Source organism: Lynx rufus, unplaced genomic scaffold, assembly GCF_022079265.1.
Source record: "Lynx rufus isolate CCGP_SWC_20201006 ecotype Redwood Valley unplaced genomic scaffold, mLynRuf1.p SCAF_19, whole genome shotgun sequence".
NCBI lineage: Eukaryota > Metazoa > Chordata > Mammalia > Carnivora > Felidae > Lynx > Lynx rufus.
In genome coordinates this window covers 4150201-4294048 of record NW_025814833.1, presented here as the reverse complement: position 1 = coordinate 4294048, position 143848 = coordinate 4150201, and the positions used below count along the sequence as shown (strand labels likewise).

Sequence of the window (143848 nt, the reverse complement as noted above, 5' to 3'; positions counted from 1 at the left end):
ACATCCAAACTATATATAGAACTCATCCAACTCAATATCAAAAAAACAAACAGCCAATTAAAAAAATGGACAGAGGATTTTAATAGAGAGTATTCCAAAGAAGACATCCAGATGGCCAACAGACACATGAAAAAAAGCTCAGCATCACTCATCATCAAGGAAATGCAAATCAAAATCACGAGATAACAACTTACACATTGGAATGGCTATTATCTTTATTTTTAAAAATTTTTTTAAATTTTATTTTTCATTTTTTAAAATTTACATCCAAATTAGTTAGCATATAGTGCAACAATGATTTCAGTAGATTCCTTAGTGCCCCTTACCCATTTATCCCATCCCCCCTCCCACAACCCCTCCAGTAACCCTCAGTTTGTTCTCCATATTTATGAGTCTCTTCTGTTTTGTCCCCCTCCCTGTTTTTATATTATTTTTGTTTCCTTCCCTTATGTTCATCTGCTTTGTCTCTTACAGCCCTCGTATGAGTGAAGTCATATGATTTTTTACAATTTTTTAATGTTTATTTATTTTTGAGAAGGAGAGAGACAGGGCATGAGCAGGGGAGGGGGAGGGGCAGAGAGAGAGGGAGACACAGAATCTGAGGCAGGCTCCAGGCTCTGAGCTGTCAGCACAGAGCCCGATGCAGGGATTGAACTTACAGACTATGAGATCATGACCTGAGCCGAAGTCAGACACTTAAACAACTGAGCCACCCAGGTGCCCCTGAAATGGCTATTGATCAAAAAGACAAGAAACAAGTGCTGGTGAGGATGTGAAGAAAAGGGCACCCTTATGCAGTGTTGATGGGAATGTAAATTGGTGCAGCTATTCTGGAAAATACTATGAAGGTTCTTCCAATAAGATTCAGCAATTCCATTTTTAGTTATTTATCTCAAGAAAACAAAGACACCAGGGTGCTTGGGTGGCTCAGTCGGTTAAGCGTCCAACTTCAGCTCAGGTCATGAACTTGCAGTTTGTGAGTTTGAGCCCCGTGTTGGGCTCTGTGGTGACAGCTCAGAGCCTGGAGCCTGCTTCTGATTCTGTGTCTCCCTCTCTCTCTGCCCCTCCCCCGCTCACTCTCTGTCAAAAAATAATTGAACGTTAAAAAAAATTTAAAAAAAGAAAAGAAAGACACCAATTTGAAAAAATTATGTGCATTCCTATGTTCGGCACAGCATTCTTTACAATAGCCAAGATACAGAAGCAACCTAAATGTCCACTGACAGATAGAAGGATAAAGAGGACGTGGTAAATATACAGAAGGGAATATTAGCCATAAAAAGCAAAATCTTGCTATCTGTGACAACACAGAAGACCTAGTGGGTATTATGCTAAGTGAAATAAGTCAGAGAAAGACAAATACCATATGGTTTCCCTTCTATGTGGAATCTAAAAAATAAAGCAAATGAACAAAACAGAAACACAATCACAGATACAGAGAACAAACTGGTGATTTCCAGAGAAGAAGGGGGTGGAAGGAGACACAAAATTGGTGAAGAAGATTAAGAGGTACAGTCTTCCAGTTATAAAATAAATAAGAAGTGGGGATGTAATGTACAGCATGGGGAATGTAGTCAATGATATCTTAACAACTTTGTATAGTGACAGATGGAACCAGACTTATTGTGGTGACCATGGCATAATGTATATAAATATTGAATCACTAGAGGCATCTGGGTGGCTCAGTCGGTTAAGTTTCTGGCTTCGGCTCAGGTCATGATCTCGAGGTTCATGAGCTCAAACCCCCCGCCCCGCAATCAGGCTCTGCGCTATCAGTGTAGAGCCTGCTTTGGATTCCCTGTCCCTGTCTCTCTCTTCCCCTTCCCAGCTCACACACTCTCTCTCTTAAAAATAAATAAACATTAAAAATAAATAAATAAAGGGCATGTGGGTGACTCAGTTGGTTGAGCTCTGACTTCAGCTCAGGTCATGATCTCCGGTTCATGAGTTCAAGTCCCACATCCACTCGATACTGTCAGCGTAGAGCCCGCTTTGGATCCTCTGTCCTCCTCTCTCTCTGCTGCTTCTCTGCTTGCACTCTCTAAAAAACAAATAAACATTAAAAATAAATAAACAAATACATATATACATACACACAAACTTAAATAAATAAATAAATAAATAAATAAATAAATATTGAATCGCCATGTTGTATACTTGGAACTAATGTTGCATGTCAATTATTCTTCAATTGTGAAAAAAGTGTTAAAAAATAGTTTTGGTGAAGACTATTTGGTGAAGACTATGAAGAATGGAACGTAGATGGGAATGAGTTGAGGAATGAACATACATTCAAAAAACAGGAGTGCATGGGAAGTGAGACATTGAAATGGTGTGTATAGACAATTCTTTAAGAGTTGTGTTTTGTTTTGGAGAGGAAGGTGGCAATGAGTTCAGTCTGAGGCAAGTTGAATCCAAAGTGCCTTTAAGACATCCGGATAAAGGGTGTCCAGTTAGGGCAAGGATGTACAGGTCTGGAGATAAGGAGGAAATTCTGGCTGTAGCTACAGATTTGTTTGTCAACCCATTCAACAGGTAATATTTGAAGCTAGAGGGACTGATGAAACTGGAAGGAAGAGGGTTAAGGTGGTGCATAAAGATACAAATAATTTGGTCAGAAGCAGGTCAGAAGTTGAGGAAATTCCTGGCTGGTGGCCTAATAGGTAGTTAGCTTGGTTCTGTTTTAAGAGACAAAAAGCTGGTACATGAAAAACGGATAGGAAGACATCTTGAAGACCTCACAGACCAAGGAATCCTATGGTCAAAGTAAGTCTAAATGGGTACAAATTGTTGACATTTTATCATCTGGAAACGGTATGAACAAAGGCCATCCACTCTAGCAAGGTACTGAATTAACCACTCCAATTTCAAAAGTAAATGTACATTCTGACACCATTTATTCAAAAGAAAATTTACATTCTGACACCGTTTATGTAAAATTGAAAACAGACATCTATGTTGCCTACTGTTTATGGATATACACTATGTAGTGAAAGTACAAAAACAGAAATACGACACACCCTCACCAACTGCCAACTTTAGAACAATGGTTCCCAATGGGGAAGACAGAAGAGGCATGGGATGGGGAAGTGTTGGCTGTTTCTGCAATGTTTTAATTTTTTTTTTTAAGGACTGAAGGTAAAAATGGCAAAAAGTGAATATTTGTTAACTCTGACTCATGGCTGCATAAGGTGTTCATTGTAATGGTCCCAACTTCACTAGGTTTTTATGAAGAATGAGTTAATTCATTGAAGGTATTTTCAATAGGACTGGTTCCTTACTGCACTCAAATACGAAGTATTAGAATCAGCTATTGTTGGGGCACCTGGGTGGCTTGGTCTGTTAAGCGTCTGCCTTTGGCTCAGGTCATGATCTCACAGTTCATGAGTTCAAGCTCCATGTCTGGCTCTGCACTGATTATGTAGCCTGCTTGGGATTCCCTCTCTCCCTCTCTCTGCCCCTCCCCTGCTTTTGCTGTCTCTCAAAATAAGTAAATAAACTTAAAAAAAAAAAAGAAAGGAAAATCAACTAGCTAAGCAGTGGACCTGTCAGACCTTCTAGCTGGGTTTCCCTTGAACTTTTTTTTAAAAATTTTTTTAATGTTAATTATTTTTGAGAGAGAGAGACAGAGTGTGAGCAGGGGAGGGGCAGAGAGAGAGAGACAGAATGCAAAGCAGGCTCCAGGCTCCAAGCTGTCAGCACGGAACCCCACACGGGGCTTGAACTCACGAACCGAGAGATCATGACCTGAGCTGAAGTTGGATGCTTAAGCAATTGAGCCACCCAGGCACCCCTCTCTTGAACTTCTTAGTATATTAAGTTTAAATTCAGACTACCATAGCCTATAGGGGCATCTCTGCCAGTTTAGAAGATTGGTAATCGCAGGAACCTCCCTTCTATGGCCGAGGACTAGAAGTGTCTTATTAACGAGCCCAGCACAGACAGACTTGCAGCCGGAAGGGATGAGTGCATCCTCCAGCAGGTTATCTGCCAACATCTGTTGACTGGCTCACAGAGCCGCCAAAGTTGGCAGGTCTCTTAAAGATTCTCTAATCTTTCTATCTTTAGGGATTCAAAAACTAGGGTCCTGAGAGGGGACAGGACTTGTCTAACATTGACCAGTCACTCAGTGGCAGGGAATAGAACAAGGGGTTCCCAACTTTTCTGTACAGTCTACATGCTCTTTCCAGAGATCACTCTGCCTTCCTGGCCCTTCCAACCTGGGAAACAAGGTTAGCTGGGATGCAGCTCCCTTCAAAAACAATTCATCTCTTCTATGGAATCCCCCCTTGGTCCAGAGAGGTAATGCGAGCCTGTGATGGCCCTGTTCTTACAGCACACACCACTGACATTACTGAATGGCAGGCCCGGCTGCCAGGGACGCCAGCTGGAAACTTGGATGGATGGGGAATGATTCTAATGTGTGGCCGGGTGCCAGAGTCTTCAGTTCTAGAATGATCAAATCGAGCATCGAAAGGCTACCCACAATGCATACGGAGGTGAAGACCGTCACAAGAGGTGGGGGTGGGGGCAATGACAAGCCAGAGAGCCCCCATTAAGGCCCAAGAGCAATGAAGGCTGGCTGGGACATAAGGCTGGAGGGGAGAGGAATTGCTAAGGAGACCGGAGAGGAGCGCTAGGAAGCTGCTGAAAGAATATGATGGGGGATAAGGGAGGGGGTAGGTGGCGACTAGAGAGAGTGAGCTATGCCAGGAGGTTATTTAATTATTCCAAATTCACCTTTCCTCAGAAAGGATTTCAGTCGGTTTGAAAGGACACACAAGGTAGGCCAGGGCAGCATAAATTAAAGATAGAAAAACAAGGGTGGGCAGAAAGTGGAGCCAAGAATAAGGGTAGAAATACATACCATAAAAGCCTCTGCTCCCGTGAGGAGTGGGCCCAAAAAGTTGGCTATAAGCTTTCTAGCAGCCAACAGGAAAGGGGAAACCTTGTTGCACAATTCACAATGTCCAGGAGATAAAAACAAACTCATTGCTCAGAAGGGCGACTGTTCTTAGTACCCAGATCAGACAGGAATTCCTCTCGGGGGTCCTCAGACAGGATGCTGTGGGATACAATGAACGACATCCTTGACAACATCCTTACAATAGCGGTAGCAACGAGTTTCAAAGGGCTGTTTTTCATACGGACCCTCAGGATCCACCGCCTGTATCCCACTGCAGCCAGGCAATTAGAAGCTAAAAATAGCGTGCGAAGGTGCAGAACAGTACATCTAGTATGTTCACACTGGTGGGAAAAAAGAGGGTTATATATAGGCATATATATGCATAGAACTCTTCTGGAAGGGATAAATTGGTAACAGCGGTTGCCTCTAGGGAGAGGAAGTGGAGGACTGTGGACTGTGATGGGGAGAGATTTCCTTTTCGTCCTATACCATTTTGTACCGCCCGGATTTTTGTTAACCATGTCTTATCCTTTCAATAAAATTTAGTTACTATTTTAGTTCCTAAAATAAAAATGACATTCAGCGGGCAGAGGGTCAGCTGCATTTTATCTCGCAGCCACAGCCAGGCTGAGGATGCCCGAAAGTTCTTGATGTTTCAGGAGAGAAGGAAAGTAATGTTCATTGAGCAACTCCTGGGTGCCCAGGGCTTTCATTTCCATTAACTCATTTAATCCACACAATAATCCTGGGTGAGAAATCTACCTCACGGACAATCAACTCTGTTTCCTTGGAGAGGACGCAGGAGTTAAACTGCTTATTTTTCTTCCTGCTAGTGATTTGTAGGAGAGATGAAAAACAAAACTGGGGAGAAAACAGCGCTATGGGGAATTTAAGATAGCTGTTGCACAGGACACACTTACACTGTAAGATTATTCATTGTTTATCTGAAATTCAAACTGAGCTGGGTGTCCAGAATTTTTTTTCTAACTTTTACAAAATTGACATATAATTGACATCTAACATTCTGCTAGTTTCAGTTGCACAACATAATGGTTCAATACATGTTGTGTACTGCAAAAATGGTCACCAGAGTAAGTCTAGTTAATATCAATGTGGTATATTCTTCCATGTTTAAAAGAATTTTTAGATTTTTTTAAAGTAAATGTATTTTAAAGTAAAAATATTTTCATGTTTTTTAAATCCACTATGCCAATCTAAGGCTTTTCATTGGTGTATTTCAACACTATACACCAAATGTAATTATTTGCTAGATATGCTAGAGAGCAAGATCCCCATTTTATTGTTCGTTTCCTGCTTGTTCTGTTTTTGTTGTTGTTGTTGTTGTTTCTTTTCCCTAACTTCCTGTGTGCTGCCTTTACCATTTTTAGGATTCTATTTTCATTACAGACATATGTCAGAGATATTGTGTGTTCAGTTCCAGACCACTGCAAATTAAGCGAATATCACAATAAAGCGAGTCAAATGAATTTTTTGGTTTCCCAGTGCATATAAAAGTTATGTTTACAATATATTGTAGTCTATTAAGTGTGCAATAGCATTATGTCTAAAAAAAGCACATACCTTAATTTAAAAATACTTTATTGCTAAAAGATACTAACCATCACCTGAGCTTTCAGTGAGTCATAATCACTGATTACAAATCATCGTAGCATATAATAACAATGAAAAAGCTTGAAATATTGCAAGAATTACCAAAATATGCCACACAGACACGAAATGGCCAAATTGCTGTTGGAAAAATGGCTCCAATACACTTGCTCCATGTAGTGTTTCCACAAACCTTCGATATCTGCAAAGCACAATGAAATGAAGTATGCCTGTGTCTTTAGTGCTTTGGGGTGCGTGTCTTTGTATAACTTTTTTGTGATTGCTCTAGGCATTATATAAAATATACATCAGGCACCTGTGTGGCTCAGTCAGTTGAGCGTCTGACTTTGGCTCAGGTCATCATCTTGCAGTCCATGGGTTCAAGCTCCTCATCGGGCTCTGTGCTGACAGCTCAGAGACTGGAGCCTGCTTCGGATTCTGTGTCTCCCTCTCTCTCTGCCCCTCCCCCGCTCACACTCTGTCTCTCTCTGTCTCTCAAAAATAAACATTAAAATTTTTCTCAAAAAATAAAAATAAAAAATAAAATAAAATATATGTAATTTATCACAGCCTACTGGTGTTGACATTTTACCATTTTGAGTGAAGCCTGGAAACCTTATCTCCCTTTATGTCCCTTTACCCTCTCCCATTCATAATTGTCTTTTACCCTATTCCTTATTTTTTTTCTAGCTTTACCGAAGTATAATTGACAGGCATATAATTGTCTTAAATATTCGACATACATTGAGAACCACATCAGGCAGGATTGTAAGTTTTGCTTCAACCATCAAACATAATTTAGAAAACTCAAGAGAAGTATTTCTATGGTATTTACCCATATTTGAGTTCTTTCCTCTTTCATGATGTTCCAAGATTCGATTCCTTCTTTTGTCAATTCAGAGTAGGTCTGCTGATGACTCACTGTCCTTCGTTTTCCTTTATCTAAGAATGCCTTGATTCTTTCCCTTTGATCCTGAAGGGTATTTTCATTAGATTCTGGGTTGACAGTTTTCTGTCAGCATTTCCTTCTGATGAGAAGGAAGTTTCTGATGAGAAATCTATCATTTGAATTTCCTTTTCCCTATAGGTAAGGTATCATTTCTCTTTCCCTACTTTTGGGATTTTTTTCTTTGTCTTTGGTTTTTAAATTTTTTAAATATTTATTTATTTTTGAGAGAGAGAGAGAGCATGTGTGAGACAGAGGAGAGGCAGAGAGATGGAGACAGAGGATCCAGAGTGGGATCCAGAGGATCCACAGTGCTGACAGCAGAGAGCCTGATGTGGGGCTCAAACCCACAAATCGCGAGATCATGACCTGAGCTGAAGTCGGACACTGAACCAACTGAGCCAACCAGGAGCTCCTTTTGTCTTTGGTTTTTAGAAGTGTGACCATGATGTGTTTCAGTGTGGATTATATTTGATTTTATCCTGTTTGGGGCTCACTCAGCTCTTCAATCTGTTGGTTTATGTCTTTTGCCAAATTTAGGAAGTTTTCAACCATTATTTCTTCTTGTACCTTTGTAGTGCCATCCTCTTTCTCCTCTTCTTCTCGAACTCTGATGTCATGAATGTTAGGTTTTTTTAATGTTTACTTATTTTTGAGAAAGAGAGAGAGAGAGAGAGAGCGCACGCAGGGGAGGGACAGAGAAACAGAGGGAGACACAGAATCCGAAGTAGGTTCCAGGCTCTGAGCTGTCAGCACAGAGCCTGACGTGGGGCTCGAACTCACGAGCTGCGAGATCATGACCTGACTCAGAGTCAGATGTTTAACAGACTGACCCATCCAGGTGCCCCTGTTAGATTTTTTTTATAGTCATACAAAGTCTCCAAGTTTCTGTTGTTTCTTTTTCCTTCAAATCTATTTTCTCTCTGGTGTTCAGAATGAGTCATGCCTGTTGTTGTATCTTCGAGTTCACTCCCTGACACTTTCCTCTGGCCCCTCTGTTGTGCTGTTGAGTCTAGCCATTGTTTTTTTTTTTTTCTTCAACTCTAAAATCTCCAGTTGTCCCTTTATATCTCTATTTCTTTGCTGAGCCTGTCTATTAATTTTTAGTAGTTTCAAGCATGTTCATATTTGCTCATTGAAGCATTTTTATGATGGCTGCTTTAAGATTTTTGTCAGATAATTCTAACATCTCTGTCATCATGGTGTTGGCACCTATTGATTGCCTTTCTTCAGTGAGGCGGAGATCCTCCTGGTTCTTGGAAATTCGAGTCATTTGTTACTGCAACTTCGACATTTGGGGTATAATGAGACTCTGGGTCTTATTTAAAGCTTCTATTTCAGCAAGCTTCCTCAGACACCATGCTCGTGAGGGAAGAAAGACATGGTCTCATAAGCCAGGAGAGATAGAAGTCCAGGGTTCCCATTGGGGTTCCAGTGACACCCAGAGGCTGAACAGGAATGAGAGTTCAGGATCCCCGGTAGGCCCCCACTTTGAGGGGCGGGAGTGCCCCCACTGACACTATGGGGTGAGGGGTCTTGTTATGGTCAGGTGGCAAAAGCGAAAGCCCCAGGCCCATGCTAGGCATTTTCTGAAACCACCCATGTGAGACCTTGGAGGCACCTCCTTACAGCCTAGTGAATGTGGAAATCTTGGCTTCCCACTGGACCTTTGCTGGCCTGGGGCAGATAGAGCTGTGGTCTCTGGTTGCCCAGGCACAATGAATGTCTGTAAGTTTTCTGTCTTGTTAGGCTGTCTCATTCCTGTTCCTTTGCCTAGAAACAGCTGGATTTTGTTAAGGCTTCTTTTGTCCGTGCCCATTGGCATTTCTGGATTGCCCGTTGCTCCAGTGCCCAGTCCAGGGTATACAGGGCAAGAAAATCCAGGAAACTTACCACTATGCTGTTTCTCAGGTTGTGGGGACCCTAACTCCTCTGCCATCCTCTCTCCATCTTTCAGAGGCTTATTTTTTAAAGTACATAATGTCCTGTATTTGACATCCTGTATTTTTATTTTCTAAATCTGGAGACCCTACCCAGGATCCCTATTACTGGTTGAGGCAGTGAAGACAATGTGGGAATTTTGAATGAATTTTCAACCACAAGGGGAGGAACAATAAGGTTTTCTCAACCCTTACTTATAAAAGTCTTTTTTTTGAGAGAGAGAGAGAGAGAGAGAGAGAGAGAGGGGAGAGAGAGAATTCAGCTGAACAGCCAATTTTCTTGCACATTTCTGTTAACCAAAGTTTTACTGTGCTTCTAGAACCTTGGCCAACTTCCTTTCCCATATATTTGCCAGTGACATTGAGTTTGTGCTAATGAGGCCCTCTGCTGTCTGCAGAGAGAAGGGCAATGCCATAAATCTAGAGATTTCTCTGCAGTGGAACAAGGTGCGTAGGGAGTTCATAAATTACATTCAATTATTAGCGTAGCCGATCCCCACACTTTGGGGAGCTAGAATGCTTTAGCTCTGTTTAACTTCCACATACTCTCTCTTTCTCTCCTCACAGAAATGTGTAGTGACACAGTTTAAAAATGGAGGTTATGTCAAAATGCATTTTGGACATTTAGTGACAAACTCTCCCCTTCATGCACAAAGTGAGGTACTGGAAGCCATCTTGGGGCTTCACCAAGGCAGGCCTGGGCATGGCAGCCCACACCGTTTGCCACAGAGAGGAAGAGACTCACAGAGGCCAGGCTGGGATATGGAGTTGTGGTAGCCTGGAAACTTCCAGGGCCTTTGCCAGACTAAGAGGGAAGTCAAATAGTGTTAGAACTAGGGAGGCAAGCAGACTTCAATCTACAGAAACAGGCTGGCTTTCCCTTCAGCATTGCTTTCTACTCCATCCAGACCTTTGCTGATGGAGCCCTGAGTAGGGGCATGAAGGGAGGCAGTGGGAGTTGACCTTGTTGAGCAGGGAAGGAAGTCTGTCAAAAGGGAGCATGTTGCGTATTCTCAGGAGGCCCCGAGAAGGATGCCACATCATGGCTACTCTCCCCACTGAAGCTTTTCCCTCCCTCCAGCCCAAGGGAACAAAGTTACAGATGGTACTTGACTCTTTATCGTCCCCTGCAGGGAGGAAGGAGAATTCCTGCTTGCTGAATGCCAGCAACTGTATCAGGTACTTGACATAACTTAGATTGCTCAATATTCACTGCAGCCTTAATACTAATAATGGTAATACTTGCCAGTGATTGAGGATGGGCTTATGGGTCAAGCACTGTTGTAAGCACTTCACACAAGTTGTTGCATTTAATCCTCACACCACCACCAAAAGGTCTGCACTGTTATTGCCCTTTTCTTCACCACACAGCTGAGGAGTGGTAGAGGATTTGAACTCAGGTGCTAAGCCCATGCTCTTAGTACACTGAACTTCTGGTTAATAATGGAACTCAAATTTGAACCCCGGTCTGTGAAGAACTTTCAAACCCACGGGTCTGGCAAGGAAGTCACATTGATAAAAGCTGGGTGCCAAAACCCATGGACTTATACACAAGAGGGCATGTGCACATGCACGCACGAACACGCATGCACGCATGAACACGCATGCACGCACTGGAGAGACTTTAAGCCAGAGCGAGTCTCCAGCTGTTGATGCCCTTCTGCCAGGCCAGCCAGGTAAGAGCCACAGAGGTAGTAGCTACTGTAGTGTGGACAGTAGTGACTGAAAGGGGTGCTGGTCATGTTCTGGTTTTTGATCCAGTTGCTAGGTATGTTCAGTTTGTGAAAATTTAGTGAGCTGTGCCCTTCCCTATGTGTTTATATGACAAGTTTCGGTTTCTTCAAAGACATACAAATTTCTAGAAAGATCAAGTGGACTTACTTTTGCCTATTCCTTCTGAATACCTGAGCTGAAAACTCTGGACATTATATATAAAACAACCATGGAAGACTCTGAAAGAGGGAGAGAAAGCAGAGCAGCTAGGGGGTTCTGACACAAGGAACAACATGATCAGGAGTTTCCTGGGTTTTCTTTTTTGCCTCATATATTCCAGACTTGGAGCTGAAGAAGCTGATAACTGGGAAACACCAATAGGTGCAGGCAGAAGAACCCTGGCAAAAGTCATCTCTCTCTAGGAAAAGGGCAGCCTAAGAAAACAGAAAATTTTAGATCTTGATCTCTCTACTGTAGCCAAACAGCACAGGAAAAACTGTGGCCCCACCCTTGCCAACAAAGGACACGTGGAGAGCAGAGACTTCGACTTCAAGCTATAATGAGCACCCCAAGCCCTTGCCTGTACCCCCTGTCAAGAGGGTTCAGAGGAGGCTGAGTAGAGAGGCAGGACTTTCATCTGGCTGAATGATAATGAGATTCCCTCCTCCTGCGGTATCAGTGGAGACCACGTGGGGAGCCCGGACTTCCATTCCCACTAGGCTGTAATGACTATCCTTCCTGGCTGGGTAGTGTCAGATCAAGTGGAGAGTTTAAGATTTTCACCATCACCCAGCAGTAAGGAGACCACACGCCTCCAACTGTGTGGTGTCATGGGGAGTGGGGGGAGGAGTTCACAAGAGGTCATGGGGAGTGGGGGAAGCAGTTACAAGGAACTCCTACCCTTCCTGGCCAGGAGGTATCAGCAGAGGCCTAGTGGAAGCCGGAAGTCCCAATCCAGCAGTAACTTGGAGGCTCCCTACTTGGTCTTATCAACAGAGGCTGAGTGGGACCCGTACTTCAAACCCCAACAGTGATGCCAATTCCCCCTTCCAGCGCTGGAGCAGTGTCGGAGCCAGCTAAAACAGAGAGCTTTGAAAGGTTGGATCAGACACTTCAGCAAAGAGGATATAAGGATAGCAAATAAGCACACGAAGAGATGTTCAACATCATGAGCCACTAGGGAAATGAAAATGAAAACCACAGTGAGACATCACTACATACCTATCAGAATAGCTAAAATTTAAAAAAAGAATAGTGACAACACTGAATGCTGGTGCGGATGCAGAGAAACTCTTGTTTTCTTGCAGAAAACTGACCTTTGTGCTCTGGAGACGTAATATAACACAAAGACGGAGTTTGGGGATAAAGAGGAACAATAGTTTTATTACTTTGCCAGGCAACGAGTCTGCAGAAGGCCGATGACTTCAAAACTGTAGACCCACCTGGGGGGGGGGGTAGGAAGAGGCTGAGGGGTTTTATAGGAAAATACAGGATCTGGGCAGCTTTCATAGGAATCTGATATGTGCTGTTGTGCTGCCAGCTACTTTCATCATGTCTTCGAGGTAGTCTCACGACTAGACTAGCGCAGGTGCCGGCCATCCCAGTCTCATTACTAAGTATACATTGAGGTCAGGGAGATGTCAATATCCATATCAAGCTCCTGAAACAAAGGACTCTACAGAAAAACAAGTGAAGAGGAGAGGAGAGGCTTCAAGAATGAGGAGGAGAAAAACTTGTTCAGTTCAACGCCAAGCCTTGCTGAAGTGCTTGTGTATCCATCTTAATTTCCATTCATCTTTACGTTTCTATAGAGGTTTCGAAGCCAGACCACTCACACATTGATGGTAGGAATGCGAAATGGTCCAACCACTCTGGAAACCAGTTTGGCAGTGTCTTAAAAAAACAAACAAACAACTGAACGTGCCACTACCATACGACTCAGCCACTGCATTTCTGGGCATTTATCCTAGAGAATTAAAAACTTAGGCTCACACAAAAACCAGTACATGAGTGTCAATAATGGTTTTATTCTCCAGAGCCAAAACTCGGAAACACAAATATCCTTCAATGGATAAATGGTTGAACAAACTGGTACATGTATACCATGGAATTCTACTCAGCACTAAAAAGGAACAAACTATTGAAATGCAATTTGGGTGAATCTCCAGAGAATCAGGTTGAGTTTAAAGAAAAAGCCAAAAGATTACATGTTGTATGATTCTATTTATACAACATTCTTGAAATGATAAGATGTTGGAAATGGAGCATAGATGAGTTAATTGCCAGGGATTAATGAGGGTGCTGGGGTTCAAGGGAAGTGGCTGTGGCTCTTCAAGGCAATGAAGGGCTCCTTGTGGTGATGAATCGTGCTGTTTATATCTTGTTTGTATCAGTGAATCACTTCCAGTTTGTATGTTATACTACAGTTCTGCAAGATGTTACCTACATTAGGAGAAATTGGGTGAAGGGCTTGTGGTATCTCTGTTATTTTTCATAACTACATGTGCATCTACAATTATCTCAAAATATTTTGATATTTAATAAGGCATAGGGAGTCTGTTCAGCATGGACGCAGGGTTCTGAAGCCCTTGTCCCCCTTTAGATGAGCCTCTGATTGCTATTCCCTATCTGGGTTCCTGATGTAGCCTTCCAAGTCTGGGCTTGGACCTGTTAAAACAGTTACTGTAGATATTCTTTAGTTAACCTGCTACTGCTGCTCTTCCTTCACTTTTGTATCCCTCCTAAATATACTGAAATAATCGTCATTGTAATGAAGTGACATATTATGAGTGAAGGCTTTTCACAGGCATGTTTCCCAAATTGTCTGTAATGCTGCCCTAGGCTGTCTATAATTTTCAACAGACCTCCACTCGTTTCTTTTAGAACCTTCTGTTGGCTTCTATTTATTTTCCCCCTTTAAGTAACCTATAGCCCAGATTTTTATCTTGTGCATTTAAAACGCTTTTTACCTTTCTCCATTGTTCTCCCACCTTTCTTTTGGTTCCATAACCTCCCCTACTTCTCCTTGTCCTTTGGATTCACACACCCAGAGTACTCAAGGCTGGTCTCCAGTCCCACTGCTTCATGACTGTCTGGAGATGGCATCTGGGCAAAAATGTATTGACAGCCACTTCTCTGCTGGCTGCCATGGCTGCCCATTTAGTCCTCCTGGTGAGGTGTCCCAGGTACCTTAAACTGAGCAATTCCACAACCAGACTTCAGCATCATCCCCATAGTCCACAGTACCAGCGACCTCCGTGCACTCAGCCAGAAGAATGGAAGTTGTCCTGGATTCCTCTCTCAATCATGACATTAAAACAAAATGTCACCCAGTTCTGTGGCACTTTCCTCCCGGATCTACTGTAAATTGGTCTTCTCTCCACCAGCACTTCTCTCACCTCGGCTGCCCTCATCCTCCCCTCCGACAACTGCATGGCTTCCTACCTGCACTTCCTCTTTCACGCTTGCTGCCCACCCCACATCCACTCTTCACCTCACTGCCATTCTGTTTTAACTGAGTGACTCTGATCCAGTCAGCACCCTGCTGAAACCCCTGGGTGGCTCCTCTTTGCTCCCAGGATAAAGTTCAAACACTTTAGCATGTCTTACAAGTAGGGTTACCATATTATAGGCTTGCATTGTTATCCAAACCAGGGCACTTTTGAGAGTGAAAGGGGGCGCTATCAATAAATACACCGGGACCATAGGTGTGTGGTTGCTCTACTTATAAGATCCTTCCTGGGAGCACCTGGGTGGCTCAGTGGTTTAATCATCTGACTCTTGATCTGGACTCATGGTTCATGAGGTGACACCCCACGTCGGGCTCTGTGCTGACTGCATGGAGCCTGCCTGGGATTCTCTCTCTCCTTCTCTGCCCCTCCGCTGCTCGCACGGTCTCTTTCTCTCTCAAAATAAATAAATAAACTTTAAAAAAAAAAAGATCCTTTGTGGTCTGGTCTCACCAGCCCCATCCCTGGTCACAGCTCCCCATCCTACTCTCAAACACACACGTGTGCACGCACATACACACCTGCCACATTCTTTTGGGTGCCCAGGTAAGCACATGCTATTCTGTCTGCCTGAAACATCCTTCTCCCCATTCTGCCTTTGGCCAATTTCTAATCAACTGCTTCAAAAGTCAAAATAATTTTCTCCAGGATGTCTTCCTGACTCTCAACACTGAGTTGCTCACCTCTTGTGCTCCCATTGAACCTTGCTCTTGCCTCATCGTCACCCTTATCACACCAATGCCCTGTTTCCCTCCCTAGAACATAGTGCCTCCAGGTGGGGGACCTTGTCAGATTCTGTGTTCCTAGCATCTGGCACAGCGCTTGGTTCATGAAAAGACACGGAGCTATGTACTTACACTTTGTGCAACTTGTCGTGTGCTGAATGAATTTGGCACTGTGTTGTCCCCTGGCTGCTGGGGACATTAAGGGGAAGAGGGGACCTGGAGGACCAGTAGGAGCTTAGGAGTCTCAAGCCCTGAGCCATTTTTCCCAGGTGTCCGTTCCCTCCAGCCTCTGCTTGGCTCCCCCTAGTGGCAGTTTGTCTGTAGTGACAGGGCCCGAGGGCCAGGTGATAGCTGCAGGAAAGGGACCAGAGGGGGCAGTGTCCTCAAGCCAGGCTTCAACCTCTACTGGGTGGCCCTCTCCTCATGGTGCTCCTCCCCTGCCTGGCTGTAGCCCCTGCAGCACCACAGAGTCCCCATCCACCTTGTCACCGGAGGCCCTACCCCAAGAACTTGGAAGGTGAGGAGAAAAGTTGGGTAGTGTGACTCCAGGCTGATTTCCATGACAGAGGCAGAAAAACTCTGCTCCGTGTGTTGCCCAGGCAAAATGGATTGGTCAAGCCTGGCTGCCCTCTTTTGTCTTATATTCAAAGCCTGGATCAGAACCACAAGATGTGAGTGGGTTCATGGCAACTATATGGATGAAACAACTAGAGCCAGCTGTAGCAGTGAATTGACACGCCGAGTGTGGCAGTGGAAACTTGGAAAATAAAAGACGCGAGCCAGTTGAAAACACAAAGCCGGGTGGAGGGAAATGAGATTAAGGCCTATTGCCACACTGCACGGTTTGATTTTGCTTTCAAATCAGCTTTCCCCTCCCCCTTTGTAATTTTATAGTTGGTAGCTGAGCTACTGGAGGTCTATCTTGGGGGAAAAGAGCTCAGGAAAGGGAAAGATGGAGAAGAGTCTCACTCTGGTGGCTTAGGGCATGGGCAGGGACAGTAGGCTGTCACCAAGGGGCATACAATAGGCCAGCAACAAAGAGGATCACACCCACATGGACTGAAGCTGCAGCAAGGAGCCAGCCAGGTTTCAGGGTCTCTGGGGCTGGGGAGGTGAGCAAGGGCTGGGCTGGAGAGAGCTACCCTGCCCCTTTGTCTCTTCTTCCCCTTCATTCTGTGAATGAAAAACCAAGGGAACATCCTCCAAAAGAACAGCAGGCCTAAGAAGCTTCATGGCAAGACTACTTAGCAACATCAAAGGCTGAGGCGCCTGGCTGCTTCAGTCAGTAGAGCCTATGAATGACTCTTGGTCTCGGGGTCGTGAGTTTGAGCCCCACATCGGGTGTATAGCTCACTTGAAAAAAAGTAACATCAGTGGCTAAGGGCATCTGGGCCTTCCCAGGAAGGAGAGAGAGGCAGCGAGGGGATGGTGGTTGGGAAGGAGTGTCTTCTTTCTCGTAGTCCCTTGTGCTTAGAAGAGTGGTCTCAGGAAGGGCAGAGTGGGGGGAATCTAGCCCCCACAAGCCCTTTCCCTTGGCGATCTTCGGGGCCATGGAGAGAACTAGACAATCATTACCACAGGCTGTCCGGGTCTGAATATGCCTGTCGCTCTCTTAGCTCCCCTACAGTTGTAAATAACTATGCTTTGAAACATGGGACTTAGAGGAAACGGTTTTATCAAAGAGTTTATGGAGCACAGAACTTTATCAGGATTCAGGGAAGAATTTGTTTTCTTCTTCAACAAGGAGTCTCAGACTAGTAGAAAAAAGATCTGCAAGAGAGAAGCAGACCTTGAAACATGGCAGGAGTAAAGCATAAGGGGTGTCTAGCTGTAGCATTCTTGCCTTTAAACCATGACCTGACAGGAGCCACCTGTTCCGAGCAGCTGTGTCGAGGGGCCAATGACTGGTTTGTGTGTGCGGGAGGGTAGAGATATCATGGTGTATTCTTTGGGATAATCACTTGCAAAAGGATGAGCTGGTAAGAACAGTCTTCCGGGGGAGCCAGCAGTTGGCAAAAGGCAGCAAATGACTAACAGGCACAAGGTCAATCCTTGGCCTGAAAATGAGGTGTGAATTAACTTCCAGTATGTTCCTGCCCCCATGGTTGTGTTAACTCTAATCCTCTTCTCCCACTGGCAGCCATTGAGCGGGCAGTAATGTATGACTGGCGACCCCAGTTATGTGATGGGGGAGGGGTGCTCTGGCATCCCTAGAGGACTCCCAAGATGTATGGTGCTCCTCCAGCCAAACCTCTTTTGGTCATATTGTGTATGCACTGGTGGCAAGAGGCATCATCAAGGGCAACAAAGACAAAATGCCCAGCAAAGGCAGGGCAAGGGGAGACCAGAGGCAGAGGAAGCTGGGGCTCAGGGCTCCAGGAGCCCTTCAACTGAAGAGGCATCTGGCTGGAGACTAGGGGTGCAGACTGAAAGGTAGGAGGCTGACTCCATCTCCTCACCAAATGTAATGGCTATTTTCACAAACAGGACCTTTACTCCCTCAGTGGTCCCTAGTCTTGAGTGGTGGGCCCACCAACAGCGCAGAACTTTCTTCCTTCACCCTCACTTCTAGAGTTATTTGTGGGGGAGGTGCCTCCAATAACCAGATTCCTTTCCAGAAGCCTCTTCCTCTCCCCACCCCTCCACCAAGAGCTAGTAAGAGGGAGATGGCAGGAGGCAAGATCACTAAGAGGGGCAGTTTTTCTTAATTTCAGGCTTTTTGTATGATCCTAATAACCTTCAGGTCAAGGGCTACATGTTATTAATAGTCAAATTAAATGAACTCTAGCAGGGGAGAACCTGGGTGGCTGTCAGCTAAGCGTCTGACTTTGGCTCAGGTCATGATCTTGTGCTGCGTGAGTTCAAGCCCCGCATTGGGCTCTGTGCTGACAGCTCAAGAGCCTGGAGCCCACTTCAGATTCTGTGTCTCCCTCTTTCTCTGCCCCTCCCCCTGCTTGCGCTCACACACTCTCTCTCTCCTAAAAGTAAACATTTTCAAAAACCTAAAAAAAAATGAACTCTAGCAGAAAATGCTTCTATTTCCAAATCTGGCAAGGAGACCAGCAGTCCCCAGTTTGAGATGAACTGAATCTTTAGCTTGGGGACTCAATGAGATTAGCCTTGTTCCAAGTAACCTCCCTTCCTCTGGTTCTGAGGGTGGGAGGTGAGGGATGTAGAGAACCTGGTGATGCCTTTGGCTCAGAAGCGGTCCTACACCTATTACAGGTACAGCTCCAACTGTGATCAGGCTGCAGCTCTGTTCAGCTCCGGTATCTCCTCCTTACACCCCACCAGGTCTGTTCCTGCTGCTATTCCCCAGTTGGGAGTCACTTACCATCCAGGACCCTTGGGTTTCTCACAAAAAGAAGGGTGGTGGAGGTGCTTATGGAACTCTGCTGAGTGTCACGGGGAATTGAATACTGACCTTCCCCCAGGCACAGGGGCCACAGGTGGGGACTGAAGTCCTTTCCTGAATGACCTTAAAACCTCATTCTAGGAACTGGATTACCCAAAGGGGCCCACAATAGAGTCCAAAAGTTATGGCGCAGCAAGCCCTGATCAATGGGTCCAATGCTTCAGGAAGTTGTGACCGGCAGGATAGGGCACTTGGTTCTCCACGTCAGCTTCTCCCAGAGCACTTGCGGTGAAAGAAGGCTAGTGGTCCGGAGGCACACACTCCATAGCTCATCTCAGTCCCCTTTTGAATCACTTTTTTTTCAGAACACTCATGATAAAGTCAACATCCCATTATTCAACATAAAGCACAACCAGAGCAAACAAAAGCAAGAAGCATGTGGCTTCTCCCGAAGTTAAAGAGCGTCCTGATTTGATGAAGCACCAAAAAAAATCCCTTCACCTTCTGGAATGCGTTAGCATTCATTCAATTGTACACATTTACCTTCCCCAGTGTTTAATTAGAAGGCCTGAAATTAAATGCCACACATGTATCAACTACTGATGGAGGGAAATGTTACATTTGGCAAAATTGGTTCCAAAATGAATAAATTATAAAGACTACGCTCTTCCTCTGAGAAAGCCCTTGGATTCCTATTCCCCAGGAATAAGAACGAGAGATCCAGCAGGCCTCACAGGCGCTGTAATTCAGATACAATGCACAGAATCACGTTGTATCTAGTTCTTAGCACACCCCAGACATCTTAAGGTCTGAAGGTTGGATAAAACTGCGGCCAAGGTCTTCTCTTGGCTTAACAATGCAACTGACAGTCTGGAAGCATAGAAGAGTGATCACTGGGCCATAAGACACCTAGACCAAACCTTTGGCAGAAAGACCGGTACAGATATGATACAGATCCACAATCACACAAAGACACTTTATTAGTTTCCTCTACAAGAGACAGTAAACAGTAACATCAACCTTTTTAACAGAAATCTCAGGTCACTGGAGAGGCCAAATCAATGGGAGGAAGATGAAAATGAGATATTTAAATTAATCTAAAGGCACTACGACCCCACCTAAAACCTACTACCAGGGTGGTAGCGGGCTCAGGAAGATTAAGCTACGGCAGAAACAACAATCCCATGTAAATGTTAGAGATCACGTAGCAGGGGGTAAGTTTGCTTTCCAGAAGACTGTAGTACAAGGAACATTTGGGCCTGAGAGGGTTATTTGGCCAGGGAAAGGGCAAGATGGCTGAAGGTCAAGTCAAATGTAAAGGAACAGGTACAAAGGAGAATCCAAGGGACACAGTCCCCAAGCAGGGGGTGAAGGATCAGGCTATTTCCTCCCAAGAAGCATTCACTGCCCTGTGTGCTGCCACCCCTCAGGCTCCCCCCCCCAACCAGAGAGCTGCCCGCTGGCTCCTGCTTTACAGGACTCAGCAACCAGAGCTGGGTTGGGGCTGCCTAGGGTTCCTGCTGTAATTTAGCATAGACTTTTGAGAGCTTTTCACAGGTTGGGGGTTGGGGGATGGGAACTGGATCGGCTTTGTCACCAGTGGTTCGGCTCTGTCACCAGTGGTTCGGAACCAAGGAAACCCTGAAGAATTCACATGCAAAGTAGTCTGAGCTTCCCTCATCAACTTCAAACACCCCTACAACACAACACGCTCTCAAGCCTGCAATCTTGCAGCAGTTCGGCTGTGGTTAAAGCTGCAAAGCTGCGAGGCTCACAGAATCCAAGAAGCCGGAATGAGACAACGGAGGAAGGAAATCCCAGCAGTGAGTCTCAATCCGTCTTTCTCTAATTTAGGAGAAACACTAATATACCTGATGTGGGGTGTGGAAAGCTACACTGGAGCAAGCTGGGTTTTCTGCTGGATTTTTCATCAAATGCCAAGGGAGAACAAGGGGTGGGGTTCACGTTATTTGTAAAAAGCCTCAGCAGTAATTCTATTATAAAGGGACATGGCTGAACAGGTAGGAAACGGACTCCCCGTTGTGAGTTCTCCTGATGGCTTCTGCGAGGATCATTGAGATGTCAATCACCTAGGAAAGTGAGAAAATTGGCAGGTTAGGAACACCCAGACAGAGGACCCACCCTTTTGTAGACACTGAGGAGCAGACCTGTGAGGGTCCTTCCTCTTAAAACAGCTGCACTGTGCTATTTCCCTTTGGGAGCCACACCCAGCCATTCTGCAGCCTTTTTTTTTTTTTTTACGTTTATTTTTTGAGAGAGAGAGGAAAAGCAAGCATGAGTCAGGGAGGGGCAGAGAGAGAAGGAGATAGAGGATCTGAAGCAGGCTCTCCTGACAGCAGAGAGCCCAACTCGGGGCTCAAACTCACAAACCCGTGAGATCATGACCTGAGCTGAAATCAAGAGTCGGACGCTTAACTGACAGCCGCCCAGGTGCTCCTCTGCGTTGTATTTTTAGTATCACCACTTAGGAAAGAGTCAAAGTGCTAATGGAGGAAAACCCCTCACTCAGACTCACCAAGGTGGCGGTGGGTTGACATTTACAAATTCTTAGGAATGAAAAAAAAAAACCCATTTAAGCTGGAAAAAAAAAATCCTTAAGAAGGACATGGATGCTCCAATTCTACATATTAATTTCAGAAAGCGAATGGACTACTGTACACTTTAATTAAGCAAGGCCTTGTTCTTTTGATACAACAGTACTCGAACTTTAGTGTCTAATTCCTTGGGGAATTAAAACAGTGGTCCCAGGACCTCTTGGTTGTGCACGTCTCAGATGGAGCAAAGGAATCCGCATTTTAACAAGGACCATAGGTAACGAACTTTGTTTCCAGAGCATGCTTTGAGAAACGCTGCCGTCCTAAGGGTTGTACTACTGGTTCAAAGGTTTCACGTTATGTCTGCAGGGGCCAACAGTTAATAGCAACACACATATACTGCAGAGCAAGGACTTGTAAATGTGAGCGGGTATCACGATCACTGAGACAGTCTGTTGAAATGTAGCATCCCTGGTGCTCCATCCTCCAGAGGTGCATCTAGCAACTTGAATCTTTTAAACCTGATTTTGTTTTCTTACTTTTGGACCACAGATCCTGATGACAGACTGAGCCCTTAAGAGCGAAGCGGGGAGGCTTCAGAACGTAGACACCCAATTCAATGTATGAAACCACCTCCTAAATAAATACTTAGAGTATTTTGCAAGAATTGCATCCTTACCTGTATTTTGGAGCAATGCTTCATCTTATCCTCCTGAGGTATGGTATTGGTGACGACTACTGCTTCAAAGCATGCATTGTTAATGCGGGAAATGGCCGGGCCAGAAAAGATTCCATGAGTCAAGATCGCATAAACTCTGGTGGCTCCAGCTGAGAGAAGTCTAGAGGAAGAAGCAGAGATGCTTTGGATTAATCTCACCTGTCACCACAGGACCTGAGTTCGGGGAGAGGAGTGTATTAGTCAGCTTGGGCTGCCATAGCAAAATACCACAGACTGTGTGCCTTCAAAGACAGAACTTCATTTCACAGTCCTGGAGGCCGGGAACCCTAAAATTAATGTGGTGACAGGGTGACCTTCATCCTGAGGCCTCTCCCCGTGGCTTGTTGGCAGCCGCTGTCTCACTGTGCACTCATGTGACCTCTGTGTGCACATATGCATGGGGTAATCAGCTCTCTGGTGTCTCTGCTCACAAGAGCACTATTCCCATCATGAGACGGTCCCACCCTCGTGACCTCATCTAAACCTAGTGACCTCCCGAAGGCCCCATCTCCAAATATCATCGCACTAGGGGGCCTAGAACCTCAACATATGAATTTTAGGAGAGACACAATTCGGTTCACAGCAAAGACAAATATATGGACTAAGAACTGATCTGAATAGGTTTGGATTAACATAGTGAGACTGGTACAGACTGCTATGCTCAAGGAAATCCATCTCCTTTTTTTCCTGGGCACACGGGTGGACTACCTTTCCCAGTATCTCTTGCATAGTTAAGAGTGACCATGTGCCTTAATTCTAGCTATCAGAATATGGGCAGATACAACGTACACAACTGGTTGGGCTTATAAAAATCTTCCATGGGTGGGGTGCCTGGGTGGCTCAGTCGGTTAAGCATCCAACTTCAGCTCAGGTCATGATCTCACGGTTCGAGCCCCACATTGGGCCCTATGCTGACAGCTCAGAGCCTGGAGCCTGCTTCAGATTCTGTGTCTCCCTCTCTCTCTGGCCCTCCCCCACTCATGCTCTCTTTCTCTCTCTCAAAAATAAATAAAAATTAAAAAAAGATTTTTAAAAAAATCTTCCACGGGTGATTCTCCATGCTCTTTTCTCCCTTTCTGGCTGGCCAAAATGGAAATGTCTTCCAAGGTAATCTTGGAAGCCTTATGTTAAAGATGTGGCACTACAAAACCAAAAGAGGAATACTTGCACTGGAGTTAAACCACAAACAAGAACTATCGCATTAACCAACTGACATTTCAGGGAGTTGATCTGTTACAGCAATTAGCATTACCTTAACAATACAAGGACGAAATGAGTTTTATAAATGTATACTCCAGGATCCAAATCAGCAATCATTCAGCACACAAATATTTTCTTAGCCCCTATTATATGCCAGGGCCTGTGCCTGGCACAGACACCCAGAGGTTAAGGAAAAATCACGAAAAACTATGCTGTCCACAGTAATGTGGATTATAAGCAATGGGGAGCCACTTAAGGTTTTAAAGGATAGGAGTGATGGTATCTAGCCTTAGTTTTAGACAGATTCGCAAGAGGGGAGGCAGTGTGAGAGAAGACAGACTGGGGAGGTAAGAGATTGATTACCAGCAGCAGAGAGAACAGAGTGAAGGCAGTTTAGAACAGTGCAGGCAAGAGAGGAGAAATAACATGAATGAAGGTGGTAGCAACTAAAATGGACAGTCAAGAGGTAGGACCAGGGTTTCTGGCTTAGGTAAAATATAAATAGAAAATACTGTATACCCTGTAACAACATGGGGGTTAGGGGTGTCAACCACCCACCCCCATAGTTGAAAATCTGAGCACAACTTTTGACTCACCCAAATCATAACTAATACCCTCCTGCTGACCAGAAGCCTCATCGATAACATAAAGTCCATTCAGACATATTCTGTATGCTATAGTATATGCTCTATTTTTATTTTATTTAGTTTTATTTATTTAGAGAGAGAGAGAGCAAGTGCACAAGTGGGAGAGGGGCAGAGAGAGAGGGAGAGAGAATCCCAAGCAGGCTCCACACTGTCAGCACAGAGCCTGATGCAGGGCTTAGATTCATGAACCATGAGATCATGACCCGAGCTAAAGTCAGACACTTACCCAACAGGCGCCCCATTTGCTGTATTTTTACAATAAAATAGGCTAGAGAAAAGAAAATGTTATTAAGAAAATCATAAGGAAGAGAAAATACATTTATAGTCCTCTACTGTATTTATCAAAAAAAAGCACAATAAGTGGACTCACACAGTTCAAATCTGTGTTCAAGGGCCAACTGTATAGTCCTGTCTGTTCAGGCCTATACATTTCTACCTTAATTTGTTTCTTAAAAAAAAAAAAAAAACTATCGGGGCACCTGGGTGGCTCAGTCGGTTAAGCGTCTGACTTCGGCTCAGGTCATGATCTTGCAGTCTGTGAGTTCGAGCCCTGAGTCAGGCTCTGTGCTGACAGCTCAGAGCCTGGAGCCTGTTTCAGATTCTGTGTCTCCCTCTCTCTCTCTGACCCTCCCCCATTCATGCTCTGTCTCTCTCTGTCTCAAAAATAAATAAACGTTAAAAAAAATTTAAAAAAACTATCAAGTGGGTGCCTGGGTGGCTCAATCAGTTAAGCATCCGACTTGGGCTCAGGTCATGATCTCGCAGTTCGTGAGTTTGAGCCCTGCGTCGGGCTCTGTGCTGACAGCTTAGAGCCTGGAGCTTGCTTCAGATTCTGTCTCTGTCTCTCTCTCTCAAAAATAAATAAAACATTAAAAAATTTTTAAAAAACAACTATCAAAAGTAGAGTATTCAGAGTGATAAGAACATTTTGGAAATACAGCGGTGATAGTTGCACATACTGCGAATGTATTTAACGCCACTGAATTGCACACTTAATGGTCAAAGTGGCAAATTTATGTTTTATATAGTTGAGCACAGTAAGAAAAAAATAACTAAGTGAAAATAAAATATTCATCAATTGATGCATGTTGCAATTCAAGCCTAGGGTAATAAAAACTCCCAAAGATAGTTCTCATCCCCCTCAATTCACCTGCAGATAGCAAGCAGTTAGCTTTTCACTTCTAACCACTGGCCCCACCACCTCTTGGCACTCACTTGTCAGCTGCATGGCAGATCGTGCCACAGGTGTCGGCCATGTCATCTACCAGGATGGCCACCCGATCCTTCACATCTCCCACCAGCACCATGCGGTCTACTTCATTGGCCTTCTTCCGTTCTTTGTGAATCAGAGCGAAGTCCACATTCAACCGGTCTGCGATGGAGGTCACTCTGCAAGACAGCGGTGCGTTCACAGTTCAAACAGTGTGTGTGTGTGTGTGTGTGTGTGTGTCTCCTAAAGATGCCAACACAGGGACTAAACAGTGGGTTTGTTTTTCAGGGATACCGCTCTTTGAAACCAAACTGTTCCTGGGTCTGGAAGAAAACAACTCTACTTGACTGGCTTCTCAAAGGCAAACGTCACAAAGCAGGTTTTAGAGACTAATGCATCTGTATCCTGAGATTAGTCAGACTTCAATTATAATTAATTCCGGTTTACAGCAGGGGAGAGCCAGATGCCTCACCGGTCCTGGGAAGCAGCAGGATGCTAAGGCACATTCATTTAATAGACTGGCAGCAGAAGGGAAGAGAAAGACGACTTCCTTTAGCTAATGCCGGGGGTGCACAGACTGTCCCAACTGGATGCACAGATGTGATGAGAAGTGAACCTGAGCCTCTGACAGGAGAGGAGTAAGTCCCCAGCCCATTCCAGTGCCTGTGCGCTCACTGCGCTTACCCCCAGTGATCTACCAACTGTCAGTGTCAACTGTACATGGGCACTGAGCTTGGATGTTCCTTTTAGGAACACTACAAGGAACACTGTACCAATTAATCAGGAAAATGGGACATCTTGCTTGGACAGCCCGAAGGATTGCCAACAAATCAAAATGTCTTATTTTTCTATTACAAAATAACATAAACCAAACTAGAAAGTGACACAGAAGACAAATCTTTGATGACAAAGTACCACAGAATTCACTCAGACAGAAATCCATCCCATGTAAATGACAGCACGCTGTTCCAGTAACATGTAGGTCCATGCTCCACTGTGCCATCATCGTGCGTGAAGAAGCCTGTGCTTTGGGTCTTGTTTTTATTTTTTCATTTTAGAGAGAGAGAGAATCTTAAGCAGGCTCCATGCTCAGTACAGAGCCCCACACAGGGCTTGATCCTACAACCCTGGGATCATGACCTGAGCCAAAATCAAGAGTCAGATGCTCAAGTGACTGAGCCACCCTGGCGTCCCAGGTCTTGTTTTTTAATGCAGCACTGATACAACCAGAGCATTATGTCTGATTTCCATTGTGCCTATGGTCACATAACGGAGTTTGTGCTGGACAGGGGAGAGCCTGTGACCATATAATAGAGAATGTGCAAGATCCAAACCACAACCTGAACAGCTTATGTATCCTGATCTAAATGAACCATACCTTGTGTTCCCCATTACTAGAATTGTGTGGGCATAGAACATAAGAATAACCAATCTCCTTGGAATGTTTACTCATCCAAGACAAATGCATGCTCAATTAGCTCAAGCATCCCAGACTGCCCATACTCCATGGCCAACAAAATCAAAGACTGACAGGGGACACCTGAGTGGCTCAGTCAGTTAAGCTTCTGACTTTGGCTCAGGTCATGGTCCCACAGTTCGTGGGTTCTAGCCCTGCATCAGGCTCTGTGCTGACAGGGCAGAGCCTAGAGACTGCTTCGGATTTTGTGTCTCCCTCTTTCTCTGCCCCCTCCCCTGCTCGAGTTCTCATGTTCTCTCAAAAATAAACATTAAAAAAAAAATCAGTGACTGACAAAGCAGGAAGGGCTGGAAAAAGTCACTCCCTACACCATGGAGGGGAAAACTGTGCAAACCACAATCACACAGGGACCTCTACCTACTCCAAAAACCCTGCCAAGACCAAACTGATAGCTACTCACTCAGCAAATCCTCCACTACGGAAAGAGAATTATAAACACACACAGAGAGTGGATATGTGGCAATAAGTCACCTACTAAAGGCAGTTTTCCTATACCCAACTTTGGAAAGAAGATCTTGGCTTGATTATTTGTTTCAAACACGACTATTTTCTAAGTCCCATGGCAAGATGTGAAAATAATGCCCAACAAGTTAAGACAAGTTTGACAACTGCCATTAGGGGGATGCTTTTTCGGCTCTGTCACTTTTACAGATAATAACTATCGATTACATGAGACTCACAGAGACACACATCTGGCTGGATAACGGAACTCAAGTGCTCAGCTTATCAGTTCTGTTGGAGTTACTGCAATAAAGAGGTTGTGGAGAAACAGTCATTGAAGATTTGAATGGCCTTTAGAAAGACTGGAATTAGCTTTCCCCAATCATCTGTGTTTTGTAGCCTCTTCATTCTATTTCCACAACAAGAAGAACATGTGTCAGATTTTTGAATGCATTACTAATGAGTGATCCACTAAGGAAATCAAGAGCTCTTAGTCGGCACCATGTGAGCTGTGAAGCACTGAAACTGGCAATGCCTGGCAATCAGTTTGTTTAAAATGTTAAGGTCTTGGTTTTAAATATAAAGTTACCACATTTTATTTTCCCTCCTGCTTAATGTCTCAATGCCAGGGTTAACACAGGTCGAACCAACAGCATCATGAGGGGAGTAAAAGCCTATTTGTCCAATAATAGCACATGGTTTGATAGCTGGTGCCATTCACTGGAAACCCCAATTCCCCAGCCTTCTGGATGGGTTCACAGTGGTGTTGCTTGCTAGCTCTGTGGTGCCAAGTTACTAATGGGTTTCAGTCAAGCCTACAACACTGCAACTACTTAAGGACCCCCTCAAGGCTGCCTTGTCTTTCTGTCACTTTCTGGCAGTGACTCAGGTCAGTAAAACTATGTCCAGCTCGTGTCCCAGCTACTGATACACCCATTCTGAAGTATACGTGACCCTTGAAAAACATGGGTTTCAACTGTGCAGGTCCACTTATAAATAGATTTTTCTTGATGCAGTACCATGCTGTAAATGTATTCTCTCAACAACAGTTTCTTTTCTCTAGCTTGCTTTGTTGTAATACTATCTATAACACACGTAAAATACGAAGTGTGTTAATTGACTGTTTATGTTTTTGGTAACACTTCTGGTCAACAGCTGGCTATTAGTAGTTAAGTTCTGAGGTGGTCAAAAGTTATATGCGGATTTTGGAGTGCATGGGGCAGGGGGTGGGGAGGTCGATGCCCCTAATCCCCATGCTGTTCAAGGGTAAACTGAACTTAAAAACTGTCACTTGCTAGAAAAATGTCAACTTTCTGACATAGCTGTCTGAAAGATATCCCCAGTACTGTGAGAACAATGCACAGTTTGGCCGTACCTCTTAGCTCCACCAGCATCGGGGGAGACAATAGTGCAGTTCCTCCACTCAGAGATGTTTTCCCTGATCCATTTCAGGACAGCTGGCTCCGCGTACAAATTGTCCACTGGGATATCAAAAAAGCCCTGTAGAAAGAAGCTGAGTCACTTTTGCTTTCTTTTTGTGCTCTTCGATTTATAAATGACTAATACAAAGAGGATAATAACTGGCCCAAAGAATACCTTCCTGTGACATTCAAACTGATTAGAAGGCATGCTCAGTGTAGCAGATTAAAAATGGCTTCTCAAACCTGGGCTGGCCAAGAGAGTCCCGGCCAAGAGGGGCAAGGCCTGACTTCAGCTAACCCACAATTGACGACAGGACCATGAAAGAGCCCTTGGGAAGAACGGCCAAGTTCAGCCAATATCGTGACTGCCCAGTCAATGTGGAGACCTATGAGGTAATACTTATTGCCTTATTCCATCAAATGTTGGGCTGGTCTGTTAGGGAGCAAAAGCTAACTGCTAAACCAGTTAGAAGACGCTTTGATACATAAACTTAGTGGAATGTATTTATAATAAATGGTCACAGAGAGTAACTGGTAAAAGATCTCTGTTCTAATACTAGTTGCTACAGATTAGTTGCGTTTCTCAAGAAATCTGTTCCTCTTCAATAAAATGGGTATAATCAGGGGCGCCTGGGTGGCTCAGTCAGTTAAGTGTCTGACTTTGGCTCAGGTCATGATCTCATGGTTCGTGGGTTTGAGCCCCTACATTGGGCTCTCTGTAGTCAGTGCAGACCCTGCTTTGGATCCTCTGTCCCTCTACTCACGTGCATGCACATTCTCTCTCTCTCTCAAAAATAAGTAATAAAAACACGTTTAAAAAATGGTCATAACCACCTACCCTGTGTACCTCACTGGATTGCCATAAGCCTCCAATGATGATTTGAAAGTCCCTTTAAACAGTACAAAATACAAAGGAATGCTGCGTTCCCCTTACTCTGTGTTTATGCTAGAAAGTAGATTCTGATATCTGTGGCTCTAAATTTAATGATGACAAAAACAGTTCCCAATTACTGAGCACCTATCCTGAGCCAGGCATTTATACCATAAATTTAATACTCACAATAACAATGCAGTGTGTGTTCAGAGTAGTTAAATAATCTGTGCAAGGTTATAAAGCCAGTAAGTGTCAGCCAGTATTCAAACTAGGTCTGAACCCAAAGTCCATGTTCTTCTCAGAATACCAGACCACCTCCCTTATCCAACCACTCCAAATGACTGAGATGGTAAACAATGCTTAAGGTGAGGATGTTTAAAATGATGTCGATGTCTAGTTTATTTGAGCTGTCTTTGGGCAGGTTTTTGCTTCTGTGCACTCTTAGCATTATAAGCTCTCTCCTCCCCACACCCCCTGCTTTCTAATGCTGAATATTTAACTTCCAGATACCTGAATCTGAGAGGCATGCAGGTCCATGGTGATAATATGATCTGCGCCTGCTACAGAGAGCATGTTTGCAACAAGCTTGGCTGAGATTGGAGCCCGACTCTAAATGGAGGGGACAAAAGAAGGACAAAAAACCAAAAAGCCATTTTGAGAAATAATTCATTTGCTCAAGAAACATTTGCTTACTGTGCACCTACTATGTTTACGGCACCATGCTACCAGGAAATTCATAGCAAGTGCCATGGCCATTGACTATATGAGTAAATTGCAATCTAGCACAAATACTAAGTGGAATATCACTTTTCCAAATCAGGATACATATTTCAGAGAAGAAAAATACCTTCCTACCTTTTTTTTTCTTAATGTACATATTTTCAGCCTATTTAAGGGTTTTAATGCTCAATTATTCAAACTAGGCTGACTTAAAAAATCTTTTTCACAAGAATTATTAAAATCTCTTGACACATACATATGCAAACCTGTATTGCATCTAACATGTCAAAACTTAAAAGACAGATCACAGAATGGAAATTCTAGTTTATTGTGCAAATTATACCACTTGCTTACTCATCTTGAGGTCAATATTCCAGCAACTTCAACCTCCTTAAATGACAGATAAACACACCTGCTGCACGATAAACTAGCAAAGCCCATGCCCTTTATACTCTGTAGGAGCACTATAGTCTCAGAATAAAAATGTCTGGCCTTCTCCCAGACATTGTACGTAAAATTTGGGCACTGACTGTTAGAACAGACCTGCAAAGTTTTATACATGTACCTTAACCTCTAATATACCAGATAAATAAGGGGAGATGTGCATGTGTATAATGAGACCAGGTATTCATGTAACTGACTTCAAGTTTTATGACGAGGGTCCCAGAGGATCTACCAGTTTAAAAAATATTCTACTCCACAGTAGCTGGTGCTTAGTCCTCTTGATACAATTAAAAAGTCACAGTGAGCTGAGAGTCACAGATGTATGACGAAGAAATACAGACTACAAAGATGTTGATTTATATAAACCAATCACATGTCAATTGTTTTGAACATTGGGTAATACCTAAGAAAATGTGATTAAAAAAAACAACAATATCCTCTAAATATGTATCTGAGAATTAAGGAAGTTTTTTTTGTGACTCTGGGCATGTGCTTCTTCTGATTAAAACAAAAAAAAATTTTTTTTAAAGTAGATTCTGCTCCCACCTTATCCTTCTTGTCCTGCCGGGCATACGGAAAGCATGGGATGACTGCAGTAACCCGGCTGGCTGAAGCGATCTTGCAGGCGTTAATCATGATCAAAAGCTCCATTAGATTGTCATTTATTTCGCCACAGCCACTCTGAACAATGTAGACATCCTCTCCACGTACACTTTCACCAATTTCCACACTACAAGGAGAAAGGAACGAAAACAAAAAACAGATTTTAAAGCACCATACTACACTTTTACAGACAGTACAGCCTAAAAAGTATAACTTCCCTACTAGTATGCTGTTAATGAGTTCTAGCTGCACATGGTCACTGATCCCCTCAGACTTTGCGAGATCCCCAGGAGGAGCCCCTGTTCCAGAAGGAGTTTACTGCCTCAGTTTACGCCAGTGTACTATACAAATATTACCTATTATTACATGAGACATGGCATGAAAAAGCCTGGCTAAAGAACTTACAAGTAACCGGACCATAACTTCAGTGAGCTGCCTGTGTCTCATTACGTACAGGAATAGGACATGTGCATGCAAATTGGATACAGAGCCTGTGACTGTCACAATCCACGTATAACAAAAGTAGAGAGATCATGTGAGGAATGAATCACACTACTGTTCTATAACGATGCCTTCTATGGAAGCCAGTACCACATCTACCATATTGGCACTTCACTCAACAAACAGTAAATGTTCATATGCCAGTCACTGTACTAAGTGCCAGGGACACATGGAGAATAAAACAGATGTGGTCCTTGCCTCCATTTTATGCGAACTGTATTCTTTCCAATTAGTATGTCTTGTTTAAAAAATATTCCACAGGAAGTTAATTATGGAGTAGGGCTACACTTAACCATAAAATGAAAGTTTTAATATCCATGCTTGGGTTGTTACCAAGAATAACTTATAATTAAAAAATCATAACCTCCGTGAAACCTCAGAGCAACACCATTTCCCCCAATTAATCCTGTAGGTGAGGTGGTGGTATTGCGCACGCGCGCGTGTGTGTGTTACATAACGTGTATCAACCAGGAGTAGGTTAGAATTGTGGATAACTCCTACTGATCAAGAGAAAAACTTCAACAGGAGAGAATTACATTGCCAGAAGCAGCTAATATAGGGAGACAGTTATATTTATTCTTTTCCAATTCAAGTAACAATTAATTTTAAAAAGAATGAGGTTGGGTGCATGGTGGCTCAGTTGGTTAAGTATCCGACTTTGGCTCAGGTCATGATCTCCCCATGGGTGAGTTTGAGCCCTGCATCGGGCTCTGTGCTGACAGCTCGAAGCCTGGAGCCTGCTTCAGAAAATAGGTCTCCGTCTCTCTCTGCCCCACCCCCACTCGCGCTCTGTCTCTCTCTCTTAAAAATAAACATTAAAAAAATAAAAATAAAAAATAAAAAGAATGGGGTTAGTTTACATTGTAAAGCAAGACAAATAAAAGCAAATGGTAAAAATCAAACCAGAAACCAATTATAACAGGGAAGCTGAGATTCTTGGTAGCCAGAACAAAGAAGAAAACCCATTAGTTTGGGATATCTGGAGATAAACCTTCTTCAGGCACTGAATTAAAGAAGTATTTTATACTGGGGATCCTTATGTTAAAAGTGCATGATTTGCTCAATAATTAATATCAATAAAGTAGAAAATGGGCAAAATAAACCCGAAGTAAGCAGAAGAAAATTAACCATAAGAGCAGAAACCAATGAAACCAAAAACAATAGAGAAAAGCCAATGAAACACAAAGCTGGTTCTTGGGGGAAGGGGAATTTAAAAAACTGGTTAAGCCTTGGGGCACCTGGCTAGCCCAGTCAGATGAGCATGCGGCTCTTAATCTCAGGGTCGTGAGTTCGAGCCCCACATTCGGTGCAGAGATTGCTTAAATAAATAAACTTTTAAAAAAAAATTTAAAAAATGGATGTCTCTAAGATTGACCAAAAACAGCTTCACTGGAGAGTTCTACCAAACATCTGAAGAATTCACACGAATTGTGCACCATCTTTTCTAGAACGCAGATGAGGAGGGAATATTTTCCAATGCATTTTACAAGGCCGTAGTAGTGAGCCACCAAAAAACCAGACAAAGGCAACATAAGGAAAATACAGAGAGGGAGAAGAGAGGTGGGTGTGGTTATGACAGGATGGAGCCTTGTGGTGACAGGATGGTTTTGTATTTTTACTGCATCAATGTCCATATCCTGCTTCTTGTGTCACACTACAGTTTTGCAAGAAAACTCTAGTTTGGAATGACTATGGCTGGGAGCTTTGGGAAAACTGGGTAAGGGGTACACAGAACGTCTTAGCATCATATCTTACAATTACCTGTGGATCTACAACTATCTCAAAATTTGACTTGAACACAGAAGAGCATAATCATGTTTTGTACGTACTTGAGTAAATAAAGCATTAACTGTGGCCCTCAGTGAAAGCTGAAGTCACAGAAATGTAGCTAAAAACAAAAGCATTTCTGCATTAAGTCAAAGAACCTAGTCCAGTTGTATAATGTTCTGAGAAACTGTGCAATACTGTGAGGGAATCTGGAAAACTCTAGGCTTTTTGATTTGAGAGATAGCTCATCTCAAAAGATTTTCTCCCTAGCTTACTATGTATCAGTCACATGGCCTTCCTTAACATTCCCTGCTCACATCATTGCCTTGCACTTCTTCCCACTTACCTGGGATGCTGTTCCTACAACTAGCTGGTTTATTTCTCAGGACTTCAATCAAAGTATCTCCTCTGACCCTCTTATCAAAAAAAGTGACTTCCTGAGAAGCAAAAGATCAAAAGTGACTTAAAAATAATCAACCAATTAAAATATATATATGGACCTTGTCTGCAAACCAATTCGAGCAAACAGAGAAGAAAAGCACCCACAATTATGAGGCAGGGAAATGTGAACACTGTGTATTTGATATTAAGAGATTGCTGTTAACATTTTGAGGCAAGAAAATGGGACTGTGGTTACTAAAATGTACAAGGGCAATATACTATCTAGGCTTGTTTCAAAGTAACTGTGGGTGTGTATGGAAGGGGGAATAACAGATGAAAACAAGATTAAACCAGGAATTGAGAATTGATGAACTGGGTGATGGGTACCTTGGGGGAAACCACTATACTCTTCTACTTCTGCGTGTTTGAAATGTTTCATAAAAAAGTGACCCTCCCCAGTCATTCCCTCACCACTTTAGTTATTATCTTCAAAAACACTTATCATAACTTGTTATCACTTTATTTTGTAAACACTTGTTTACTGCCTGTCTCTTTCACTAGAACATAAGCTCCACAAAGGCAGGGACCAGATCTGTTGCACTCTTCTGTATCCCCAGCCAGCCAGTGCCTCTAGGGCACAAACAATGAATGAATGAATATCCAGCAGGACTAGGATGCCTCTCGGTATCCACTCAAGATACTGTGAACCTTCTGCAGGTGTACTAGTGAGAAAATTTAGAAGACGGACTTCTATCATTCCTCACAAAGTAACTCACTTCACACTAGAGGCAATGGGTCCAACATGTTTCTTTAAAAGATTTTGATAAATCTGTTCATACCCTCTTCACAGATACACAGCTGGCAGAGATTTCATTTTGGGTGAACTACATACAACCTGTTGGGAGCACCAGAATACGACAGCTACGAAGATTTTTGCAGCAGGATCCTGAAATACTGATACCGAGGCAACAGAATAAATGATACAGCAATTTTGTGGACCCCGGCTTAGCCAAGTTGACATCTGTTAATCACCAAGGTCAGCCTTAAAAAACAATGGACTCTGGGGGAGCCTGGGTGGCTTAGTCAGTTAAGCGTCCAAACTTTGGCTCAGGTCATGATCTCAGGGTTCACGAGTTTGAGGCCCGTGTCGGGCTCCATGCCGACGGCTCAGAGTCTGGAGCCTGCTTGGGATTCTGGGTCTCCTTCTCTCTCTGCCCCTCCCCTGCTGGTGTTCTCCCTCTCTCAAAAATAAATAAACATTAAAAAAAAAACCAACAATGGAGTCTGTCGGCAACCTTAACTACGCCAATGCCAAAATTACATTCTGAAGACATTCTTCAAAATTCAAATGGACAAGCAGAAGGGAGCCAGGGAGCACTTTCTGTGAGAGTAACTCCCATGTTTTCCAAAGTGCAGGTCCTAGAATGGCACTGAGCAATCTGGGAGTCAATGGATTTGTGTGGTTATGGAGCGCCTAAAATGTCACTAGTGACAGAGGAACCGAATTGAGATGTGCTACAAGCATACGATACACACTCTATTTATTGTGAAGGTGGGAGAAACAAAAGCAAAACGTATCTCAATTTCAAAGTTGCTTATGTGCTGAAATTATCATATTTTTGGATATACTGGGATAAGTAAAATATACTAAAAATGTAAAAAACACAATGGACAAGGCTAAGTCACACCTCCTGGAGGAGAACACGCTCTGCAGGTTACTCATTGTGGTAGGCCCAAACAAGAGACAGAGGTGTTTAAGGGACTTCTCAGATCTCCTTCACTAACACTGCCCACCCTTTAAGAAGTTCCAGTCCACAAGAGTCCCTTCTATGTTTTATGGTGCACAACTCCGGGGTCTGGACCAAGTATTTCAAATACCTGTGCAACTTCAAAACTCAAAAATTTAATCCCGCCCACAGGTGTGGGGTGAGCCCCATACCTCACCTCCTTGAGGAAGATCTCCATTTCCTTGGGGGAGAACAAAGGTCAGGCACACTGATTTCCAGGAAAGTCACCTCTATCCTCTACATGTGATATGGAAGGCCTATGGCTCTTATTCCAGTCAAGAACACAGAATATCATCTGTGGTCCAGACATACACTCAACCCAGAACCAGGTGGTGTTGATTAGGAATTTAAACAAAAGCTCCAAGAGGCTAAGAGAAGGGCTAATTATCTATTCCAAAGCTTTGTTTTCAAGTAAGACCAGAAAACAACACATGATGGCTTATCTCTCTTTACAAATGCCTAAACTATCAGAAGTAATATTAAAAACACCCATAATAATTGTTTACATTGTTCCTTATGTTACTCAATATCATTATTTAAGGATCCCACCCATGAAATTCCCAGAATTTTGTGCCTGGAGGTATCTAAAGAGTTTCATGATACTCAGTTGGTTAAGCATCTGACTCTTTTTTTTTTTTTTTTTTAATTTTTTTTTTCAACGTTTATTTATTTTTGGGACAGAGAGAGACAGAGCATGAACGGGGGAGGGGCAGAGAGAGAGGGAGACACAGAATTGGAAACAGGCTCCAGGCTCTGAGCCATCAGCCCAGAGCCTGACGCGGGGCTCGAACTCCCTAACCTGGCTGAAGTCGGACGCTTAACCGACTGCGCCACCCAGGCGCCCCTAAGCATCTGACTCTTGATTTTGGCTGAGGTCATGATCTCACCATGTGAGATCCAACCGGTGAGATCCAGCCCCTCGCTGGGTGTGGAGCCTGCTTAAGATTCCCGGTCTCCCACTCCCTCTGCCCCTCCCCTGCTCATGCTGTTCTGTCTCTCTCTCTCTCTCAAAAAAAAAAAGAAAGAAAAACTACATAATCCACTGCAAGTGGCTTATCCCTTTGGCTACCAGGAAGCCAAGGGATGCAGTTAAAGTAACCCTAGACTGCAGTAACTACCTTGTGCCAAATTCTTGGCACAATTATGATAGGCCTTTGTTCTAGAAGGCTTCTGAAGCATCTATTTAACAAATCGTGTGACTATCATGAAACACACTTCAAATCCTTTCTTGAAAGCAGCTAAAGCATTAATTATAAAATTAAATTATCACTGCCAAGTTAAACATTAGAGACCATTTGTTACATACATAGATTTAGCAGAGGTATGCCTTTAAAAATCATACTCTAACATCACATAAGGTTTGAATAATAATTTTTATAAAAGCACCAGCTCACCACCCAACACAATTGCTAGCAACACTTTTGTGTTATCATATTACCCGATGATAGTCAACCAACAGTTCAGCCATTTCCCAAAACCAAATTTAGGACTAAATCCTAAAGCATAGAAAGGTGTTATTACCAGACATGTATCTAGCAACTTGAAAATTTTATTTATTTAACTATATGCAAAATAAAGCAGTGTAAGTAAAACTAGGACACTGCCTTATTTTACTGTGTATTCTAATCTCACTAATCAAGATCAATCTTGCCCCTCCAGTAGTATTATAAGGTACAGACTTTCAGAAAGCCTTCAAATACCTGCAAACTACACTCCTATTATACAGCTTGGTCAATCAATAGTTCAGTGAGTCCTCAAAAAATCTTAGTATGATTTCTATGGTTTCCTCTAAGTCTAAGAGATGATAAATTAGGCAGTGATTGATGGTAGAAGAGCTGTGGCTAAAACCTGTTTGCTTTTAATGCAATTTATCAGGTGGAAAGACCTAGTTTAGCAATTTAAAGGGTAACACTCCATGTTCTCTCCCTCTAGCTACTAACGGTGTGTTCTCCAAATGGCTTTGGGCCAATCATTCCCCCAATCTTCTGGCAAGGCCAGGCTGGCTATGTCCATCCAATGAGAAAAACAGCTTCTCCTTTATCTTTACTTTAGCATCAGTGCATCCAACCAGCATGGAATGCTAAGAAACACAATAGGAAATAAAGCGAAATCTAAAAGGTGGATAGTCTTCTTAAGAAAATCTCAAGAATTTAGATGGAGACATTGGCATGTGCAAAATGCAAGGGATTAACTAACCAAGGGATTAACTAACCAAGGTTCTTAGGAAAATCCTAGACAATCAAAGTTAAAGTCCTCCCCACTCTGAGCTTATCCACAGTAACCAAATAAACCAAAGCTATTTCTTGATATTGAAGAGAATCAAAAAAACATCAAAAACTTTAATTTATTCATAAGTTTTAAAAGCCAGATGAGATACTCCATCAACAAAAATTGTAAGCAATAGTACCCAGTATTGGGCAAGTTACTTAACCTCTGAATCTTAGTTCCTTCATCCATAAAATGGGGATAGTAACTTCTCAGCAGGGTAGAGGGGATTAGAAATGTATAAAGTACTTAGCATAGGAACTAGCACCTCTTAAGCACTCATTATACATTAATTACTATTATTTTGATTATTGCCGATGAGAGCAGAAGTTGGGTCAACTTTTCTAGAGGGCAATTGGGTAACATGTTATCAGTTGCCTGAAAAATGGCATCTACCCCTAACTTGGTAACTCCCCTTCTAGGGATTTGTCCTAAGGAAATGGACAAAGATTTGTGTTCAAAGGTTTTCATATAAAAGCATTAGTCAACAACAGGAAATATCTACTACTCAGTTATCTAAAATTATGGTAAAACTGTAAGAAGACCAGAACAGCTATTTAAAACCATGTAGACTAAATATTAAGGGGAGAAATTATTCAAAATATATTGCTAAGTGATGAAAGCCATAGATACCTTACATTTTTGGAAAAGTACATAAACACACAAAATATCTGGAAGGTCATAAATCAAAATGTGAACAGCTGATCTTGGGTGGTGGCGGCACTATCTGGGAGGTCTTTTTTCCCCTTTTTCCTCTTCTGTAGTTTCTGCAATACCATCACCACAACTGCTTACCAACATCCACTGTGCATTTATTGGGTTGGACAATGTTCTAATTTATCTCATTTAATCTTCACAATTACTTTACAGGTGAGGCAAAGAAAAGCTAAGATTTCAAATGCAGGTTCTCTGATTCCAGAGCCTGAGCTTTTAATCTCTCTTATTTTTTGTGTGCAATACACCCACCTATATGTATGTTTCCTGCATAACTGGACAGCAAGGGAGGCTCCTGAGTCGAGAAGTAACGCCACTCTGCTTGAGAGAGCACCAACCCCTGTGACTCTGCCAAATAGCAAAACTGTCTCATTTGAGGATGGGCTCTGCAGTTCTCCATCTGATGACCCAGAGTACCCACTGAGCTGCTCTGTCTATGCCCTTCAGAGCCCAAGAGTCACACAGGGCAGTAGTTACCATTTCTACAGTGCAGAAGAGCCAAAGGTGGGGGTGGGGGATGGAAGAGGGAGGCTTCACGGGCAACATACTCAATTATGTTCAATGAAGATTTCAGAACACCTAGGGAACCAAAAAGCTATTAAGCCTGAAACGAGGAAACCAAACCAGTCAGCCATTTTCCACATTGGGCTTAATCTTAACCAATGTTTCCAAGCATGCCTCTGTCCAGCTGTTTAAAAATGAAACCAGCCTGATTTCAGAAGTAGATGGGGATTGCTGATGAATCCAGATCGGTCAGAACACTGAATTGTTCTCGTCCTCCCCCTCTCCCAATATAGTTTCAGGCTCTAGAGTATTGCATTATGACAGAGGGTGAAGGGTTAACACAAAGAAAAATAAGGTCTTTGGATTTTTCCTAGAAGTGTAGGAAGAGGATTTAATAACCATAGTTCTCTAAGGGGGGCAAAAAACCCCTCTAAATGAAAATCATTCTTGTCCCCACCTGTACTGCCACATGCAATGTCTGGTCCTGTATGGTTTCATTATTATGGTGTCATAATGGTGTGGTCAAAGCTAAAGACAGCAGCTTGGCTAGCCTCTTCTGACTAAGGTATTGCCTAGTTACAGATGGTGTCAGTGTTTGCACTATCATCTGCATCACAACCAGCGGTGCAACAATCAAGTATCCAGAAGGAAGCTGCCCACTACAGATGAATGCTTTTATAAGCAGATCTAGAAAGGATAGGGGAGTTACACTTCCATAGTAAGTTTAAAGAAAGAAAAAAAAGGAAAAAAAAAGCATTTAGGAAAAAATGTTGAAAGTAACCTTAACTAATTTAACTGACCATTAGACTTGGTGTAAACTTTCCCCTTACTAGATGACTGACTAGATGACTGCAGGCCCAGCTCTGATTTGATCAACAGGACCACAAAACACAAAGTATATCTATCAGAACCAGAAGATTCTACATTTAGGTGGAAGGCACACTGAAAGGATGAAATAACTAAGTTATCTTTTAAGATGGCCCCAAGGTGCAGGAGGAGGTTGGGAGTGGGGGGAGGGAGCACGTTTAATTAGCAAGGCAATGAAAAAAATTCCAGCTGCAATGTACTATGCAATTCCGGTCTTCCACTGTATTATCTTTCCTCCATTATCTTAACACTCTGCGATGAAAACTGTTTCCTAAAATCCTCACAACAGCGCTAAGAGGAGTGGACGAGTTCAGGAGGGACTTTGCTACTGAAAAATACGTTTCTGTATCATCTGTACCAGTACCCGCACTGGGAAAGGTCAAGGATTCCAGAACTAAGGTTCCCCCAAATTTTTGGATGGCTCAAGCTGAGATGCTGGCAATCAGGATGCAGAGTTAATGCATCACTTTATTTGATCAACTAGATTTAACTTAAGTATGGCTCCGATTCTAAAGATGTGAAAAGCCAACGCTTGCCAATCCAAGGGAAGTCCTTAGTAATCATTTTGGCGCCCTCAGTACATAATGTCAATTTCCTTCAAAACGAAACCCAACCGACACCATTTCGAATTGAAAAGCTGCTTCTTAGACTCTAAAAGAAACACCAGGAGGGCTTATTACGCAGTAAGGTTCTCCCAAGCAAGCTGGTCCAAGAGTTAAAGTGAACCCAGTCCAGTCAGGATAGCTCAACAGCGAAGCGACAAAGCCACGTGTCCCCTTGGCCGAGGCTAAGCGTCTTTCCCTTCCCGTAGCTCTAGGCAGCCACTACCCCGCCTTGGGTCCTCCGGCCCTTGACTTCAAACCCGACAGCTTCGCCTCATGCTCCATCTTGACTCCACCCCACCTCACGGTGAGAATGAACGTGACCCTCCCGCGAGAGGTAAAATAACGGAAACAGCCCGTGGGGCACGCTTGCCACAGAGCTGCCCCTTCCCCTTCCCCCCCTCCCTGCGGTCCCTCAGAACTCACGCGGCGGCCCCATCCCCCTACTCTCTGCCGCCCAAGCGGGGTCCCTGCCGCCCCGGGTTGGGGTCCCAACTTCGCCCTTACCAGGTCTCTTGGTTGCTGAATTTCTTAGTCACCACCTTGCCTAGTTCCAGGCCCAGGCGGTCAGCAATTTTCTGGGATAAGTCTTGGTGGGAACTGCCGCTGAAGATTTTAATATTCGGCATCTTGGCCAACCACCCTAGGCACTCTGCTCAGCGATCACTGTTGCTGCCGAGACCGGAACCGAAGTCGGCCCACAGACTCAGGTCCAAACCGCTTCGCGTTGCTACTCCGCCATCTTACATTCCCGCCGGGCGTGCGGCTCTAAATTGCCCACCGCCAGGAAGGCGGGGTCAGCAAAGAAATCCACACCCCGTCCGCCCTGATTAGCTGAACGGGAGCGAGGGGCGGGTCCTTACTGTGGCTCTTGCCTGCCTCCAGTTGTCTCAGGTATTGGCTGGAGGCCACGAAAGGGGCGAGGCTAAGGTATAGCCCCGCCCCCGTAGCCAGGCAGTGGGCGAGAGCTGGCTCAGGAGCGCCAAAGCAAACCACGTTTGATTGGGGAGTGCAGGGATGCTGGTGACGCATAGTGCCAGATCTTTCTCGCATGCGGGAAATCAGACACGCTTTTTTTTTCCTTCAGTGCCAGAAATTAAGTCTGGCTCTGGTTTACAGTTCCTTTTAAGAAAATCTGTTTATCAGGATGGCAGCCAGTTTGTCAGAATGAAGGGGAGGTTTCTGAACAAGAGTTTGCATATTTCTGAACGTGATTTTTATCTCCTTATAAGGATAGGGCTGAATTAAAGCACGTTTACATCACAGAGAGACACCCGTACCACAGGTGCATTCAAAGGGCATGCTTACCTTTTGCAACTGTACTGTGTTGCCTTTGCCTGGAAGACAAGTCCCAAGGGGAAAGTGACTGAGGACATGTCACCTCAATCATCCAGAGACACGGCAAGAGAAAGTTGTGTTTTGTCTCGGATGCTGAGACCAAGTGTGTTCAAACAAGTAAAGGAGTGTGGATTTTCCAAAATATCTTGCCGATAAAGATCTGATTTATCTAACCCTTGGAAAGGAGAGGAAATTAAATATATGTATGGGACTTGAGATAAAGAACCCTGAAGGAATCAGAAAACCTAGTTTTTGGTCTTATCTGCCTCATGGGAGCCTCACTGTCATGTCTGCGTTTTGCTAATATGGCCTTTTACACCAGGTTTTATTATTTTTATGATGATGCTTGCTAATTGGACCAAAGAGGGCCTTTATTCTGACACCACATTTTCAGTAAGCATATTCCAATCACAGGTTGGAAGAGAAAAATCATACAATTTTAGAATCATACAATTTTAGTTATGAGCACCATAACTACAAGCTGTAAAAATAGAACGGACTTCAGAAATCATCTAGTCTCCTAGCTTCATCCTACATATGGTGAAACTAAGACCCAGAGATGCAAAGGGATTTGTCCAAGTGGCAAAGGCAGAAAATACTCAAAGCAGCATCCTAGCTTTGTTATTGCCATTTTCAGCAGTGTCCATGGAGGACCTCTCCTACTGACCCTTTGTCATACTTTTAAGAGTTTAGGAATTTAATGTAGGCCCAGGTGTATAGGGGTACTTGGAGAAGGAAGCAAACTTCAAGGCAGAATATTAGTAGTCTTCCATCATAGTTCATTCATCAAATATTTACTGAGTGCTTTATGGCATGCAAAGCACTGTGCTAGGCATTGAGGGGACTAGAAGGTATTAGGGCCCAAGGAATTCATCCATTCAATACATATTGAATACTTAAAAATTTTTAATATTTATTTTTGAAGGTGTATGTGCATGCATGCGAGTGGGGGAGAGGCAGAGAGAGTGGGGGACAGGACCCGATAAAGGGCTCGAACTTGTGAACCTTGATATCATGTCTTGAGCCAAAGTCAGACGCTGAACCGACTGAGCCACCCAGGTGCCCCAATTGAATACTTTTAATACTGTCCTGGGCACTGAGAATATGGCAGTAAGCAATCAAAAATCCCTGCTCTTCAGGTTCCTGGGTGGCTCAGTTGGTTAAGTGTCTGACTTCAGCTCAGGTCATGATCTCATGGTTCATGGGTTCGAGCCCCACATCGAGCTCTGTGCTGACAGCTCAGAACCTGGAGCCTGCTTCAGATTCTGTTTCTCCTTCTCTCTCTGCTCCTCCCCTGCTCATCCTCTGACTCTCTCTCAAAAATAAATAAACATTAAAAATTTTTTAAATAAATCCTGGTCTCATGGAGCTTACATTCTCGAACAATAAATGTGTAAATAAAGACAATATATAATATGTCAAATGGTGATAAGTGCTGTAGAGGAAAATCAGGCAAGGAAGTGGGATAATGTGCCAGGATTGTAGTAGGGGAGAGGGAGAGTATAATTTTAAGTGGGATAGTCAGAGAAACCCTATCTGGGAAGATAACATTTGAAGCAAAACCTGAAGGGGATAAAAGAATGAGCCATGTTGATATCTGGGACAAGCTGAGGGAAAAGCAGGTGCAAAGACCCCAAGGCAGGAGAGTGTCTAACTTGTTTGTGGAATAGTAAAATGGTTGGTGTGTCTGATGCAGAGTGACTGTTGGGTCGGTGGAAGTGGGGCACACCTGTAAGAGAAAATATGGAAAATAAGGCCTGTGAGATAAGGGCGATTAGTGAGGGGCTGCCGATCATGGACCTTGTAGGACCTTGTAGGCCATTTTAAAGATTTCTGCATTTACTGAGTAAGGTGTTTTTGTTTTTGGTGTGTGTGTGTGTGTGTGTGTGTGTGTGTGTGTGTGTGTATGTGTGTGTTTTGACATGATCTGACTTCCCCTTTAAAAGGATCACCTCAGGGGCGCCTGGGTGGCTCAGATGGTTAAGCATCTGACCCTTGGCTTCAGATCAGGTCATGATCTCATGGTTTCGTGAGTTCAAGCCCTGCACTGGGCTCTGTGCTGGCAGCATGGAGCCTGCTTGGGATTCTGTCTCCCTTTCTTTCTGCCTCTCTCCTGCTCATGCTACCTCTGTCTTTTGAAAAATAAATGAATAAAAACTTTAAATAAATAAATAAATAAATCACCTCAGCTGAGAATAGAGTGTAGGGGGAAAGATAGGAAGCAGGGAAACCAACAAGGGGTTGGTTTCTTAGTAGAGAAAACGAGACATTTATATAAATAACTATAAGCCACAGTACAATTTAATACACTACCATAGAGAAGCCTCTGCTGTGGCTTAGGGGTACTTAAGGGGTGCCTAAAATGCAGTGGTTCAAATAAGAAGGATAACTTCTCTCTTACATCACATGCTGGCCACTCTAGGCCAGTCGGAGAGTTATGCTCCATGCAAGGTCATAAGCACATCCACATTCCAGCTCATGTGAAGGAAGAAAGAGGTCCAGGGAAGGGATTTCCTTTTAAGCAAGTCAGGTGGAATTTGTCCATTTCACTTTCTGTCATATCCTTTTGACAAGAGCTTTGTCACATGGCAAAAGCTTAGTTGCAAGTCTCACCTAACTGCAAGAAAGACTAGGAAATATCTTGTTAGGTGGCTTTGCACCCAGGCAGAAGAGGAAAATGGATTTTGGAGGTATAACTAGACATCAGCCATAAGACCCAAACAAAGTGATACGTGGACTCAGTGGTAAACAGTATCACCGCTGCATGGTGGAAGTACATGAGTTAGGCTGAGGAATGGGGAGGGTTTTGGGAAGAGGCTCTCCAGGCTTGAAGCACAAGTGAGGAAGCAGAGAAAGGTTTTAAGGAAAGGGAAGTAGGGGTACGTGGGTGGCTCAGTCAGTTGAGCATCGACTCTGGCTCAGGTCATGATCTCATGGTTCATGAGTTTGAGCCCCACATCAGGCTGCTCTGATGGCTGTGGAGCCTGCTTGGGATTCCCTGTCACCTTCGTTCTCTGCCCCTCCCCTGCTTGTTGAGACTTTATTGTTGAGGCACTATGTTGAGACTTCATTCTGTAAGTGATGGGGGAGCTATCTTTCGGGATTAAGGGAATGACATGATCATAATTGTACTTTAAGTAAATTTATCTGTATAGGATGAATAATAGGGAAGAGATTGGAGGCAGGCAAACGAGGTTGGGAGGGTAAGTTAGGAATGTCCTCAATTGGGCCACTAGTTATAGGGTTTAACAAGAGGGTTCGGAGAAACGTTGTTTGTGAATTTCAACCTTTTGGAGATCACGGGCCCCTTCAAGAATTTTATGAACACTAGGGATCCTCTCCCCAGATAAAAGACCACAGAACTCTGGACCCATTAGATTAAAGCTCAAACACCCTCCTCACCGAAAGGGCCCCCTCCCTCTCCCACCCTGTAGGGCAGGTCTGGTTTTGCCTCCTTCTGAGACCCCAGCCATTATAGGAGAATCTAAATTCATCCATATGTTTGCTCAGTCATTTCTTATACAGGCATTTTTCTTGTGCAGCAACTATGGGCAAAGTACAGCACTCAGCCTTTGGATTACAGAAATGAATAAAGCACAGCCCTTCTCCTCATAGAGTTTTAAAGACTTAAAAATGACTACCTGAGTAGCAGACAGAGAAAGAAGGCTTCATTCCCTCCTCCCAAACCCTGCAGGACTTCAAGAAAATAGTGGCAACAAAACCTTCCTTTCCGGGGCCTGCCACTTCAATCCCAGCACATGGGATTTCCTGCCTCAGTTTCGACGAGCTTCCTTGTCTTCTTCAAGCAACCTTTCCTGCTGTTGCTAGACATTGGCAGTTCTTTCAAAAGATTTTTCTCTTTTCTGTTTTTGGCCTATGTTCTGAGTTTTCCCTTGGGAGGCTAGTGTGACCCGTCCTCGTTCATACCCCGCCTTCACTTTCAGCCAACTCCTCATTCAATGCCAAAGTGATGGCAGGTGGGTGTCTCACTTATAAGCACAGCAGAGGGCTTCAAAGGCCACTGCAAAGCGCATCGCATCTGTAGAGAATTCCCAGTGTGCTGTAGCCCCACTGAGTTCACCAGTTGGCCCTTCCATTGGGTCCTGAACTCCTGGACTCACATTCTCTGTGTCTTCACATTCTCTGTGTCTTCAGTGAGCATGCAAGCTCTTTGAGGGCAGAGACCATGTATCTCCCATAGCCCCTAGCATAGACCCTTGGAGTGGATGCATTTTATTTTATTTATTTTTGAGATATTTTTTAGTGTTTATTTATTTTTGAGAGGCAGAGTGCAAGTGGGAGAGGGGCAGAGAGAGAGGGAGACACAGAATCTGAAGCAGGTTCCAGTACAGAGCCTGATATGGGGCTCGAACTCACAAACTGTGAGATCATGACCAGAGTCGAACCAGAGTCGAACCAGAGTCGAAGTAGGACACTTAACCGGCTGATCCATCCAGGGAGTGGATGCATTTTATTTATTTATTTTTTTCAACGTTTATTTTTGGGACAGAGAGAGAGAGACAGAGCATGGACGGGGGAGGGGCAGAGAGAGAGGGAGACACAGAATCGGAAACAGGCTCCAGGCTCTGAGCCATCAGCCCAGAGCCTGACGCGGGGCTCGAACTCACGGACCGCGAGATCGTGACCTGGCTGAAGTCGGACGCTTAACCGACTGCGCCACCCAGACGCCCTGTAGAGTGGATGCATTTTAAACACTCAAGGACTTGAACTGAAGATCTGGATTGGCACTGAAGATCAATTAGGAGGTGAGTATTCATGGCTTTTCAAAAGGATTTGATGTAGGAGTCCTTTGAAAGAGGAAAGGATATATATGTAAATCATGATTTTATTACAAAAGTCTACCTGTTTTTAAGATTTATTCATTAAAAATATTTTTTTAATGTTTATTTTTGAGAGAAAGAGAGAGAGGCAGAGAGCGAGCAGGGGAGGAGCAGAGAGAGAGGGAGACACAGAATTTGAAGCAGGCTCCAGGCTCTAAGCTGTCAGTACAGAGCTTGACGCAGGGCTTGAACCCATGAACTGCAAGATCATGACCTGAGCCAAAGTGGGATGCTTAACTGATTGAGCCACACAGCCACCCCTAAGGTTTATTCATTTTTGAGAGAAAGAGAGTGCAAATGGAGAAGGGGCAGAGAGATGGGGGTGGAGGAGGAGAGGAGACAGAAGATCTGAAGTGGGCTCTGTGCTGATAGCAGCGAGCCTGATGTGGGGCTGGAACTCACAAACCGTGAGATCATGACTTGAGCCGAGATCAAGAGTCAGCTGCTTAACCCACTGAGCCACCCAGGTGCCCCAACAAAAGTCTATCTTAAAACTAGTCCTGTTTCAGAAGATTTATCTCATAAAGCAAATCTGCTGGTTCACCTTAAGTAGGATTTGGTCGGACCCTTTAAATGCGTTTTCTCCTAGGGTTTTCATGGCAGGTGGGTGTCTCATTTATAAGCACAGAAGAGGGCTTTAAAGGTCACCTTTAAAGGTTTCCTGCTAATGCAGCCTTGATTGTTCAAAGTCAGTATCCCTGGAAGCTAGAATCATCTACAGATTTAAGAGATGGGAGACGTTAGCACCCCCCGCCCCCCTCAACCATCCCTTGGCAGAATGGCACTGGATAAAAACCAGCAGGGCAAGTGGGCTCTGTGGTTTGCTCTGGTGTTTAACTGCTGTGAGCTTCGACGTCCTCCCGGTTTAATTACTGATTTGGGAAATGTTTGGGTGATGCTAGAAACACTTGCCTTTGTTTTTTAAAAGAAATGCTTACATAAAAGAATGTACAAAATGTGTTTTTGAAAAGCTGATGGGCCCTCTAGTTCAACCCACTGGATTTACTTAGCAGGAACCTGATACTCAGAGGAAGTGAATGTCCAAGGTCACACAGCTAGTTCTTGGAAGAGCTTCCAGTAGAACCAAAGTCTTCTGGCTCCTGGTGTACGGCTCTTGCTTGCAGCTCTGTGACAGACCAGGAAGCATGGGCTTGGGGCTGTGAAAACTGCAAGTCAAATCAAAGTCTTAGTTTCTGGTGTTCAGCAGGGGGAACATCAGTCCATTTTCTACTTGGTTCTTTGAATTTTTTTCAGGTTCCTGGGGTCATTGTACGAATATTCATTCCTGCCATGCCAGGTTCGGAAAGGGTCAAGAATGTTGGTCCTTGCTCTCACTTTCCTACCAATTCCTCTGTCGTTGGTGGCCAAGAGTCCTGCAACTGTCCTAGAACATTTTTTTTTTGCCTATAAATCATACTAGAAAGCAGGAATTAATATCCACTCCTAAGAAACTGCAAACCAGCTAGCCCATACTGCAGATTTATCCTCAGGGAGGGGCAGATGGGCTCCTTTGTTTAGAAGTGGGCAAGCTGAGGAATTGAGTGATTTGGGTTCTAGAGAAGGCAAAGAGAAAGGTGTTACCTCAGTGGCTTGGACACTCCCCACTGTCATAATCCCATAATTGAGAGAAGGGATTTCCAACAGCCATGTTACCAAGGTCACACAGCATGCATACCAATTAAAAGATCAGACTCATTGCATCCCTATTGGATATGACTATATGTAACATTGCAGGAAACCCTTAGGCATAACACAAATTGCTGTATTTGTTAATCAGATGGCTTACAACCTAACATATGCTCATAATAATGGTTTTTGCTTGGGGAGAGGGAGTGAGGGAAGAGGTCAATTTGAAGGGAGGGTAGGTGGGTCGTCAGCAAGTAGAGCATTGAGAAGCCAGAGGAACACATGAGGACCCAGGATGTCCTGGTGAGAAAGGGGTAGGGAGGGCCACCAAGGGGTAAGAAGTAAGGCCAACTTTGCCTCCTAAGCCATTTTTCCATGATCCTGGTAGCTGAACCGTCCCCCTCCCCTGGGAGTCTTTGAAATTCATTTCTCTTGTTGCTGTCGGCATGATGCCATAGGTTGGCACACAGCTAGGGCAGCAGTGGGACACACAAGAACTAAACACTGGGCACAGCAGATAGAACTCCAAGCTGCCACTGGGTAGCTGGCTAAGAGTTTGGAGTTGAAAGCCCTTCCCTATGAGCTAAGCCTCAATGTTGAAGAAAAATCAGAAGTTCAAGCCTCCTTCAATTATAGCTGCTTCTAGCAAGGAGGAGAACAAAGACGGGATAGGAGGATGTCAGAGAAATGAACCAGGGAATTGGCCAAAGGCCAAGAACAGCCTTGGGTCCACCTGCGTGTCCCTGCAGGACAGGGCTTCTGCACTGAAGTAGCGGGTGGGCTTCCCAATTTCAAAACAAAGGTCCAAGGGAGATGGGGCTCCTGCATATCCCTTTTGATGGGGACTGACCGGCAGATGGCTTTGACCAAGAAAAACCACGATTTGAAGGAAACAGGCAACCGGGCTTCTGGTTCCAGGCTCTTGGTGCAAGCTTAATTAGTTTCCGAATCAGTTGCAAAGGGGGCAGTTCCATTTGCTCTCATTAAGCTCATACAGCTAGGATGCAGGATTTTTATAGCTGATTTTTCAGCACCACCTCATTAGTCCTCCGAGCTGTAGAGAGAGGCTGAAGACTCAGTCATCTTCATTTTAGAGAAGAGGCACAACGAGGTAAAATGACTTGGACCCCATCATATGGCAAGTCAGTGGCGGTGCTGAAAATAGCACTGAGTGCTTATTCTGGGGAACCACTCCACTTAGCCCACACGGCCTCCCTGAATTCCTTGCTCATTGCAGGTGCCAAAATCTCAGGCTTGTTGGCAATCTGGCTCCCCTGTCTATTTTTGGGGCTGACCCTCTGCTAAAGGGTATAACAGGCAACATTGGAGGCAGGGGCTAGGAGGGAGGGAGGCTGACCCCACTTTGTCCTGGCATCCCATCCTGGCACCGTGTCATGCCAGGTCTCTTATTCCTGAAAAAGTGCCTGATCCCTACCTGTGTGCCCAGATTCACAGAGGCCAGTCCTGGATGTCCTACCCTCAGGGCCCATGCCAGCAGTTAGCTCACCTGATGGGCCTTGAGTGTGTCCAACATTTCCACCAAAGCATGTCTAGTGGTAGAGGATAGTGAACACTGTGTAGGTGGGCACGGGAATGTAGCCAGAAGTATCAGACACAAGTCTCAAGTGTCTCTGAAATATGTTTTCTTTACGAGGCATGCAACTTTTGCATTCCTCTCCATATTTTTTTAAAGTTTATTTATTTATTTTGAGAGAGGGAGAGAGATAGAGCACTAACAGGGGAAGGGCAGAGAGAGGGAGAGAGAGAATCCCAAGCAGACTCCACACTGTCACACCAGAGTCTGGCACAGGACCCAATATCACCAACCATGAGATCATGACCTGAGCCCAGATCAAGAGTTGGATGCTTAACTGACTGAGCCACCCAGGTGCCCCAAATGATATTTTCCTCTGAAATCTTTCAGAAAAATGCACATGCATATGGAATATGGGCCAAATCTCTGGGAGAATCAGATTGTAGTTTGAGGAGAATGGTGGTGGTGGGGGGGTGTTCCATAATTTTGATGGTAGTTTTTTGGACACACTGCTCTACCCACAAATTTCTATGCATAAATACCACTCCAACCCTCAGGTTCTGAGAGGCATGGGACACTAGGGCAGCCTGGCAAAGAGAGGTGAGGGGAGCAGGTGGGCTTGTGGTACCCCACACCTCACTCCTGAAAGTTACCAATGACCTGTTTGTTACCCACATGCTGCCTGGATGCCGAACAGCATTTTTACAGGCCATCGTTTAATGAGTGTGGCTGCATCTATGCCTCTGTTTTCAGGGGAACTGCCCCAAAGATGGGGCTGGGCTGAGTTCTAGAGGGTAGCAGTTGAAAGCCTGAATAGGTTTGAACACTGACCGGCTCACCACTTACCAGCTCTGTGACCTTGGGCTCGTGATTTAACCTCTGTAGGCCTTGGTTTTCTCCTCTGAGATATGATCATAGTCTCTGTCTTTTAAGCTTTTTAAAAATATATGTATATTTTTAAGTAAGCTCTACACTGTCCTCGGGGTGAACTCACGGCCCTGAGATCAAAAGTCGCATGCTCCATCAACTGAGTCAGCCAGCCGCTCCTTATAGTCCCTCTCTCAAAGGATTGCTAGGGAAATTAAATGAGATCGTGCATGTAAAGTACTTAGCACAGTGCCTGGCATATGGCAAGTGATCACACAGTTGTTTTTGCATATTTAAGGGCAGGGATCATCTTTTCGGTGTTGTAGAAGGCTCTCCACTTAGTGCAGACTCCTATTCCTTTTAGCTGAAGCCATGAAAACAAGAATGAGGGGTCAACACCCAGAGGGAAAGACAGACATCACAGATAGGAGGGCTGGGGAGCTAAAACTAAGCTCCTTCCTACGTGGTGGGTCCAGAACCTACAGCTGGAAATGTCAGAGCATGCCCCCATAATATTGGGAGTATGGGAAATACACAAAGACTTGGTGACATGGGTGAGAAGACTGGCCTCCATAATTCTCCTAACAGTGGCTTGCAGCAGGTCAGGTTGTTGGAAGAGACCTGCCTGGAATTCAACCCATTTTTCTAGGGCCCAGAACTGAACCCTTGGTTTATTTCCTCCTCTGACTCCATGGAGGACCTCTTCCTTGCTCCAGATGCACACCCACAGTCTGGTGTCCAGCCTACAGGATGGGGAATGGGACATAGTTCTTCCTCTCATCCTAGCTGCTGTTTGCAGGAATTTGAGCCTAAGATATACACTGATGCCTTTTCCCACTGCTGGTGGCTGATCTCCCCATGCCCCTTTGGCAGAAGGAGTTCTGGTTGAGGCAGGTCCTTTCAATTAATTTCTTTTGTTTTTACGTTTTTAAATTGATTTTGACAGAGAGAGCAAGAAAAAGCATGTGAGTGAGTGAGAGGGGAGAGGCAGAGAAAAAGGGAGAGAGAGAGAATCCCAAGCAGGCTCCACGCTGTCAGTACAGAGCCCATTGTGGAGCTTGATCTCATGAACTGTGAGATCATGACCTGAGCCAAAATCAAGAATTGGTTGCTCAACTTAACTGAGCCACCCAGGCACAACACCCCCCCCCACCTTTTTAAATTTATTTTGAGAGAGAGAGAGAGACAGAGAGCAAGCTTTCAATTCATTTCTGATGAAACTGCCTATTATCCATAGTGCTTTGACAACAGCTTGAAAAAAATGTGTCTCTGCCAGGACCATGGTCATCCTGGGTCCATGGCAACAGCATGAACCCATTTTCCTTTTTATAAAAAAAATTATTTAGAGAGTGAGTGTGCATGCGTGAGCATGAACTGGGGAGGGGCAGAGAGGGAGAGGGAGAGAGAGTATCCCAAGCAAGCTCCACGCTGTCAGCACAGAGCCTCATGCAGGGATTGATCCCACGAACTGTTAAGATCATGTGTAACCTGAGCAAAATCAAGAGTCAGACACGTAACCGACTGAGCCACCCAGGCGCCCCCATTTTCCTTTAATTGGCTGAAGCCAGAAAACAGGAGTTGGGCTCTGGGGACTCAGGTCTGGTAGGGGGTGGCTGAAGAGCACCAGCATCAGGCTGTGGCTCAGGCCGAAGATGGCAAGTAGACCCTGGTGGAAAGATGGCCTCCCCCAGTGCTTCCGGATACTGCACAGAGGTCCTGGGTCCACAGAAAAGGAGACCACTGGTCACCTCAGGAGAGTTTCCAAAGCTTCCGGAAAGTAGTTTGTGAAAGTCCACTGAGTTAATGGAACACTGGATGACTGACCTGACGTCTTCTTTGATAGGAGGCCAGGCTGTCCAGCCTCATCCAGCTGCACTGGTCTGGATTAGCTATTTCCAGGGGGCAGAGGGCCCTTTTCACGAGGTACAGAGGTCTGGGAAGGCTCTCTCGTGACGGTCATCTCATGCAACACTCACTCATTCTGCAAATCATTATTGAAGCCCTACGTGCAGGGTACTATGTAGATGGGTTCCCAGGGTATAGAACCAGAAGGAGCTACCAGTGTGGTGCAGGGTGAGGGGGACCCCAAATTTCTGGACTGTCAAGTTAGGTAATTTTAAGTAGTAGTGAGTCTCACTTTACATTGGCACTGCCTTCCACTGAGTCCCGGCCTTGGGGTTGTGGGATAGTATACCTGGTGGGGAACTCCCAGAGGAGCTCTGTCACCGTGGCTAGGCCTGTCCCACCTAGAGCCTTCTGCATGCAGAGGGGAGCTCTCGCTGCATTTTTTCTGGCTTCTCCTCTGTGCTCCACTCCCAAATCACTTGGGCCATGACCTGTGCAGACGTGAGAAGAGGGCCTGTGTCTAGTCTTTGGAAGTGATTATTCAGGGCCGCAATACACGGTTGTATCATTTGTGTACCCGGCCAACAAGGCCGGTGGGGCTGGATGGAGCTGAGATGATGAAGCCATGTGCCCACAGGGCTAGCATCACCCAGAGGATGATCTTCTTTCTAATTCAACATGGGGATGTGTATGGCAGGACGAACATTTATCTAGTTGGCACAAACGTGCCTCATAGGCTAGTGGGGACCTGTGATTACCAGAAGAAAGTAAGAGAGCAGGAGAAGCAAAATCATTTCTCTCCATCAGGTAACTCTCTGAAAAGCCGGAGAGGCCAGCCCTGGTTAGGGTCCTGTTGCTCCTATCCTTTTGAAACACCTCCACCCCTCCGATAAATTGCCAGTGGGCATCACAAGGGATTCACAACAATAATAAGGCGGTCAAGCTACACTCTGAGGCAACTGGACACATTTCAGAGGAAGAGGCCCCATTTCCCAGTTCCACCCTGAGAGCTGGCCAGAAACCCTTCTGTTCCTTAACTCCCAGGCATACTCCCAGGTGTACTATGCACAGAGTGCACTGTGTTTCTGCGCCCCCCCAACCCCATCCCCTGCCTCCTTCATCTCTGAGGTCATGGCCAGGGTCAAGAGAAAGGAGTACACAGTATTTCAATTCTAGTGACCACCGACAGGAGGCTTCTAAGCAAGGTCCTAAGCTCTCATCGCTCACTGGGGCTCAGGTAGAAGGGAGCAGAAGCTAGAGAGAGCTCTCGGTGAGTGGGGGTGCACCACCAACAAGGAATTCAATGACACAAGGACACCCACAAAGAGGCACTGCAAAGACGTAGTGGGATAGTAAGATGAATAGATTTAATCATTCTTGTTTGAAAAACAAGACATAAATTAGTATATATATATATAATTTATATATTTTATGTAATATATATACTATATACAGACATTAGAAAATGTGTCCTCTCCGTGAGGCTGAGGGAGAGGTGAAGGATGGCGGTGAAATGACACAGGCAGGGCCTGAGTGGCAAAGGTGCAGGATCAAGAAGTTGGGAGAAGAGGAAGACCACGACAGCGCTCAGGCTTGCAGTGGTCACGGAGGGAAAGGGGTTCCCCACTGGCTGCATCTCTGGCCCATTAAACAACTTGGTCCTGTGGGAGGAAAAACAAGGAAGGGGGGTGCTGGCTCCTGCAGAAGGAGCTCCCCTAATCCTTGCCAGGAGAAATTACCACTCGGTGGTGGGGGGGGAGGGGGCTTTATTGCGCTGGGTAGGGGTTAAGCACAGTGTACATCTTTATAAAACTCACGTAAGAATGAGAGATTTCACACCGACCTCTCATGTAACGATGAAAGAGAGGCAGACACAGGGCACGAGCGTGTGGCAAACGGGAGGTATGGAGAGGTGGACAAGAAGCAATCTATACAGAAGAAACATTGGCTTTCTTTGTTCCCTACAGGGGGACCTTTGGTAGGGACTCCGTGTCTTCACTCCCAGGAAGGTTGTGGGGGAGGGGGCGGTGGGTGGCGCCAGCAGTAGATGTGTGTCAAGGAGGATGCTAAACAGTGTGAATTCCCTTCCAGATGACTCCGGAGAGACAGAGAGAGAGATAGAGAGAGAGACAGACAGAGAGACAGACAGAGAGAGAGAGAGAGAGAGAGAGAGAGGTGCAGGACTGCACCGGGTAAGGCGCTCAGCTTCTTTTCTTAGAGAGACAAATCCACAGGGTCAATACGCAGCCAAAAGCATATACTCGGGATTAACATATCACACTAGCTTCCAGAAGTTTAAGATATAGTCATCGACACCCCCCCCACCCCTCCCCCCACCCCCCTCCCCCCACCCCCCCCCCATCCCCAATCGGTAGCTAAGTCAAACTCCTAAGGACAGTCCGTCTGGTAGATGTTGAGAGAGGAACCGCACGCCTGCGGCAACAGCCTCTGCGCTGGGCCGGGCTGGGCCGGGCGGGCTCCGAGGCCTGCGCTGGGTCTCCCCAGGGCAGACATTTTCACCAGGTACCTTACCCAGAACAAGTGGGGTGAACCCAGATGCTTGCTCCCTAGTGGACTGAGCCACCCTGCCCATTAGTGAGGGACAGGGCACTTTGGGGATGGCTGGTGTGGAGCTACTGGGCCTGGGGGCGAGGGCTCCCAAGCCTGCCAGCCTCTTGGGCTGGCTACAAACAGCCCGCATAGCTGTTTTCTGCAGACCTGCCACCTGGGCACAGGCCCTCTAGGGTGGCTTCTGCCGAGTGAGTGTGAGCCCAGGGTGGGCGGGCACATCTGGGCCGAGTGCCCTTTCCCCTCCGCTGGGTGCTGTGCCCTGGTGCTACTGCCACTGCTCCCCAGAGGGGAGCAGACGCCAGGAGGAGCTCAAGGCCTGTGGGCCTGCCTGCTTCAGGCCCTGGCTCCCTGGGGCCCCAAAATGGAGCAGGAAGGTGAGCCTGATGTCACCTGTCAGCCCTAAAGAAGAGATAAAATACAGCTCTGCGGCAGGCAGGCATAGTGACAAGGGGCCTTGGCCCTCACAGTGACGACCAGAGGCCAGGGAAAGGGTGAGGATACCCAGGGTGGCGGCTGCCCGGAGCCCTCAGGGACAGCCTCAATCCGGGGAGTTTCCGCTCCCCAAAGACTGAAGGCTCTCAGACCCTGACTGGCCCAGCAGACACATACACTCACCACAAGATGCAAAGACCATAAAGCTTAAACCTGGGGCTGTGGTTGGGGAAAGGAGGGGCAGGCCTGGGAGGATGCCCTACTTGATAAGGGTTTTTAAGGAGCGGGTGAATGTGCTCATAACAGTCGCTGACGTTGGGGAGCCCGGTGGGTGCCCTGTGGCCGCCCCTATAGCTGCTGCCTGCTGCTGCTGCTGCTGCTGTTGCTGCTGCTGCTGCTGCTGCTGGTTAAGGTTCCGGGTGGTGGACTCCTCAGCGGCACGCAGTAGGAAGGTGTAGTTCCTCACTACCTCTTCGACCTTGGCCAGCAGCTCTTGGCGCTGGGCCTCGGAGCGCACGATGAACACCAGCCGCACAAAGGTCTCGATGAGGCTGCTCAGCACCTGGAAGCTGCCCGTGATGGCTGCCAGCATGTGGGTCGGGCTCTTGTCCACGTTGGCCACGCGGCGGCAGGAGGCCCGGAGCTCCTTGAACTTGAGAGCCAGCTCGAGCTTGTACTCAGAGATCTGAGAGACGTAGGGCTTAGGGGCGCGGGCCTCGGGGCTGGCCACGCACTGCCGCAGGACCGTTAGCAGCTCGTTGGTGTCCAGTCGGGCAGCCAGGAAACCATCAGGCAGGCCATAGGCATGGGCCCGCAGGGCATTGATCTTGGCCAGGCTCCCCTCGAAGGTGGACACCCGGAGGTCAATCTCTTGGGTGTGGGCAGCCTCGGGGCTGCTGCTGCTGCAGGTGGCGGCATCTAGCACCTGCAGGGTCCTGCTCACCACGGGCACCACCTGCTCGTCCAGCTTCATGCCAGGCAGAATCTTCATTGGGATGGAGTAGGAGAGCTCGTCCTTGCCGTCACTGGCATCATCTGCCATATCGCACTTGCGGTAATAGAAGCAGTAGCGGATAGAGCAGCACTTGCTGCCCTCACTGTCCTCGTCCAGATTGGCAGGCTTCCGGTACACCTCTTCTGGCAGCGAGAACACTGCCATCTGTCTGGGGCCTTTGGTCTCAGGGGCGACCTGGACGTATGAGGGGTCTCCCAGGGTCGGTGACTCCAGTGACTTGTTTTTGGGACCCAGGCCTAAGGGGAGGCCTGCCTCTACCTCCTTGGCTTCCCTGGGCAGCATGCCCAGGGGTGGGTGTGGATAGATGTCCGAGGTCAGAGAGGCCCTGTCACCCTGGTCCAGTTCACTGATACTGTAGCGGCGCATCAGTTTCCTGTAGTTGGGAGCTCCCAGGCACTCACCCCCCGAGGCACACGTGGTCAGGCAGGACACACCACTCTCGGGGTCCGATCGGCACTCTCGGGATTCCAGGCTGGTGGAGCGGATGCGCCCGACAGTGGTGGGGCTGCTGAGGCTCAGGCCTGGGCCAGCCTCTGGCTGCCTCTGGGTCGGGGTGACCCTGTCCCTCTCCCTCCCCCGGAGGCCGGGCACTGGCGTCTGGGGGGCCTGGGGCCGACCCCCCCGGCAGATGCGCTTGCAGTCACAGCTGCGCCTCTGCTCACGGGACATGCCAGGCCCCTGCTGCACTGGGCTGCTGCGCAGCTGGCAGCTGCAGCGGCCTGGGGCTGGGGGTTGCAGGTACTCGGTGCCTGGCAGCTCCCCCTGGCTCGGCGGCTTTAGGAGTTCCTCGAGGAACTCTAGCTCATACTGCTTCACCTTCTGCAGCTGGGCCTGCCGCTCATCGGTCTCCTTCTTCTGGCGAGTCGGAAAGGTGGCAGAGAATAAACTGCGGAGCCGGAAGGGCCCTCGGGATGATTTGGGCTTTGCAGGGCCCTCGGGGGCTGAGTGGGCTCCATCCAGGGTTGTTTCGAGCTTCCTGGAGGGCATGGTGCTCACCTGCCGGCTGGCAGCCTGGGGCCTCAGTGGGCTCTGGCCTCGAGGGTGGCAGCTGGGGCTCTGGCCTCGGGACTGGCTGCTGGGGCTGTGGCCTCGCGGCTGGCAGCTGGGGCTCTGTAGAGCCATGGCATAGCCGGCTCGGGGCACCAGGCTGGTCTCCTCAATCTTGCTGCTTTGGGGCATGCTCTCCAGCTGCCCCTTCTCCCCCTGGCTGGAGACGGTGCCCAGCTTGTGCAGGGCAGGCTTAGCACCCTCGGGCCCGGCCTTGCCTGCCACCTCCCCTATGCATGGGTTGCTCAGTGACTCTCGACTCGCTCGGGAAAGGTAGCTTTTAGGCGGGACACTCTGAACAGGCAGCCTGTCCTCTTGTGGGGAGAGATGCAGGCTGTCACCCCGGCTGCCTGCAGGCACCCTGGAGCCAGAGGAGACCTCTGGGCTCAGCTGCTGCTGGGAATTCCGTGACGTCTCTGGAGCACTGGGGCTCATTTTGAACTTCAGATTCTTACTGGCACTACCGCTCATCATGCTAACTTCTGGCCTCCCCATGCTGGCCTCCAGCCTTCTCTCCCCACTGCTGGGAGGGTTCCCCAGGGCCCCGCCAGGGGCAGGGAGGCTCTTAGTGTGAACCACCTGCTGTAGGGCAGCTGAGATGATAGCTGGGGTCACGCTGCCCTTTGGGTCGAGGATAAGCTTGGGGCTCAACCTGACTTCTTTGGGAAGATTCTCCCTTAGCTCAGAGACTTGCTCGTCACTGAGGGATGGCGTGGCAGCCCTCAGTGACATCTCCAGGCCTGCCCTAGTGTGGCCAGGCCCTTTGTCTTCAGGAACTGGGGACAGCAGGCTCAGATTCTTCTGCTCACCAAGCTGTGGGGACAATGTTGGGTGCACTGCCAGGGTGTAGGTTCGCTCTCGCTGTGGTTGCGACTCCACCTGGGGCAGCTTCCTCCGAGCGCCAGGGGGGCCCGGACTCTGGCCTGTCACCGCTGGCTGCAGGGATGCGTTGGGATCGGGGCGCCCGAGAGAGTAAGGGGCCGTGAGTACAGCCTGCGCTGAACAGCTCTGGATCCGGAAGGGCAGGTCCTTGCGAGCCAGGAGGCTATCCTTGTTGAGGTGCTGGGCCAGGAAGTAGGTGGTGTTCTGGTGCTGCTTCATGGCCGACATCATCTCCGACATGTCTGTGAGCTCCGAAGAGTTGGTTTCATGGCCTGAGTCCAGCGATGATTCAGGGGTGATTGTGGCCAGCACAATCAGACCTGGAGGGACAGGGAGAGGGCTTGCTGCACTTAGTCCAATCGAGTCCTTTTTCCAGTCATATGTAGAAAGTCTGTGGGGGCCAAGGGCAGCCAGCAGCATCTCAAGCTGGGGAAAGCCAGTCAGACCTGGGGGAGGTGGCAGGGGGCAGGGAGGAGGCAGTGGGGGGACGGTACTGGGCCAAGGGTGGGAGGAGTAGAGAGGAGGGGCAAAGGGAGGCAAGCTGGGAGAGAGCTTATGAAGGGCCGGAATCCGAAAAAGCAACAAAAGGGGCACGGAGAATATCTGCTGGGCAGTCTAAAGGCAAATTAACATGCACATCACATGCAGAACAACATGCTAATCGTCACTATTTTTAGATTCAATAGCTAGGAAATGTTTGTTAATTGTCCTGAAGAGGGCTGGCAAAGTCACGTCCCTCTCTATCTGGCCCTCGTCATTTGGCCAGGCCTTGCAGCTGAGGCCCTTTGGCCTGCACTTGTCCTCTCTGGTGACCACAGGGGCTAGTCTAGGAGCAGTGAGGGCTTGGATCACCAGACTCAGGAGCCAAGAGACATGCTGGCCCCCAGGGGGGGCTAAACACATGGGGGCTGCCAACACCAAGGATGATGCCCTTACATACAGAAAAGGTAGGGGTTGGTACTCTCCCTGGTCAGCCAGGCTGCCTTTGACCCCAATCTCTTCGTCTTCTCTGTGCACACCTCACCTGCTTCACATGCCTTCTCTTGTGCCTTATTCCTCCCTGGGCCTTTTCTGTCGCTGTGGCATTTACCTGTTTTTTTTTTTTTTTTTTTGAAGGTGTGTGTGTATGGAGGTGTGCATTGTGAATATGGGTGCATGTCTGACATGCATGCTGGTCTACAAGACGCATTGTACGTGTGTCCATAAGAAGGACTGGCATGCGTGTCGCATGGCTCTCCCACCAAATAATTGCTAATAACAGCTACTACTTATGGATTGATGCTTATATGCTAGGCAGTGCTTTGCACGAATGATCTCATTTAATGCCCACAACGAACCCTACATGATATGGCTGTTGTTACCAAGCCCATTTGAAATGACAAAAGTGAGGCTCAGAGAGGGTAACGTGCCTTGCCGAAGGTCACACTGAAAGTGAGTGAAGAAGCCAGAACTTGGGTGCATCTGACTGGGAGTTCATGCTCTTAGGCAAGATCAAGACCTCAGCCCTGAGGAGTGATGGCTCCTGGCTCCCCTGATCCCGGGTCACTAGGTGATTAGTTGGTCATTTTGTTTTTCTTCCAGTCATGTGTGAGGGAACTATCTTCTAGATCTCTCACAATTTTGCTCTGATCCTCTATCCTGGCCTGGCTCCGTAGCTATCACGGCTCCAATCCCTGGGGTCATCTGCAAGACATTTCCAGAGATGGAATGGTGAGAGCCAGAGCTCTAGCTGGAGCTGAGCAGCTGGCCCCTGATGCAGCATTGTTGATCACCTGACCCTATCTGTGCTACCTCTGGCCATCCACTGCCCTGGCACACCACGATGACTTTATCCTCTGCTTGGGAAGAAGCAATATCACCTGCTGGCCCTGCTTGGTCAGGAGAAGGAAAGGGAGGCAAGAGGGAGGAGGAACGGGCTATTACCTGCAGTCTGTGGGGGTGGGGGGTGTGGTCCATCCTCTGAGGCTGCCAGCGCTTCCAGAGCCTGCAGAGTGGACACCAGGGCATCATCTAGCTCCTGGGCATGATCTCGGACCGTCCGGGTTTGCACGCTGTCAATCAGTGTCACTGGAATCTCATCGTACAGGAGCCCACGCAGGTGGCGTCCTTGCTCCTGGCTCTGGACTGCCCGGCGCTTGGGGTCATCCTCATCAGAACTGTTGTCTCTGAAACCAGGAGGTGGGGCAGCAATGGCAGGCAACAGCAAAGTGCTCTCATCTTCCTCCTCCTCTTCCTCCTCGCTCCCGGGGGGTGGAAGGGACATCAAGTCTACCATATTGTCACGAGAGGAGCCAGGCCTCCCACCTTTGGGAGGGCCCAGCTGCTCCTGGAGTTTGGCTTTGCAAGAGTCACAGTAGAAATTCAGGGCTTCAGCCCCAAGGGAATTGTCCAAGGTGTAGGACCGGGCCCTGCTGGCACAAGGCTCATGGTCTAGGCTGGCGGCATCAAAGTCATCAGGGATTACTTCGTAACCTTGGCCAGAGCTTTTGGATGTGGGGTCAGACTTGGTCCGGGGCCTGCTCTCCTCAAAGAAAATTAAGTTCTCATTGACATCCGTCCGGCTTTCCTGCTCCTTCCTTTGTTCCCGCATGTGGAGGTAGCAAAAGCTGACAAGCTCAGAGTCGGCAGGTGGGGGCGTGCAGCGGCTCGACTTCCTGGGGCTGGTGCCCACGCTGCCCACATAACTACTCTCTTTTTTCCCCAGGTGGCCCCCAGTGACAGGGCGGTGGGCGCTGTGCATGTAATCTAAACCCAGAAAGAGAATCAACAGATGAGCCGTGGTGCTGAGGACGGTGGCTGAGCTCCCTTGGTGTTTTTTGGTGCGCAACTGGATGGCAGGTAGTGACAGAGAGCATTACTTGGCTGCTAGACATTAGGGAAAGGGGCAGCCACATTGCTGCCGCCCCTGAGAGTAGAGTGAGTAGAATCGAATAGCCTGGGCTGCTAACAGCCCCATCGCCTCTGAAATGGAAACTGGCATGGGGTGACCGGGGAAGGGCTGAGCACCTTGGTATCTGGGTCCTGCTGGACTCTTATTTAACATGAGTATGTCTGGTCTGAAAGTCAGCTGTAACTGTACTTAAAGAAGTGTAATTTGTTTTATGTCCCTCCCCCCAGAAGTGTCTCTGCCCCCGTCCCCACCTTTCCCAGAGCCTTTCCACCCCTTCCTCCCCCGTGCCCCTGCCAACCCAGTGTTCTGTTCCTCCTGTGTTATGTTGGATCTCTTCTAGCAGGAAGGAAATACATCTGACAAGTTACTACTGCCTTAGTGGGAAGATGCAGAACTGGCCCTTACACAATGCCTGAAATTTGCATTTCAAAGAGGACTGTCAAGGAAGGACCCAAAAAGAATAAAGCTCTACTAGTAGCGTTCTGGGGCATCTCTGAACGTGTGAAGTATTTGGGAAATATGTGGGGATGTGCGTCTGTGGGAGCAGGGTGGGGGGAGCATTCTTACAATTCCTCCAAACACATTACTTCTCTGTATTCACGCAGGGCCAGCCTGCTTGCTACACATACGTGGGGTAAAATGTTCTAGTCAACAGCTTTTAATGATGGTAGGTGTGCACATCCGAGAATTATCCATGGCGAATGCTTTTTCTCTAAATGGCTTCTTTCTCTCAGACTGTTTTGGGGGCCCTTCCCCATGTTATCTGTGAGAATGTACTCAGACAATGCCAATTCATTTTGTCATCGGCAGATAGAGAGGCAAATGGCAAGCAAGCACTAACTTTGGATAAAATTATCACATACGATTCCATTTAATCCTCACAGCAAGCCAGCAAGGCAGGTGCTGTCACTATCCCCAGTTTATAGAGCAAGAAACTGATCCATTTGGTTATGTGACTTATCCAAGGTCACCTGAGTCCTAAATGCGGCCTGGATTTGAGCCCAGGTCTGCGGGACTAAACAGCCCATGGTTTTAAGCATTGCCCTATCCTTCATTGTGGTGGTTGAGATGCTAGAAAACAAACCTTCAAAATGCCTTTCCATTTCCAGTTTGACAGGGTCAGTGCATCAGTGTTGCTGTTTACTAGAGTTCACAACCATCACAAAAGCGTGGTGCTGCCATCTCCCAACAGAGCCCCAAAACACATGAAGCGAAACCTGACTGAATCGAAATGAGAAATTCAACAGCAATAACTGGACACTTCAATACCTCACCTTCAATAATGAGTAGAACAACTAAACAGAAGATCGACAAGGAAGTAATGGACCCGGAAAACTATAAACTAAGTAGACATAGCAAAAAAAAAAATCTATAGAACATGCCACCTAACAACAGCAGAATATACATTCTTCTCAAGTGCACCTGGAACATTCTCCAAGACAGGCCATATGTTAGGTCACAAAATAAGCCTCAATAAATTTAAATTTTTTTTTCAACGTTTTTATTTATTTTTGGGACAGAGAGAGACAGAGCATGAACGGGGGAGGGGCAGAGAGAGAGGGAGACACAGAATCGGAAACAGGCTCCAGGCTCTGAGCCATCAGCCCAGAGCCTGACGCGGGGCTCGAACTCACAGACCGCGAGATCGTGACCTGGCTGAAGTCGGACGCTTAACCGACTGCGCCACCCAGGCGCCCCAAGCCTCAATAAATTTAAAAGAAAGGAAATCATACAAAGTATGTGTTGGGGGGGCACAATGGAATTAGAAATCAATAATAGAATGCACTTTGGGAAACTCACAAATATGTGGACATTAAATAAAACATCCCTAAATAAACAATGGGTCAAAGAAGAAATCACAAGGTAAATTGGAAACTATTTTGAGATGAATGAAAATGAAGATACAACATACCCAAACTTATGGGATCTAGCTGAATTACTGTTTAGAGACACATTTATAGTTATAAACACATACATTAAAAAGGAAGAGATTTCACATCCATGGCCTAACCTTCCACCTTAAGAAACTTGCAAATGAGAAACAAACCAAACCCAAAGCAAGCAGAAGGAAAGAAACAGTAAAGTTTAGAGGACAGAAAAACAATTGTGAAAATCGATGAAACTAAAAGTTGGTTCTTTGAAAAGATCAATAAAATTGACAAATATTTAGCTGTAGAGACCAAGCAAAAAAAGAGAAGATTCAAATTACTAAAATCAGGAATAAGAGGACCATCACTGCTGATTCTACAGATAAAGACTTAATTATAAAAGAATATTTTAAGTAAGCTTATACCAAAAACATTAGATAACCTAAATGAAATGGACAAATACCTAGAAATATATGATCAAAACTGACTCAGGAAGACAGGAAACCAGAATAGACCAATAACAAGAAAAGAAATTGAGTTAGTAATTAAAAGTATCCACCCTAGGGCACCTGGGTGGCTCAGTCAGTTAAGTGTCTGACTCCTGATTTCAGCTCAGGTTATGATCTCACAGTTCCATGAGTTTGAGCTCCATATGGGCTCTGTGCTGACAGCCCAGAGCCTGCTTGATATTCTCCCTCTTTCTCTGCCCCTCTTCTGCTCATACTCTCTCTCGAAATAAATAAATTAAACTTGAAAACAAAGTATTCATCCCACCCCTACTAAAAATAAAACTCAGGCCCAAATGGCTTCACTGGCAAATTTTCCCAAATGCTCAAAGAATTTCTACAAATTCTTCAAAACCCTTCCAACACACACACACAAGAGGGGGGAACACTTCACAACTCATTCTATAACATCAATATTACCCTGGTATCAAAACCAGACAAAACATCACAAGAAAACTACAGAGCAATATTTTTTGTAAATACAGATACAAAGTTCCTCAACAAAATACTAGCAATCTGAATCCAGCAACATATAAAAAGCATTATATACCATGACAAAATGGGATTTATTGCACGAATTCAAGGTTGGTTTAACATCCAAAAATCAATTAATGTGATACATCATGTTAATAGAATAGAGGACAAAAACTACATGATCATCTCAATAGACTCAGAAAAATAATTTGGCAAAAGCTACCACCCTTTCATGAGAAAACTCAAAAAGCTAGAAATAAAAGGGAACTTCCTCAACATGATAAAGATTATCTATGAAAAACCCATGGCAAACATCATACCTGGTGGTAAAACACTGAAAGCTTTCCCCCTAACATCATAAAAAGTCCAGGACTTCTGTTTTAACCCTTCTATTCAACACTGTACTAGAAGGCTTAGCCAGGATAATTAGACAATAAAATGAAATATGAGGCATCCAGATCAGAAAGGAAAGTAAAACTATCTCTATATGCAGATGACATGATCTTCTGTAGGAAAAATCCCAAGGAATCCACAAATTATTAGAGCTAATAAGCTCAGCAAGGTTGCATGATAAAGGACAGAACAAAAATTAACTGTATTGTTATATAGTAGCAATGAACAATCTGGTAATGAAATTAGGAAACAATTCTATTTATAACAGCACCAAAAAGAATAAAATAGGTATAAATTTAACAAAAGAAGTGCAAGACTTGTACAATGGAAACTGCAAACATTTCTGAAAGAAAACAAAGAAGGTTTAAATAAATTAAAAGACAGTCTATATTCATGGATTGGAAGACTCAATATTGTCAACATGAAAGTACTTCCCAAACTGATCTACAGATTCAACACAGCCCCTTATAAGAATCCCAATGGACTTTTTGTAGTAATTGACAAGGTAATTCAAAAGTTCATATGGAATCACAAAGGACACGGAATAACTAAAACAATCTTAAGAAAGAACAAGGTAGGCAGACCCACACTTCCTGATTTCAAAACTTAATACAAAGCAATGGTAATCAAGACAGTGTGGTACTGACTTAAGAATAAACACGTAGATCAATGGAATAGAATTGTGAGTCTAGAAATAAACCCTCATGTTTATGGTCAAATAGCCCAATTTAAAAATGAGCAAAGGATGTGAATAGATAGCTCATGAAAGAAGATATACAAATGGCTAATAAATACATGAAAAGATGTTCAACACCATCAGCTATGATAATGCAAATCAAAACCATGAGATACCTTTTCACATCCACTACAATGGATATAAAAAAAAAAGATGGACAATAACAAATGTTGGTGAGGATATGGTGAAATTGTATCTGTCAACACTGTGGATGGTAATGTAAAATGGTGCAGTCCTTTTGGGAAACACTTTGGCAGTTTCTCAAAGTTAAACATAGAGTTACCATTTGACAAGCAATTCCACTCCTAGTTGTGTGCCAAAGAGAAACAAGAACATATGCCTCCATAAAAACTCATGCATAAAGGTTTATAACATTATTATTCATAATAGCCACAATGAAGGAAACCCAAATGCCCACCAACTGATGAATGGATACACATAATGTGGTCTATCTGCACAATGGAATATTTGGCTGTAAAAAGAAACAAGTACTGATATATGCTACAACACGGATGACCCTTGAAAACATTATGCTAAATGAAAAAAGCAAACCACATGAAGACTATATATTGTAGGATTCTTTTTATCCAAAATGTCCATGATAGGCAAAGCTATAGACCCAGAAAAACAGTTCATGCATGGCTGCTTAAGGCTGGGTGGTGATTAGGAAGGGACTAGGGGATGAGTGTTACGGGTACAGAGTTTGTTTTAGGAGGGGTCAAAAGTTCTAAAATTAAATTGTGGCAATGGGTACAAAGCCCTGTAAGTATATTAAACATACTCAAAAACACTGAGTTGTGAAGTTTAAATGGGTGAATTTTCTGGCTTGGAAATTATTTCTCAATGAAGCTGTTTATATTCTTTTAAAAAAAGCACAGTGCTGGGCACAAAGTGAACTCTCAATTGTTATAAAAAGAGCCAAAAATATGCTCTGTGCTTAAAAGAAATTTGTGAGTCTTCTCTCACATACTCCTGTCAAATCTCTACTGAGTTAGGTACTGTTATCTTCAGGTTGCAGATGAAGAAACAGACTCCGTTTATGGAATTTGTTCATGGCCACACAGCTAAGATATAGCAGAGCGGGGGCTAGAACCCAAGTCTCTATACCTTCAGGTTCTAAGCCCTTTCTGATTTCCATAGACCATGTTGCCCCTTTAAATATAGAGTCAATGTAATTATGTTGAGTGGGTTCAATTCAGGCCCTAGTGGCTGTATCCAGGGAACTCTGGATCGGCTGGGGGAATAATATGTAATGACCCTCTGAGCCTTGGTGAAGAAGCGCTCTAGGGCAGTGCTAAGCCACTAGCATGAAGTAGCAGTTCAGGTGGTTTCTACTCTCAGGCACTGTCCACAGGTCCTGGCCATGCACCAGGTGCTAAATTCCTATGAGCCAGCTGAACAGTCAGCATAGCCAGCCTGGCAATAAGCTGACATCAGAGGTGGCTCCCAGGGGCATGTCCAATAAGCAGGTGGTGGCTCCTCTCTGACAAAGGCTGTAGGTCTAACACATCTCCCAACACCAGGCTGACAACGACTGTGATTTCCAGATCCAAGGAGCAGCACAGGGCCATGCGGAGGAGAAAATATGTCTGGAAAAGCCCAGACCTCCTCCAGACAGAAGGTTAGAAATGCAAGCAGAGTCAGGTGCGCTTGGCTGATGGCTAGAACAGCATGCCTCTCAGATTGCAAATCTGCTGTAAATTGCTCATCAGCTTTCCCCAAGGGGGATGTCCTAGTCTAGCTCTCTGTACTCAGCCACTCAGAAGATTGACTTTTAAAAAAATGCTTGCAAAGAACAGGATGGTGATCCAACTGGAGCTATGTTAAAAAATATATGCAGTGTGTATACACACATACACATACACACAAATATATGCAGTGTGTGTATACGCATGCATACATGCATAGAGTCAGTGCATCACTGAGTCAACCAGCTTTGACTGTCCTTTCTCCACTGTACTACCTTTGCACCTTTGTCAAAAAGCACTTATCTATATATGTATGGGTCTGTTTCAGAACGTTTACTATACCAGACCACACTGCTTTCTAACCATGGGGGAAAAATCTATGACTGTGGCTCCAACGGGGGCCCCGAAGCCTTATTTTCCTGGATTTCCCCATGATACGGGGGAGCTCAAGGCTGGAGAGAGATGGTTGCCTCTGGATCTCCCAACGGCCCAATACAGGTGAGAACTGGCATTTGCCTGAGACTTTCTCTAAGCTGTGTCTTTAAGCCCAGGTGCTGTTCTGTTGTGGCTGTGGAGTTTCCTCTATGTAAATCCAAAGGCACTTACTGTATTGATAATATCAGTTTAATCATCCGTCTGTATTCCCCCCACTAGACTGTAAGCTCTGTGAGGGCAAGGACCTGGTATATAATGAGTAACTGAGAAATAGTCTTTGGATGAATGAGTGAAATACGTACTTTGGGGAAACTACTGATAAAGCCCAAGAGGTAATCCCTTCCCTTCCATGTCCCCATGTTCCTTTTTTTCTGGGCCTCCAAGTGAGAGGTGATGCTTTCTCTTTTGAGTTGCTGGTTAAACAAGCATCCTTTAAGCCTATCCAGCAGTGGGCCAAGAATATAGATCTGGACAGAGAGATCAGGCCCTTAGTGGGCTGGGGCTTTGGCCCTGAGGAAAAAGCCCAGATGAGGCTGGCAAGGGTGTCTGTTTCCTATAGCCCTTTGCTAAATGACAACTGGGCACTGGGGCTTCTTTTCTGGGGTGAAAGTGAGGGCCCATGGAGGAAACATATCTCAACGTTGTACCAGGAACTGATGGCCTGGCACTGTAACCTGGGTGGAGGGCTCCCCAGTGTGCCCTCACAGTCCCCCCTTTCCCTTTCTTGGGGCCATGGGGTCAGATGCGCACACCAGCCCTCTACAAGCAGAGTACTTGGTGGTTGTCATCAACCCAGCACGTAACAGTTCAAAAGGCCAAGTACTGGGCCCAGGCATGGACCCACACCCCTGGGGAGGTGAAGCAGTACAAACAAGGGAATACTATGGTGGTCCATCCAGCTCCTGCATGGTGAAAGGCACTGTGCTAGAGGTAGCTGAGCCGCCATCATGCTGCAGGCCACAAGGGGGATGCTCAGGAATCAGGGAGGGGCTCTAAAGCCATGCCTAGCACTTGTAGAAGCCTTCTTTCCAGGCTGCAACACCTTCCAGAGAATCCAATGAAATTGATTGGCCTTTGGCAAAGCCACAGGGATGCATCCCAGGGTATGTTCAGTGAGACTGAGGGGGGAACAGGAACCCTGCGCCCTCGCTTGGTGCCACTATCCCTGTGGAAAGAGAAATACTGAAGGACAGCGTTGGCTGATGGGGTGACAGAACCCTCTGGAAGGCAGGTGGGACTACAGAGTCATCTCTGGGGCCTTCTGAAAGTTGATCCCCCAAAGGGCCCCTTCTTCTGCCTTCCCTTCTCCCTCTCTCTCCCCCTAACCAGCTCAGCCAAAGGTATAATTTACTTGGGAGTGATGCCAGGTGACATGGACAACGCTAACACTGGTTTTGCCATCACTTGGCCATCCACAGGCTTGGTGATACATATAGCTGTCCACTTCGGAGCTATTCTCCCTGGGGACATGCTGCAACATGGCCTCCTGGCTCCTTCTTATTCCTAGTCAGTCCCTTTGCTTCTCCATGTGGAGCCTCCTTCTATGCCTTGGGGTCACCCATCCTTTCCCCAGTCTATGTTTGGGGGATTGCCTTCTAAGTCCCATGGATGATGTTATAAGATGTCAACAAGGGCTTGTCATGATGTTTGCGAGGAAGAAACGATGAGGTGACATGGTGTGGGGGGTTACACAGCTCTCTGGGAGCTGGGGCATCCATGGGGAGTGGGCTTACACTCCCTAAAACTCCTCCATCTAGATGAGATGTGAGAACACTGCAGTTCTGGGCAGAGAAGAAATGGCCAACTGCAAGGCAAGTGGATGGAGAGGCTTTGGCATGTGAGGAGGGTGACTGCTAGGTGGTCAGTCTCAGCTTCCACCATGACGTTTGGGTGCCAGGGTTGGGGGAGTGCCTACCGCGTGTACGTGAGCCTTAGGTCTAATATGTGAAGCACCTGTTTCTCCTGCCGCTTTGGTTCTGGGCAGAATTATCTGGACTGGGCTGATCTTTCCCAAGGCCCCTGCTTGTGGTATCCCCAGGACAGCTACGAGGGGTGGCTGCAGTGAGTTGCCTAACTGGGAAGCCTTGTGTTTGGAGGCTGTACTTGACCTTGTTCTTAATGGTCATCCCCTCATATCTCTAAGCCTCCTGCTGGACTGTACTCTGCACCTGCATGGAATTTCCTACCCCAGTCTTCCATGGCCTCTTAACTTTGGGCAGCTCTGTCAACCCCCGCTATGGTGAACAAAAGAAAGATTTTATCTTCACTTTCAACCTCCACTTTCCCTAAACCAGAACACCCATGCATCTCTCCCTAGATCACTGTACCTCTAAAGCTGTGCCTTAGATCCAGTGCGATTCTCTGGTCCTGTTTATTCCTTATTCGCTATTTTTATCTTACATTCATTCACTGACTCAATCGCAATGTGTTGTCACGGGCATCCTTTGTAGGACAGGCCCATCTGAAGGCCAGCTGTCTTTCCCACTGGCTTGTGCCAGGGGGGATCCAGTGGTATAGCACTGGCTCCTGGGAAACTGGGTGCTGGTGGAATGGGGTGAGCCCTAAGGCAGCAAAGCTCCTCCCTCCATGTGTCCAGGGTGCAAAGGGCCTCTGGCATACTGAAAACTGAGGCTGAACCCTACCTGCCTTGATCATTGGAGGTGGAAGAGGCTGGCTGGCAGGCTTGGAGAAGACCATCTTCCTGGAGTCCAGCAGGAGACGGCAGTACCCCGCAATCAGGCAGGCAAAGTTGGTGGCTTCAGGCCACTCCATCAGCAGCACCAGAGGCTGCAGGAGACATAAGAAGTAACATGAGGGTGTGGGAAGGAGCGGGGCAGATGCAGGTCTGGGAGGATAACAGTGAAGAAAAGATGACTGGCCGAGGTATGGGAATCCTACTTTCTGAGCCCAAAATCAAGGTGTGTGGACTGACAGATCATTTCTTCTGATTTGACAATCTATTTATACTAAACTCATACCCAGGTATCAAAATTAAATCATCCTTTAATTACACATTTAATGAACTACCTTTACTGAAAAAAAAAACTAAAATTATGTAATATCATGTGTCTGCCGCGTGGCTGTATTTGTGTTTGTTGGGGCTTGGCAGATATGTGGGCCGGCTAGGGGAGGTGGGGTGAACCTGGGAGTCCTGGCTAGACTGGGGAACATCCCTGATAGAAAGTTCCTGAATGCACAAACTATCTCTAGCTCATCTCTATAACCCTCTCTGCCCAGAATAATTTTCCAGACAGGGACATTCTGTGCAGCAAAGTCTTCACTGTACCTTCGGGGCTCAGGCCTTTCTGGTTTGCAGCCCTGCTCAGACCTCCTTTCTCTTCCCTCTTTATTTTTTTTAAATTTTAGAGAGAAAGCACCCATGAGAGAGAGATCACACAGGGGAGAGGGGCAGAGAGAATCTCAAGCAGGCTCCATGCTCAGGGTGGAGCCTCATCTCATGACTGTGAGATCCTGAGCTGAGCAGAAATTGAATCTGATGCTAAACCAACTGAGTCACCCAGGTGCCCTTTTCCCCTCTTTCCTAAGGTGTCCTCAAGATGCTAGTTGGTGTTCGCTAAAACAGTTCCTTGGTTAAGCATGTGTGTGAAACACTGGGTCAAACAAAGCTATGCAGAGAGCTCAGGCCCTTTCAAATAGGAACACGCACTGCAAAACGTCAAGAGGGGGGGTTTTAGGATTCCAACATTTCCAAATTATTTGACCAAAACCATCTATTTTCATAGAAGATCTCATGGTGGTAGGGTTGTAGTTTTTTGTTTTTTTTTTTTAACCTACTTTGGGAAATACTAGCATACTCTGTTGACTTTTGTTTTTGTCCTTCAATCAGTCAAATTAATCCTGGGGCTAACTGGTTGATTGTTTCAGAGACTTTGCACTGAAATATCAAAAAAAAAAAAAAAAGAGAGACATAACCAAAAAAAAAAAATACCTTTTTAAGAAACCTTCCCAATATCTGTATTATGATTTTGAAAGTGTGGCTTGAAAATAAGTTTGGGTCAGACTGAAGTCAGTCATGGGGGCATTCTGCTGGGATAGGGGAGAAAGACTGGCTGGAGAGGGAGCCATGGGGCCATGACTCACCTTAATTTTTGGGGGTTCCCAGACCAGGCATTAAGAGCTAAGAGAATTAGGATGGAGTGAATCCCTTCTCTGACCAGTAAGGTAGCTACAGCAACAGTCCAGATGAGAGGTGATTAGGTGGCCATAAAAAGGAAAATCATAGAAGACTTAGTTGAACTTGGTCACAACTGGAATAGCCTTCTTTGCCTGGATTATCACTTGGGGCACAATTCTGAATCCAAACCAGCTCACCTCTTAAATAAAGTTGCACAAGTTTTCTTTGCTGTCTCTCAGGATCCTGACATAGAGCTTAAGTTGAATATTTTGTAGTTTATACAGACCAGCGGTTGGCAATTTTTTTCTGTAAAGGGCTAGACAGCAAATATATAAGATACTTTAGGCCTTGTAGGCCATATACTCTGTTGCAGTAACTTGGCTATTATAGTGTGAAAATAGCCATAGATAATCCATGAGCTAAACAGTGGGTGTGACAGGGTCCTAAGAAAACTTTATGTACAGAAACAAGTAGTGGGTCATGTTTAGTTTGATGTAGGAGTGAAGCTTCTTTCTAGCTAAATACAATTGTTCATTTTAATTTTCACACCTCCTATTTCATTTGCCAGCAGTGATCCCCTTCTCCTTTGGAAATTCCCTCCGTTTCTGCTTCCATGATGCTGGGTTCTGGTTCTGTAACTGCTGACCATCTCCATCTCTCTCTTTGGCTTGCTCTTCTTGTACAGCCTCCCCCAGATCACCATCTCCAGCCTATTTCCCTCTTGAACTCTTTTCCTATCTCACTGCTCCTACACTGCTATGTCTGTATCACACAGTCTTGTGCTGAGTCGAACCCTATCTTGAATTGTTTAGTTATTTTACATCCAATTACACTGCATGCCATGATAAGGCATTTGGATTTTACCCCACAGGCAATGAGTTAATGATGCTCCTAGAGAGATCACTCAATGCCATCAGGAAGAAAAGGAACCACCTGTACCCTGAGGAGCAACTGACTCCTTTCTCCAGTGAGAAAGGGACCAGGCATAAGATGTTACCTTTGGGTCATTTTTTTAAAAGTTTTTATTTTAACTCCAGTTAGTTAACATACCCTTCAAGTCATTATTAAGAAGGGACAGAAGGAGTGTTTGTATTTCTAGTTAATGGACATTTCTCGGTCACAACAGAATGGTCAGCCTTGTGTACAACAAAGAAGAGACAGAAGGGGAATGGAATGGGGGAGGGGGAGAGTGCCTTGTCCCCTGCCACTAATGACAAAAGGATACACAGAGGTCTGGGTGTGGACAGCTGCTACCAACATTGCTATGAGGGCCCAAGACTCACTAGGCTTGCCTCAAGAATGTTCACAGACATCATGGCCACTCCTGCTGCACAGCTTTATTTCAAGCCTGCATCATTTTCCTCTAATACCAAAATTTCTCGAGATATCTGTGAATGGGTGACAAGTGTGCTGGGATCCTGAGCCCCTCGGCCTCTGGGTCCTATTGCCTCTGGCCACAAGCTGCTTCATCAGTTTGTTCTAGTGGGCCATACAAATTGTGGCACTTCTCATGATATGGAAAAGGTGGGGACACACTAACCTCAGGGCTTCCAGTAGCCTCCTGATTGGCCTTCCTGCCTCCAGTCTCTACCCACTTCACTCCACTTCACCTCCATATCACTGCCCGGGTTTCTAAAACACGACTCTCCCGGAGTGCCTGGGTGGCTCAGTTGGGTAAGCATCTGACTCTTGGTTTTGGCTCAGGTCAAGATCTCACAGTTTGTGGGTTCGAGCCCTGCCTAAGCTCCCTGCTGACAGTGTGCAGCCTGGTTGGGATTCTCTCTTTTCCTCTCTCTCTGCCCCTTCCCTGCTTGTGCTTTCTCTCTCTCTCTCAAAATAAATAAATAAACTTAAAACATGACTCTCCCTTAAAATTTTCAGTATCTCTTCACATAAAACCTACTGCATTCTAGTGTTACACAAAACCCTTTAGGACTTGGACTCAATCTACAGCTCCAAGCATATCTCCCACTAGCTCTGCCTGTGCCCTCCTCCCATCCCTGTCCTGTTCCTTATGCTCCAGCAATGACACATTATTTACAGTTTTCCAGAGATGCCATGTTCTTTTACCACTTTCATATCTTAACCCATGCTGTTCTCTCTGGCTGAGATGCCCCCATGGCCCACTCTGCCTACCCAGCAAACTGCTACCTGCTGGTTGGATGACTCATGGACGGCATGACCCATGGATAGATGCAGCCATTCATGCCAGCACAGGGCCCACACAAGTCCTGCCCTCATGGAGCTTATAATCTAACAGGAAATAAGACACAAACCAAATAACCATACAGATGAATAGGATTGGAAAGTGTGGTGAGAGTTTTGAAGGAAAAGTACAGACAGTTATCAGAACAGAGAATGTCCTGGATCGGTGTGTGTTGTGGGTGGGTGGGTGTGAACATGTGCTCGTGTGACTCATTTGGCTTCTGAAGGTGGAGAGAGCTTCTTTGAGGAGAGGATGACATTCCATTTGACCAAAGTACAGGCTGATGGGCTTGACTGACTGATGGACAGACAGACAGTCGAGCTGGCTGCAGAGCAGTCTGACTCACTGATGCCCTGGCTGACAAACTGGATGCAAGACAGGCAGAATGTCTGACATCCTGACTGGTTAGCTGCCCGGCTGCCTGGCTAATGGACAGATCAGAGACAGAGTGACTAACTGGCTGACTGACTTACCTGTCTGGCTTCATTTCGGTTTCCCTCCCTATTTCTCACCCCAAATATAGCCTGGTGTGGGTAATGAAACAGCACGAAGGCACAACCCTATGCACAGAGAGGTCCAAGCGCATCCCTAGCTGGCTCAGCACTGCACATCAGGAGTCAGTCCTCTGCGTGCCCACACAAGCCAACTGGGCCCCAGCATGGGCCAAAGGCAGCTTGTCAAAGGAGCACAGATGCGCTTTTTGCCAGCAGGGGTAAAAATCAAATCAAAGGCAGGCAAGCAAAGAGGTTGGACGAGTTTTCTTAGAAACCTTCAAAAACATTTTGTTTTAAATAGGATTTTAATGATCATGACGTCTAATGTAATACTTGTCCCTACAGACAGCGCTAGAGCCATAAAGTTCAAACACGAGAATGGGAGACACACTGGGCCACGACAGATCCCTTGAGACATTCCTTTGATGGTTTCTTTCCCCCTTACGTGCTTTTGTGGTAATGGGGTATGGTAATGGCCCAGTGGTGCCTCAGTCCCAGACTACTGTCTTTTGGAGAAAGATATTTGCATACTGCCTCTTGTTCACCCCACTAAGAGCAAGTAAGCAGAGTGAGAGCTAACAAAATGTGCCCAGGCCATCTTCAAATGCTAAAGGGGAAAAGGAGGATGGAGTTGGAGGCATGGCCAGCCAGGAGAAGGTAGAACAGGGTTTAATTTGATATGTTCCAGCCCCATCTTCTTCCTTGGGTGCTCAGGGTGTGCTGGGAGCTCGAAGGCCACTTCGGGATGCCGACTAGGGAGGGGACTGGCCTTGGGGTGGCCTCAGCTCACTGTAGCATCTATGAAAACAGGAAGAAGATGGGAATCCAGTGATACAGAAGGGCAAGGGAATGAGGTGATGGTCCTTGGATCCCAAGGGACTAGTACATTAGGATTCTTGCCTCCCTGGCCCTGGGGAAGGCTAATTGGGCATCACCAGCCAATTTGGAGACAAGGCAGAATATCACTTTTTGAAAAAGTTTATTTTTGACAGAGAGAGAGAGAGAGAGAGAGAGAGAGAGAGAGAGAGAGAGAGAGAGAAAGGGACAGGCAGAGAGAGAGAATCCCAAGCAGGTTCCATACTATCAGCACAGAGCCCAATGCCAGGCTCAAACTCACAAACCGTGAGATCATGACCTGAGCTGAAACCAAGAGTCGGACGCTTAACTGACTGAGATACCCAGGTGCCCCTAGGCAGAATATCACTTTAAGGCAGTGGTTCTCAAGCAGGCACACACTACAATTACCTGGGAAGCTTGAAAAACCTATATACCCCAGCCTCATCCCCCCCCAAAAAAAATTCTGGTTTAAATGGTCTGAGAGGAAGGACCCAGGCACCAGTGGTTTTTAAATCTCCATACATGATTCTAACATGCAGTCAGAGCTGAGAACCACTGCTTTGAGTGAATAATCTTAGTTTCACTGGGCCCTTCAAGAATATTCCCAAAACAGAGCAGCATATCTAGGAGGAAACAAGCCAAGTCTGGTTTCTAACTTCCATATTCTTCAGTATACCTTATGCAGTGGTGTACTGGTAAACGTTAAACAACCAGTTCTGTGAAGTCCTGATTTGTAGTGTTGGCCTGTTTCCCTAGTGTATATATTTAAGCCATGGCCACTTCCAATTTATCGATGTGATGTTACTGAATGCAGAGTTGGGAGGGATACACCTGTTTGAGCTGGCTCCATCATGACACTGACCCTAAGGATAGACTCCTACTGAGCCCAGGGAAGCCATTCTCCAGTAGGAAGCTTCCCAGACCCTGTCCCCCCAAATCCTGCCCTTTGTTCACATATATGGAGAGAGGCACCACTCAGTAACCATAGGTATTGCTGATATGGAGTGCCTCCAGGAAGCTTCCTTAATCCCTGAGCCAGATTTAATTTTGCCCTCCTCTGTACTCTGATACACTCTTGGTACCTCTTCTAATGGTACCTTCTTTGGTAAGCCACGTATTAGCACACTTCTTTCTCTCCTACAGCACAGAAAGATTCTTGAGGGCAAGAAGCCATGTTTTTCTTTTCATTTCATGTTTGTATCTCCTATTGGGTTTAGCAAGCTTCTTAGCAAAGGTAAGTTCTTACTAAATGACTGTCAAATGGAAGCCTGGATCTTTTTTTCTCCCTCAATCTTCCTCTTTTTCTCCCATCACCATATTGTAGACCATACCTCTGCTGATTTATCTGTGAAAAGTATAAATACCATCCTATTTCATAGGGCACTGACCTACTGTAGTGATACACATAGCAGACATCTCTGATTACAGATGCATCTGATCTTATGTAACAAAACTTGGGTGTGGGCAGAACATTTATCAGTCAAACTGTATCTTTAATGCAGGGTATGAGGGTTCCCTACTTGAAGGAATCTCACCTTTATGTTAGTTTCCTGTAGCTTCTGTAACAAATCAACCCAAACTCAGTGGCTTAAACAATACACATCTGTTTTCTTAAAGTTCTGGAGGTCAGAAATCAGACTCGAGGGTCACGGGGTTAAAATCAAGGGTAGACAGGGATGCATCCCTTCTGGAGGCTCTAGGAGGGAATGGGTTTCCTTGCCTTTTCTAGCTTCTGGAGGCCACCCACATTCCTTGGCTCATGGCCATCTTATCCATCTTCAAGGACAACAAGGTTGGGCTGAGCCCTTCTCACATCACATCACATCACATCACATCACATCACATCACATCACATCACATCACATCACATCACATCACATCACATCATCACATCACATCATCACATCATCACTATGACCTTCTCTTCTACCTCCCTCTTCTACCTATAAGGACCCTTGTGATTACACTGGGCCCACCTGGATAATCCAGACTAATCTCCCTCTCTTGAGGTCAGATGATTAATTCCACCTGCAACCCTAATTCCCCCCCCCAATATAACAAGGCATATTCACAGGTTCTGGGGATTAGGGCATGGGCATGTTTGGGAGGGGGCTGTTGTTCTGCCTAGCAGAAACATTCCAATGCAAAATGGATAATTCTCCTGTGGTTTTTTCATATGCATTGTATCTACCTGCCTAAAGGAGGGCATACCTGAACTATCCAACACCTGGTGCTTGCCTCATCTACCTATCCATTTGCTGTTTCCCACTCAGCAAAGTGCAACCTTCTCCTAGCCCCTCTCCATTCACCAACGTGATGCCCCGTTTATCCCATAATGTGGTCTCTCACCTCTCCTTTCACCCATGATTTGGACCCTCTGTGTGCTGCATGCCATGTGCATAGCCCCGGTCTTCAGTGTACTCAGGATACAGGGAGCAGGCAATAAGGGTTAGGTATAATAAGACAGGTGCATTGCATGTGCAAGAGAGGAACATGTGTAGGCATACGGATGCACACGCTTAGTGATTCTGTATGTTTCACATTCACTCTTTTTCATTGCTGTCCCTCCAGCTCAGGCCCTGACCTTATCACTTTGCCCTGGCACTAGTGCCACTATCCCCTCCTCACCTCCCTGGCTTCACACTAGCCTTGCCTTTTCGAAGCTTTTAACCAGCTTGGTCTGCCCACCCCCAATCTCGCCAATCTTTTTTCTCATAGTATTCCCTGATAATTGTTTGTATCTCTGAGGGATTGGTTGTAATAATTCCATTTTCATTCATGATTTTATCTATTTGGGTCATCTCCCTTTTCTTTTTGAGAAGCCTGGCTAGAGGTTTGTCAATTTTGTTTATTTTTTCAAAAAACCAACTCTTGGTTTCGTTGATCTGCTCTACAGTTTTTTTAGATTCTATATTGTTTATTTCTGCTCTGATCTTTACTATTTCTCTTCTTCTGCTGGGTTTAGGCTGCCTTTGCTGTTCTGCTTCTATTTCCTTTAGGTGTGCTGTTAGATTTTGTATTTGGGATTTTTCTTGTTTCTTGAGATAGGCCTGGATTGCGATGTATTTTCCTCTCAGGACTGCCTTCGCTGCGTCCCAAAGCGTTTGGATTGTTGTATTTTCATTTTCGTTTGTTTCCATATATTTTTTGATTTCTTCTCTAATTGCCTGGTTGACCCACTCATTCGTGAGTAGGGTGTTCTTTAACCTCCATGCTTTTGGAGGTTTTCCAGACTTTTTCCTGTGGTTGACTTCAAGCTTCATAGCATTGTGGTCTGAAAGTATGCATGGTATAATTTCAATTCTTGTAAACTTATGAAGGGCTGATTTGTGACCCAGTATATGATCTATCTTGGAGAATGTTCCATGTGCACTCGAGAAGAAAGTATATTCTGTTGCTTTGGGATGCAGAGTTCTAAATATATCTGTCAAGTCCATCTGATCCAGTGTCTCATTCAGGGCCCTTGTTTCTTTATTGACCGTGTGTCTAGATGATCTATCCATTTCTGTAAGTGGGGTGTTAAAGTCCCCAGCAATTACCACATTCTTATCAATAAGGTTGCTTATGTTTATGAGTAGTTGTTTTATATATTTGGGGGCTCCGGTATTCGGCGCATAGACATTTATAATTGTTAGCTCTTCCTGATGGATAGACCCTGTAACTATTATATAATGTCCTTCTTCATCTCTTGTTACAGCCTTTAATTTAAAGTCTAGTTTGTCTGATATAAGTATGGCTACTCCAGCTTTCTTCTGGCTTCCAGTAGCATGATAAATAGTTCTCCATCCCCTCACTCTCAATCTAAAGGTGTCCTCAGGTCTAAAATGAGTCTCTTGTAGACAGCAAATAGATGGGTCTTGTTTTTTTATCCATTCTGATACCCTATGTCTTTTGGTTGGCGCATTTAATCCATTTACATTCAGTGTTATTATAGAAAGATACGGGTTTAGAGTCATTGTGATGTCTGTATGTTTTATGCTTGTAGTGATGTCTCTGGTACTTTGTCTCACAGGGTCCCCCTTAGGATCTCTTGTAGGGCTGGTTTAGTGGTGACAAATTCCTTCAGTTTTTGTTTGTTTGGGAAGACCTTTATCTCTCCTTCTATTCTAAATGACAGACTTGCTGGATAAAGGATTCTTGGCTGCATATTTTTGCTGTCTAGCACCCTGAAAATCTCGTGCCAATTCTTTCTGGCCTGCCAAGTTTCAAAAGAGAGATCAGTCACGAGTCTTATAGGTCTCCCTTTATATGTGAGGGCACGTTTACCCCTTGCTGCTTTCAGAATTTTCTCTTTATCCTTGTATTTTGCCAGTTTCACTATGATATGTCGTGCAGAAGATCGATTCAAGTTACGTCTGAAGGGAGTTCTCTGTGCCTCTTGGATTTCAATGCCTTTTTCCTTCCCCAGTTCAGGGAAGTTCTCAGCTATGATTTCTTCAAGTACCCCTTCAGCACCTTTCCCTCTCTCTTCCTCCTCTGGGATACCAATTATGCGTAAATTATTTCTTTTTAGTGTATCACTTAGTTCTCTAATTTTCCCCTCATACTCCTGGATTTTTTTATCTCTCTTTTTCTCAGCTTCCTCTTTTTCCATAACTTTATCTTCTAGTTCACCTATTCTCTCCTCTGCCTCTTCCATCCGAGCTGTGGCGGTTTGCATTTTGTTTTCCATTTCCTTTAAAGCGTTTTTCAGCTCCTCGTGACTGTTCATTAGTCCCCTGATGTCTGTAGCAAGAGATTCTCTGCTGTCCTGTATGCTGTTTTCCAGCCCAGCGATTAATTTTATGACTATTATTCTAAATTCACTTTCTGTTATATTATTTAAATCCTTTTTGATCAGCTCATTAGCTGTTGTTATTTCCTGGAGATTCTTCTGGGGGGAATTCTTCCGCTTGGTCATTTTGGATAGTCCCTGGTGTGGTGAGGGCCTGCAGGGCACTTCCCCTGTGCTGTGGTGTATAACTGGAGTTGGTGGGCGGGGCCGCAGTCCGACCTGATGTCTGCCCCCAGCCCACTGCTGGGGCCACAGTCAGACTGGTGTGTGCCTTCTCTTCCCCTCTCCTAGGGGCGGGATTCACTGTGGGGTGGCGTGGCCCGTCTGGGCTACTTGCACACTGCCAGGCTTGTGATGCTGGGGATCTGGCGTATTAGCTGGGGTGGGAAGGCAAGGTGCACGGCGGCAGGGGGGGCAGGCTTAGCTCGCTTCTCCTTAGGTGATCCACTTCAGGAGGGGCCCTGTGCAGCCGGAGGGAGTCAGATCGCTGCCGGAGGTTTGGCTCCGCAGAAGCACAGAGTTGGGTGTTCGCGCGGAGCGAGCAATTTCCCTGGCCGGAGCCGGTTCCCTTTGGGATTTTGGCTGGGGGATGGGCGGGGGAGATGGCGCTGGAGAGCGCCTTTGTTCCCCGCCAAACTGAGCTCTGTCGTCCGGGGGCTCCGCAGCTCACCCTCCCTTTGTCCTCCAGCCTTCCCGCTTTCCGAGCAGAGCTGTTAACTTATGACCTCCCAGACGCTAAGTCGCGCTTGCTGTCGGAACACAGTCCGTCAGGCCCCTCCGCTTTTGCAAGCCGGACTCGGGGGCTCTGCTTGGCCGGCGAGCCGCCCCTCCGCCCCGGCTCCCTCCCGCCAGTCCGTGGAGCGCGCACCGCCTCGCCGCCCTTCCTACCCTCTTCCGTGGGCCTCTCGTCTGCACTTGGGTCCGGTGACTCTGTTCTGCTAATCCTCTGGCGGTTTTCTGGGTTATTTAGGCAGGTGTAGGTGGAATCTAAGTGATCAGCAGGACGCGCGGTGAGCCCAGCGTCCTCCTACGCCGCCATCTTCCTGTCCAACCCCTCGCCAATCTTTTTTCTCATTATCCTCCTCTCCAGCCAAGCAACTATGCTTATCCACCTGCACATATGGCTTGCTTTATCCATGCTTGCTCTCTGCCTGTGAACACATCCCACTTCTCTCTGCTAATCCATGCCTATCACTTTAAGATCCAGCTTAAAACACTCTCTTGTGGGAAGCCAGTTCTGGTTAACCCCTTCCTATTCTTTTGTTCTATGTTCCACACCATACTTACCTGCAAAATTTACTTCCTATTAACTTTTCTTCATTGCTGTTTTGCTTTTGAAAAAAATAACAGGTTGAGTACTTACTGTGTATCAGGTAATGTGTTAAGACTTTTTACCTATGTTTTCTTGCTTACTCCTGAACGACAGCCTTTGGAGATAGGCATTCCATGTTGCAGTTGAGGAAATCAGTGTTCAGAGAGGTTAAGACACTTTTTGAAGGCCACACAGCTTGGTAGCTGTAGAGCTGGGATTTGAACCTGGTCTGTCTGATTCCAGAGCTCCACACATGTTCTGATGTTGTGTTATTAAGGCAGGTCATGTGTCTTTGTGAGTCTAGTCTCCCCAGTAAGAGTGTGGTCTCTCCTGGGCAGCATTCAGGCCCAGACCTGTGGCTGGATCGCTCCTGGAAATGAGAATAGTGCTCCTCACTCAAGCAATATCTGGGCCTGCTCAGCCTGGCGCCCCCCAGAGCTTTGGACCCAGAAGTCAGTGGTTCTCAAATCCAGCTATCCTACAGAATCACTTGGGGAACTAAAAAGTAGATAAATCCTGATGCCCAGGCTGCACCCTGATTAATTCAATCACAGTCTCTGGAAACAGGACTCAGGCATCTGCATTTTTAAAAAGCTCTCAAGGAAATTCTATTGTGCAGCCAATGCTGACAATCACTTTTACAACATAGAAGACGACTCATTTGGAAAGCTATTTCTCTCTTTTAAAGTCCTTAAATTTCTCAGGAAGCCACATCTACCCTGCATGTCTTCTGCTCCTTCCTGTCCCTTCCCTATCTGTCCATTTGGCTTTTTACCCAACAACATCGGAGGAGGGCAAGATCATTGGTTGAGGAAGTGGCCACAAGCCAATTAGATATCAGCTCCAGGCAGGTTCCTAAACCAATGGGAATACTAGGAATCATAGGTGGAAAAATTAACATAGTAAAGTTTTCTGGATTTCACAAAGACAAAAATAAGTAATTTGCTCTTTTAGAAACAGCAAACACTCCATCTCTTAATCTGCTAACAACATCTCCCTGTGGGAAATCCTTTAAGAAAGGAAAATTGCACCTCTTCTAATAGCTTCCACCAGCTGGCAGGCAGGCCTGCCCACCCCCCCCTCCCCCCCCCCCCCGCCCAACTGGTTACTGGGTGTTCAACATGAGAGCCATGGAGGGGGTGGCTGACCACAGCGGCCAGACTCTGCACAGGTAACAGTTCCTTGCCAGTCTGAAGGAGCTGATCTATGAGAAAAGTTCTAAGATTCCAGAAGAGCTGGACTTTGGGAGGTAAGATGTGGGTGAGGCTCGCCTGTTCCCCATGTTCCCAGGCTTCCTTGGGTCTGTCCATATATTCATATACCTCCTCCTCCACGATTGCAAGTGTGTATGCCTATGGCAGGGCTCCCCAACTGGTGTGCGCATATCTCTTCAGCCTCTGGGGAGGCCAGGCAGGGCCCAGAGAGGCCAGAGTCTGTGGGCTGGACTATTTACCCCACTGTTCCACATGAATGTCATTTTCTATGTGTGCTGTGACACAAGAAAGATTGGGAAGCTACAGCCTGGGGGTAGCTCTGAGTTCAATTCTCCTGCCCTCTGCTGAAGACCTCTTGTGGGTTGATCTGACACTTCCCAGCCTTCTCCAGCACTGGCTGACCCTAATGTGTGGTCAAGATAGCATGTCCCACAGGGTTGAGAAACGAAAGAAAGATGAGCCTAAAGGGACCCTGGATCTGAACCACTTCAGAATCACCAGCTCTCACTGAAAAGGCTCAAGTGCTCTTTACTTCTTCCTGTGTTCCTAAGGCCTGTCCCTGGAGAGAAGTAGCTCCTCAAAGCTGGGCTTACCTTGGCATCCATGATGCTGGTCTCCACCCGGGCCACGCCCTGGTTCTCCCGGAACAGCTGGATCTTACTGATCTTGCTGAATTCAGACAGCACAGTGGTGAGGTTGGTTTTGAGGTCGATAACATGGCTGATGCCGTGACGGGGTCCCACCAGAAGAGTGGTGGCTGACTGCTTCTCATCCTGGTACCCAAGCATGGAGGGCAGCATTCACCGAAAGGAGGGCAGAGGAGGTGGCCGATGAGGGGGGAGGAAATAGAAAACAGGCATTGAACTGGTTCTGCTGGGACGTCTGGAAACATCTGAGGCTTAGTGCCAGGACAGGAGGACAACCTCAAGGGGAAAATGGTCTGGGATGTTTCTGTCCCCAGGGCAGGGCCCCAGGTCACTGGTCTAAATGGACATCTTAGCCTCCACAATAGGCTGAGTGAGGTGGTCAGTGGCAAGGCTGGCTCTAGCAAAATTGTGAGCTTTGTTTTTAAAGCTCTGCAGCATCTTCTTCCTACCAATCTCCAGGGATTTTCCATTTGCTGCTACAAGCCACTCGCAACCCCCCCCCCCAGTGCTCTACCTGAACAGGTGGCATCCTGTTTTCCTCTTTACCTCCCTACCCAAGAGCCACTTAAACTCGCGCTTCCCACCTAGTGCCAAAAGCAAAACTGCCATTCACTCTAAGGTGTTAAGGAGTTGATTGGGTGCTTAATAGCAGGGTTGGGATAGAGAGTGTGGGGGGCATCTCCTTCCCTAAGAAGCTATTTGCCTTTTAACTGGCACTCCAGCAGTCTTAACCCAAAGGAATGGCGGAATGGCCCCAGTGGCAGAGGGGATGTGCAGGGGTGGGGGGTGTAGAGGGAGGGGGCAGTAGGCTTTCAGGGATCTGCAAATCCAAGTATGTAAATGTCTACCTCTGCACCTGGTGGGCTGGATTCCCTTAAGTGGTCCTGACAGGCTGCTGGGTACCATCAAGCCTCAGCCCTCTGCTGGCCCATTCCCTGGAATTAGCATCACCCCAAGGAACCTCTTTACGTCTGCTCTAGACACTTTGATAAGCGGTTTTCCATCAGTGTGCCCCACGAACATGACAGCGTGTTCCCCAGAGCATGACAAGCACCTGGATCCAGTCCGCAAAATGATTTGAATTTCCTTTCACCACAGCTCACTAGGGTGAATTAGCCTGGGGCACAGGTTGGGGGGGTACCAGCTGTGCCCCGCTATAGAGAGGAGTGTTACTGCAGTGGGGGCCCTGGGCAGGTAGGGGGAAGTACACAGACTCAGAAAGCCTGGGGTGGGGGGCCACATCAGGCCCACCGCCAGTGTTTGTATGGTCCAGAAACTAAGAATGCGTTTTACATTTTTAAATGGTTGGAAAAAACTCAAAAGAACCATGTTTGGTGCCATGTAAAAATCACATGAAAATCAAATTTCAGTGCCCATAAAGAGATATTGGAATACAGCCATGCTCATTTGTTTATGCACTGTCTATGGCTCTATTTGCACTACAATGGTAGCTAAATAGTTGCGACAGAGACCTGGGTGGCCTGCAAAACCTAAAATAGGTACTAACTAGCTCTTTATGCAGGAGGTTTGCTGACCCCTGAAATTGAGGAAAGGGGATGCAGAAGGGTCATGGAGGGATATCGTAAACAAATATGGCCTCCTACTTTACCATTTTACCAGAGGCAGGACCAGAACACCACGGGAAGGGAGAGGGAGAAAGAGGAGGAAGAGGCAGGAAAGTCTTTGGAAGTATTTGCTGACAGAGAATGCCACCCTAAAGCTGTAGTGGAGTCTCTCCTGCCCCCCACCCAAGCACAAGTGCACACGAGGGGTTCCCTCCCGACAACTGCCCTCACTGACCAGGCCCACAGTGTTGAACAAAACGCCTGTGAAGGTCGGAAGTTCATTCAGAATTCGAAGATACTGGAGCTTTGCCTGAATTGCAGAGCCCTGTGGAAACAACCCATCCAGAAACATAAGAAGCCTGAGTTGCACAGGAAAAGTAAACTTGTGTTCTCAGGAAGGAGAGTCAACATCTTAGGAGAGGCACCACTCAGACTAGTCTGCAAGCCACACTGGGAGTGTGAGGACACCCTCAGAAAAACTGCTGGAAGGTTCCAGTTTGGACAACTCTAGTATCCCGTCTCCCTTTCTAAACCTTTCTCCTACCTCCTGATCCTTGGGCCTTCAAAACCCAGCTTACTCGTTTTGTTCTTGGGATAATCCTAACACCTTTCCCTAACTCTTGACACCCTGCCTCATCTACATCTCTGTCCTGAGATCCCCTATTGCCACCTTGGTACTGGCCATCCCCAGCCAGGGTTCTTTCCTCTGCCATTCCCTCATAGAAAAGTCTCTATCAGTGGTACCAGCTTCCTCCAGGCATTAGAGCCAGAAACCTGTGTCACACTGGGCTCCTCCCTCGTCCTATCACCTCAGGACCACCAGCCATCACCTTGATTGTACCTCCTAACTTCCTTTCCAGACTATCCATACTCCAATCACTCGACCCCTCCACACTGCTGTTAAGGGCAGAAGCCTAAAACATAAGTGTCATCAGATCAGCTGCCTGCTTAAATCCTTCAGTGGCTCCCTGATGACCCCAAGATGAAGTACAGCCCTTCCCCAAGGCACACAAGGTGCTCCAACACACAACTGGCTCCTGCCAGCTTCTCTGGCCTTCTCTCTTGTCCCCCTCCCCAGGCATGTTTCCTTGCACTCTCTGTACTTGCTTATTGCTGAACTATTTGCATTTCTTTCCATGCACAATGTTCTCTTATATCCCTGGGGCTTTGTACAGATGGATCTATCTGCCTGCCTGGGAAAGTCTTCCTCCCCCCTACCTCCCCCTCATCTAGACAAACTCCTGTCTGTCAAGACCCAGCTCTGGCATCAAATGCACCCATTTCTGGCCTTTTCTACCTCCCTAAGGCTGGGCTGGGTGTTCCTCCTCCTCCGTGTTTCCAGGGCCCCCACGCCTGTTGCATCATGTTGTGACTGACTGTCGCAGTGTGCTGTGACTGTTGTGTTTCCCCACTAGCCTGTGCCTGATTTGAGGGCAGAGAGCAGGCAGGCCTTCTTCTTCTTTCTGTCTCCAGCCCAAGTAGTGGGGGTCCTCAAAAAAAAAATGTTTGCTGAGGAGATGGCTGGGAGCACTGATGTTCTCCCTCTGGGAAGAAAAAAATGATTTGATTAAATATGCACAGCAAGGTAGGAATGGCTTAACTCTCTGGGGAAATTTGCATCTTAAAAGAGAAGCTAGTTGGTGATACAAGGAATCCGGAATGGGTAGAATATATGGGGGCGACTGTGTCCTGTGTCTACATCTGTGTGCTGATTCTAGTGCCTTTCACCACCCTCCAGCCTCCTGGGCAGGAAGCACCAGCAGACTGGGAAGGGTCTGGGACCTTCAGGTCTAGAGGGGCAGGGGGTGGGAGTCCCTCAGAGGGCATTTGAGAATGTGTAGGAGAGCAGGGCAGTGACGTGAGCCTTCCATAGGCTGCCCAGTTACCCATTCTCCAGGTCAGGCCTTGCTGTACCAAGCTGTGCTTCTATCTCCCAGAATTCCCTATGGCAGGACTGATGAATTAGAAAGCTAATGAGGAATGGAGCCGTCATTTCTGTGGAAAACGTGCCTCCCCAGTGTCCAGTGCTGTCCACACAGCAGGTGCTCAATCAGCACTGACTAAATGGGTGGAATGATCCAAGAATTGCCTCTTCCTGCATCCTGGTCCCTTTGCCTTGAGGATCCTGGGCTCTCTCAGTGACTTGCCTCTGAGCTGTCTCTGGAGGTGTCTCAGGTTTGGGAAAAATCCCTCTCCATAATCATCGCCCATATCCAGCCAAGCTGTCTGTGTACCCAACTCAAAAACAGTGGGGAGGGTCCCCAGGAGGCCAGGCCTGCTGGGAAACCACACAGGAGACCCCCACATTCACTAGGGCCTGAGGAGGGCACCCAATGGATGACAATGGGTACCTTGGTGCCGCTGGAAGGATGTGTTTGGTGGGCCTTCAGTTGCTGAGAGAGAGATTTCCGGAGGTTCTTCTCTTTGATGCCCTGTAGGAGGGAGGGTGGAAGAAAGGGTTCCAGGCCCCATTCCTTCCTAAAATCAGAAGAAAAGCAAGAAATTAGTTTGAGAGACATAAAGTGGGGCAGAGAAAGCAAGATAGATAGCAAGGCAGGAATTGGATCTGAGAGTCAGAGGGAGGGAAGGAGCCTGCGAGAAAAAGAGAGATGGGGGCAGGAGAATCACATTGGCCATAGTTCTCTAGCAGAAGCTATAGCTCAAAGGCATCACAGTCTAGGTGTGAGGAATTCCAATTCTCACTCCCACCCCAGGCCCTCTGTTCCAGAAAAGCATAGCACAGCTCAACCATTGCACTTTCTCCCTCTACAGTGATTTGCCGCCTTCCTGAAGGGCCCTGGCAGAACTCACTCCACATTCTTGAGCGAGATCTTCTGACTAGGTCGAGTGGCTGAGACGGTGATATAGATGTGGAGGGCAGCAAGACCCAAAAGCATCTCCGGCTTGGGGTCCATTCCAAAGCGTTCTCGTATAACATCATTCCGACTCTGCAGGAGAGGGCAGTCCAAACCTATCAGTTTTAAAAGATGTTCCCTTCCCCCCCCCCACCTCGCCCCTGATCTACTCCCTTGAGTCCCAGAAAAAAATCATGGTGTCAAGTAAGACATCCTAGGTAAAGGGGAGGAGGAGGTTTCTGCCCTTGGGGAAAAGGCAACAGAGGGAACTTAAGTCTCGGGGACACTATTTGCCTCATCCACCAGATACTGGACAGGCTTCTCAATGATAGATACATACAATGGCTAGGCACAAATGGGCAGAACATCTAGGTCACTGCAAAAGTGACACATGGCACCACTCTATTTCCTTCCTCCTGTTATAAGAGGCCTTCCTGCCTTTTCTTGGAGGCCTAAATGCATTCCCCAGTCATACAGGGATCCTCTACTAGCTCAGATGGTAATAAAGAGAGACCCTGGGAAGAGTTCTCCATAGGGCTCTAACCCAAAAGCCCAGGATGAGACATGGATTGCAGGGATGGGACAGATATTCTGTTCCTTGGGGTCTGAAGGTTAAAAGCAAAAATGAGTCACTCTTCCCTATGTTATCCTAAAGGGGGTCCCCTGGAGCTACTTGCCAAGGGTATGACAGCCCTCAAACCCTGAGAATTAGAGTCCTAGCTATTGATTCAGCCTTGGTTAGATCAGTTGCTCATTTTGTTGAGGTTAAACCAGGATGAACTAAGGTACTAGGGAGCCACAGTGGTATCACTACAGCATAGGAGAGAGTGGAAAAGGAATGCTTCATCCATGATCATTTATGTAGAAAATCCAATGGTATCTATAAAATACCTATTAAAACTAACAAGTTAGCAAGGTTGCAGGATATAAGAGCAACATATATAAACCAATTGCATTTCTACATGCTTATGACAAACAATTGGAAATTCAAATTAAAAGTCAAAACCATTTACAGTAGCATCAAAAATATATAATTAGGGATAAATCCATAAAAATAAGTGAAAGGCCTGTACACTGAAAACTAGAAAATACTGATGAGAAAAATTAAAGAAGACCCAAATAAATATAGAAATATACTGTGTTCATGGGTCAGAAGACCCAGTAAGATGTCAATTCTCCCCAATCTGATCTATAGATTCAACACGATCTCAATTAAAATCACAGCAGATTTTTGGTAGAAATTGACAAGTTAATTCTAAAATTCAATGCAAAGGACCTAGAATGACCAAAGAGTGTTCTTATTTGAGAACAAAGCTAGAAGATAAACACTACCTGATTTTAAGATTCATAAAGCTACAATAATCAAGAGTGTGATGTCGACATAAAAATAGACAAGTAGATCAATAAAGAGTTCTGAAACAGACCCACACATATATAGACAAGTGCTTTTTGACAAAAGTGCAAAGGTACTACAGTGGAAAAATAACAGTCTTTTTAACAAATGGTCCAGGCACAGCTGGATATATACATAATACAAAAAAAAAAAAGAAAGAAATTTGATCACTAACTTGTACTGCCTAAAAACTTTATGTCAACATGGATCACAGACCTAAATGTAAAAACTAAAATGATAAAACTTCTAGAAAAAAATAGGAGAAAATCTCTGTGACCTTGAGATTTTATAGATATGACATCACGAGCATGATCCATAAAAGCATTATCTGTTGGAGAACAAATTGAGAAATTGGACTTCATCAAAATACAAACACTTGCTCTGTGAAAGACACTGTTTAGAGACTGAAAAGAGAAGCCACAGACTGGGAGAAATAACATATCCAACAAGCAACTCGTATCCAGGATATATGAGGAAGTCTCATAACTCACTAATAAGAAGACAACTCCAGTAAAAAAGCAGGCAAAAGATTTGGAAAGACACTTCAGTAAAAAAGATGCGTGTTGGCAAACAAGCACACAAAAAGATGTTCAACATCATTAGTCACTGGGAAAGTGCAAGTGAGATACCACCGAGATGCCACTGCATACTATTAAAATGCCTAAAAACTGGGGCACCTGGGTGGCTCAGTCTGTTAAGTGTCCGACTTCAGCTCAGGTCATGATCTCACAGTTTGTGAGTTTGAGCCCCGCGTCGGGCTCTGTGCTGACAGCTCAGAGCCTGGAGCCTGCTTCGGATTCTGTGTCTCCTCCTCTCTCTGCCCCTCCCCTGCTCATGCTCTGTCTCTCAATAATTAATAATCTTAAAAAAATTTTTAAATGCCTAAAAACAATACCAACAATACCAAGTGCTGATGAGGATGTGGAGAAACTGGAACTCTCATACATGGCTGGTGGGAATGTAGAAAATGGTACCACCACTTGGGAAAACAGTATTGGAGTTTCTTTTAAAAAAAAATTAAAGAGAGATCTGCTGTACAATCAAACCATTCCATTCTTAGGTATTTGCCCAAGAAAAAAGGGAGCATGTGCCATACAAAGACTTGTGCATGAATGTTTGTAGAAGCTTTGTTTGTAGTAGCCAAAACCTGGAAACAACCCCAAAGTCCATCAGCAGGTGAACTGATAAAAACATTTTGGTACATCCATACTGTGGAATACCACTCAACAATGAACAGGAATGGGGTCATGGTACACACAAAAACAAGGATAGGTCTCAAAATCATACTTGGTGAAAGAAGCCAGACCAAAATAAATGTACAGACTGTATGATCTCATTTATATAAAACTCTAGAAAATGCAAGCCAATCTATAGTGACAGAAAGCAGGTCAGTGATTGCCTGGGAATGGGGGGTGGTGAATTACACAAAAGCCTGAGCAAACTTTTGGGGGCAACAGATATGTTAAGTATCTTGATTGTGGTGATGGCTTCATAGGTATAAACATATGTCAAAACCTATCAAGTTGTTATTTTAAATATGTGCAGTTTAGGGGAGCCTGGGTGGCTCAGTCGGTTGGGTGTCTGACTTTGGCTCAGGTCATGATCTCACAGCTCGTGAGTTCGAGCCCCACGTCAGGCTCTGTGCTGACAGCTCAGAGCCTGGAGCCTGCTTCGGATTCTGTGTTTCCCCCTCTCTCTCTACCCCTCCTCTGCTCATGCTCTGTCTCTCTCTGTCTCAAAAATAAATAAACATTAAAAAAAAATTTTTAAAATATGTGCAGTTTGTGTATCAATGAGACCTCCATAAGGCTGTTCAATATAAAAAAGAAGGAATTACAGGTGAAGTCCATATTATCACGAAGGGGAGAGAGAGGGTGGACATGGTCTTGATACTAGATTCCAAAATCATTGGAATTAAAAATGACTCCCAGGAGAAGAAATTTAAGGCCAAAAGAAATGAGAACTAACCTTATAAAATTCATAGAGGAACCACAACTTATTGCCCCCTAGAGCACTGGTTTGGGAGCCCAAGGTTGTTTGAGAAATGTTCCCAACATTTTAGATAGCTAGAAGGGCAACCATGATGTTTCACAGCACATCTTCAGGTGTTGCTATCGCAGACATCATCAGAGATGAGTTTTGAGCCTATTTTTCTCTTCTCCTCAAGCACTCTGTATGTTCCATGGGCACCTAAAACTCAATACATCCCCAAAATGAACTCATCTTTTTCCCAAACCCACTCTACTTGTATTCCTTAACTTGGAGAATGATACCACCTCCACTAGACACTCATTGAATCTAAGACCATTGATTTTCCCTTTTAATTATATCTTGAATCCCTCCCCACCCCATCTATCACTGCCCTGGTTCTGGTCCCCATCATCTCTCCTCTGGATAACCATAACAGCTCCCTAGCTGGTGTACTTCCTCGGCACTATATAACCTTTCAAATTTGCTCATCTGACTAGGTTACTCTCCCTTCAACATTTCTGTACCCCCACCCTACAGCAGAATTTCTTTACCCTGGCTACACATTCAAATCACTTGAGGGATTTAGAAAATATCAATGTTTTGATTTGGTCTTGGGTGGAGCAGAACTTTTTTTTTCCCAAACCTTCCCAGATAATTCTAATGTGCAGCTACAGTGAAGACCCACTGCCCTAAAACAGTGGTTCCCAAACTCCAATGGGCATCAGAATCCCTTAGAGAGCTTGTTAAAACACAGGTCTAAATCACTTTGAAGCCTGTGCCTGTCATGACGTGTCAAGCCCTTCACCACCTGCTTCCTGTCTCTCCCATTTCATTTCTTTTTTTTTTTTTTATTTTTTTTTTTTCAACGTTTATTTATTTTTGGGACAGAGAGAGACAGAGCATGAACGGGGGAGGGGCAGAGAGAGAGGGAGACACAGAATCGGAAACAGGCTCCAGGCTCTGAGCCATCAGCCCAGAGCCCGACGCGGGGCTCGAACTCACGGACCGCGAGATCGTGACCTGGCTGAAGTCGGACGCTTAACCGACTGCGCCACCCAGGCGCCCCTCCCATTTCATTTCTTATTGCTCCTTACCTCACATTCTGAACTCCAGGTAAATAAGTTACTCATAGTTGTCTCATCAGAGCATGCTGTTTCATGCCACCAAGACTTTGTAGCTGCAAGTCCCTTTGCCTAGAATGTGCCCCCTCCACTCCATGTCTGTACACAGCAAACTTCTACTCGTCCTTCAAGGCTAAGAGCGTGCATGTATTGCTTCCTCTGTGAAGCCTCCACTATCCTCCATCCAAGAAGAGTTGGCAAACTGCCTCCTCTTGGCTGCTCCAACTGACACTGTACCCTGCCATCATTACAGGACTGTCCCACTGTTTTAGATTTACTTGTGCGTATGTCTGTCTATGAGATCCAGAGAGCTAGGACAATTTATTGTTTACCTTGATTGGCAGCACCTAGCACAGGGCCTGCTCCAGAGTCAGTGTTCAGCAAATGTTTCTGGATGAACTGAATTCGGAATCATCTCCTTAATGGAGCTAGGCATTGGGGGTTGAGTCACCCTGTTACCCAAATGGGCTCAGTAAACCTTGGGATCCTGTGATATTGACAGAATTCCTTGGGTTTCTTGCTCCTGAAAAACTGATGAGATCTGTCTAGACAGAGAGACAGGACTTGAGCCACAGCCAGCTCCAGTCACCAGGCTAAACAACTTGGCCATGGCTTACGAAGGTAGCAGAAAAGGAAAGGGCTTTCAGGGCTACCTGGAGGTTGGAATAACTTACATAGCGACTTCACAGTGATGGCAGAACAGCCTGACTGCTTGCTAGTCCACTGGTCTGTCTGTCTGTTTATCCCCAATCAGACTCTACCTGGATGTACAGGTACTCAAAAGCAGCAGGATCCCGGCGCAACAGTTCCACGGGGTCTTTGGGAAAGAAGCTTATTCGGAAGAGGCATTTCATTCCTTGATAGTGTGTCCGCTGTACGACCTGAACACCAGGATGAGAGGTGGGAGGAAAAGACACCTGGGAATCAGTAGCTGTAGCAAAGAGAGCCAGCAGGGTGACCCCTCAACGTGGGGCTTGGGGTGGAGGTAGGGTGCTGCTTATCATGGTCTCCCACCTGGCCCTTTCCAATTATCCTCAGAGGAAAGGTCTTGCCTGCCGTTCTGGTCCAAGGGGACTAGAATTTTTGAATCACTTAACCAGGACATGGCTTTCATCAACAATTGGGTCTAAGGCCCAAGACAAGAGGTGGGAAGAGAGGGTTCCTGGGAACTTCTCTGACTCTTTTCTCACTGTGGGGCCAATGTCTTTAACCTTGCAGAGCGGCTCAGCTGCAAGCAGGGTACATTGCTGATTAAAAGCCAAACCAAAGATTTAAAATCCCATTTGGAGGTACAGGTGAAACAAGTTGGTAATATATTGGTAATTGCTGAAGCTGCCTTGGGTAACGAGGATTCATTATACAATTCCTTCTACTTCTGTGTATGTTTGAGATTTTTTTTTGTAATAAAAAAGTTTAAAATCCCATTTGGCAAAAGAGATCAATTGGATTCAAAAGGCCTCTTGAGAGGCTGGAGGTGCTTAGGCCCCCCTTCCAAGCTACTAATCTTCCCTTCACAGGTGGGAACATAGGAGGAGTCTCTGGACTGCATTTGGCTGAGAGCTAAACTTGAATTTCTCTTTCATAAAATCCTTTCATTTTTGTGTGTGTCTGATTTTGATTTTTACTATGCTTCCATGTAGGCATTTCCTCCCCAACTGTCCCTCTCCAATTCCTTCCCCCCTCTCTGGGAACACTGGTTGGCCCTGGTTGGCCTCTCTGACTCTTCTTGGTGATTTGCCGTTGGTGAAATGCTAGCCAGCTTCCCCAGTCTCTCTCTCTCTTTCTCCTACTCTGCCTTGGAAGTTGATGTGGGTGACATGCTGCCCATTCTGGGCCCCACTCAGCCCATTCTCAGCCCACACTTGTCCTGGCCTCAGTGGTCTCAGTACGCTCCACTTGTTGACCTTTTCATATTAAAGCCTTCATCTGAAGGCCACGTTTCCTCTGAGGCAGGGCTTCCAGGACACAGGATGGTTGACACTGCTGTTCATGTTAGCATTCCGGGAGCCATGCAGTGACCCACCACCCCACACCTTCCCCACTAGAGACCAGGACTAACAATCTTCATGCCCTTCTTATGTCATGAGGAATATCATTGAAAGCCTGCTGGATGTGGTTAGTATAGACCTCACTGTGAACCGTAACTTCTGGGATCCGGCTGAGCAAATTGTTTTGAATTTTCCAGAAAGAGAGTGCCTGGAGTCCTCTTCTCTAGTAGAGGCCACATGCAAAGTTCTCAAGCCAGGCTAAAGGAGTTACTTACATAAGCCAGGGGTTGCTTGTCCTGGAGAAGCAGGAACTTGTGGTTCTGTTCTGGCCCGGCATACTCAAGGACAAGAGCAAAGTGCTCAATGTACCTCAGGGAAAGACGGTCCTGTAATGTTACAATCACATCCTGTGGAAGAGAAAAGAAGAGCCTTGAGAGGGAGATACATTACAGTTCTAAGCCACTCTCAGCACCAAACATGGAAGAGGGAGATGGAGCACCAAGAAAGATGGTCCTGGGGAGGGGGCTGAGGCTAGGGAGTGGCCAGAGACACAGGCCTTTATAGTGGCCCATGCATTCTCCAGGATAAGGAGAGTGACCCATGAGTACTTGGGCCCTGGGGAACACCAAAAGGTGCAGGGGGTAGAGGAAGGTGTTTTTGAACTTGGCCCAGCCAGGCATATGACAAAAGAAGGTCATGTCCCTCCCTCCCTCCTTTTCTCCTTCCATTCAACAACACATTTTCTGAGTGCTTACTAAGCAAGTCAATGAATAAGGAAGACACTGTGCTGGTTGTTCCCTCACCTTACATAAGTCAGAATGTTCACTGTAGTTTGTTTATCAACTCTTTACTTAAGAATTAACAAGACTGAGAGCCACAATTATGTGATTAAAAAGAATATTTCTGGATTCATAATCTAAATTGAATGACTCGAGTTACTGGCAGGATGTTCATTTTTGATTGTTGCTGGCTTTCAGAGACGATCAATTTGGCAACTTGAGAAATGTGTCCATGCAGAGAAACTATGTCACGTGTCTTGTGTACAGTCATAAATCTGACTCCTTCTGGGCTCTGTCTGCTCTGCTGCCCTACTTTTAATATTAGGATGTCTGGAAACATATCCTTGGGGGCCACCCAAATGTCAGTTTTGAGACTTCTGCCATCTATTTGCTGGGGCTTCAGCACACACAGGGCTTCAGTATGTGTGTTCGTGGAGTCAGCACAGCTCAGCTCCCCAAAGGCCAGAAGGAAGCAGGCTTGGGAACGTGAAGCTCCCTTACAGCTGGGGTTGCCAAACAAGCCCCTCAGTGAACAGGAAATGACGCTTAGCTATTCAGATGTTAGGCTGGAAACTGGTGGGTACTTGAGAGTATCTCTTTGTATCATCCAAGCAGTCACAGAGGCGCCAGTGTTGCTGGAGCTCTGGCAGGGACAAATGGGGTTTTCTTTGCAGTTTGGCTGCATTTGGGATTGTGGATGGCCAAGCTGGCGACTGCCAACTGGTGTTAGAAGTGTAACAGCTCCCATTCCAGGCTGTTAATTCACCCAGGTACCTCTCAGGGATAAATGGCTTGGCAGCCTGTCCAAGTTCCAATGAATAGCCAGTGTACCTTCCCTGAGGTCAGGGTGAGATCACAAGCCAGGGGACACTGCTGGCCTGGAAGGCTGGGACTACCTGGAGGCAACAACAGCGGTGTCATTGTGAAGTAGGAGAATGCTCGAAGAAGCCTCCAAGGGGGAAAAAAGAGGAGTAACTGTTCAGTGCAGAGGCAGGTCTCCAAAGGGCATACCTACCCATGAATGAACACCAAGAAGGATTCCAACACAGAGACATATCCACATCTGGAGGTGGGGCATCTGGACACCCCTCAGTGGCCTAGTTGTATTTCAATGTCCCTCCCATAGGCGAGATCTTCAATGGGCAAGAGACCATCCCAGGAGACCCTAAGAAGTATATTTCAGTCCTATGCCTCCAGGGAACAAACCAGGCCGAAGCCTTCCAAAGAAACTCCAGTTCCATCAACACGGGTTAGGCCCAGTGTTTTGTGACTTGGGTGCTGCCGGCACTTTGGGCAGGACAATTCTTCATCTTTAGGGACTGCCTCACTCCCTGCAAGACACTTAGCATCTCTGCCCAGAGACACTCAATGCCAGCAGCACGCCAAATCATGGGATGACCCCACATCCCCTCAGACATTGCCAAAAGCTGTCTGGGAGAGAAGTGCCAATTCTGACCACCTGATAATTCCTCTCAGGGAAGTTTCTTGGCCCTGGGGTTTCTTTGTTTATAGAATTGTCTTGGCCTCAGCATGGGGACCTCAGGACACCTGTGAGCCAAGGTGGGTTTTCTGGGCAGATGCTATTCCATTGGTTGTATGCAAATTCATCCTGGGGATGGCATTCTCTTTCTGGAAGGAGTCCAGAAAAAGCAGGAAGTGGTTATTTCTGTCCCAGATAAGAGTTGAACCTGGGGGTTAATCGTTTCATTGCCTTTGCTCCTCAGCACTAAGGGAATCGCTACAACTTTTAGACGGCTGGCTGAGGCTGGCTGAGCTCTTAAGAATCACAGCTCAGGGGCACCTGGGTGGCGCAGTCGGTTAAGCGTCCGACTTCAGCCAGGTCACGATCTCGCGGTCCGTGAGTTCGAGCCCCGCGTCGGGCTCTGGGCTGATGGCTCGGAGCCTGGAGCCTGTTTCCGATTCTGTGTTTCCTTCTCTCTCTGCCCCTCCCCCGTTCATGCTCTGTCTCTCTCTGTCCCAAAAATAAATAAACGTTGAAAAAAAAAAAAAAAAAGAATCACAGCTCAGTAATTGTTCTTCCTATGAAAGGAAGAGCCAACGGGACTGTGGCTGGACGTTTCAAATCTTGGTTTAGTGTTTAAGATCTGGTTCTTATTTAAAAAGCAAAGCATGGCTAAGCTAATCTCCCAAGAGATTGTGTTTGTTGATTTCTGTGTGTAAATGTGTGTAGATGTTATTATAGCAATATAAATCACTTTCGCTTTATAAATGGTTTAATGATCTTCAAACTTCTTAGCTCCTAAGAGTCTTGAAGGACCCGGTGTAACATGGACACAAAGCAATCCACTAGTAGGTGTGTACACACACATGCACCCATGCTTCTGCACATATGTGCGTGCACACACACACACACACACACACGCACACACACACACACAGCTGGGCACTCAAATTCTCCCCTCCCCCAACACCCTCATCTGAGGGCTGTGTGTTCTTGCAGACTGGTGCTCCCAGAAGCTGAAGCTCAAAGGCCACCTTGCTCCAGACGCAACTCTGTGCAGACTCAGATAAACCCAGGAACCAGCAACTCTGTATGCTCCAGAGAGGGCAAATGTTGACCCAAGACAGGACACTCTGTATGTACCTTAACAGTGGTCCGGCCATCAAACGTGAATGATTTGATCTGCCCATTTTCTAAGAAAACCTTCAGGACGTTGGGGATGAGGAGAAGAGCTTCTTTCTTCATCATTTTCTGTGAATAGGCAGGGAAAGGTCAAGGAGAGGGGCTCATTTAGAAGGCAGAGGGAAGCCAGAGGAGGGGTATAAGTAGGAAGAGAAGGGAGCGAGAGAAGGAGACGGGGAGCCAAAGATATGGAAGGACGGAGGGACAGAGGAGAGAACAGATCGATGATCACATCACATGCAGATCAGAACCAAATGCTCCAAGAAGACATTGGGCCATATCAAAAGTTCACCCTTCATTTGATGTCACAGCCCACCCCATTGTACCATGGCTCCAAGTTCCACAGCTTTGAGTGGTGCTTGGTCCATAGAGACCATCACTAAAGACCAGATGGAAGGCCTCCTTAGGAGCCCCCCTCACTGGCCTGCTCTTATACCCTGACACTTCCCTTTCCACCAGACTCTTCACACACTGAGGTCACTTCAACATCCATGCCTTTGTTCTGCCCTTCCCTGTCCCCCATGATCTCCTATGTCCTTTCTGACCTGGCTCTGCCTATTTCTCCAGAGTCATGTCTCACTGGTGCAGGTACCCATCCTGCTCTTTCACCCCTCCTTACCTCTGACAATTCATCATTCAGGGACTGTGTCACTCCCCGCAGGGTACTTAGTATCTCTGACCATGAGACACTAAATGCCAATAGCATGCCAAATCGTCAGGATAACCCAAAACATCCTTAGATATTTCCAAAAGCTCTCTGAGAGTGGGCAGTATTGACCTTGATTGAGAACCTCTGGTAAAGCCGCTTTGTTTTAAATATTTATTTAAAACAAAGTGGGCAGTGCAAGTGGGAAAGGGGCAGAGAGAAGGGGACACAGGATCTGAAGTGGGCTCTGTGCTGACAGACTGACAGCAGTGAACCCAGTGTGGGGCTCGAACTCATGAACCATGGATCATGACCTGAGCCAAAGTCAGATGCTCAAGCAACTGACCCACCAGGTGCCCCAAAGCCCATTTCTGAACACCTGATATCTTCTTAGCAAAAGTTTTCTTGGCCCGGGTGTTTACTTGTAGAGTGCTAAAAGGTAAATAAATATTTGTGGTGTTTTTTTTGTTTATTTTTAAAGTTTATTTATTTTGAGATGGAGAGTGTGCGCGAGCAGCAGAAGGGCAGAGAGAGAGGTATAGAGAGAAAGAATCCCAAGCAGGCTCCAAGCTGCCAGAGCAGAGCCCGATGCAGGGCTCGAACCCATGAACTGTGATATCGTGACCTGAGCCTAAGTCAGAAGCTTAACCAACTGAGCCACTCAGGCGCCCCTCAATATTTGTTAAATAAAGACTATTCTCTCTGCCTTTCTCTTTCCCTCCTTGGCAAACTCCTACTCATCCTTCAAAACCTGGCTTAAATACAAATTCTGTAAAGTCTTGTCCCAACTCTTCAGGTGCTTGGACCTGGTATTCCCACGTGTTCCTACAGCAACGTATACATACTTCTCTCAATGTTCTTAGCATATTTTTGAAGAATGTTGGTCTCTCAGAAATGGTGAACTTAGAGCACATCCATGTCCTATTAAATCTTTGTAATTCTGACACTGAGCAGAGTTCCTGGCATACAGTTGGTGCTCAATGAATGGCTGCTGAATATATGAGTAATAGGTGCTTAATATGTGCTTACTTGAGTGATTAGAATCATCAGGAGAACCCAACCATTTCCCAGGGCCATCACCAGTTCTATAGGAACTGAAAAGCTGCATAAGATGGCTAGATTCCTTAATTCAGTGGGCATTCACTGAGCCTTTAGTATATGCCCAGCACTATGCTAAGCCCCATGAGGCCCAGACAGAAATAGAGGGCTGGGTCTGGTCTTACACTCTTGTGAACACCCACACGAATCCACTAGAGAACAATTGTAAAACCGAAAACAAACCAACAGGTATAAGATAGTTAAGGTTTCCTAGGTGAGGTGACTTAGATTTTGATTTCAAAGGAGACGGTAGGTGTAGACTATTAAGAGAGGCTAGCAGAGGGACAGTCCAGACCTAGGGACCATCATGGACAGCATGGAAAAATGAGCAAGCAAGTCCTCCTGGGTCAGGGTATGATTGGTGGTGGTGGGGAGCCAGGAGTCAAATCGTGGTAGGAAGTGATGGGGTATAAAGTTGGGAAAGTGTGACTCCCTGGTTCTCTCACTGATCCTGAGATGCCTTGCTCCTACCAAGCCCTGAGGCCCTGGATCCCCAGGCTGATGACAGTCGGCAGTGGCAGGTTTTATTTAGCACACTGGGGTTGGACTCAGATAATTACTTAATTGATTTTGTTTAAAAATAGAGTTGGCAAGGAACGCCCACGGGATTTATTTTTGCTCTGGCTGCTTACTAAAGCCCTGGAACACCAAGGCAAAGGGATGATAGGACACCCCAGAGTCACCTGGGCCTGGAGTTCCCTAGGTCCCAACCAATGGTGAGGCTGCTAGGGTCCATACTGGTGGCGTGGGAGGTAGGGGTTGTTGTGACATCAGGTAATTTCCTGAGTACAGCAGAGTGGGAAGATTGATGTCTCTCTCTCTCTCTCTCTCTCTCTCTCTCTCTCTCTCTCAGACAAGAGCCCCAAACTGTGCCTGGTGGTCGGTCCAGGAGCGACAGAAGTAACCCTGGGCGGGTCCTAGCTACTCCAGGGCCTTTGCTTTCAGGTTGGTCTGGAGTGGGGGCTTGATCCTACCTGTGGATAGCTGAGACTTATGGAGAGGGGGGTCATAGTGGAGCAAGGGGAGAGTGGGGAGGGGAGAGTGGAAGGGAGAGGAAGAGATGGGAGGAAAAAGGGGGAGGTGGTAGGGAGGTTTTCATTGGGTAGCCAGGTCTTGATTGATTACTCTGTAATGCTGAGATGGGATAGTCTGTGCTTTCCAAACCCAATTTGCATTGGCTCTGGGTTTTCAAGGGTTCAGGGCACAAATGTCTCCTTTGTGGCTCGGACCTAAGGGTGTTCTTCATTGTGATCTGTAGGGACTCGATACTGTTGCCTCGTCTCTCTGCTCACCAACCCCCACTTCTCTTTAACCTCTTCTGCTAGGACTGATATGGAGCCCAGCCTCCAATTACTTGACGGCTTACCCAGTGGGACTCTGTAGGCTCCCAGGCTTTTCAGCCTTCCTCGAACAGGGATGGAAGAGGGCCTAGGCTGAGTCTGGGGATGAGTGTATTTTTGAATTTTCCAGAAAGAGAGTGCCTGGAGTGTATTTTTAAGTCTGGTGTGGGCCTAGAAATCTGTGGTTTAGCAAGCACTCCCCAGTGATTCTTATCATCAGGAAAGTTTTAGAAACAGTGGGTGAGTGCATGCTAATGAGTTAGCGCAGGAGTCAGCAAACTTTCTGTAAAGGGCTGTATAGTAAATATTGTAACTTTGTAGACCATACATGATAGTTGCAAAAGCAACCACAGACAGTAATACATCTATCCCATCTTCTGAGTGGCACTGCTTCAAAGAACTACAGAAGTGCCTGGTGCCCCACTGATTTCCCCACTCAGGCTGGTCCTGCTGGCTTTTCTCAAGTGTAGCTGTGCCTCTGTACATAAATGCCACAGGCCCCCTGAGAGCCCTGCCTGCAAAAGCCTGCAAAAGCACACAAATGCCTATTAGCTCTGGCTCTCTCCACCCGCACCTGGATATCACCGACTTCTGCAGACTCCTGGGTGGCTCTGGCCATAATCCATGACTGCTTAACACATATCTCTCTGCTCTCCATCCACCTCTTCTCATTTGCTTATCTGGAGCAGACAGCTCGGCTCATGTAAACCCCATACAGCAGTGAGAAAGACTGCAGGCTGGCCAAGACTCTCCCAGTTGGGCAGCTACATAGCATGGGCTGTCAAGCATCACCTGTTCCTTGAAACCATACCACCCAGTGGGGGATTCTATGTATCTCAATCTGAACTACTTGTCCCTCGCCCTGCCCCAACATCACCCAGTGGTATCCAGTGGCAGGGAACAGGTGTTCATTTTCCATGCCATGTGGTACTGGGAACACAGAAGGTGCCTAATAAAAGTTTTGTGATGGGGGGCACATGGGTGGCTCAGTCAGCTGAGCATCCGACTTCAGCTCAGGGCATGATCTTGTGTCGGCCAGCTGCTGTCAGCGCAGAGCCCGCATCAGATCTCTGTCCCCCCCCCCCCACTCTGCCCTTCCCTGCTTGCATGCTTTCTCTCTCAAAAATAAATAAATCTTAAAAAAAAAAAAGCTTCGTGACAATGAGAGTCTGTATCATTTCCCGTAGGCTGCTTCACTAGTCAAGACGTGCCGTGGCAGGATTACTTTAATGCGAAGACAGCTCAATTACACCAGCCACTCTTGCTCCAGATCTTCAGAAAACCACCACCTCTTTCCTGCTTCTATCAAATAGCCCGAAGATGTTTGTGGAGCACTTGTTCTGAGTGGATGCTATCGTGCCAGGGACAGCAATTTCTCTAAGCACCATGAGGGGCCTGAGTGAAGTGATACAGGTTCCTTCGCCCCACAGTGCCCAGGGCTCTTCTGGATGCCGCGTTCTCCTATCTTACAACCAGCCTGGAGCCCTGTGGTCCTCCCTCTTCCCTCCAGCCCTTTTGTAATGCTGCCCACTCTCAAGCGCCTGCTCCAAAGCCAGACCTCCGCGGTCAGGCTGATTCTAGCCAAGGGCCAAGGACAGGGAGCTGAAAAGCTGCACTTACTGCATCTGTTTCTCCAACTGCCACCTGCTCAGAAAATCGGACCTTCGCAGGATTCGATCTCAGCCTGGCCTTCTTCGCAGCGCTGATGAAGGCAGATTTGGGGGACTGGAAAAAGAACAGAGGGCTGATGAGTTCTCTATCCCTGGGCAAAACCTGACCTTTGCCACACTGGAGTTAAGATGTCTCAGTACGGGCATGCTTTGCCTTACTGATCAATAAGTCAATAAATACGTATTGATTCCCTACTAGGTGCAAGATGATGTGCTAAGTGCTTCCTTCTATGATTGGTGTGTTCTGAAAAAGCTGGGCATGAATTGAATTTGGGTAGATTGAATCCCATTATTAACACTCTGGGCCTAGTGGAGTTTGCCAAAATCCTTTAGCAATAACATCCACTGAATTATTATATGTTTGGTTTGCTTAACGTGAGATATACCTAAATGGTGGTTTTTATTACATCTGAATACAAGCATCTCGAAGGATTTACAGAAATGACCTTATTCATCTCCGAGATATGCCCTGCCCCTAGGAAGGAGATTATAGAAAATGATTCAAGGAAATGCAAGAGTCTAGATGAGGGGAACCCTCATGTCTTCAGGAGCCTTTAATCATTCATGTGACAAGTTTAGGGAGGACCGACTATGTGCCAGGCACTGTTCCAGGTGATGAGGGGTTCAGCAGTGAACAACACAAAGCTCCCTGGCCTCAAAGGCCATATAGTAGGAACAGACTGACAATAAACAAATAAATATCTTTTAGGTAGCAAATAAGGACTGTGAGGAAAAATCAAGCAGGGTGAGGGACTATACAAGAGACTGTATGAGTGATGGTAGGAGTGATGGGGGTGTTATTTTAGTCAGGATGTGCAGGGAAGACCTCGCACAGGAGGTGATGTTGAAGCAGAGACCCGAAGCAAGTGAGGGAGAGCCAGCCATGAGAATATGTGGAGAAAAAGAGCCAGCCATAAGGATATGTGGAGAAAAAGACTCCTGGGCAGAAAGAATATTACAGGCTCAGAGGTGGGATTGGGGTGCATCAGGAACAGCAAGGGAGTCCAGTGTGGCCGGAGCAGAATGATCGGGGTGGAGGTGGAGGGGTATGCTCAGAGAGGCAGTTGAGCATTGGGTCAATGTAGGGCCTGGTCAGCCATGGCGAGAACTTTGGATTTCACTCCACTGGAGGGTTACGCCCAAAGTAGTGAGACTAGTTCAGAGTGTCCTGTAATAATACAGCTAAAATGGGATGGAGGCTAGGGCTAGGGTAGTAATAATGGAGCTTATGAAAAGTGAGTCAATTTTGGATTGATTCTGAAGATAGAACCAAGACTATATGTTGACGGATTGGATGTGGGAGGTGAGAAAAAAGAGAGGAATCAACTAGAAGAATGGAGTTGCCACTTACTAAGATGAGGAAGACCACGGTGGGAATCAGGTTTGGGGCTCCTTCAAACCACCTCCCCTACCAGCTCGGTCATGGAGCCTGTGCATCCCACAATCAAGAATCCCTTTGAGTTAAGGCCCTGAAGGGCCCTGCCAGCTGGTAAGGCAATACATGAAGCTATTTTCTGCCATTTACGCTGCATTTGAATTTCATTTACCAGAGCAGCCACAGGAGGGCCGGACCCTAAGATAAAGACACACCAGAAACAAATGTCCTCATCAGGTCTTGGGCCCTGGTCTCAGCTGTGTTCTCGTCCTGAGCCAGCAATCTCATCCCCCACAGAGGGCAGTTTGCAGAAAGCCACCTGTTCAACCCAAGTCCAGTAGGACCTCAGGCAGTGGGTCTTGGTCCTGGCTGTGTGGCAGAAATAGTGGAATGGCTTTAAAAACCCCTAATGCCCGGGCCCCACCCTAGACCAATGACATCAAATTCCTGGGGATGAGGTCCAGGTATTGGTAACTTTTTTTTTAATTTCCAATGATTTCAAAATGCAGCTAAGGTTGCACGAACCACTGAGCTAAAGGAACCTTAGGCTTCCCGTCCTGAGGCACAGAGATAGTTTGTTGGTAGCAGGCGATATAGCACAACAAAATCCAGGGCTGGAGATCGTTGCAGAGGGTGATTACAGTATTGATTGTTCATGGGAGTCAAGAAATGCCTTTGTGTGTTGCATAGCTTAGTGCTTAAATCCTGGGCAGGGGCTGCAGGCTGCAGCAGGAGCAAAAGAGAAGGGGCAAGAAAGAAAGATCTGTGGCTATGTTCAGGGAGACTCCACAGCAGTCCAAATTTCCACCTGAGGTGCCACAGACGGGAGGCAGGTGAAATCTTTGTTTCTACCCGACAGTCACGTCCTCCTTTCTCTATAATCATCTGTGATGGCATGCCTTTGTGCAGTGTGGAACGAGGCATCTCCAGAGGCCTGAATGGGCCATGTGATCCACCCTTCATTTTCACACGTGAAGCGGAGTCCTGGGAAGAGGATATGGTTTACTGCAAGTACCAAAATAATTTGGTAGTAGAACTGAAACTAGAACCCAGATTTCCTGAGTCTTGGGTTGGTGATTATTCCCCACAGCCAGCTGAAGCTGGGTATCCTTTCCTTTTTTTTAATGAATATAATTTATTGTCAAATTGGCTTACATACAACACCCAGCCCAACAAGTGCCTTCCTCAATGCCATTCACCCATTTTCCCCTCTCCCCCACCCCCACCATACACCCTCAGTTTGTTCTCTGTATTTAAGAGTCTCTTGTGGTTTGCCTATCTCCCTCTCTGTAACTATTTTTTCCCCTTCCCTTCCCCCGTGGTCTTCTGTTATGTTTGTCAAGATCCACATATGAGTGAAAACATATGATAGCTGTCCTTCTCTGACTTATTTCACTCAGCATACCTTCCAGTTCCATCCACATTGCTGCAAATGGCATGATTTCATTCTTTCTCGTTGCCAAGTAGTATTCCACTGTATATATAAACCACAATTTCTTTAACCATTCATCAGCTGATGGACATTTAGGTTCTTTCCATAATTTGGCTATTGTTGAAAGTGCTGCTCTAAACATTGGGGTACACGTGCCCCTATGCATCAGCACTCCTGTATCCCTGGGGTAAACTCCTAGTAGTGCTATTGCTGGGTCATAGGGTAGTTCTATTTTTAGTTTTTTGAGGAACCTCCACACTGTTTTCCAGAGCGACTGCAGGATTTTTCATCCAGTGGCTCTGGTTTGACCTTTGAGCATATGAAGAACCGCAACTGGTACCCTTCTGTGTCTTCACCTATGGTGAGGGAATGACTCCTTGAGGTCCTTACCAAAAGTCCCAGATTGGATCCTGTCCTACAGATACCACTATAAACAAAAGACTTATATATTTATAGGAGCAAAATCATGAAGGAGGAAGTGGAATGGCCCATTATTTTCAGGGATTATAATCATTTCCGGTGTCCGTGGTAGAGCTATTTTCAGCTTGTTTGTGCCTCATTCCTTATTGACCCTTGTCCTGTCAGTCTCTAAGAATCCATCCTATTCTCAGTCTTCAGCCTTGATCACTGATGGTGACTCACTCATTGCCAGCTGGGCTCTGCTACATGTCACGGAGTCATAGCTAGCCTTATGCTTCAACACAGGTGATGTCTGCCTTGCAGTGTGATACACCTTGCAGGTGCTCTCAAAGGTCTCCCTGCTCCAAAGCATCTTCGAAGCTCAGCTACGGGGACTGAAGCTCTTAATGCTAGGGTCACTCCTTTGAATTTAAATATTAAGAGTTAGGGGGGTGCCTAGGTGGCTCAGTTGGTTGGGCGTCCAACTTGATTTCGGCCCAAGTCATGATCTCATGGTTTGTGAGTATGAGCCCCACATTGGGCTCTGTGCTGACAGTGTGAAGCCTGCTTGGGATTCTCTCTCCCTCTCTGTCCCTCCCCTGCTTGCTCTCTCCCTCTCTCTCAAAATAAATAAATAAAAACTTAAGAAAATATTGAGAATTAGGAAGGCCCTGATCAAAATGCCAATGTGGTACCAGGGAGGAGTAATGAACATAATTCAGGGGTCAGCAGACTACAGCCTGCATGGGCCAAATCCTGCCCACCACCTGTTTTTGTAAATAAAACTTTATTGGAATACAGCTGTGATCTTCACTTATGTATTACTGTCTGTGGTTGCTTTTGCAACTATCATGTATGGTCTACAAAGTTACAATATTTACTATACAGCCCTTTACAGAAAGTTTGCTGACTCCTGCGCTAACTCATTAGCATGCACTCACCCACTGTTTCTAAAACTTTCCTGATGATAAGAATCACTGGGGAGTGCTTGCTAAACCACAGATTTCTAGGCCCACACCAGACTTAAAAAGTCGGAATCTCGGGGCGCCTGGGTGGCGCAGTCGGTTAAGCGTCCGACTTCGGCCAGGTCACGAACTCGCGGTCCGTGAGTTCGAGCCCCGCGTCGGGCTCTGGGCTGATGGCTCGGAGCCTGGAGCCTGTTTCCGATTCTGTGTCTCCCTCTCTCTCTGCCCCTCCCCCGTTCATGCTGTGTGTCTCTCTCTGTCCCCAAAAAAATAAATAAACGTTGAAAAAAAAATTAAAAAAAAAAAGTCAGAATCTCTAGGAACATAAGGCACAGAATTTATATTGTTGAAAATGTCCTAACCCATTAAGCATAGATTAATTGAGTACCTTAAAGCTGGGACATCTGAGCTCTTCACTGATCCCATTTTTCCTTCAAGCAGTTGGGAGTCTCATTTTGCAACAGGCACCCTTGCTGGTTAAAATGAATTTTGGCTTGAAACATGGGACTGGAATTACTAAGCACCTCCGGGGCCACTGTGAAGCCCCTCGAAGCAAATATGAAGCCAGCAGCTCAGTGGAATAAGCAATAGAGGAGAGAGTCTGCCTCTCCCCCAGGACTTCATTCAGCAGCTGGTGACACTTTGACTATTTTTTAATTTGGTGGCTCTATTAATACAGATTTCAGGGTTGTGTTCAAAGTCAGGTATATGGCCCAACATCTTGGTGTATGATAGGGCCCTACTTTGATTTTGAGAGGTTCCCGAAGGTCTGACAGCCTCCCGATTCTCCTTTCTGCTGGCTCATTGGCTCCTTTCACCTGAGCCTACTTAGAAGCACTTCTCATAGCACTGTGGGAGTCTGGGACAATGGAGGGCCATACTGGTTTCACTTGACTACTGATAAGGGACCCAGGGTCTTCCTTCCTGCACTTGGTGCCTGGAGGTGAACATGGCCTTTCTCCAGCTTCCAAAGCCCCCTGCAAGCCACACATGACCCTTATTCCCCATCGATGGCCTCGTCAGGTGGTTCTGCCCCCAGTTCCCTGGGCACATTGTGCTGTTTCCCACTTTTGCCCGCCCTTTAGCATCCCCCCTGCTTAGCTAAATGCCATCTCTAAAGCCCAGCTCAAATTCTGCCTTGGTCTTGAATTCTTCCCCGATTCCTCCAGTCCCCTCCCTGGATTTCCTATAGTACTCCTTGGTAATCCATACTGCCAGCGTTCACCTCCTCAGCCAGGTTGTAAAAGAAGAGATGGCATTTTATATTACTATGTCTACCCCTAGCACCAAGCATAGAGTAGGCACAGAATAAGAGCTAGTAGTTGACTGCTAAGGTTCATAATGAATTAGTTCATCAATTTTAGCAAATATGGTTTGAGGACCTACCATCTGCTAAGCATTATACCTCAAGAAGCTCTGTGGAAAACCAGTTCTTCTGCAGTAGGTGCCCATTATTTTGGCCTTTTTTTTCTGGGCATGTGGCCCCAAGAAACAGGATCCTGGCTTGTTGGGTACAGGGAAGTCTTCAGTACCACAACACTAGAGTTTCATTTGAAGGAACTGTCTACTTTCTTTATCTAGGTCACAACAAAGTACTTTTAAAATATTTATTGAGGACACACCATGTGCCAAGGTCTAAGGGTACCAAAATTAATACATATTTAGTCAATCATGGGGATAGTTGGTCACTTGAAGATTAAGAGACACCCTTAAATACATATAGGCTTAATAAGTGGCTATCTAATGCAGTATGGTTTGAGGGGCCCTGGGAATGGACTGCTGTGACCACTCCCCTCAAATACCCCCATGGTCTGCCATCATAAAAGTCACTTCATTAAAAGAAAAATGTCATCTGAAAGAGTTCATATTACATCAGTAGTTCTTGATATGTACCTTGGCTACATAAGAATCATTTCAGAAGCCTTTTCAAAAGACAAAAACCTGGGTCCCATCCCCAAAGCTTCTAATTCAATTGGTAAGAGCTACAAGCTGAGCATCAATAGTTTTAAGAGCCTCTCAGGTAGTTCTAATGTATAGCCAGGGTCAAGAACCACCCTCATCAGCCAAGGAATGTACAAGTTAGAAGGAGCCTTAGAGGTATAAAGATTCCTGGGCCACATGCTGGACTTACTGGGAAACCGTCTCCTAGAAGAAGTGGGAATCAAGCTTGAACAAGATGAGAGTTTGGTAAGAGGCGGCAGTCTCCATGCAACCATAAGACGTTGAGTACTGTGGACTCAGTACTATGTTCTGTGATGCAGGGCTACCACGCTGAACATATGCTGGGGGTTGTCAATAAACTTTCATTATAACTTGAGAGAAAAGATTCTCTTTCTCAGTCCATTTTTGTGACTCATGGTAGTTACGTTTTATAAACTCACCTCGAACACTGAACTAATGAATACCGAACAGTTGCTCCTTAGGGGAAATATGCGTGTGTGTGTGTGTGTGTGTGTGTGTGTGTGTGTGTGTGTGTACCTCACATAGATTATGATTTATAATTCTAAAAACAACTCATCCTGGTAGCTTCTATTTTCTTTATTTCACTAGGAGAAAATGAGGTTCTGAAGTGTTAAGTGACTTGCCTGAGGCCGCCCCACTAACAGGTGCCAGAGTTAGGATTCAAATCCCATCCAACTGTTCTACAGACTGAGCTTCTTGCACTACACTGCACTGCTCCCTGCCATCTCTATATTCTGGATACCTCTGCGTGACAGCTGAAACAAGATGGCAGTGCGTTGCCTTATTTGACCTCAACTGGAAATGTGTACATTGGGAGACTCAAATGTTTTCATGTTCTTCACACATCTGCAAATGACCAGGAAAGCACCGTGGGTATTGATTCTAGGGTTACAAATACATTAGAAGGAGTAGGTGAATTTGCAGATACAGAATCTGCAAATAATGAGGGTTGATTGTACACATACGTAAGGCTGACTTTCAGTTGGCATACACTGGTATGGCCATACCTGTTGTAAAATATTCAGGGTTTCTTTCACACTGATTGGTAAGTATCCACTGCCCTAAGCTTCCTGGGTGCCACCTGACCTCTCCCCTGGGACCTCTTTACAAATGGTCAACTGAACAGTTAATGCCTGGCACAGTAGGAGGTCTCCAAGACTCTGGCTGGCTTACATTCTGATCGAATGGCTCCTACTGTACAGGTTAATTGTTTTGACTATCACCCCTGTGTGTACGTGCTCATGTCTCTGCTCCAAGGGTTTAGAAAGCACGAGGCCAATACTAGAGTGTAAGCTCTATGAGGGTAGGAACCACGTTTTTCCCATGTACTGCTATGTTCCCAGTTTAGAAGAGCACCCGGAACAGTAGACATTCAATAAATGCTTGCTGAATGGATGAACAAATGAGACTCTCATTGAGGTTAGTAAGGCAAAGGTGTTTGGAAAGGTCTCAAGCCAGGTCTTAAAGGAAACAGACATGTACTAGAAGAGGTGCGGACTAGTACGAGGACAGAAGCCTGCAGGGTAGTAAGAACTAAGATATGTACCAGGAGGAGAAGGAAAGCAGCCTGGTCATAGCAAAGAGGCCATGGGATAGGACAGTGGGGGACATGAGAACTAGAGGGCAAAGGGGTGTTAGGAGCACTGGGATGAGAGATGGAACAGAGGTGGAGGGAGTGTTAGGCTCTTCATTCTGCACCAAAGGTTGGACACTTGAGTTTAGTTTAGGCTGCTGTGATGGCTGGAAGCTGGGTTTCCCTTATTCCTTCTTTGGCAGGTTCCGGGTGCTGGGGGATACGGCAGTGAACAAAACACAGTCCCTATCCTTGAGGAGCCGACATTCTAACAAGATATATATCTCATACATATATATACATATATATACATATATATACATATATATGTATATATATGTATATATATGATATTTAATGGGAATGTAAAATGGTACAGCCACTCCAGAAAATAGTTTGGCAGCTTACTAACAAACATACACTTAATGTATCAACCCAGCAGTCACACTTTTGGGCATCTATCCCAGAGAAATAAAAACTTATGCTCACAAAAAAACCTGTACACGGATGTTTATAGCAGCTTTATTAGTATTAGCTGCAAACTGGAAATAGCCCAGATGTCCTTCATTGGATGGATGACTAAACAATCTGTGGGACATCCACACCATGGACTACTACTCAGCAATAAAAAGGAACACACTACTGACACTGGCAACAATTTGGATGAATCTCAAGGGCATTGTGCTGAGTTAAAAAAGCCAATCCCAATGATTACATACTATATTATCCCACTTATATAATATTTTTAATTTTCATTTTATTTTAGAGAGGAGAGTGTGAGTGGGGGAGAGGGGGAGAGGGGCAGAGGGGCAGAGGGGCAGAGGGGCAGAGAGGCAGAGGGAGAGAGAGAGAGATAGAGACAGAGACAGAGAGAGAGAGAGAGAGAGAGAGAGAGAGAGAGAGGATCTTAAGCAGGCTCCACACCCAGTGCAGAGCCCGACGCGAGACTTGATCTTATGACTGTGAGATCATGACCTTAATTGAAATCAAGAGCCAGACGCTAAACCGACTGAGCCACCCAGGCACACCTATATAGTATTTTTGAAATGATATAATTACAGACATGGAGAACAGATTAGTGGTTGACGGGGATTGGGGTTGTGGGGGGGAGTGAATTTGGCTGTAAAAGGGCAATGTGAGGGGTCCTTTTAGTGATAGGAATGTCCAGTATCTTGACTGTGCTGGTGGATACATGAACCAACAGACAGACTGACACTGAACCATACACACACGTTGTATTGGTGTCAATGTCCCAGTTTTGATATGGTATTTTAGTTATGTAAGATGCAACCCTTGGGAGAAATAGGGTCAAAGGTACACAGGGATGTCTGTACTGGCTTCATGAGTTCCTGTGAATCTATAATTATTCCAAAATAAAAAGTTAAAAAATATAATATTTTAGTACTGATGAAAAAAATTATGCAGTATCAGCAGATAGTCACAGGTCAATGCTACCTTAAAAAGGGTAGTCAAGGAAGGCTTCTATAAGGAGATGGCATTTGAGGAGATCAGACTAACAAAGTAACCCACAATGAGTCCCTAACCAGAGAGATAAAACACAACAAGCATAGTTTTTGGGGAGAACTGGTAGCCATTTCATGACAGGAGACTGGGGAGTGGGGAATGACTGCCCACTGCCCACTAGGCAATTGTACCTGTGCAGTAAGGTAGGGAGGAAGGGTTCTACCAGTTACATCCACTGAGGGGTGGAACATGTCTGCCCAGAGATACAGGAGAATTGCAATTGAGAAAGGCAATTGAGAAAGGCCTATTTGCCAGGGAGCATGTATGGGGCGGGGGAGAGAGAGAGAGAATATGAACGTGCATGCATAAATGTGTGTGTGTGAAGTTCACACTGACACAGAAGATGGCTGGGGGCCATGGGGAGAGGCAGGTAGAGCCAGAGCTTGATTTGAACTCTGTCCCCAACACATGAGCCCATGCTCTGCGCCTGCGCACCATCTCTGTCTTTGCACAGAAACGTTGTCTCTGGAAACTCTTTCCCTCTGTCTCTTCCTGGGGAATCCTGCCCCAATCTCTAGAGGTCCATATCAGATGCAGCTTCCTCTGTGAAGGCTCTCCTGATTTCATGCCCCCCACCCCAACAGGTGTGACCTCTCCTGTGGCCATGGGGGTGGGACATCAGTGCTGGAGGGCAGGGGAGTGTTGGGGGACTGAGAAGGGACAACTAGGCCTGGAGGTGGAAGAAAGGTTCTGAGTTTTGCATATAAGAGTTTTACACCCGGGTCTGTGCATTTAAGTTAAGATTACTACAAGAATGTAACCTAGGAATGGACATTGGGCCTTCTACATCCAACTCTTGAGGAGAGGGGCTTGGGATTTTTATTTTTAATAAGCACTCCTGTGACTATTATGATCAGTCGAGTTTGGAAAACACTATTCTAGTCTAAACCCCTCAATCTGTAGATGGGGAAACAGGTTCAGAAAAGGAAACTGACCCACCCAAGGTCACACAGCCAGTTAGTGACTGTGCCAGGACAAAGATGAACCTGTTCAACTGTACTTTCCCACCAACTTCATATTAAATTCCCCACATTCAGTGCTGAGTCTCATACATTGTAGGCCATTTAGTAAATACGGGGATGGATGGATGGATGGATGGATGGGTAGGTGGATGGATGAATGGATGAAGCTAGCTAGCTAGCACCCACCATCGGCAAGGACTTCATGGGGGTTGGACACTGGACAGGTAAATTTTGATGGGACACAGCCAAAAAAGAGGGAGAAAATCTGTCTGGGACTGGGGGGCAGTGAGCGGCCTAAATGAGGTAAAGCACAAGGCACAGGGCAGAACATAGCACTGTGTGACCTTTCAGAATTCAAGCCTTGAATGTGAAAGTAGATAAGATGTTCAGAAGGTATGCTTTCAGGTCACTCCTAAATCTCCGGCTCACAACATGTTGATTCTGGGATGTCCCTCCACCCGCCCTCGCATCACTGTCACTTTCCAATATGGGATTCTCTCATCTTGATCAGGAGGAAGGGCAGATGGCAAAGAGGCTCACTCACCTGATGAGTGTGCAGAACTGTAAGAACGATGAATTCCTTAGCGCTCCTACAGAGAGAAGAAGGAACAGGAGAGCAGTGTATCATGCACCAGGTATTCATCTGGCACAAGAAGCAACACCAGAATTTTCCCCTGGGCTGCATTCAGGGATATGGATTAGGCCAGAGGGCGCTCTGAGTATCTGCCTGGCTGCCTTGCCTCCCATCATTTGTGGTGGTTGACGTAAAGCATCCATATAGGCTCACGCAGGCATCTGTAGATGGTATTACCATTATCTCTGGGGCTTTCATTTTTCAGGCCTTCTTTTTATATTCCTTCTCATATTCTCTCTGTAGAAATCCCCAAACCTTAGGAGCAATTTTAGCTGTAGAAGAGAAAATTCTCAAGGAAAACTAAAGGCCTGAATTATGGCACTCAAAGGGCACAGTCTGAGTCCCGGGAACCATGTACCATGATTATTGGCAATTTGGTATTTAAGCAAGAGGAGAAATTCAAAGGAAAACCCCAAAGGAGGTCATTTGGTTATCATGACTCATACTCAGCAGATTTGTTTTAATTGAAGGACCAAAAACTAAGAGCTAGGGAGCAACAGATGGAACCAAGACTCTCCAGATAGCAAATATTCAAAAGGGTGAAGAATTTGAAACTCTTCCTTATGCCAATGATCAGACAGGCCATGAGGTATGAAAATTATCTCCCGGGAATACATAATCCTTCAAAATAGCTGGAAGAAATGGAAAGAGTTTGCCCTGAAGGAATGTCCCCTCTCCTTGCTGGGCTTTTTCATATGTTTCTGGGGAAAAAAGGTATTCAAGAAGCAGAGTCAAGACCACTTGGTTCTAGGTATTCAAGAAAGGCCAAGCCTCCCTCCCCATGCATGGACTTGGAACTTGGAGAGGCAGAGTCCAGGGATGAATCAACTCCAGGGTCTGAGGAGCTCCGGGGAGAAGGAAGGAGTTGTGTTCCAGAAAACACGACAGAAAAATTGGTCTCTTGACCAGGGTAGGGCAGAGTGTAAGTCGGATTATGTGATGAGTCTGCCCCAGCCCCTGCCACATTTCCCCATTTCATGGGGGAACAAAGCCAAAGTCCTTACAGTGGCTACAACTCTACCCCTCTTTACCCCACTTCCTATAGTGGCTTCTCCCCTGTCCCCCAAACACGCCAGATACACTCCTGCCTCAGGGCCTTTGCACTGGCTCTTCTCTCTCTGACACCCTCACTCCTTAAAATCTTTCTTCAGTTTTTACCTTCTCACTGGCAAGGCTATTTAATTTTTTAATTCTTTTAAATGTTTATTTATTTTTGAGAAAGAGAGAGAAAGAGAGCGCACGTGGGGGAGGGATAGAGAGAGAGGGAGACACAGAATCTGAAGCAGGCTCCAGGCTCTGAGCTGACAGCAGACAGCCCAACAGGGTGCTTGAACCCACAAACTGTGAGATCATGACCTGAGTGGAAGTTGGACGCTTAACCGACTGGGCCACCCAGGTGCCCCCTGGCCAGGCATCAGCATCCCTGTGCCCAGCACTCCTGTTTGCCCTGATCCACTTTCTACTTTTCAATAACCTTCATCAATTTCCAGCATACTGTACAATTACATATTTATCATGTTTATTGTTAAGGTATATCTCCTTCCACTAGCGTGTAAACTCCAATGGGATTTTTATCTTATTCATTGCTGTGTATTCAGTGCCTGGAACAGTGCCTGGCGCAGAGCAGACACTTGTTAACAAATATTCATTGAAGGAATGAAATAAAAATCTGCTAGCCCCCAAGGTCATCAAATAAGTGAGCTCTGTCTTGATCCCGAAGGAGCTCTGGACTCCTTCACAAAATGGGGCTGCCTGTTCTAGGGTGCAAAGATATTCATTGGAAGCAAAGCAAGGACTTCTGGAGGGCCAGGTTGAAAGAACCCCAACATGCCCTCATGGGGTTGAAAGGACTTACCCAATTTTGGTGTGGTGGTGGAGGGTGAAGGGTGGAATGGGGAGGGGGGATGCAATGGACAACTGAACTTGTAGAAGAGACAAACTAAATGTCATTAGAGACCAGATGTATTCCAAGATATGAGCTGGAGGGGAGCCTGTCAAGGAAGGCCTGCTCTGGACTTCAGGAGGGGGTATTCCAAGTGCCTCCAGAGCTTGTGAGAGGGTGCTGTCCCATATACAAGTGCTAGGTCCGCCTTTGAAGGGGAGGGAGGGGCACTGGCAAACAAGAAAGATGAGTGGGATGAAAAACATTCTAAACCAGGAGGGCTTGAAGGAGATGGAGGCAGACATAGAGTAGACTACACAAGGCACAGAGAGAGGTGGGGGGAGGCACATGGTTCCATTTGGGAGGAGACAGCCAAGGTCACCAAAAATGAAGACAACCCATGCAATTTAGAGCCTTTATCCTTTAAGGTAACCTTTAGAGCACCTCTATCCTTTTATTCCTTATCAATACATCTATGCAAGGGGGCATGTGGGTGGTGTGTATGTGTGCATGTGGTGGGAATATGAGGTAGGGGAGTGTGTACAGTGTGTGTATGTGTGTGTGTGTTATGTGGTATGCATGGTTTGTGTGTGGGATGTGTGTGTGGTATGTGGTATGCACCGTGTGTGTGTTGTATGCAGTGTGCATGGTTTGTGTGTGTGGTACATGGTGTGCCTGGTGTGTGTGTGTGTGTGTGTCATGTGGTAGGCATGGCTTGTGTGTGTGGTATGTGTTATGTATGGTGTGTGTGTGGTATGTGGTATGCACAGCATGTGTGTCGTATGTAGTGTGCATGGTTTGTGTGTGTGGTATGTGGTATATGATGTGCATGGTGTGTGTGCGGTATGTAGAGTCCATGGTTTGTGTAGGGTGTGTGTGTGATATGTGGTGTGCATGGTGGTATAGGGTGTGTGTGTATGGTATGTGTTATGCATGGTGTGTGTGCATGGTATGTGGTGTGCATGGTGTGTGTGGCATGTGGTATGCATGGTTTGTGTAGGGTATGTGTATATGGTATGTAGTGTTCATGGTTTGTGTGTGTGTATGTGTGTGTGTGTGTGTGTGTGTGTGTGTGTGTGCATGTGTGGTGTGGTATGCATGGTATGCATGTATGGTATGTGTAGGGGTGAGGAAGGGGAAACGCCAACATGATTACCTCCATGTACAGATGGTTGTGGTCCCCCTGGTACTCTTTTCTCTCTCTCACTTGCCCCCATCTGTGGAAGGCACTAACAGGTCACACACACAGTGAGCAAAATACACAATGCCAGGTTCCCTTCCCAAATCCATCGGCCAGAGATTCAGATTTTCTTTTCCTTTGGGGAGGGCATGGAGAGGTGAGGAACAATGTCTTGCTCACACTGGGCTTATCTCAGAATGTTCTTTTAATGGCTTGTTTGGTTCTCATTGCTCAACTGGTCTGTCCCACTGCACAGTAAATCAAACACCAAGGGGTTCAGGTGAGGGCTGTGGTAAGGTGGAGGGAGGTGAGGTGAGCTCTTGCAGGAAGCTATTCTTTGTTCACATCGCTGGAGAAGGCTACGCCAGAGAGTGTGAGGGACCCTGAAGCCCTGGAAGGGCTGGCCCCTGAAGTCCTGGGTAGCCAGGAGCCCTGGCTAGGGCTTCTCTGCCTGAAGGGCTTCCCTCTCAGGGCCAGAGGACTGTGGGAGCCCATATTCCACCGGTGGGACAGGGGAGGGGTCAGTGCTCAGCTACCTGCCAAGGCCCAAGAGGCCCCTGTTACCTGATGAGTTCTATGAACCTCTCCCTGGGGGCTTCACTCACGTCCTCCTCATTAATAGCCACAATCTGGTCACCAGCCAGGAGCTTGTCCTCAGAGGGGCCTCCTGCAGAGGAGAGGAGAGAGGCATGAGGGCTTGGAGCCACTGCTGGGAAAGCGCAGGTCTGGGTGGGAGTCGCCAGTGCCTGAGGGAGCTGAAGCGGGTCCTGAAGTATGTAGGAAACAGCGCATGCTGCATAGGCTGGTGGTAGGGGTATTGTTCATGCCACTGCTGCCTGTGCCAGACACAGGGCAGAAGACTGAAGAACAAGTATAGCGTGGACCTCCTATGGCTGGGAGTAGTGTGCTACCAGAAGGTCCCAAGCCCAGGCCTGGCCCTCAGACAAGGTTAATAAATGTGCTTTCTTGGCCTGGTTCTAAAGAGGGACACGGATTTCCCTTTCACCAGGAGGGATCAGCTGAGGCCTGAGGAATGACGTCCAGGCTACCGATGCTGGTATAGGTGAAGGGAGGTGTGAGAAGGAATCTTCTTACCTGAGCAACATTCATACTCACTGGTCTAGAATGATTTAGGCATTCACCTGCCTGAAGACAGGGGGATGGACTAAAAGACCCCCAAAGGGTTTATTTTCCTTCATCTCTGAGAGATGCTGCTCTTTAGTAAATAAGGGAACAAGCACAGACCCTAAATCACAGGTAGTCAGAAATTTGCTTTCTCTCCTTCCCATCTCTACTGCCGAGGTTAAGAAGGCAGACTTGTCTGAGGGCCCTACCTCCTTGGTTGGAGTAAAGGGTGGGGGTAGAGAGGTGCCACAGGGTGCATTGCCTCTGGTGTTTAGCCAAGATCAAGGAGAAAAGCTTTTCAGAGATTCAGCTGGAATGAGAAGTCAGGCCCAGCCCCACTCAAACCCAAAAGAAATATTTACTGATGTGTCCCACTCTCAAACCAGCCTTGACTCTTGTTTGTGTCTGCTGCAAAGGGCAGGATCCCAACTGTTCCCTCTCTCTACAAAGAAGTGTGCTGTGCAAATTCCAGAAGCATGAACATACAAAACAACTCTGTCACTTGAGCATGGCCCAATGGCTCAGGAGCATGGGGCCTGTGTGCTGAGGGTGGCTATGTGGCTCGACGAGCAAACTCACCACTCCAGCTGCACTGGCCCTCAACCCACTAGGCCAAGTCTCCTGATGGCACAGTGGCTTCAAGAGCAGGGAACGGGGTGGTGCAGCCAGCCCAATCTGAACTCCAATTCCAAATCTGCAATTCACTGGCTGTGTGACCTTGCATGAGACATTTAATCTCTGTGAGTCTCTCTTTCCTCATTTGTAAAATGGGAAAATAACAGTGGCTACACATCACAAGAACAGTTGGGAGGATGAAGGAGATGATGAATGTACAGCGCTTAAAAAACAGTTGATCGATGTTGGTAAGAATTCGATAAATGGGAGTTATTATCCTCCAAAGGGGTGATCCCTTCAACTCATTTCATTCCTTCTACCTACTTCTGACAAAATGCCAGTCTTTTCGTAGAGGCCACTTATTCCTCCCTCCTCCCTTCCTTCCTTTTAATGGAAGAGGTCCTCATGGAACTCAACTCTACTGCTCTCATGGATGGTTTGTTGGCTTGCTCAATAGTGATTGTTTCTCTATAGGATGCTCCTTGTCTTGTATCTTATCATCTCAAGTACAGAACCAAAAAGTCATCTGTGTGTGAGAGCCACCGGAGCCAGAAACAGCTCTCTAAATCAGCCCACATCTTTAGAGAACTGTGCCTGCCAACCCCATGACTTTCTGTGGCTCCTGCCTGTGGCTTTCCTTCTCTCCACTCCTCCAACTCTGCCTCTTCATTTTCATACGGCTTGAAGCTGACTGCCTTTTCTAGGCTTAGGGGCTTCCTTCGGCCCTGTAAATCCCGTCTCCTTTGAAGTTAAAAGCAGGGGCTCCTGGTGGTCTGTTACTCAGTTTTTTTTTTCTGATTCCTCCTACCCAGGACAGATTTGATTTCTGATCAGAGACTCAAAAGCCTTTCCACCAAACTGCATGACTGACTTGGGAGCCTTAGGTCAGCCACGAACTCCTGTACTGAATTGTTTATTTTTTATTTTTTTCTCTATGCCCTCTAGTTGAAAAGGGAGCTTACAAAAATCTTTTTCTTTTCCTTTGAGGATTGAAAAATTCATCAAATTTCTGCTAGACCAGTTTTGTACTCCAGCTGCTCCTCTTGACTGAGCGAGAAACTGTTGTAAACATTTAAAGCCTCAGGCCCAGCAAGCCAGGAATAAAGCTTTTTTCTGTCTGTCTTTTCTGTCAATGCTTAGCAGATGTGGAACAAAACAGTGCTTGGGCCATTTCCCATCTCATTCATGATGGCAGGATTCCACAGTTCAGGTGGGGCTTTCCCGTGTTCTGCCCCATATGGTCCCATTCAAGCCCTGCTTCTCCCGTGTGGCATCAGACAGGCCCAGGGTCAAGTCCTGACTCTGCTGTTTCCTCCACGAGTGCCCCTGGACAGGTCATTTCCTTTCCTCTATGCCTCAGTTTCCTCATTTGCAAAATGGGAATGACTACTTACCTTGCAGGCTTGGCTGTGAGGATTAAGCAAGATGATGAAGGCACAAAATGGGTTCTTAATCAATGGTGGCTGCTGTTACTGCCACTGTGGTATTTGGAGATTTCGCTCTCCTCTCCCCTCCTCTCCCACCTACGGCCTGTATCCTGATTCCAGTCTTCAAGGGCTGACCTTTTTCATGACTGTGTAGCAGTCTCCACAGCCTGATGGCTAGATTCTTGGGGATATGAACTGTGTCCTATACTTTCCCTATAGTCTTGCTGCGCTTAGAGTAGGCAATTTATAAATACTTGTTGAATTCACTTGAATAGGTATTTCTCATCCAAAGGCAGTCTGGCTCTTTTACGAAGGTTCTATGCAAAGGGAGGCTTTATTAAGAATGAGGTCCTACCCTACTAAACCATCAACTGTGGCCTCTGTCTAGGCCCCAGACAGCCTCCATGGCTTGCGTCAATCACTCTCAAAGCCCAGCTCCCTCACACGGTTATTAGTTGGCAAGCCTTTGCCCACTCTTTGTGAATTCCTGGGGAATACAACAGTGAGCTGAGCTCTGTTCTTTGGGAAGATGAGTGGGTGCTGGGGGATAGGATCCAGGGCCAGGGGGACACTCTGAAGAACACCTACCTGGCCTCACAGACCGCACCACCACAGGCCGCTCACTGCCAGCCACGAAGCCAAAGCCATATATAGGGTCTCGGTGAATGGTCACTTGTCGCAGTGTCTCTGCTGGCAGCTGCTCACATTCCATATCATTTGCGCTCTCTTCCTGCATCACATGACTGAGGGAAGGGGAAGATGGGAGCAAAACAAGACGCAAAGGCGACTAAGCCTCAGAGCCAGCTGGGAGGGACACTGGTTAGGGCGCTGGCCATGGCACCTGAGAGTTCACACGTTTAGCTTCCTGCGTCCTCTGGAACCAGCAGAGGCAATGGCGGCCTCCTATCTCAGGCTGAAGAAAGATACGTCTAGAAAGGAAAAGCCACTGTCTACAGGGCCAGAGCCCACAGAAAAAAGCTGTTGCCAAGAACTTGACATTAGATTCAGCCCTTTCCTCCAACGTATGGGGACTCTCTAGAAGGAGCGTAAATGCAAATATGTTATTATGAAAGTTAACCGGCATTGCCCACTAAGTTGGCTAGTAACTCCCTAAGGGAAACCAAAACCTTGAGGAAGGGACCACCAAACAGGCAAGTAAGTGGGGAAGGGAGGCAAAGTCATTTCAGAATACACCTTCATGAAGTCCTTGTGCAATTATAAACTTTAATATCCCTTAGACCATATATAAGAATAAACTATTTAGATGGCATACACAAACAAATGAGCTAATGCTGAGGACCATCACTGTACACAATTGTATGTAATGCCAACTTATTTGAGTTAATGGGACAACTGGAAAATGGCTCCTATGGGCAAGCCAGGGAGCTGTATATTGTGGCTGCCAGAGGACCTGAACCCCAATGAGCCGGGAGAAGAAAAATCGCCGCCCCAATACCTGTGAGAGCCTGCAGATGGCTCTCCCGATGCCCACAAATGAAGTCGTTGAAGTTTAGGAAAATTTCACAAGGACTTCAGGAAAGTTCTACAGCAAGGGCCAGGGTAAGGTGGACTGCAAGCAAAGATGGGTCTGAGCACAGTCTTCAAGTGAAGAGCCCTGAGGGGTGAGGGCATGGGGACCATGGAGCTTGTGAGAGGGCACTGGGTGCCAGGCGCAGGGAAGGAGGTAAAAAGGGGAAGAATGGCCAACAGGCAGGGCAGGTGGAGGTGGAATAGAAGACAACAGAGTCAAGAGACTCAAAACCTTACCTCCCTGCCTAGGCACCGCTCAGCCCCCAGGCTTTCTGGTCTAACAAATGGGATTGAGTTCCCTAGTCCCACTGTGTGTATGCTCAAAAATTCAGATTCCAGGCAGGGCCCTTCTGAACAAGATACAGAAGGGCAAGAGATAATTAATCAAACTAGTATAAGGTTTGTAAAAGAAGTGGGAGGTTCTGACACCATGAGGGGGATTGTTGGCAGGCTAGGAATACCAAATTCCTCAGTTGCAAATGGTTTCAAGTGAGTTGGTTGTTTATCAGGACACAAATTCAATAATGAGACTTGAGGACTATTTATCAGGGGGTGGGAGATTTAGAGTAATTGCACAAAAGGAAAATTCATAGTCTTGGGACCTTTGTCTCTCTCATAGAACTCAGGAAGGAAGACAGACCATGGCTTACTTAAGTCCAGTCACATCAACACTGGCTGCACCCAAGCTGGCTTGGGGTGTGTCTGTTGGGGTACCCCTTACGGAGGCAGAAGGGGCTGATCAGGATGAGGTCAGGCCCCCTGAAGGTAAATTCAGAAACTGGCTCCTTCCCTCTCGTGCTGGTAAGACAAGTGGTCATTTTTCAATGGAAAGTCATTCAGAAGCTGGAACATGGCTGGCCGGTATCCTAGATAGGCACCCCTGAAGGACAGGGCCTTGATGAGGGTGGCCTCAGGCTGGTACCTCTCTCATTTCTGCTCCTGGTGGCAGGCAGGAGCTCGGCCTTGAAGGGAGCCAGAGAACATCTTTCTGCGGCTGCCATCTTGCCTCACCCCCGGGGGCTGCTTCCGAAATGAGCCCTTTGCTTCCTGTCTCCAATCTCATTGGCACTGAATGAGCTTCTTCTTGGGGGTGACACCGGCTCATTTCTGACATGAACAACAGCTAGGGCAGGCCAGAGGATGAGAGCCTGTGGGGCTGTGCAGCCTGTGGGGTGGGGAGCAGGGACACTTGCCAGAAAGATCCAGGCACAAGTGGAAGTGCTCGGTACACTGTCCTGAGCTCAGGGCCCCCTGGCCACTGCAGCCTCAGTTTTGCTGCCTTTTTCTTTTTCTGAATCTGGGCACACTTTAGTCTCCCATTGGGCCAGAGGCACAGCCAATAATGATGCAGATAAACACTCCTGGAACCAGAGGAACCAATAAGCTAAGAGCCTTTTGTGACACAAGTGTTTTTGCTTTACTGTTTTGACTCATGTGAATCCATCAACAAGTATTTATTGAGTGCCTACTCAGAGCTTCGAGGGACACAGGAGTTACAGGTCTCTTCTGCCCTCAAAGAGCTTCCAATCTAGCGTGGGGAGGAAAGAGAGATGAACTCTTAACAATTAGAGTGGTAACTGAGAATACCATAGAAAGTCCGTAATTAAGGTCTAACTTGTGTGTTCAGAGAAGGGGGTAGAAAAGCCACAGAGAGCCCCAAGGAGGAGGCAGGAAGTGTGCTGGATGGCCAGGAAAGGGCAGTGATGGGAAGGGAGACAAGATGCTGAGCTCTGTCCACAGGCGCCTCCATGTTTCCCCAAGGAACCCAACGGCTTCTCCTACAGCCGCAGAAGTGTCTCTGGGTATGTCTAAAACACATTCGTCCCCAGGCTGTCCCTAACTGAGCTGAGCTAACTGTCCCTAACTAGTTCCTCCCCTGAATCTGCAAGCAGCCCTTTCCTCACCTGCGCCTTCCCAAATGTCTCTGGTCAGGGAAGACACCCCTCCGTTAACAGCCCTGAAGGCCATTTTACAATGCAAATGGAAGTTGTCCCTTCCCTCCTGGGGTCTGCATCTTTCAGTGACTAGAGCTCAGTCTCTCTGAAATTTGCTAAGTGCCTGGAGACTTGGGAGTGACAATGCAGGAAACCAGTGACAGAAGAGAGGAGCTCAGCTGTCCACGGAACACATGACTTCCCTCCTGGGGGGAAAAAGGCAATTTACCTTTGAAAGATGTTTGGGTTTTGGTCCCTCGAACAGGGCAACCCTGGGCAAAATGATGAAGCAGCCAGAGCTTGTGGCCCTCCCCTGCCCCAGCTTTGTTTCTGGGACCTGCTATGTTCTGTTGTTTGCCCCTGCACATGCAATGCCTTTATTCTGATCCCTTTGTGCCCAAGGCCTCTAAAAGTGTCCCTGCACCCCACTCCAGTGACCTGGGTAAAAGCCTCGCCTTTCTCTTCTGCCTAACAATAACGACACTTTATAGCCAAGTGGTTCTTTTCATTTTTACACCCATTACCTCATCTGAGAAAAGGTGCTTTCACATCCATTATCTCCTCCCAGTCTCTATCCTGCCAAATAGGCTTGGTAACTGCTCCTCCTCCATCCCAGCCTCCAGGCTAAGTGACCCATGGAGGCTAAGCACATTAGCAGCCCAGCTGGAACCAAATCTCTCGGAGGGGGCCCACAATCCTGGCACCCCCACCCACAGCCACTCAGGGTTCTGGACCCTCTGGCTGTTCAGTCTTCACCACAGGGCTGGCCCAAGCCCGTGGCCAGCAGCACCCCATGTCCTGGCTGAGTCTGGAAGGCCCGCCCACGTCCTAATTAACATGTCTCTGATCCTGTTCACTCAGCGTTGCTAGGAGAATGAAATGAGATAATGGCTACAGAAGCACTTTGGAAGGTTAAACGCATCATGCAGATGTAGAGGTGGTGATATTACTGGTAACCTCTTTCGGGGTGGCCGGAGGAGCAAGGGGAAGGGAGCTGCAGATAAACTTCACCGGCTTCACACCAAACCTAGGCCCTTCCCCCAGCAACTTCTTGCCGGCAAGAGGCCACCCCACGATGGACTCTGTCCCCTCATTTCCCAGGCAGCTCTTTTCCTGGTCCAACTATCAGCTGACTTGGCTCTCTGTGGACGCCCTGACACCAGTTCCTCTGTGGGCTAAACAGATCCCTCCTGCCATCCAGAGAGAGACTGGTAGCTGGAGTTCCTACTGTCAACTGTTGCTAGGCAGGACGTGGCTAAAGGACAAGAGAACTGAGAAGATGGATTGATTCTGAGCTAATGCTCTTTCCCTGACACTTCTGGGCAGGAAGATAGAAATGTAACAGCTAGATTCCCAGGCATCAGCTTTTAGTTCTCCATCCCTCCTTGCCTTTAGCTCCCTTTTCTTTATGTTTGGTTGGCTCCTTGGGGAGTCTTGTCCCTCCCCTCACAACTGGCAGGATTTGGAGCCTTGTGGGGCCAATTAGCTGTCTGATTCCAATCACAGGAGCCTGACTCTCCCAGACGCTCCAGAGATCCAGCATGGCAGCTGGGCCCCCAGGAGATGCCATCTATTCCTGGTGTTGGGGATGGGAGCCCCATCCCTGGGGCTCTGAAGCAGCTGCTCTGGGAGTCCTCTTGTAAGGAGCTTGGACACAAACTCTTCTTGTAAAGAAGCCCTTGCTTTGGCTAGCTGCTTCTTACTCCAGCAATGCTGCTCAAATTCGAATGTACATACGAATCACCTAGGGGCATTGCTAGAATGATTCTGATGCAGTAGGTCTGGAGTAGGGTCTGAGATTCTAGCAAATTCCAGGGTGGTGCCCATGCTGTCGGTCCACAGACCACACTTGGAGAAACAAGGATCTTAAAGATCACTATTCTCAGACAATGGGAAGGCCACAATCAGGAGGGAGGACTGAGGTGCTTTTATTCCATTGGGTTATGTCATTGAAGGCCCCAGTTAGAATACAAATGCTTTCTTGGAAAAAGGACACATAAAGTCATGCCAACAAAGGACTCACTGGCTGAATCCAATTTATCCCAGAAGAAAATAGGGAAGGCTCTAAATGGATATGAAGTAAGACAAGTAAGGTTGCATTAGGGAAAAGGAGAGAAAGATCTGGATAGATTAGGCACTACTTAGTCCTACTGAAGAGTTTGGTCAGCAGAAGGACAGCCTGAGTACGCGAGACATCTGGGACTAAGGCGAGGAACACGAAGAAAAAGCGGACAGTGCAGAAAACAACAACAGCCGCCATTTACTGAGGACTCACTATGCACCAGGCACTGTCCAACAACCTCTAAGGAGGCAGTATTACTGCCACTTTACAGACAAGGAAACAGATTTAGGAGGAGAGATTAAGTAACTTGTTCCAGGACATATACCTGTACACACTGTGGTGGGACCATAATGTTAACCCACATCTGTGGGACTCCAGGGCTAATCTTCCTACATCATTTCTTTTCTTTTCTTTTCTTTTCTTTTCTTTTTTTTAAGTTTATTTATTTATTTTGAGAGAGAGAGAGAGAGCATGCACATGCATGTGGGTAAGGGTCAGAGAGACAGGGAGAGAGAGAATCCCAAACAGGGATGTGGGATTTGACACGGGGGCTCAAACCCATGAACCTTGAGTTCATGACCTGAGCCGAAATCAACAGTCTGATGCTCAACCCACTGACCCACCCAGGTGCCCCTCCTACACCATTTCTGCCAAGAACCTGTGGACTGAGCAGATGCCCAGCAGGCAACGAGGAGACGGGGTGGGAGGCTTCAGCAGACTGCTTCTATGCAAGTGAATGGAGATGCGTCCCTGTGTTGTCTTGTCAAAGCAGCCTCCCTTGAGTCACCTCATCAGAGGGGACACATTGTGGAGACCCAGTCCTCAGAACTGACTTCCCATACACCTCTGAGTCCATCCTCCCCTAAGGGAGACTCAGCTCGTAAGGCCCCACGTGCCTGTTAATTTCAGTCATCACCAGAAAGATGTCCACTCACCTCTGGTAACCCCTCAGAACCCAGACTCTCCTCCCCACAGTGGTCTATTTGTACACTAATGCCACTCTTGTCCCTTCCAACCCTTCCATTTTGCCCTCTGGAGCACAGCAAATTCTCCGATGTTGTCAATTTCTTCTCTGAAAGTACCCTTCACCTCCTCTCCCAATGAAGGTCTGATTTATTCCTTGAGGACATCACTTGCCCACCAGCCCTCTCAAATGGAAGCTGGGTTTTTTTTTTTCATGCTCAAAACTCAAGACCTTCAAGACCTGCACGTGGGGTAGGTGTCCTCCGTGCTTGCCAATGCCACCTTCGAGCCACTACTCCTCTTTCCTTTTGCAAAAAATCCTGCTCCTTTGAGGAACACGCCTGCCACCCACCCCTACCACCCTTTCTGTCCCACCATTGCTATCTACAACTTCCTGAGTAGTCCCCCCACATTCACTGAGGACTTCGGTTCCTGGTCACGTGTGATCTTCCCATCTACTCCAATTCTTATTTTATTGTGGTAAGATATACATAACATGAAATTGACCATTTTAATCATTTTTAAGCATACAGTTCAGTGGCATCAATTTTATCACATTGTTGTGCAACTATCCCCACCATCTATCTCCAGAACTTTCTCATCATGCCAGAGTGAAACTCTGGACCCAGTAAACACCAACTCCCCATTCCCCTCTCCCCGTCAGAACCTAGCAACTACCATTTTACTTTCCGTATCTATGGATTTGCCTGTTCTAGGAAGCCATGTAAGTGGACTCCTACAACATTTGGCCCTTTCTAATTGGCTTATCTCACCTAGCATAATGTCTTCAAAGTTCATCTGTATGAGAGCATGGGTTGGAATTCTCTTCCTTTTAAAGTTTAAATAATACTCCATGTGTATGTGTGTGGTACATCTTATTTATGTGTCAATGGACAGTTGGGTTGTTTCCACCTTTTGGCTATTATGAATAAAGCTGCCAGTGAGCATGAGTGCATAGTTATCTGTTTGAGTCCTTGCCTTCCCGTCTTTTGGGTATATACCTACAAGTGGAATTGCTGGGTCATATAGTAATTCTATGTTGAATTTTTTTAAAGGAATTGCTCTATCATTTTCTACAGTGACTGTACCATTTTACATTCTTTTTTAAAAGATTTTTTAATGTTTATTTTTGAAGACACACACACACACATACACACACACACACACACACACACACACAGAGAGAGAGAGAGAGAGAGAGAGAGAGAGAGAGAGAGAGAGCAGGGGAGGAGAGAATCCCAAGCAGGCTCCAAGCTGCCAGTGCACAGCCCAACGTGGGGCTCGAACTCACAAACCATGAAATCATGACCTGAGCCAAGATCAAGAGTCAGATGCCTGAGCCACCCAGGTGCTTTGCACCATTTTACGTTCTTAACCACAATGCAAAATCTGATTTTCCCACATCCCTGTCAACGCTTGTTAGTATTTTCTGTTTTTCTTTTTTGATAACCACCATCCAAATGGCTGTGCCCACTGCATACTCTTGATATCATCATTAGTGAATTGGACATGCACATGGCTATGGGGAGGACTTCAGCAACTGCTTCCCCCACTTCACTCGGTTACTCGCTCTATCGTCACACCTAGACTTTGGGTGGTCATCAGATACTGCACCACCTCCCCAGTCTCCTTCGCCAACCTGCCATTTGCTCCTATCCCATTTATCCTGGCAGTTTACCTCCCACGGGACTCCCACTGCAGAAATAACTAGAAGCGTCATGATCACTTATTCACTTCCCACTTGGGATTCCCTTTTCCTAGAAATCTCTTCTTCCATTCTTTGTGTTCCATTCAGGTCTCAGCTTAAATGTCACCTCCTCAGAGACACCTTCCTGAAACCTTTCTCCTATTTACTTTCTTTTTTTCCTTAAGTTTCCTTATTTATTTTGAGAGAGACAAAGACAGCAAGAGTCGGGGAGGGGCAGAGAGAGAGGGAGACAGAGAATCCCAAGCCAGCTCTGTACTGTCAGCATGGAGCCTGACGCGCTGCTTGAACCCATGAACCCTCGAGATCATGACCTGAGCTTAACTGACTAAGCCACCCAGGCACCCCTCCCATATTTACTTTCTTACTGTCCTTGAAGCTCCCTCTTATCTTTGTTTCCCTTCATGTCCAAATTAGAGCTCCTGGTCTACCATTATGACCATTCTCTTGCACCTGCCTTTAACTCCCTTATTTCCTTGTCCTTTGCTATTCTTGCCATGCAAAACCTCATTCCTCAATGACCTCAACCATATGCATTCTCTGTGCCTGCATCCAAGTACCTGAAGGCAGTTGGAGAAAAAAACACATGGTGGAGTCCAAGGCTTTCACTTTATATTCACGGTCTCAAACCTGGTGTGGGCCCACAGAGCTGTCTGGCCACCACTTTCTCACTCTCTAAGGTGATTATTTCATAATTCCTCCTCTTTGCTCAATCTTCTGCATCTCTCCATTGGTCCCAACATGCCTCGGCTGATGACCTTGTCCATATGTGATTGAGGAAACACAAACCATCAAGTGAGAGCTCCTTCCCTCATCTTACCATCACCGAGTCTATACTCCACCCGCCTACACCTGTACCCCGGATTCCTTTTCTCCTCCAATTAAAATGGAGTATGTTTCTTTTCTTCTACTAATGGCACATCTCTTCATTTATGCTCTGGTACTATCCCCTCTCATCTTCTCAAGGATTTTGCTCCTTTGGGCATTCAATCTCTTCTGTAACTCATCGATCTCTCCACCTCTCTAGAATCATGCTAGCATGCTGATGGAAATAGCCCACCCTTAAGAGAAAAAACTGAAATCACCTCCCTCCATGCCACAGTCCTCTTACACTGTCCCTTTGCCCTGCTCCCCATCACAGAAAAACTGCTCAAGAGTTTTCCACACATATTGTCTCCACTTTGACATCTTCCCCTTGCTCCTCAATCCATTATAATCTGGCTTCCACATCCATAACTCCATAGAGTTGCTCTTGTTAGGGTCATCAATGGCCTTCAAGGTCAACTCTCAGTTTTTATCTTACTCAACCTCTCACTGGCTTTGGACAGAGTTGGCCATTCCCTTGAAGTACTCTCTCTTGACTTCTGTGATGGTCTCCTGAGTCTCCAACAACCTCTCTGCCCACTTTTTTTCTTCGTCTCTTTGGTGGGCTTCTCCTCTGCTACTGAATCACTAGATATTGCCATTCTTCCCAACTCAGTCTCAGGCCTTCCCTTCTCTGCTCTCTTTCCAGGTGGTCTCCTCAGTCCCCTGGCTTTTTTAAAAAAATTTTTTAATCTTTATTTTTTTTTTTGAGAGAGAGAGAGAGAGACAGAGTACAAGCGGTAGAGGGGCAGAGAGAGAGGGAGACACAGAATCTGAAGCAGGCTCCAGGCTCCAAGCTGTCAGCACAGAGCCCAGTGTGGGGCCTGAACTCATGAACTGCGAGATCATGACCTGAACCGAAGTCAGATGCTTAACTGACTGAGCCACATAGGCGCCCCTCCTCAGTCCCCTGGCTTTAAATACAACCTGTATGCACACGATCCCAAATTTGTATTCTACTCACACCTCTTCTGTGACCTCCCAAATTCTTATATTCCAACGATCTGTTCTGTCATCTCTGCTTTTATGTCTCACAGAGTTCTCAAACTTAACATGTCCAAAACTGAACTCAGTCTAGGCCCGGTCTAGGCCTCTCTCAGCTTTCCTCATCTCAGTACATGGCACCATCATCCCTTTAATAACTCAAGCCCCCCAGTCTAGGCCTCTCTCACCTTTCCTAATCTCAGTACATGGTACCATCATCTCTTTAATAACTCAAGCCAGAAACCTTGGAGTCATTCTTGAGTCCTGTCCCTCCCTTTCCATCACCACTCCCCCCACCAACCCCAACAGCAAATCCCTTGGTAAGTCTTGGTCGCTGTTCCTTCTCAATCTGACCAACACTCTCCATCTCCACGGCTATCACCCTGTTCAAGTGACTATCATCCGTCCCCTGGATTGCTGCAGACGCCTCCGTCCTGGTCTCCCTGAGGCCACGGTTGCCCCCACTTCAGTCTGGTCTGTATAGATAATGCAAAGTCCAAATCAGATCCTGCTGCTCTCCTCCTGCTCAAAACCCTGCACATGTCTCCCACTACAAGTGAATAACATCCAAATTCTTCCTTCATGGCCTGCGAGAGACCCTGTGTGATCTCCTCCTGTCCTCCTTGCCAAACCCTTCTTAAGCTATTCTTACTCTTGCCTGGTACAATCTGGCCCCACTGGTGTTTTTTTCCATTTCTGAACACATCAAGTTCTCTACCACCTCAAGGCCCTCCCACTTGGCATTCCTTTTTCGCCTGGAAAATTCTTTTCCCATTCTCCACATGGTTGATCTTTCACCCTTCAGGTCCCCACTTAAGTATTGCCTCCTCACAGAGGCCAGAGGCCTTCCCTGAGAATTCTGCCTTGGTTATCCCCATCACTACAGCCAGTTTATTTCCCTCAGGAGTCTCATCATGATATATATTCATTTATGTGATTATTTGTCTAGAAACTCCATAAGAGTATTGACTGTGTCTCTTTTGTTCAACATGGCGTTTCTACCACCTAGTATGGTACCTGGCACATTGCAGGTGATTAATAAATATTTTCTAAATGGATTGATGGATGCCTGGGTAGGAGTGATTCTGAGGCATACAAATTATGATCCCTAGACCACTCCATGCAATTCATTATCAAATGCCTACTGGTTCTGTCTCAGCCTGTGAAAGACAGGTTTTTGGATGGGGAGTCTGGCTGGTGGGAGAAACCCCTCAACATCTCTGGCCAAATACAAAGGTGGGGAGCAAATGGAGTGAAAGGAAAAGTATAGGAGAGCTACGATCTAAGAAGAAATGGAAGCTGGCATGGCTCCAGTCCTTTTAGGGGTATGAGGGTGAGAAATCTAACACTTATTCCTTCTCAGGAAAAGAATGCTTCTTTAAAGGACAAATAATTCTTTCAGAACGGCCAGAGGCCTGGAGTTTGGACAGGATGGCTTTGGATAGCCCTTCCCACTCCTAGCAGTCTCCTACTGGGTAGAAGATCCGGTTTTTTTTTAAGTTTATTTGAGAGAAAGCAGAAGTGGGGAGGTGCAGAGAGAGAGAGAGAGAGAGAGAGAGAGAGAGAATCCCAACCGAGCTCAGTGCTGCCAGTGAGGAGCCCGACCTGGGGCTCAAACTCATGAGCCTTGAGATCATGACCTGAGCTGAAGTCAGATGCTTAACCAACTGAACCACCCAGGCACCCCAGATCTGGTTATTTTCTGAGGGCTGCCTCCCTATTACCATCCAGTTCTTCATGGCCCTGCAACTTCCTCCTCAGCTGAGCCTGAAGAGGCATCTTCTAGAAAACCTGCTTGTGTCTGGATTCATTTTCTGGTTGTCCAAACAGTTGCTGTTCCCCAGTGGGCTGGGATGGAGAACACCTGTCACCTGTTCTAGCAGGTCACAAGGGGGAAGGTAGAGAGCCAGAGGCTATCTGTCCTTCCACAAATACCTGGAAGCCTGGAGTCACCTCACAAAAGACCAATGCTCAGATGATGCCTCTGAACAGATGCTGCAGAGGACCCTCTGGGAAGCCACCCCCCTGCTCCTCCTTACTTCTCCCCTCAGGGGCTACACATCCAATAGACTCAGACATGTTGTCTAATGGGCCTAGACACACTCCTAAACCCTTCCTTCTGGGGCTGCTAGCCCAGTGACAGATGTGAGGACTGTGACAGATGTGAGGACTGTGCCAGATGTGAGGCTGATGCCATATGGCACTGTGGGTCACAAGGTCTGAAGCTGCTGCCACTGAGCTGTGGGAGTTAGCGAGGAGATCCTTGTATTTTAGCCCCTGCTCACTTGTCACTGGCAGAGGCAGGGAGGGCAAACAGGAGCAAGGAAATATTCACGGAAGCTTAAAGGAGGGGTCACATCACTCCAGAGAGCCCTGGGCACCCCTGATCCCACCTTCCATGTACCACACCAAGTATTTCTCGAGGGAGGCAGAGGCAGAGATCGAGCCAGAGGGGAAGAGAGAGAGGAATGGAGGGGAAGCCAGCTGAGTGGGAAAGGGGGCCAGACAGAGCTGCGGTGGGGGCATAACAAGAGGCAGAGAAAAACACAGAAGAAGAGATGTGAGACAAGAGGAGGGCCTCAGAGACAGTGAAGGACAAAGGACAGGGTTGAGGAAGATGAGGCCAACAGAGAACCCATGGCCACCAACTCCACAAACTCCACCAACTTGTATTGGCTCTTTGGGGGCCACTCCAGTGCCTCACCTGCTCTCTAAATGCCCTTGGGCCACTCCCAGCTCTGCCCTCAGTCTCCTGCAGCTGCAAAAGGGTCACATGACAATCAGAGCCTTCTGATATGGGACTTGGGGTGCTCAAGCTCTTTGGGAAGGGGCACTGTGGTTATGCCATACTGACACCACGATGGCCCTCCCCATTCCACAGATAGGGACGTGGTGAGCAAGGGCACATCTGAAACAGCCTGAGGAAGACACCTGGGGTGCCATCCTGACCTGGGTTGATCCCCCAGCGACCAGAGGCTGTATTATTCTTGGGAAAGAGAATGAGATCAAGAGGAGAAAATAGGGAGGGGAGAGAATTTTTTAAGCTGGGAGGGAATGGTCATGATGGGAAAAGTGGAGTTGGCATGGAAGGGAGCAGCAGGCCTGAATTCTTCCCCTCAGTGAACACATCTCTCGGAGGCCAGGCTGGGTTTCAGCGCTCTGGCACAGAATGCTAAGCCAGGAGAGGGTCCCTGGCCACCCAGATCTCTCTCTCCTCTTGGATCCTAGCCTCTAGTCTGCCAAGGACTGAACTGTAAACAAGGCTTGGAGGCTGGATAGGGGGAGCAGGTGTGGGCAGGAGCTGCTGGGAACATCCCAACAAGTAGCTGCCTCTAGCAACCAAAGATCCAGGGCTCAAATAGCACCCCTCTGGGGGCTGCCTGGCAGGCTCTGGCTATACAGGGCTCCCAGCAAAGCCTCCTGAAGCCAAACAAGGGCCTACTCGGCTGGCTGGCTGTGCAGTCTCCCTCCTCTCCGTGAGGCTGTCAGGCATTGACAGCCTGGGCCACCAGCCTAGGATGCCCCCAGCTCTTGACTCTGGTCAAACAGCCGAATCTCAGAGTTGGCAGGGACCTTGGAAGTTATTTACTTCACCCTTGTCCACCCTCTGCTGACTTCCAGAAGCAGCAGGGGAAGGTTTTCTAGAGGAGGGGCCATATTTGGGCCAGTCCAGAGGGAGGGCACTGAGAGCAGGCCTAGAGACAGAAGGGAGCAGGGGGGCTATGTCAGGGGCACGGAGATAACAGCCTGAGTGAGGGAGGGGGTGCCAGGAGAGGTTAGCTAGGAAGCGGGAAGTTGAGAGGTTTACTCTCCCTCTTCCTCTCTCTCATGTCTGGTTCTGCTGGGGCAAGAGGTCTTCTCCCCAGTGGCCCCTTGGGGAGCTTAGGAGGAGATGGGCAGGCCAGTCTAGACATTCCTGGAGAGAGAAAGGCATATCTATCCCATGGCTTTGCCTAGATGCCCATCTGCCCCCTCCTTGCCTGACACGATTCAGGTGGAACCTGAAGCTCAGGCACCATGCCCAGCAGGCACCAGGCTGACCTTTGGTGAGGGAGAAGACAGGAGCAATCCTCGGCTTCCTCCCTGTGCTCTATCTTCAAGATGTCCATCCAGGAGTACCCAGGTGGGGGCAGTGCAGAAATCAGGCCAAGAGCAACTCCACAAAAGAGGCTGTGTGAGCAGAGGCCTGATAAACTCATATCACCCTGTCTGGAGGTGTCCAGAGATGCCAAATACAGCTTCAGGCCGAGACCCCTTCTCTCCTGCCTGATTGCATCTTTCTGCTGAGAGAGAAGAACAAATTATAAGGTCTTTCCTAAAGAAAAGGAAGATCCTGGGGCACCTGGGTGGCTCAGTCAGTTGAGCATCCGACTTTGGCTTGGGTCGTGATCTCACAGTTCATGAGTTTGAGCCCTGCATCAGGCTCACTGCTGTCAGCAGTTGGATCCTCTGTCCCCCTCTCTCTCTGCCCCTCCCCCACTCGTGTGTGTGTGTGTGTGTGTGTGTGTGTGTGTGTTCTCTCTCTCTCTCTCTCTCTCTCTCTCTCAAAAATAAATAAACATTAAAAAAAGAAAAGGAAGCTCTTATGGAATCAGAAAAGGGAGAGGGAGGTTGGTGAACTCTCTACCTAAGAATAAAAGCCAAGGGCAAGGGCAAGTGCTGAGTTACTATATCAGAGAGCATGAGTTAGCACGCAAACACTCTGCACCTCACCTGTGTTGTTAGGCTGGTGAGGGGGTACTGTCTGTTTCCTGGAGGTGAAGGGCAGTAAATTTGCAAACTTCTAAGGGCCTGTGGGCTTGTCTCTGGGTGGAGGTGGGGGTGGTAAGGAGATCGCACCCTACTCTCCAACCAGACTTGGGGGAGACAGAATCCTAGGGGATCCTGAGAACTTGCAGGCTCCCTCCTCAGCAACACAGATTCAACGATGGACCCCAGACTTGACTCACTAAGGTAGAAAACCAGACCCAGGCATTTTAGAAAGAACCAAGAAGGGTAAGGAAAAAAGGCGCGCGTGTGTGTGTGTGTGTGTGTGTGTGTGCACGCATGCGTGTGTGTAGCTTTTTTGCCTAACCCTCAGTTACCCAGAACATTCTATTAACCATAAAAGCCCTTCCCCAAGCATTCAAGTTTTGGCATTACAGTATATTTGTATTTTTTTCAGTGATTAAAATCTGCAGAGCTGGGACTCGATTGTAGAATAACGCTAGTTCGCTCCTATCTCCTTGCTTGTAAGGGGAACAATAGCAGAGACCCTTGCTTGAGTCACGGGCTCCCTCCACCAGAGTTTAGATGCATTCATTCATGCATTTATTCATATATGCAACAAAAATTTACCAAGTACCTCCTATGTGCCAGACATGGTGCTGGGTACTGGCGGTATGAAGATAAAACAGGCCCCGTCTCTCCCTTTCAGAGAGGCTGTGGTCTGAGGTGGGAGCAGGTGTGTGAACAAACATAAAACCATGTGTCACTTGGAACCACAAGGGGCAGCAGAGGATGTTATGAGAGCTCCGGAGGAGGGCCCATTCCCCACCACCCCCATGACTTCCAGCAGACGCCCCTCCCCGCCCCCCCAACTAAGCTGAGTGGTGAAGGTGAATAGGAGTCCACAGATGGTCAAGGCGAAGGACCTTCCAGGAAAGGAATGTCAAATTTGACAGCAAACGAATAATAGGAATGGGGGAAACCTCTAGGTGTTTAAGCCTCTGCAATGAAAAGAAGAAATAATGGAACAAATTCAGGCAAAACTGAAGGGAATCTTCAATTTCTGGTTGCAGGAATGAGGGCAGAGGACTTGCGCTACCTACTGGCTCCTTTCACGTGGCCTCGGAGATGTGGCGGGGCACTCAGGGAGGCCACACTGATGACTAGGGACACAGCCCAGCGCTGGGGTTACTAACCATACATCTACGCACTGCCCAAAAGCTACACATGGAAGGCCCCCCTCTCACAACAGAGAAAGAAAAGGGAAGGGTAGCTTGCCAGCAGATGCACTGAGATGCATCCACAGTAATGGAGACCAAAGTCACAAAGCTCACATGCCCTAGTATGGCCATACTGAAGAGGGCCCACTGAAGCCAGCTCTATTTATTGGGCCAGGGCCAGGGCCAGTGGTGGAGTCCCCCCGCAGGGCAACATGTGACGCAGAAGAGCCCCTCCCCTTGGGACCCGGCCACATTCTGTTCACCCCACGGGGACCATCCTGGGGGTAGGAGGGCTGACTATCAATAGGACAGCAATAAGACTACTCAAGCGTTAGCAGTATTTCCTACTACTGAAATCCTGGCCAAGACACAAGCCCCCTCTCCTTCCCCAGAAGGTGGGAAGATGGCTTTGCTCAGCATTGCAAGCAAGGCTCTAAAAACTTTTCAGAAAATAATTCCTAGCAGAGGTACTCACATAGAGCCATAATGTTGGATTAACAACTCCAAGCCAGCAGACCAGACACTTGTCTAATTAATAAAACTTATAAAGCAGAACAACTTCTTGATGTTGCAGGCACGGCACTTAATACAACAACAAAACCCAAATCCACACAGAATGCCGCATGTTTTCTGGGAAGCCCTTTCTTCTACAACTTATACGATCCCTTTGTTCATGCAAACAGGGGCTGAGGAAAGGAGGGAATGGTGCAGAGCTCTGGGCAACTGGCTGGGGAGGGCACAGCTCAAGGGGCCCAGCTCAGGTAGGTGATGGGGGAACGTCTCCCTCTTGCACAAATCTGCCAAAGGTTAGCTCCAGCCTGGGATGTGGGCTGGAATCCCAATTCTGTGACAGGTTACTCAACCTCCAGAGTCTCAGTTCCCTCATCTGTAAAATGGGGCTCATGATAGTGCCTACTTAAAAATATCTCCGTGAAGATTAAATATACAAAGTGAGTGCTCCATCGATAATGGCTATTAGCAATGATTATGATCTTTGTTCTATTTAGGCACTTACTAACAGGACCCACTGTCCTGTTACAGCCCACTGGGTTTGCCTTTCTCCACAGAATGTAATGAAGGTGGTTCAAATCCATTTGGACCTTGGGCTCTAACTTCCGATCTACAGAATAAATAAACTTTTTCTGTAGGGAAAACAAACCATTCTACAACTTCATTAAAGCCAATTTCTCACAACATTTCTCATGGCTAACAGTGGAGGGGGGGTGGAGATCCCATCTCTGCTTCTCCCCTGCTGTGGGACCTTGGGCTTGTCCACCTCTCAGTTTCCATCACTTCAATTTCCTCATCTGTAAAATGGTGCTAATGTGAGGATCTACCTCACAGCTTTGTTGTGAAGATTAAATATACTACATGTGCTAGGCACACAGAAAGCCCCAAGTGAGTGCCAGCTACTGTTCTTCTTGAACACGGACTCTTACTGCTACCTAAAAGCTTGTTAGCCCAATGCTTGGCACAAAAGCAATGTGCCTACTGTGATCATCAGTGCTCTCAGCAAATAAGAGTGGCTGGGGGCAGAGGAGCAGAAGGGAGATGGGGGTCTTTTCTGAGCAGGAGGCTAAGTGACTTATGAACTCAGCCATCCCCCCCTCCCCCCGCCCTTGAATTTTACACAGCTCAGGAAAAGAAAGTGACAGGTATGCCCCAGCATTTCCCGATTTGCTGAGGTTTCTACAAGTAATGCACCACCTGATAGGGTGGTCTTGTTTCTAAGTCCCGCGATGCTGCGTGAAAGCTGAGACCATTCCAGGGCAGCAGGGCAGGCCAGCCAGGGCGGCTGGGCCCTGGGGAAGCTGGGGCCCGGGGTGGGGGTGTGTGCGAGGGGGTGCAGGAGTCTCGAAGCCCAGGAGCTGGGGCTCCTCGCCCAGGGTGTGGGGGATGGGCGTAGCGGGCGGCGGGGAGGGCAGGGCCCGGGCCCCAGGAGGGGTCACCTCTGTCTGCCCTCGCCAACGACTGCCTCCCGGCTTCCCGCTCTCCCTGCTCCTGCTCTCCCTCCTCGCTCCCCCCGCTCCAGCGGAAAACTTCCCGCTCACGCCGCCACTTTTCCACGGCGTCCAAACCCTCAACCCCGCGCATCTCGTCTTCCAGTTCCCTCGCGGGAGGTGCGGCGAAGGGGCCCGCGGCGGCCCGACGCCCGGAATGGCTCCTTGGGGGCTCGGGGCTCCCGGCCGGGCGGACGGAGGTCGGCTCCCGACGCGCCAACTCCGTCCACCGACTGCGCCGAGGGGGCGCGCACCCAGGCCCAGGGGCCCGTGCCCGCACCGCCCGGAGTCACTCGGAGGGGTCAGCGGCGGGGGTGCGGGGCGGCGCGGGGCAGGCGCTCGGCTGCCGACCTCCCAAATCCCCCAGACTCCAGCCTCGGCGGCCGGGTGCACCGCTTTCTGGCCTCCTCCCAGGCGAGCCCGACCCCTGGCCGCTCGGAGCGCCGTACTTACTGTCGGAGCCCTCTCCAGGCCGGGGCTGGGCTGCTGCCCGGCCCCGGGAACCCCGTCGCCGTCTCCCCCTCGCGCTGCCCCCGGCTGTGCCCCGCGCCGACCGGAGCGACAGCGGTGTCTGTAGAAAGAGAAAGATCACGACTGCCTTAGAAACCCAGCCCCTGCTGTGACCAGAATCTTAAAGAAGGCGACTGGCTCGGCCCCAGAGCCGCGGCTGAGGTGGCGAACTAGCGAGGCCGCTGGTAAACACGGCGTCTGCTGCCTCGCGCCCGCCCCACAGTCCGCCGCGGAGGAGCCCCCGCCTCCCGTCCCCCCTGGCCAGGCCCCCGCGGGGGAGCCGGGGAGGGGCCGTGCGGATAATCCAGCGAGCGCTCGGTGCCGGTCCCCGGGCTTCACATCCATTCTCTCACCCCAGCATCCTCCCCAGCTGACAGAAATTAAAACCGACGTCCAGGGGAGCAAAGCAAATCATCCCAGATACGCGGGCTAAGCAGTAAGTGGTGGGGCCCGGCTTCGACCCCAGTGGGATATCAGATTCCGCTGCTGCCAGCCTCAGGAGCCACTTCGTGCTGCTGCTGCAAAGCAACATTTGAATACCCGCGTCTCCACCTCCCGTGTCCCCATTTCTCTGACAGCACTGGGGACGAGTGGCAACTCCAGCCCAGTTTGCTGATGAGGGTGGAGATGGGGACCTCAGGAGGCTGGATACTGACTGCAGTGCCTAGTGCCATGGAGTGACCATCCCTCTTTACCCCAGACCATTCACCTACTATGTGCCAGGCCTTGTGGGACACACAAGAAGGTACAGAAAATTAGTCTTGGTCCAGGTGCCATACAGGAGGCAGGCACCGAGCCTGTGAGGTCTGTCTGCGTTATGCTAGAAGGATCAAAGTGGGGGGAGGTGCAGAGGCCCTAAAGGAGCTCAGAGACCCCTCCCACAGCAGAACCTCAGGGAGCCTCTGGCGGGGACACAGGGAGAGAAGAGGCTCACAGGGACAGGGTGGGGAGGGTGATCTTCCTATAGGGCTGATCTGACTCCTTCCTGGTCCTGGAGTGAGGGTCCACACCACTCATTCCTCTTTAAAGTGTAAGTAGAAGGACACCTGTGTGGCTCAGAGGGTTAAGCGTCTGACTCTGGCTCAGGTCATGATCTCACGGTTGGTGGGTTGGTGCGTTGGAGCTCTGTGCTGACAGCTCTTGGAGCCTGGAGCCTGCTTGGGATTCTGTGTCTCCCTCTCACTCTGCCCCTCCCCAACTCGTGCTCTGTTTCTGTCTCTCTCAAAAATAAATAAACATTAAAAAAATGTATGAAGTGTGAGTAGAAAGCAACCTGTGGGGAGATTAAGCTTTGTGGCTTCCCTATGGGAGCTACCCTCATCTTCCTGCCTTGACAATGACATCTGTGAAATGGGAAAGATCTCTTACTCCTTCCTTTGTGGTCAAAATGATGAAACAACCCAGTATTCCTGCCCTTCCATTCTGATCATTAAAAAATGAGCAGTTTGTATTCCCCCCTGCCTTGTTCCTGCTTATCCATTCAGTCATTCGTTCAGCAAATATTTATTAGCATCTATCATGTGCCAGGCACCATGCTGGGTGCTGGGCACTTCCATGATTCTGTGGGGGCGTCCACACACATGGGAGGTGGAAAGCACACAGTACTGCAAGTTAGGAAACATATTTTAAGTCCCAGCCCTTTGGCTAAATAGCTGTGTGACCCTGGATGAGTCATGTATCCTTTTGAGGCCTCAGTTTTCTTGTTGGTCAAACAGGGATAATAACACCTTCCTGCCCTAATTTATGGGGGTGTTTGTGAGGCTCAGTGGACAAAATGGATGTGAAGGAGCTTTGAAAAGTATAAAGCCACCAGACGAATGTCAGGGATTAGTCCATCTCTGAGGTGGGAGGGGGGCTGCTGGGAAGTAAAGCTTAGAAGAATTCCTGGCTGACTTTCCCAAATTCATTGCACTGAATTCCATCTTCCCTGAATCACTGATCCTCACCTGGGCAGGAGTCTCTGCTCTGTGAAATATCATCTTCCCTCAGCAGTGCCCATGACACTCAGGTTAGTGATGGCCTGGCCTTAAGCCAGGGAGATTGTTTGGGGGGACTTGAGTGGTCTCAGGGGACAGTCTTGGCTCTGGGTCTCTAATTCCTGGCAACCCTAGTATCCCCCCTTCCCCCCGCCCACCACCAGAGCCCACCGAACCCGGCACTGTACATGTCTGGGTGGAAACTACTTGAGGCCTCCAGCAACACCCCTTTAGGAAGCAAGGGACTTATATCAGACAGCAGAAGGTGGCCTTGAGGGTGGCTGATACTCTCTTTGGGGGGATGTTAGGGGTTCTGGCTTTGCCTGGCTGGCTGAGATCTACAACAGAACTAGTGAAGTCTCTGGGAGGGTCTTCAGCTGGCTCAGCACACCCCAACAAGCCCCGCACCCCAAATAGACCTACAATCTAAATTACAACACTATGCTAATCACCAAAGTTCCAGAAGCACTTTCCCCTACCTCTTGCTACCCCCAAGTAAACACATACTTAAAGGAAACACAGGGTATTGCCAGGCAAACCCTTTCCAGACAAATCTGCTAACCTCTTTCCTTCCTCTCCCGCCTTCCCACCAGACTGTCACCCTGAAGCCCCTTTGATAATTAAGTGCTACAACTGATGGGGAACATGGGCACCATGGCCAGCCAAGCCTAGGGCTGCGTTGCACAGCTCTGGAGCCAAACCAGAATGGAAGTCAGAGGCAGCAACAGAAAGGAGCCTAGCCTTGGGCCAGGGCACCTTCAGCAGGTCCCTGGGGGGTAGGCGCCAAACAGGCAGTCTCCACACCTAACTTCCCTTGGCAGTCTTGGAGCCCATCCCTCTTGCAGCTGAGGTTCCTCTCAATGTCTTCATAGATTCCCTTGTCACATCCATCTTGCCCAGGCTGCTCCTCTTAATAAAGTGCCCTCCGCGGCCACTCCAGACAGCCTGATGTTATCCTTACTCTCCTGTCCTTCTCCCCAGAGTGGGCCAGTGATTCAGGCCCCTCGGGTTACAGTACTGTCTCCCGGGAAAATGATTCCTTGGGCACCCAAGCCAGGCTGATGGATGCTTTGGGTGTGGGTGTATCAAATACTCCTCTGCCCCACTCAGGGTGGCCTGGGCCCTGGATTCAGATCCTCGCCCTGAGTCCCCATGTCTACCTCAGCCTGCATCTTCTCCCTCCTCCCCTCCCCCCGGCCACCTGCTGCTGCTCTCCCCGAGCTATATAACCTGAGTCCAATTTACAAAGTCTTTCTCTCTGGGACTGTCAACAAATCCCACACCTATATCCCCCAGAAAGACTGGAAAGCTTCAAGATCCAAAGGAAAGAATCACCGATGGTGACATTTCAGGCACAGTGACAGGCAATTGAGGAGACCTATTTGATCACATCATGTTTACCTATGGGTATGGTTGGCCCTGAGGATATTCTGGCATCTTCCCTTGACGATAATGAAGACTTGGAATAATAGCAAAGAAAGCAATAGAAAATACACCAGGCTGGGAGCAGGGACATCTTGCTGCTCATCCCAGCTCTGGAGCTAATTAGATGTATGGCCCTACACTTTCCCTCTCTAGATCTCACTTTCTCCTTAAGTTGAAAGAGAGCAGATTTGTACTGTCCCTTCCTATTCTGTCAGGCTCAGATTCTAGGCTAAATAGCACTGAAATAGACTGATGTTTCCTCCAGAATGGGCCCTCATTCGAGAACATTGGGCATGGCATTGCGTATGCATGGAAGCTAGACAGGTATGAAGGGTTGCCACTATGGGCATGACCCAGGCACTGCTATTCAACAATGCAGCCAGCGTCTGACCCACCTTGGCCGGGGGACAAAGGGAGAATTTGTTCACTGCCCCCACTCCAGCTTGCAGACAGGAACCCTCAAATCCCCAGCAGTAGCTCTCTGCATGTTAATCCCCTATGACCTCCAGGACTGATTCCAGCTGCCCCAGGATCAGGGCTGACATTACCAGTGAACACCTGTACCACCATCACACTTACTCAGATTTTACATTCGTGACTTAATGATCATTAAACAGCTGCTGCCTCAACTCCCCACCCCCGCCCCCCGCAGTGCCTTCCAACTGTCCCCACCTCCTTCTGATCCAGCAACCAGAGGGTTAATGCCTGGCTAGTAGGGGCCCTCTAGAATGCTGCTCTAGTTCTAGGGGCTGTTCATCCTTCCTGGTCAGTGCCTGAGCCATACAGGCAATACAATATTTTTCTCATTACTATTTATTTTGAGAGAGAGAGAGAGCGCGTGAATGAGCACGCGTGCGCAAGTGGGGAAGGGTCAGAGAGAGAGGGAGACAGACTATCTGAAGCAGGATCTGAGCTGACAGACTGACAGCGGTGAGCCTGATGTGGGGCTTGAACCCACGAACCGCAAGATCACAACCTGAGCCAAAGTCAGATGCTCAACTGACTGAGCCACCCAGCCAGGATTTTGGTCTAGTCCAATGTCCTTCCCCCTTTCCAGACCATTTCTCTATGAAGATGTGTCAAGGGCTTCCTGAATTGACATATGCTCCACTCCTTGCCTCTGAGTCAGGTGGGTCCTGGTTGTTCCAGAGAAGAAAGAAAAAGCAGCAAGAAGTGGAGGGTCTGGCCCTATAGTTAGTAGCAGCTTCCCTGGTGACCCTCTCTGCCTTGTGGTCTTGGATCCAGTTACCATAGGATGAAGCCAAATGTATTGAGGTTGGAGGGACCCTTCCTCCTACTATTACCTGAAGGGGGCACTAATTCTGTACCCATCACTGGTTACCCTTCACCAGACACTCTCAGATGCTCCTGCCTGCTCCCCAGGCCTACTTGGGGTACTCACCACATTTTCTTCCCCTCCGTGGCTGACCCCTTCTCTTCTCTTAGCCAGAGCAAGCCTCCCTACCACTGAAAACCCCCCTCACTTGGCCCCTGTCTCCCCTCCCTGTGCCATTCTTCTTCCTTCCCCCTGCCAAGGCCTAGCTGCTCCAATGGGTGCTCTGCCCCTGCGGTGCGAATGTTCTGTTCTTGCTGGGCCCTGTATTAATTTGCTTGCATTTGGAGCTGCTTTGTTAATGTGTGTGGCCTTTTCTCGACGTGTACTGCTGCTTCCCGCTGCCTCTGTTACCTCTCCACCCACACCCTCCTTAACCTTGTAATAACGGGCCCTCCCCTGTGGAGAGTGGGTTAGGCTTTTTCAAAGGCCTTTCTTGTACATGCTTTAGTGGTTCGGTACATCCTCACAACCGCTGAGGAAACACAGAAGGTGTTGATTACTGAGCCCCGTGGGACCGGAGAAGAAACTGGGGCTCCCAGAGGTGAGAAGGCCAGTCTACCTGGATGGATACTGTGTGATGGCTGAGAAGGTCATGGCTGTTCCCCATAGTACCCCACACGTTTATGCCATTCATTATGGACACTGCCCTCTGAGGCCCCAACCAAGTCCCCAGAAAAGTGCACATGTGCAGACACACCCATATACAGTTGTGCTTAAGATTGTGTGAGGGGTCACAGAGTCTCTGAAGGTCAGGCCTCGGCATCAGTATTTTTTTTAAAGCTGCTCAAGTGTTTCTAATTTGCATCCAAGGGGGAGAGTCACAGCTTGAAAGGAAGATGAGGTTGTAAAAGCTTTAGCAGCCAAGATCTTTCTTAAGAACCTGAGGTATCCGCAGAACGAACTGAAGGTAGGCTGGCATGTGAACAATGGCCTAGCTTCCCTGCCTCAGTTGCCTCCTTTCTGCCTGAAGGAAATCATTCTATACATCTTCTCAGCCCCTCCCCAGGCCTGGAATGGCTTGGTAAATCAGTCAGCACCCAGTATGCTGTGTTAAAGGGTAGAAATAAAGAAATGCGTCCCCCTCCCCATATGTATACATGTTGGCCAATCGCTGTGTTTTAAGCATAGCCTTAGAATCTTCTGCCAGCAAGGGTGGAGCTAAATTCCCTGAGTAAGGCAGGGAGCCTCTCTGGAGGTGAAGGACAGAGACTTTCCTGTCAATCACCTAGAAAGAGATGTTCCTCAGGTAAAAGACTGGAACTCCCAAGGAATAATAATCATCCCAACAGGTATTTCACTTATATTACCTCACTTAATCTTCATACTCACCCCATGGCATAGGCAGTGGTATTACCCCTATTTTACATATTAGAGAGTCCAGGCCCCAGAGGTCAAGTTACTTGCCAGAAGGTCACCTGGCTGCAAGTGTGTTTTGTTTGCCCTGCATGGTGTTTTCAAAAAAATTTTTTGATTCATTGCTAACATTTAAAAATCATCAGA

The 143848-nt window shown here is 47.0% G+C and overlaps 2 protein-coding genes across 2 annotated transcripts; both read right to left on the bottom strand.

Moving 5' to 3' along the window:
- Positions 1-19659: 19659 nt before the first annotated feature.
- On the bottom strand, positions 19660-41152 carry PRPS1 (phosphoribosyl pyrophosphate synthetase 1). The gene is made up of 7 exons (XM_047082069.1): positions 40908-41152; positions 30956-31139; positions 29756-29854; positions 28326-28450; positions 25038-25211; positions 21937-22096; positions 19660-20792 (listed from the first exon to the last, which is right to left on the bottom strand). Exons 1-7 carry the CDS (start codon positions 41027-41029, stop codon positions 20700-20702), a joined length of 957 nt encoding a protein of 318 aa, XP_046938025.1. The 5' UTR covers positions 41030-41152; the 3' UTR covers positions 19660-20699.
- A 14561-nt stretch (positions 41153-55713) lies between these two features.
- FRMPD3 (FERM and PDZ domain containing 3) lies at positions 55714-119868 on the bottom strand. The gene is made up of 14 exons (XM_047081785.1): positions 119721-119868; positions 116530-116632; positions 112814-112859; positions 102028-102132; positions 97285-97392; positions 94176-94307; positions 92674-92793; positions 87384-87520; positions 86924-87050; positions 84808-84897; positions 82954-83133; positions 70031-70175; positions 60322-61143; positions 55714-58718 (listed from the first exon to the last, which is right to left on the bottom strand). The coding sequence occupies exons 1-14, from the start codon at positions 119866-119868 to the stop codon at positions 55714-55716; spliced, it is 5268 nt and encodes a 1755-aa protein (XP_046937741.1).
- Positions 119869-143848: the final 23980 nt, after the last annotated feature.

Bases quoted from the DNA above. Each gene is read 5' to 3' on its own strand.
- PRPS1 (XM_047082069.1), bottom strand. From the start codon at position 41,029: ATGCCGAATATTAAAATCTTCAGCGGCAGTTCCCACCAAGACTTATCC. The intron at 31,140-40,907 runs GTAAGGGCGAAG...TTCTCCTTGTAG, and splicing joins TTCAGCAACCAAGAGACCTG to TGTGGAAATTGGTGAAAGTG. The intron at 20,793-21,936 runs GTAAGGATGCAA...TCACTTTCCTAG, and splicing joins AGCATTGCTCCAAAATACAG to GTGATTGACATCTCAATGAT.
- FRMPD3 (XM_047081785.1), bottom strand. From the start codon at position 119,868: ATGCAGGAAGAGAGCGCAAATGATATGGAATGTGAGCAGCTGCCAGCA. The intron at 112,860-116,529 runs GTAACAGGGGCC...TTCTCTCTGTAG, and splicing joins AGGTTCATAGAACTCATCAG to GAGCGCTAAGGAATTCATCG. The intron at 83,134-84,807 runs GTCAGTGAGGGC...CTTGGGTACCAG, and splicing joins TGTTCAACACTGTGGGCCTG to GATGAGAAGCAGTCAGCCAC.